The sequence below is a fragment of the Empidonax traillii genome, unplaced genomic scaffold (genome assembly GCF_003031625.1).
Source record: "Empidonax traillii isolate 1590-97213 ecotype Southwest subspecies unplaced genomic scaffold, ASM303162v1 scaffold23:size2178997, whole genome shotgun sequence".
NCBI lineage: Eukaryota > Metazoa > Chordata > Aves > Passeriformes > Tyrannidae > Empidonax > Empidonax traillii.
The window spans coordinates 120,222-264,400 of record NW_020955216.1 but is presented as its reverse complement, the minus strand read 5'-3'; positions in this window follow the sequence as shown (position 1 = coordinate 264,400).

The window sequence follows — 144,179 nt, the reverse complement described above, 5'->3', positions numbered from 1 at the left end:
AAAAGAAGTCACTTCAGATGAATAAAAAGCAGCAATTTGAGTGATGCTGTGGGTGAACTGGTAATGGAAGACAGGGAGTGTGAGCAGATGGGGTAAAGCTGGCCTTGGAAATAACCCCTGCCATGGGCTGGGTAAGCCATAGGAAGCTGCAGTTAAGGACCCATCTCTGAGGCTTAAACTTTGTGGATCTTGATATTTACAAGGAAGATAAATACATGACCAAGCTATTCACCCTTCCAAAAATATGTGGCTGTATTTTTCTCCTTAAGAACTGTGCAAGAGTTTGAAGGAATATTTCCAGTGTGAGTGTATTTCAGTTGGGCCAGTTGCTTTCTGGTGTTTCTTGTATCATAGCTGTGATGTAACATATCCTAGCAATATACGTATATGTACATAAATATGCTGGTTGACATACATGCCCTATTTTACTGACAGCTGTGAATTTGAATTGAGTCTGCATGGAGAAATTTATCATCTATAATAATATCAGCAGGGTTATATGTTGGGGTTTTGACTCCAGAAGACATCAGTGTAGGTTCTGCTGTTTCTTCAGAATCCCTATTTTAGTACTATTTTCACCATAATTTCGTTCAGCCTTGCCTTTGCAATATTCTATTGGGTGGTGTGTCTTCTCACTGAAACCAGTCAACACATCTGATGGGAAGAATCTAAGAGGATCCTTATCTTGTTGAAGAAAAACTTGTGTCAGGTCTTTTCTTTGTGGTGAAAAAGAACAGAAATAAACCCTGGGTTCCTGGGCAACAAATCTTCTCAATAAAAGAATTCCTATTGCCTATGAATGTATCTGAGGTTTTGCCGAGAGCACTCTGGCTGCCACATTTTTCTGTACTCACTGTGCTGTCAGTAAAGTACTTTACTGTAAAGTTCTTTGGGACACTCAGTCCATAAAGCAGCACAATACAGAACCAAGTTCCATTTTATTTGCTTTTCTGAAGTAGTACAATTAATTTTTAGTAAATACTGTTGCCAAAGTGATCTGAAATCATTCAGTTTAGGCAACTGAAAGTGTTGATACAATGTTTTTCTGAGTAGCTAATCTGAACATCAAAAGCAAATAGTAGGAGATTACATTAGTAGGAATGGTTAGAAAATATTATGATGGACATTATTTTTCATGTCCTCTCTCCACTGTGTTTCAGTAAATGTTTTTGTTACATTTTTTTTACATTCTTTTCTACGCAAGAATTACAAACCCATAAAACCAATGGTATTACAGTAGCATAAAATCTGCATGTACATAGAATTATCCAGATATTTTAATGTGTTGAAATGGCAGAAGTATTGTGTGAACATTGGTATGTAATATTTCATATTTTAACAACTTGCAATGCAATGTAGATCTGCTATATTTTAGCACTACACAGCGTTCAAGACATGATTGAGATGGCAAAGAATTGCGTATAAGGATGAGGAAGTATCCCCGTTCGTGTTCCTTTGCTTCAGATATTTTTCATTAAAATCTTCTGCCATCAATGTATAAATTTTTTTTTGACTTTACCAGATTGACTGTTAGGTATGCTGGAGAAGGGTTTTTAATTTTTTATTTTTGTTATTCCATAACCAAAATGCACAGAATCAGCATCTCTATATCATCTATGATCTCCCAAGAGTTGATAACTGCACTGTCTGACTGATTTTGGAAAAAGATGTGTTAATATTATAATGAAATACTTTGAAGTGCCTATTTACTTAACCAGCTTATTTTCTTAGGTACTGCATATAATAGGATTTGTTTCTTGTGATAATTTTTGAGAAAGTTTGTTGGGAACACGCAAAGGAGTACTTAGGGTATTTACCCTAAATATTTTGTCCAGAATCCAGTCATAAAGAGAACTCAGCTTGGTTGCTGTAGTTTGAGCATTGAGTTTGTCCAGGTTTAAATGAGGACAGATTTTGGATCAGTGACTCTGGCCTTTTAGGAAACATGAGTATAGAAAATGCTCTCAGCCCTGCAGTACATATAGTTTCCAAAAATTTAAAATGAAGTGCAAATTAATTTTGCCGGTCTAGAATTTAACTCCATTTTAAATAATGGCTGCTATCTTTCTTGATTTGGGGAATGTCCTAAAGAATTCAAAACCTAGTCAAAGTTTTTAAGAGTCAGACTGTAGCTGTGCTCTGAAGGTGCTGCGATAATAGCAGACGTCGATTACAAAGTGAGCACATCTTGTGGTTTGTTGAGCTCACAGAGCAGTTATTTGTTATCTGGAACCACAGCAATTGCTGTGCAATTTCTCAGTTTGTTCCCTCTCTCCCTGCCCATACACTTTGTCATTCTACTCTGTCTCCCACACAGCTGATAATTGTTCTCCACAAGCTCAAAGAGGACGGGTCCGTGTCTGTCAAGAGCAAAACTCAGTGTATGCTGGAAACAACAGAAGAAACACTGAGGGAGATTTTCAGGCAACCAGATTGCAATTATTAGTTTAGAAATAAAGAGGAACAATTAAAACAATCATAACAGTGTGCCATAGTACCAACATAAAATTTAAAGTGCAGGAAATACAGATACCTCAGAGAGGAAATGCATCATTTGGTCAGAATGGAAATAGCTCTTGTTCTCATTTTTTGAGTCAAATTACTTATATGAAGTCCAATCCTGGTAGTCAGTAGAAAGCATTTGGCCAATTTCTTGTCTTTTGCGCATACTTCACACTGGTTGAAGTTGAATTATTTTAGCTGGAGCTGTTTTATATCTGTGTAAGTCCACAGAACTTCTAAAGAGGCAGAAAGAGGTAAAAATGCTGAAAATAAAACTTAAAATGGTTTCTACTACAAAGTTTGTAAAGAGATAATTTTTTCACAGTTGGCTCACTTTTAGTGTTCATCTTGGTGGTTTACTTTGTGAAATTTTTTTTTTTTTGGAAAAAGAAAAATGTACATATTGTACATATAAGAGAAAGAAACGAGAGTGAAATTCAAGCAAAGGTTGTCAACTAGTCTTGAATTAATTCACCAAGACTCGGTGAGAGGTTTACAACCTGAAACGGATATTATGAGCTGAGAAGTAAAATGTGCACTTATGCATTTATGCATTTACTTAGTTTTAGATTTGCTATTTTCAGAAGTTTATTGTTGTTGTATTTAAAAAAATTCTTTCACCCCTAAATTAATGGAGTTATTATCAATAAGTCTAAATCTGGCAAGCACTAACAATTTCTTAATTTTTCTGCCAAGTTGTGTTCTTTCAAGTTCAGTTAGATCCAGTGTTATTTATTTTCAAATGGCAAAGCCCTTAAATGAGATTTAGCATCAAAGTGACCAAAAGAAAGAATCTGAATTCCCTGTTGCAGTAAAGGTGTGTGTGAAGGATAGATGGGGGTGGTGCAACAAGAGCTGAAGATGAACTGTAAAGTTTTGATTGGGATGTGGAACAGATGCTGTTTCTGGCTGCTTATAAAAGATCCTTTCTACTCTTCTTTTCAAAGGAACTTGAATTCATGTTACTTTGTCCATTACACTTTTGAACTCCTGAAGAATAGATTTTGAAGTGTGCATATTTGCACAACATATGCTTTTCTTGTGTTTGGCATTATTATTTTGCAAAACCATTTCCACGGCCAAAGTCCTCCAGTAAATTCATAGACCTACAGATTCACTGTTTGGTTCTTGGCATTTTTGTGCATCCTCAGTGAAGGCTGAAAGGACAGTGTGGTTTGCTGAACATACAGAACTAGAACTACTGTTTCAAATGCTTTTGCTCCTTGGGCATTCTGTAAAGTGAGAAGCCCTGTAAGGGCTTCTCAATCAAGGCAAAAGGTTACCTAAAAAATATTTTCTCAGTAGCAGAGCTTTAACTTATGAAAAACTTTAAGAATATCCACTGGGAAAATCTTTGTTTCTGCAGCTTCATATTTAGATTACAGTAGCTGGAAGTTAATTAGCCCTGCTAGCCTTTTTCTTTTGGGCTAATTAGTAGGAAAATGGATATAAAAAGTCAAAGTCATTTTGAGAAAAAGAACTTCAAGATTTTTACAGAGCAGTCCCTTTGGAGGATATTATCTCCATAATGACCATGGGATGCTTTCCTTTCTGACAGAATGTAGTTCTACAGTCTCTGGACTCATTTAGACGACATCTTAGTCATTAATGATTTCAGGCCTAGCTGCTTGCAATTGCCAGATGAAACCACATGACATGTTGTTTAATTATGCAATGATCAGCAGCCTTTACATTTTAATTAGGGAGCCGGTGTAATGAAGCCGTCCCACTTTACATATGGCTTATTGGGCTGAAAGGTTGTCTTTACTAATTGGTTGTTTGGAAATGTAATTTTGACACAGCGATACAGGTAGACTTGTCTTCACTTCTAATGTGTTTCCTGATCTCTTTTTGATTTGGCTAATTAGTGCTAATAATTTAAAAGCTGCATGACATTCCAAAACTCCTGCTGTTTACTATATGTATAGTAGTTTTATAAAGAGACTTTAGTACTGTTAACACGTGGTGACACACTGGTAGTGTCTACTCACAACTTTCTTTGGTTTTGCAAGATCACAGGAACTTTAATGTCAAACTAATCTTTCAGTTAGCTGTGTGGGAAACAGATTCCTGATGCAAGGAGTTTAAAGAACTCTAGTTTAATAACCATTTTCAGTACTCTTTAGAGATTATTTGCTTGGGAAAATGCATGATTTTTTGAGTTTAGGTTTTTCAATGATTAATTCATGAATACATCTGCAAGAATGCCAAGGTCTCCAAAATAATGAAAGCATATCCTTTCATAGCTGTTTGTTTTCATTTCAAATCAAAGCTGTCCTGTTTTTTTGTTTACTTTAAAAAAGAATAGTCAGTTCTTTCCACTAGGTTTTTGATGCAATTTTGACAAGTAAAAAAAAGTCATTTACAATAGAGAACCAAATAGGTAAAGTTTCCATCTCCCTCTGCATTATATTATGTGATATGATAAGCAGAAACATTTCCCAAGCTGCTCCACCAATCCAGTCCATGTGCTACTCCTATTTGCTGTTTCATTTTATTTGTAACAATAAAGTTGACAGAGTTCATCCCAGTTCCTCTCAGGGATGGCTGTTTATGAGGATCCTAGCTCAAAAATATTTGGCTCTGTGTCCTTTCTCCCTTAAAGCTATTTTTGCTTATATCCAGTTGCACAAAATATAAGTTGCTTCAGTTAGTCAAGAGACTCGACAGGAGTGTTTCAGGCCAAAGCTACTCCGTTGTTAGAGCTCTCTAATAGTCAGACTAACATTGATTAAATCTGGGGTTACTTCCACACAGCTCTCACAACCCTTCTTTGCAGCTCTTCAGAGCACTCCTTTAGGCTTTCTGTTCAGCAGCTTCTGACAGCTCTACAGGCTTTAGATCCAGATGAGTGTCTCTAAAACCACTGTTTTGTTTCAAAGATTTCCTGTGCATTTCAGGAAACCGATCCCATAGCTCTCCTTGTTACTAATGTAAAGTTGGTGGAGCTGAGACATATTTCACTGTGTGTTTTTATTTTCATTTTGCCTAGCAAAACAAAGACTTGAGCCTGATGAGGTGATTTTACAACACTGATAAAAATGAGTAGCAACCTGTCAACCACAGAAATCTAACAAGAACTTGCAGAATGTTCTATCTAGCATTGGAGTTGTTTTGTCATTTACATGTATCACTATTGTCAGTGTCTTCTGTGGAGCCATCCAGACTCCTAAGTTGAAGTGAATAATGTTTGTAGAAGATTGTCTTGATAATTTCTTCCTCTGCTTAATATTTTTCTTTGTAAAAATTTTTTTGTACTGGTACTTGGCTTGGTCGCTATTAAGTAAGATGTTGAACACTATGAGTGTTGTTAAAATAAAAGAAAACAAAATCTGTTTCTGTTGGTCATACATATATTTGAAAAATGCCCTCCTTACCATCCATCTTCACTTTCTGTTCCATTTCTAACTCTCATACTAAGCTCCATCTTTCTTTTAACAGTGGATTTCTTAATTTTTTTTACCGCAGTAGACAACCAAAAGACCAGAGAGTCACTACATTTTATGAGCTATTGTACTGAAGTGATGAAGACTGATTTTTATAAATCTCTGGGAGACCTATATTGTTATTTATCTATCAAGACAACATTCATCCCTATCATATGAATGAGGGGGATGTATCGCTATTTTACAGATAGAGAGGAGAAATGCAAGTACACCAAGTGTATCTCTCTGCAGAGAAACACCTCAACTAGCAGAGTCCTGAATTTACACCATGCTTTCTTCTAAGTGTATTCTTAAGGCCATTCTCAAAAGTCAATAAATTTCTCAATAGTCTTGTTGAATGGGAATGAACCAACAAGCTGGCTGGTTGGTTTTGGTTTGGTGTCCCCCTCCCCTCGTCAGAACCTCATTCTTCTTTTAATTGGTGTTACTTTCTGAATGTTATACTTTTCCATTTTAGTGGCAAATTAGCATGGGAAGCATCAGCAAAAACCATATTGTTTCTGCATTCCTCATTGGATTGTGAGCTATTTCATGAATAGTATTTTAAAGAAAAAGGACATTTTATTATTCTAACTAACAAATACTTCCTGTGGTTCTTCAGTTCTTCACGGGGCTGCTTTTGCTGGGTTAGTTGACTTAAAGGTTTAGCACATCTCTGCAATAAACAAGCGTGTTGGGCATGTTATTTGATGAACTTCAAAGATTTAAGCACTCAGCTCTAATTACTGATGGTTTTAGCAACAGCACAATAAAGATAGGCTCCTGCTTCACTAAATCAAAGAAATGTGACTGAGGGACTTCTGATCCAATTGTTCNTAAACACTTGTCATTCTGCAGCTGTTGAGATGAAAGGAGCAACACTTCCCAGTTGGGATGATCTGAAAGGCACTGTTACTATATAGCATTCAAGCGCTAATGTTACTCAGTAAAGCTCTGTACCTTTTACTTGCACAGTGATAATAATAATCTTTTGTCTCCCTGCTGCTCCGATTATGCAACTATATTGACTAGTTATGATTGTGTGCCTTGTCAGCATCCCAAGGTTCTGGACTAGCAGAGACCCCGTTATATGAACTCACTGGGAGCAGCGAGGCAGGTTTAATGGGCAAGCTGGATGAAGCATGAAGCCAGCTGGTGTCAGCTGCCTCTTAACAATGGGAATATGTATCAATCACTCAGCATGTTATTTTTTTTATTGGGGTATTTTTGATCGTTGAGGTCTAATACCAATAAAACATATTTACTGGGATTTAAAGAAGCAGCACTATTTAGAGGGAGGAGATGTTCCCTACTGTCTTAATTTAAGCCTGTGCTGAATGGATAATCTTCAGCGTTGCCCCTTCTACTGATAGGAAGATGGTTCAAAGGAAACTGATGGAACCAAAAAGAGATTTTTGTCATTGATTTCTGCAAAGAGAGAATCCAATGGTCTCTATAAGGACAAGGGGTTTCTTAATTATATACCTTTTATTTTCTTAAAGCAGTGTAACGTCAGGTTAGAAAAATGGTTTCAAATACCCAGCAGATTATCTCACACAATTATCAGATCATCAGATTGTTCTCTGAGCTTTTTTTGAATAATAACTATTTAATTATTTACATTTGTGTTAAAGAAGCTCAAGTTACAAATCCAATTTGCATTTCTTGATCTTGTAAATCACAGACATTAAATGCTTCAAATGAACCCCAAACTACCCCATGCACTGTAAAACATGTAATTTAGTCCAGGCAAGGTGACAGAGTTTTTGCACTGCCATGGTGAAAGGGAAGAAGATGAGGAAGAGGACACAGAGGATGGACTTTGAAGACAAAAATGTTGTAGCCAATTAGCTAAAATGTTACAATTGGTGCATACTAAACTTGATAGGTTCATTAAGCATTAAAACTCCTTGACATTTCCCTGTTGTAGTGATAAATAAGAATGAACATTTTGCATTTTATACTTTACTAAATCATATGTCTTTTTGGCTTCTTCATCTGTCATGTTTTACATGTTTAATTTTGCATCCATTTTATTAAAAAATTCAACATTAAAGATTCTTTTTTCTTCTTCTAATTATCTTTCTTCGAAAAACTCCTAGTTTTGTATCAATGATATTGTTTGGTTCTAAAGTTTAATAGTTAATGCTCATTGTTAAATTGCCAAGAGGATATAGACTAATTTAGCATGTCACTGCTGCTTGGTGAAAATGCCATCATTAGTGATCCATGAGTTGCAGAGAAAAATAGAAAAGAAAGGAGGCCAACAGTCTCCTAAACACCCTAAATGATTTTAAGAATTTTTTATTAACGGGGGTTTGAATGGAACCCTCCTCATAGTTAAATATATTAGAGCATCACCTTTAAGTAGAATTACAGCCACATTGATTTAATAAATAGGAAAGAACAAAAGGCAGATTGTGAATGAGGTAGTGTTAGCCTTTTTATGTTAATGACATTAACCTCAGGACTATCTTTCTGTACTATTCCAAGTTCTGAAAAAACCCCACCTGGGCTGGATTAGTGGCATGAACTGGTGAAAAAGACTAAGTTTCTTCCTTTTATCTTTCATTTGCATTCATAACCAACTGGTTCAGAAATCCCCTTTTGATTTTTCAAGTGGGTTTTCTCTCTCTCTTAAGAGGAAAGTTCCTAACATGTTCTTATTTTCCCTAGGTTTTTACAAATCAGCATCAGACTAAGAATTGCTGACTTCTGTACTGGGTTCAAGGACAAGGTTCAGTGGCCTCTGTGCAGGCAGTTCAGGACTACCCCATACCAGAGTCAGCTGTTCCCTGCCAGCTTGGCAATAGACCCACCAGTTGCCAAAGTCAAGCTGTTTCAATCAGTTTGTGCCACCTCTGTGAAAACACATTTTAAAAAGGACAAAAGAACGTGTAGAAGGAGGGAACAGAGGGAACAAACAATGAGATCAGAGGAACAGTTACTTGATGGTAGGGCACACATACCCCCAGAGGGACTGTGGCCTGTGGATAAGGCCATACCAGAGCAGGTTCATCACTGAAGGGACTGCATCCTGTGCAGGACCCATGCAGAGCATAGGAAATGAGTGAGAAACAAGGAATGGCAGAGAGAAACCTCTGTACACTGGCCTCAAGTGCCTGCACTGCTCATTGCCTCCCTGAAGGGTCTGAGTGCAACCTACAGCAATAACGAGGGAGCAAGGAGAGGTGTCTGGATTTTCCCCAGGCAAATATTTGTCTTCTTTGTTTACCAACACCCAAATCAGTAATTAAATATTTATGTTAACTGGCAGTAAATCAATTTGTTCTGATTGTAAGAGAGGTTTACCTTTTGGCACCTTTTTGACTTGCTGGAATATTCAGCCAGTAGTTAGATACATGTGTGATACTGCAATAACCATTTTTTTTCTATCTATCATGGAATTAACTTTTAAAGTCTCTGCTAATTACAATAAGACCACTTTTTAAAATTCTGACAGTCTAATGGGACTTGAAAGTATGATTAGCTTTCATGCTAGATAGACCATAGTAGTCAGTGAAGTGCTACAGACACTGCAAACATGAGGATAAGCTGTGTCCATGCTTTATTTGTTGCTCCCATGCTGAGGGCTTTAGGCTGACATCATGTTCCCCTGTATTCTACTACATTTGACGTACCAGCTCATGCAATGGCTCTCATTTAGGTATCTGGGAGCCGCCAGACACTGTTCAGTTCCAACACCTATGTGAGAGACTGAACAAAGCTTCCAAAGAGCACTTGCAGGTTTACTCTTTACTTGCTTTCCAAGCCCTCCACGCTTCTGCAGCAACATGTAGTGCTCCTGTAGCATAAGTGACTCCACCTCTCCTCTCTTCTCTTCTCTGAAATCCCTTTCTCTTCTCTGAAATCTCTTCTTCCCTTCCCCTCCCTGCACCATCTCTTTCTCTCTCTCACCTTCCCCCATCTGCCCTTTTCCCCTGGTGCAAAACAACCACCTTTTATTTTATTTATTTTATGGTTAACTCTATTTATCTCTTTGGAAGTTGTCCCAAATTATCTTACATTGCACTTTTTAAAAAAATGTCACTTAAAACACCTGTATATCATCATGCAGTTTCTATATTTGTCTTGGAAAAATTTTCACCTTATGCACATTTTGGAAAGAGATTCAAAATATTTACACCAATATGCTGTGCATCTAAGCTTTTCCCTATTTTGTAAAGAGGGTGAGAACAAGATAAATCCAGCTCAGGGAATGGAATCTATTCTCCTAATACCAAGTTTTGATTCTCCTTCCTCACTATCTCAAACTTCAGCTTAATGGACACTCATATTTCAGGCAAGAAATATCTGTAGTAATCATTGAGTTGTAAAAAGAGAGCATTTCATGGTGTTTTCTCTGCTTTCCTGGTTTAAATGATCTTTTCCTTAGTGTTCTCTTTTTTTTACAGTGGCTGTATTCATCTGTCATTCTGCTTAAGCAGTCACTCTTTAGGTCTTGATTACCCTTGCTTTGGGCAATCCCTTCTCTTTTAAATAATATGATGAAAGCAAATCCAGTGAGGCTTACACAATGAGACCTTTAAGGTGCTGCTCAATCCTATTTGGTCTTGCTGAGACAAAGATTAGTCTTTCCTTTCACAGAATTTGTGATCACAAACACAGTTGTTATTATTCTTACAAAAAGCAACCTATGATGCAAATACTTAATAACTATATCAATGCAAGGCACTGGAGTGGCTCTTTCTGATGCTGCTTGATTTACTATTAAGAGAAATGTTTGTTGGCTCCAGGGAATAAAACATTTCAATTGGGAGGCTCACTGCAGTCATTCTGGACAAATACTGTGTTGCCTGTTTCTAACTCAGTTTAGGCATGTGCTTAAAATGTATTTATTGGGATGGAGTCTGAAGAGGTGGCTGAAATTAGCACATTCTTTTAAGTGATCAGTGAATTTTAATGCTTTGATATCTGAATTTATGGATCTAAGCCAAAGGATCTTTTCCTATCGGTTTTGTTTCCATGAAGTTCCACAGAGCTATATAAACATAGTCACTGAAGATTTCTAGGTTTTATCATGGGGGTATCAACATCAGAAAAAGAAGATAAAAAGAAATTTGAGGCCAGAAGAAAAAAATGAGATTGGTACAAGTAGGAAGAAAAAGTTAAATAATTTGTTAATAGGAATACTGAATAATGCAAATTCCTATAATGGAAGAAACTGAATAGATTTCTTCCTGCAGTTTCTGAAAAATCTTTTAAAAATATATGAAGAAGCAACAATAATTTCCACGAAGGGTTTTGCAGGAAGCTGTGAGATTTTTTAATAGTTGTTTCTACATCAGAAGGGCAAAGTTAGGTTTGATAGAAAAACCAGGTTTTTGTCTAAGACGAAATTTACAAAACCTGCACAGCCATTTCTTTTGTCTCAGCTGTGAGATGCTTGTGCAATATAAATATTGCACACATAAAACTTCTAATCACAACAGCATAACACTCCACTGATGACACCTGCCATCAGTTCCTTAGTTTGTGTTATCTCTACAGTGGCCTTAGGTTTTAAATAGTTCATTCATTGGAGAGGAAGGAAAGGTCAGTGATCCCTTATTGTTCAACAACACCAAGGGGTTTTTGGAGATTGGCAGCCAGCGGAACGTTGCAGTGAAGGAACTGGATAGAGCTGCCAGCACAGGCTTGCATAGATCAGCATTTCATTACAGAAATAGCAAATGTATTTTCTAGGTCAAGGTGGAAGAAGTTAAATAAGGATACTGATAACTTGAGAAGGGAAAGGGGGCTATTGTGAGCAGTATTCCACCAGCTGTGAATGGACAGTGTAATCCTCTTCACTTTCATTATATAATAACATGTAAGTATTTCTTCCCTGAAATGTGTTGTTCATTTGGACTCACTAGAGGAGCCTCGCTACAAGTACTTCTCTTGAAGAATTTTAGGTGTCTGTCATGATTTAGAGAAAAAAAAAAAGTAGTTTAGTAAAAGTTTTAAAGCTTTGTTTCCAAAATGTTCTTCATAACCACAGCACCTCAAATGAGTTGGTGGAACTGAGGGTTTCAGGGATGCTACTTAAGAAGCTGAAGGCATCAAGAGGAAGAATGACTTCTAAGGCAGTAGAACAGTGTCTGTTCTGACACTGTTCTTCAGTTTAGAAGGCTCAACATGAAAAACAAGCATTGAGAGACCATTTAAAGACTTCTCTAAGACAGCTAATTAGTTTCTGTCCCCTAATTATTCTTCAGTTTTAACTGTTTCTTAGTTGTTTTACTTTTCTGAAAGTAAAAATAATGAAGAGCTTCTTCCATTAAAAAATAATAAGAGCAATCTTTGCTGGTAATTTATCAGCTTCAGTGCAATGCTGAGCAACTTTCTAACTGACTTGTGGCAAAATTTCATCACAATAATTTCTTTTGATAAGTATTACAAATAATTGCCTTTCTCCTGTGTCCTCATGCTCCTCCTTTGTATAAAGAACCGGATGAGGTTAAAATAGTGTTTGGTTTACTTAGGATAGTTGTTTGAAGACTTACATGGAGAATTTGCTGATTTAGAAAGAAATCTGTGTGAATGTGACATAGGCACAAGTGACAGGAGCTGATCCTTCGCATTCCCAGCGCTTCTCCAAAGGGAGTTTTGCTGCAGAGCAGGTGGCTTGGCAGATAGAGCTCCACCTGGATAAACCATGGGACATCTAAATAGCCTGTTACCTACTGACATGCAGGAAGCACAACAGGAAATTGAGATGAAGTATGAAAACCTTTTTGCTACAAATTCAGGCAGCTCTTCTGCTACCTAAGGTGGACCAAGGAAGATTTTATAATTTATCGTTTGGCTTTATATGGAATGTTTCTTATTTATTTTTATTTTTGTTATTTTTGTATTTAATTTCTTACATTGCCAATCAATTTTGGATTATTATAAAGGCAAAATATGGGTAAAAATTTTAGACTATTTATATGTTTCTGATAGCAGAAAAAGGAGAGCTGAAACTTTTAATTCTGAGGTCAGTTCTCAGTCTTCATTGGGTAAAATCTGTTTAGGTTATGTATGCAGACTTGGGTACTGTCTTTGGAATAAATGAAAATAAAACTTCTTTTTTTTTTAAGTTGAACGTATTTCAAGCTTTGGAAAGTCACATTTTATATTTAACCTTTGCAAAAAATCAGGGTCTTTACCCACAAGACAACTTAGAGTTGTCACCAAGCTGCCAGATAACAAGCTTATATTGTTCAGGAAAATATATTACAATTTTATCTACTTGTACTGTTCAATAAAACATTAGTATCTCAGCATTTTTATTTAACAATAGGCAACCTTAGGCCAGTAATTATGCAACAATTATAATAATAAAAACTGTCCCCCGCTGCTCACCTAGAAACAAGAATATATTAAACCAGTACTAACCATCTAAAAGGAAAGCAACAAACTACACTCATTTTTAATGCCCCTGCAGAGCACCATGGGAAGCTAATAATTCACCCTCTAATTAGTATCCCTTCTGCTGCTGTTGGCGCAAGGACAGACAAAGAGGTATCCGCTTCATTACAAACTTGCCTTGGTAATCTTTAAATGTCTTTCTTCTCTGCAGGTTGAACGCATGGAACAGGGGCAAATAGAATGTGCAATTAAAAAAGGTTTGCTGGTATCACCAGTCTGACCATGCATTCTAAGTCTAATGAGTTACTGAAAAGGAAAAAAAAAAAAAAGAAGCCATTTGAATGTACTCATTCTCTTTTTGGCTATATTGTAATTTTTCCTTGTTTTCCTTCATTAGTGTCTACATCAGCAGGAAAAAAAGGAATACACCAAAGGGGTAAAGATTTGACAACTTCACAGTATACCTCAAATGGCAGTAAATGAGCATTTGGTAAATGTTATCAATCTAGTCTGAGAATGACAACAGTCTCAATTTATGCTTGAGAAGATTGAGCTTAATTGTTTCAAAGAGAGTGTAGCAATTTTAATACGTTTCCCTTTTAAAAAGCCAGAATGGTTTTGCCACAGGGCACTATGGGTTTGAGATATACAAAGCATTCCTACATAATTTTGAGTTCTGTGGAGATTATAGTGATCGTACTACTCTTACAGTGATGCTTTCCTTTAACTGTATTGTTTACACATGCACAACATATTTGTTGATTAATTTAAGCTTATTAAAGAAAATGTATTTTCTGAGGGTATTTTCAATTTGCCAGCACACAGTTGATTCTAATTAATAATAAGAAATTTTAGTTTTTACAGTGGTCTACTGCAAGGCCAGTGGACAGTACTAAGAGCTTGTGCTCTGGTTCAAATATGGCTTAAATAAGTGGTGTTATTTTAATTTCATAGCTGTGTGGTGATCTCTGGGAGGTCCGTTAGTAGTCCCACAACAAAAATGGGTGCAATGTTGCTTCTTCAGTTAATTTTGAAGATTACTTTTTGAGTAATCATATGACCTGTCTGTTTACCCCAATTTATATCCAGTCCTGCTCTCTTGTGAGATTGTGCATAGGAGAACTGAGTGTGCTTATGAACAGTCAATAGAGAATTCCAAAGTGAATGACCACACTAACTAGATTAAAATTTTACCTCTTTTTTTGATATATATCTGCACTGCTGTCTGCTGAAGAGGTAATGAAAACTTTATTTTTTAAAATAAATAAGTAGTTTGAAGAAAGTCAGTGGAGCTTCATAATCCTTCCATTTGAATATTGCAAGCTAACAGCAGGTGAGTACTGGATTATCAATATATAAAGGATGTAGCAGTCTTGGTCAGCAATTCTCCAGCCTCAGTGGCAGAACTAGTTCTGTTCCATTAGCAAGGAAGCTCCTTTACCCATTTTTGTCTTCGTGTGTATCTGTTCCTGGCTGACTTGTGACTGTCTGCGGAATTGCTGAGCAAGCTGTTCTTTCGTACTCGCTAACCCCTTTCTCTGTCTGTGATCCTCTTCCTGTCAGCTTTCCTGCCCTGCTATTGTTTGACAGCTTACCCTACCTTTTTTTTTTTTTTTTTTCACAATGCTCTATTCACCTTCCTGCAATTTCACATCTGTTACTACTGCCCTTCCTCTGCTTAGGCCTTCCAGTGCCAGTGCTTACCTCTTCTCTACTCATCTTATGAATCCAAACAAGAAAACTCAGTGGCTGTAATATAAAATAGAGCGCTCCTCTGTAACAGAAGAATAAATGAATAGGCTGACCCAGCATCCATTAAGGGTTTCCAGCATACTCATGAGACTGAATCAGTTCCTAAGTTAGTTTTTAGTTTTAATTTTAATTAGAGGAGACACAAGGGAAAAGCTCGAGTGTTTTGATTGGTTGTTCCCTTGGCCTAAAATAAGGATATTCCAGAGTTTCTTGTAGGAGAGTAGTAGACGGTTCAAAACGATTGCTGGGGAGTAGAGAGAGTTTTATGATGGAGAAAAAAAACCTGTCAAAACAACCTATTCTTCACACAGAATTTTCAGGAGCGGCTTAGACGATCTGTTTGCCTCGTAATCTGAAGGATATGGGGAATGTGGAAGGCTGGGACCTCCAAGAGCATAGCTGGTGGGCAGCTCACCTTGAAGTCTTGATAGGAAAAATTCAGGAAAACAGACAGTTTTCTTTGAAGTTTTTATTGTACTAAGCATATTGTCAGCAGACTTCTAGTGCTTCACACACTTGTATTTTTTGGTGGGCTAGTATTTTACAAAGTTTCCGGTTACCCTGGTAACATTGCCCGTAGTTTACTAGAAACAGTAATATCTGGAGCAGCAGAGCCTTTATGGGAGACAGACTCACAAATATGTCCTTGACCTGCTCCCACAAGAAGGAAACCTGCAGTTAGAGCAATTCTTTATGGGTCAGAAGGTTAAGGAGTCCACATGCAAGTTAGTTTTTGTTGTCAGTCCTTTGCACACAATCGTGCCTGACTTGCCAGCGATGATCTATTCCCTGTGGAGTCTCTTCCTTGATTTCACTTTCCCAGAAAGGTTTACACTCTGGACAAGAAGAAAAAATTTAGGCACGACTTGATGTTTTTATATTTTGTAACTCTGTGTATCTGGAATCTCAAATGAGAGCTTCTCTGGCCAAAGGGGAAGTTGTGCTTCACTTGTGTGGCATCTCCATTCAAAGTTTAATGCAGGGAAATGGAGCCAAACAAAAAAAAATATCTCAAAGACAAACATCTCTGATTTTGCTTGTTTTGTAATGACTGATGGCAACTTGGGAAATTATTATAATAGTAAATATATTAGAGTTATAAATATTGGTAAATACATTTGTATAGATTCCTGATTCATAACAGTGATATTTTTATTATATTACTTTATTTATTTTTTGCCTTAATTCTCAGAAATAGCACTATTTCTGCAGAAATTAATAATGTACATCAAATTAACATTGATAATTTTTAGTCTAGGGAACATTTACTTCTAAACATTGATCAAGATGATAAACAGCTTAGAGAAGGTTTTAGCTCAAGACTGGAGTTCAATTTTTAATATGATTATTGTCTGCTTTCAATTTCTAAATACAATATTTTTCTTAAACATACTGCTTGTTCCTGTTTGGTGAGATGTGAGATTTTTTCTGAGGAAAAGCAGAAATCTAGAATTACTTAGTGTCTAAATTGATCACTACTTCCAGGAAATTAATTTTGTTTGTTGATGAAAACTTGGCATGGCAAAAAATGTAGAGGAGGCTTTCCTAAGAAGCACTGTGTACTTGTGAGAAAATTTTCTTGTGTGCTGCACCACATTTGAAAGGCATAAAAGGCAACATTGTTGTTGGGAAGGACAGAAGACAACAATGGACCCCATATCTCGACATTCTAGATTATTGCCTTCTGCTGACACGGTGCCTCCCACAGGCTTTACAACAGAGTCTTGTACCGAGTAAATCACTGACTACCTTCTCTGGTGGTTTCAAAGCAATTGGTTTCAATTTCTAGTTTCCACAGTGAGACTAAGACTCAACAAACAAGAAAGAAACTGAAATAGTAAGTAATAAAGCAGATAAAAGGTAGAATTTTTACATCTTTCTTCAGTAGTTTTGTAAAGAGACCAATACTTTGCATAATGGTCCATTGTTCTTCCATCTCATGTCTCATTTTAAAAAATAACTTGATTTATGGCATGTAATATATAGTAGACACACAAGAAAAGGATATCTAAAAGTGTATTACTGTTTCTTAAGGTAACCACTTTTAGAAGCAACCCTGCAACAACAAGGTAATGTGCTGTTATTGCTATTATGTACTATTATACTAGTTTTTAATATACTATAACTCCCACATTCCTTATATATTTTCACAAATTCTCTAGGATAAAACACATATTGGCCTAGTATACAAAATTAAAAAGCTTAAACCACCATATTCCTCATTGTTGTTTACATTGCTCCAGTATTTTAAAAACTACAGGGTTGCAGAGTATTTAGAACATCCTAGACTTAAAGTTCTGGGGAAAAAAAAAAAAAAAGTACATCCTTAAAACTTTATGATGTGAAAATACTTACCTAATGTTGTACAATGGGATAGTAAGTTTGTCATTGTCACATATATTGTCACATATAAAGAAGTGGAAAAGTCCATACATTGGGGTGACCATGAAGTTCTGAATGGCCGTTTTAGGTAGGTAGTGACAATTTTGACGAGTGAGAAGGGATGGCTTGGTTAAAATGAGTTTGTACCTATTCTTTAACAGTTCTTGTTTGCAACTTTTCTTATTAATAACGAATCATTTAGCATGCAATGGCCCTTTAGAGGTCTACATTGCAAATTACATTTCTTTTCTGAGCTGGGCTATTGTTACTGGGCTGAATATGCTGTGCATGCACAGGATCGAATGATTATTAATAGTTCTAGTCTTTCCTGGGTTGCTAGCTGCACAATAATGAAAAAAGGCATCATGGTCAAGGTACAAATCAGATGGAAACATCTCCTGTGAACTTCTAATTCTAAATTTATACAAAGCAATTAAAAGCCTCTGTACTTACATATTTCTTTTAGACTGCACTAATGGTTTGGAAGTAACAAGGTAAGATAGACATTCTGATTAGAAGAGACCAGCAGTTCACAGATCAATAAGAACAGAATGTCCTAATGCCTTCTGCACCTCTGGATGATGGATTTTGTTCCACTGACTCTCAGTTTAGAGGTTCCTCACAGACGTTTATAACTGTAAGATGAGAGTTTTTTTGTTCTTCAAATTCTGAAATAATATAAAATTCAATATGCTTGCAAATGTACTTGTCCTGCTCTATGTATTGCAGTAAAATTCATGTGTTTCATATCATATAAGCTGTGGGAACTTTTGGGCAAAGGTATACCCATGTCATGTATTTGATAGACAGGTAAGAGTTCTGTGATCTGCAGTGGAGGAAAGGACTTCTGTGTCCTTTCATAACTTCAGAAATGATTGGTGGCTGAAGAGGATTTCGGGAACCCATGGTTTTAGACGGTGAAACACTTTGAACAAACTTTCTATTTAGAGCAAATTAATATGTTATGAAAATTATATAATTGATAAACAGAGTTTGGAATAAAGAGGAGTAAATTTTATTATTTAATTTTCTTCCAACTTTCCCATTTTGTTAGAGGTGATGCTATAACTCACTTTCACCAAATGTTGGCTTGTGAGGTTTTTTCCATTGATTTATTGTATTTAACTTTTTATTTGTCTAGTGTATTTCTGCTTTTGACTGATGAGGTTTTTTTCTTTTAATCTGCAAAGTCATTGATGAATTCTCAGCTGAAAGAAACAGGTTGAGGGGTTGGATTGCTGTGACAGGATTAAAACAGCAGATTAACTTTGTCTATCTGTCTCACTCTTTTAGGAGTGCTGCTGGCTGCTTCTGCTATGTAGGGTAGTAATTATTCATTGATTTACTTCACTTCATGTAGTCTGCTTTCAGCTTTTCCAATCCCTATTATACAGGATGAAAAGAGAGACTTTAAAGTGGTAGTTGCCTAAGGAGAAGGAAGGTTTTTGATGCTATTCCTAAAACAAGTAAGGAAGAGCTTGCATTATCCATCTCAGAGTCAGAATCTCAGAAATTATTTGAGCATCTCAAAAATTAATTGAGAAGCTGATTTCCTCTATGGAACAGAGTAGGAAGGGAAGAGATGCTCATCCCTGTCCATTTGAGCTTTTTCCATAAAGAATCTGTTGCACTACTTCTGTAGCATTAGGGCCATGTAGACCACCACAGGGACATGCTTTTAATACCAAGTCATTTTGGCCTGCCTTGCCTCACATTCTTTCAAATGTGCTGCTCTTCAAACCCGTCTCTGTTTTTACAGTCCCAGTGTTTTTACTGCTGTTGGAGAATGTGTCTGTCAGCCTCTATGGAGTCTTTCTATGATTTTTCAGGATCCTGACATGGTCTTTGACCCAGCTGCCTCAGCGTGCTGCTGCTACTCTCTTGTCTCTGTTCTTTTCTCTGTTTCTGTGCAGAATTTGTTGTACAGCCTCCGTCTTATAATTTAAAACTCTGGTGTGATCTTTAAGAGAAATACCTCAACTGCAGGAGTGCAAAATCGCTAGAACATGTGATTACCGCAGTAGCCACTCGTGCCACCTCGGAGATGCATGTCCCACAAGGGTTGCTCTTAAGGCAGGTACAAAGAGGGAGCAAGCTGCCTCCTGTCTCTCCCCGTGTCTGCTCTACCGTTAGGGCACAGATGAAACATTTCCAGTTTCTCCTGAAGGGCTACACAGCAGGACACATTGCACCAGCAGTTTGCAGGGTGTGTTGAAAGGCTGCAGCGTGTGCTCTCTCTTCACTGTACTCACCTCTGCAAATTTAGCACCAGCAACTTAAACAGACTCAGCCCTAAATATTGGGACAATGTATTGATCCTTGGGAGGGAATCATACCAGTAAAAAGTAATCTTTCTTTCCTTCCTGTCGTATTCACAAAACAAGACTAGAGACAACATGACTCTTCATGTTGAGGATATTCTGCTAGTTCATGAACTGAAACCTATTTTCATGCCTTTAAGAAGCTATGAAGACTGTTATTCTAAAAAAAAAAAATAATATCTACTGTAAAATTTAAGCAGTGCTGTCAGAATCTGCTGATTTTACCATGGCCTAAAATGACATATTAACTTTTTAAAAACTATTCCTAATAAACAAAGATCCTTATCTGCATTTACTTGCTTTGAATTTTATGGAAGCAGCAGTTTCTCACTACAGTAAACTCAGATCAAAAAGTGTTTTCTTTTGAATTCAAATCAGCCAAATGTGCATCTCCTTCTGAATTCATTCATGCAGCTGATCTCTGATCTTCAGCACAGTTAGGATTTTCATGTGGTAAAAGGGGTGTAACTTATTTACACTGAATAATGTATGCATATACAGTATGTGCAGAACAGCCAGAGCCAGAGATACATCCTCCAGTAAACTGTGGTTAATAGAAATGACTGTCCTTTCATGGAACTTCAGTTTGACAAGGACTCTTTAAGGGTTTCTAATCCTAATTAGATTAGATGGTTTTTTACCTAAATTATTGCACTATCAGCCAATACCCTACTACTGGCTTTCAGTGTGTTTCTGTTACAAAGAAGGACCACAAGATTAGTTCAAATGAATATTAATGATAACTGTTTTGTATAACATATGAATTACATGCACCATTTAAGAATCCATTAATTGAAATTTTATTGAAATACTAATTCTTAAAATTTTCTGTAAATGTCACAATAGAAGACAAGCACCATGTTTTAGTTGTTTGTAGTTATTGTTTCCTACAAGCTCTTTTTCTCTTATTATCTGAAAACAATTTCTATAACCAAAAAACCCTGAGGGTGTATTTTTTGTTCAAATTTGGCCAGTATTCAATTTTTTAATTTTATTTTTTCAGTCATATCAGATTCTTTTGGGAACCTGTACAGAGGGAATGCAGATCATTAGGCAAGTTACTATTATTAAACAACGGAAATCTTCATCAAATACTGTTGAGGAAGAAGATACTGGGCCCACTAATCATGGCTGCTCAGCAACTATAACTCCAAGTCAGTAGGAGGAAAAGGTGCTCAGCCTCTCCAAAAGTAGGGGACATTGATTGAAATAGATCTATCATAGTAAATTGAAATGTTGTAAATATGAAAGGATTATTCAGCATCTGCTGTAAACTATGAATCTCTGGAGACTGGTTTCATACACTGCAGTATAAAAGATGGTACTTTCAGAGCAAATCCTGTAAGCAGCAGGGCAGATTCCCATTGATCTTCTATACATTTTTTAGATATTTGAGCTTATTCTACAAACTGAAGGTGTCATTCCTCTGTTTTACCTTATTAGGCAGTGTTTAAGTACATATTCTTTTCGCCCTCAGTTGTTCTCTGATCCTGGTCACTGCTGGATCAGTGTGGAGCATGCACTCACAGCTCAGCCTCACTTACCGTTACTTAAATATTACCATTATCATCATTTATGCTGTTTAAAAGCTTCCCTGGAAGCTATTCTCTAATGACAGTATTTGTTAACGCTTTGAACAGTAAAACTAGTACATAAGTTTCCTTCCCTTTGTTAATCAAGATTAAAAAAGACTATCAAAGCATTTTCAGCCATTGATTGTATAATTGGATGACCTGTGTTAAACAGCTGACTTTTGTCAGCTTACACTTTGTAAACATTTGGCAAAGCTGTGCAAGGTTTGCAGTTCACCACTCCCAGAACAAGTTTTTGAAGGGGGTATGTATTGCTGGGCAGGGAGAAACAATCTGCACTTGCTCTGAAGCTGCTGACCCAGTGAGTCACAGCTTGGCTTTCAGGTTACTTTGTCTGGGGGCAGTGAAATTATGTTGTTCTTTAGCTGAGGTTTCTTCCATACCACAATCAGCTACCTGGCAATGCCCTTCCACACACTGCCCACCACATGCACGAAGCATCCTGCTTCTTCCTCAGTACTCTACCACAGCAGCATTTCCTCAGTAATCTCTGTGGACAGTTACTTTTTTGTCAATTCTGTGTGCCAAAAATAGGAAACAGATCAAATTCTTTCCTCCTCTCTACCTCCAGCAAAACATAGCTCTTTTGTCACTCTTCTTTCGCTCAGGTTGTAAAATGCAGTTTGGGGATTTACCTGTTAATCTAAACTGTTCTGTACTCCCGTGATGCTGCAGGGTAAATGTGTAAAATTGTGTAGCATCCGTTCACTTAGCATATGTCAGCTAATGATAGGGGGCCTGCAGTTTACAAAGATGTTTTTAAACAATGCATTTGTTTTTCAAAACATGTTGCATCCAGCAATTTGGCCCAACTGTTAAGGACTTTGGGTTGAGGGGAGTAACTAAGTCATGAATGGCAAATAATTCATTTGTTTAAGACAAACATAGGGCTTAGTGTTCTGCTTAAGTCTGTCTTAGACCTACATCTTAGTGCTTTCAGGATCACTCTTACTGAGAAGGATTTTTTGGAACTTACTTGAAGTGTAGGTTTGTTATATTTGAGCTGAGAATGAGCTGTTTTGGAGGAAATCCTTGGAGAAGCTCCACCAGTGTAGGACACAACAAATACAGCAGCAGCTGCAGCATCAGCATGCTCCTCACACTTTCAGCTAGCAGCTCAATGAAAGATCTTGGCAAGGCAGAGGACCCAGAGGGTGCCAAGGCTGGCACTAGTACTTATTGTGTTTTCTTTGCCTTATAGGATTTTTGAAAAAATGTCAATCTATTTCTATGATACTTCAGCTTGAAACAGGAGGTGAAGGGGAAAATAATTTATTTTCCTTTCAGGTCCCTTCCCTGTCATGGACTTTCTCCTTTATTCTTCTACTTTCTTAATTACACTAATTAGGAAAAATATTCAAACAACTGATGTCAGGGGCAGTTTCTGGAATAGGATGATAGGGTGAGAATTTCCTTGACATTAAAACTATAGTCTCTTACATATATTGGTCTCTGTTTTCAAATGTAAGGCATGGTGATCCCATGCAGTATAGCAGAGAAAAGCCTGCCTTATTTCCAGAACCAGAAGCAAACAGCTGTGCCACTGTGGTGTAATGCTCAAGCTAAGTGGGGAACCTGCTGAGGACAGAGGCTATCAATTCAAGAGAATTGGCAATAGAATTGGCAATATCTTATGTTTAACATTTAGTAATTACTAGAAAGGGGAGGGAATGGAATTATCCCAGTGAACATTCTGTGCCGTGTCTTAGAGTGACTCCCCCATCTCTGTGTATGGGCTTTCTTCGCTGGCAGTTTCAGCAGATGTTCCACGTTGAATGTAGTTGGCTTTGGCCTAGGAGGTAAATTTGTGATTAGAATTTCCCTCAGTATCTGTATGCAGGAACTGGAAAATATGTCTATCTCATACAAAATACGACTGCCTGCTTTTTAAAGAATGCCTCACCCAAACCTACTTTGTTGAGGCTCTGCAGTCACCACTCTTTTCCAATTAACTTGCAGGATAAGCCCAAGCCTATTGGTTTCAACTTGTAAAGTCCTAGATGCCTTGAGACTAGACCAGCTGACACCATCTGGGATATTCCTGCAGGTGTCATCAACAGGTCAGCATTGTGCCATTATATTGCACCCATGTGCCCTTTGCTTCAGCTCTGATCTGCACTGAGCAACACGATGCTGAACTACACTTCTCTTTCTCACATGTTTTTTCTGTGGGTGTGCTGGATGAATGATGGTGTAAAACAATATATGAGAGTAGAGATTGTGCACAGGAAAAAGTGGTAGCATGTTTAGAGTTGATAGAAGCTCACAATAAATGTAATTAATAAGAATTTTGGAGAAGCTCAGAATAAATAATTTTATTCACACTTGACAGCTAGACTGAAAAGTTCACTTATGACAGACACAAAAAGATAGCAGTTGTCTTTGAAAAAGATATGAATACACTTAAAGTATCTAAGCAGATGATTGTGGTTTATGTTATGAACAGCTATACTCAGAAGTGTGTTGGTGGAGAAAAAGAAATGCTAGGTGACAGCACATTCCTGCTTGGATCAGAACTGTAAAAGATTTGAGCAACAGCTTATTTTTGACAGTTAAACTGGTGTTTCTTTAAGAAGATCAAAGCAAGTTTGATATAGTAGAGCAGTTACAGAATTTAAAAAGTCTCTCCTACAAGTAGAGTTTGACAGTCTTGTTTTGAAAAATGTATTTTAATAATTAATTCCTGTATTTTCCAAAAGCATAGACACTTGTTTGGCTTCATGCATCTCGCCAAAGTCAGTGAATTTATGTATGTAGAGTTAAACTGCTTATGTCTTTATGCTGTTTAAGATTTGATGTTATTTATTGCTTAGCAGTCCTGTGGTAAAATTCTCTTCTGAAAGCAAAGTGAATGAAATGCAGAAATGTTTATGAAGGGGAGAGAGAAAAAATCCTAAATGAATGAGTGCTTGTTGGCCACTAAGAATTTTTTAGCAAGATATAAACCAAGACAGTGATGGTAATTATTATTTACTGAGCTTTATTTCCTGGATCATAAATTAATGCATAAGCTAAGTAGATCATTACCTCTGTTTTGTATAACCATAGATAAACTATGAGGAAAAAATATCACTGAAAGTGTGCCTGTGCAATTATCTGCTCTCTTGCTGTTTACCATGTCTGACTATAAATGTTTTATTTTGCCCTGGCCATGTTAGCATGAATAGGGAGGTCAGAACCATTAGCAGATTGATCTTTCTCTCCTCCCTTTTATGGCCCATATCCATTGTTAGTCTCACTTCAACAATTTTTCTATTTCTCTTTCAGTACAGCTAATTTAAATAAGCAAAGTTTGGGGTTTTCAACTCTGAATATCTGCCACTTTCTCTCTCTGCAGCTGTCTTTTCTCTGAGCTGTCTACTCTTCAGATAGTCAGTGATTACCTCCTGTGTGCTCTCTTCCTGGTTGTTAATATTTTTTTGTTATTTTTGGGACTTTTTCTGTTGGATAGAACTGTCTTATCTTAGATCATGTCTATTAATTTTAGAATAACTCTGTTTCCAAACTATTGTTTTTTCTCTTGTGGCAAGCTATAAATTTTCTTAAGCATCTGAATTCAGCAGGGACACCTACTTGTCATTCAACATTCTGTTATTAGCAGCTTTAATTCTTGAGAATCTACATTTATTTTCACATTTACATGCCTATGTTTTAGTCATTTGTCTTATACTGCAGCTACAATAAGATAGGAGATACTTTAACATACAATTAATATTTTTCCTGGCAAATGCGGCTGAATTGCTCATCACTCTTATAACAGCATTTGAACAAACTGCCAGTCATTCAGCTTATTAGTGTCAATGTTACTGATTTCAGTTGTTCTTCAAGCAGTATCATTTTCAATTCACTTGCCAGTATTCTTTGTTTCTGTACTTGAGAAACTTCAGAACTTTTCAACACGCAGGGTCTTGTTCTGGCCAGCCTTGTGTTTGACCACAGGACTCCTATGTCAGAGCTCCCCAGGTTCTCCCGTTCCAAATGCAACAGCAGATGGTGTAACTCTGCTGCTCCCTTCTGTGTTATATGACATTGGTTCTCCATAAATGGCTGCAGTCCCCTCCCAGGAACTGGTAGCAAAGTGGTTGTACAAACAGTGTGACCACTTTGGTGCAGTCACGTGAACATTTGTGCAGGAACCCTTCCCAGGAGACTGGTTATTCCCCTTTCTGAAAGTACCACGAGAGTGTTTACATTCCATGCACAAAGGAACCAGCAACTTTGAGAGGGTCGTGTTTAACATCTCCCTTAAAGCAGCGTCTGACAAAACAAACATTAATGAAAGGCAAGAGGATGACAAAATAATATGTTAGACAAAAATCAAGATATGTATTGTTGGAAAGGATAGTTTAATGTAGAAACTGGCACTATTCTGGAGGAGCCCTTAGAATCCAGTGAAATACAATTTCCAAGTTTATAGAGTCACAATGCAGAGACTATAATACAGAAAGGGAAGGATACAAATGGGGTGGAGTTAACTTTCCCCAGCAGCCCTCACAGTGCTGTATGTAAGAATAATACAATGCCATCATGTGAATTTATATTTTCAGTTCTGGTCACTTCATTTCAAAAGGAGTATAAGGGAAAGAAAAGTAATTCACAGAAATTATAGTAGAAATAACCAGTTGATATTTTACCACTATAAATCGCTCAGGCATAGGAAAAAAAAAAACACCTTCAAATTTTATATTTAATGCAGAATCACAGATGTATATTAGCCCAAAGCCCTGTTTGTGTGTCCAGTACAAAAGAGCTTCGTACACACTGGAAATATTAATAAATCAAATGAGAACCATGTATGTGTGGTTGTGATTTTCTGCAAAATAACAGGTGTTGAGTGCATGTTAAGGCACCTGTTTTATTTGGCTGTTATTTGTCCAGAGATGCTTATTCATGCTAAATTTAGCTAGGCTGTGGCAGAGCATGAGTTCACTCGGGAATGTGAATCTGTGAAATATGCTTTCACTGGAGCATGGTGAATAATTTAACTCACTAAATCTCATTTCCAGCTTGCCATTTAACTGTGAATAGATTTCAATTTTGATTTATTTTGTTCTTCAAGTTATTCAACAAAAGGTTTATGCAAATACATTGCAGCCTAAGGATAGCTCATATATTACTCACAGTAACTATAACTTCTACTGCTGGTGATGGGACTGATTCAGTGCTCATTGAAGTAATTGTAAAGGCTCCATACACTTCAGTTACAAACCCCTGCAGATATTTTTCCATTGACTTCTGAGAGTATGGGATAAAGCTGTGTTCTCAGCTCTCTTACTCATGCTCTGTCTGGTCAGATTGCTCATATAAGGGGGTTTCTGCTGCTTGACAAGATGACTTGAAAATCCATAGAGAGTTCTTAAAGATTACCATGAGACTGTACCCTCAGAAGATGTGCAAGATATTTCATCTTTCTGGAAAAAAACCCACTTTGAAACACATGTAGTCTTGCAAAAATGTCTTCAAGAAGGGATTTAACAATTACAAAGTGCATCTGTAAGTCATTAAATATATTTTTTGTATTTCCCAATTTACAATCAGTTAAATCATACCTATAGGAGTTTATGCATTATATGACAGGAAAAATATTAGCTTGAAAGAATTTTTATTAATTGCAATATATAGCAATTAGGTCATTCAACAGTTGTCAATAGCATTGGTTCTAATATTTAGGACAATACCTGGTTTATTTTAGCAGTTCGGAAAATGTGGATTTCATTTCTTATACTCAGAAGTCTTGTTGGGAAGTGTGTCTGAATAAGAAATACAGGATAACAACTTTTCATGGTATGATTCATAGAACTAAAGCATTTATACATTTCTATATTATTTCCTATACTACCTGATTTATTTTCAAGAAGATGAAAACATACAGATAATTATATCTAAATTAAAATCTCTTGAGATACTTAGGGGTTTTTCTCAGTGCTTATGATTTATAAGAACAATGTATTTATTTAGATTCTGTACCGTCAAATCTGAGAAAGACCAAAAAAGGGTAATTCTGACTCTGATTTTATGATTACTAGGCCTTAGTTGTTTATAAATTTAGAAAAATATGCTTCATTGTTATATTTTCAGTGAATAACCATAGAATAACCCCTGATGGTATTGGTTGCTTAACCAAGTGAAAGGTTCAGTAATGTGCACATTTCCTTAGTCACTTGGCAATTTCTGTGGCAAGTCAATTCTTTGAATTCCCTCCTGACATGACTGATGATGAAGCATTTGCATATACTTCCTTTATGTGCATAAGTATCATTTGATCTATCAGTATTATTTTTGTTTACAAAGTCCATAATAGCTTATCATGGCTTTCTCCATATCCACCCATCATCTTGATGCACAGTGTCTATTTTGATGGTGAATCTTTAACCTCTCCTCCTTTTTCTGAAGGGAATTCTTGGCTCACTTTTCAGTGGAAGGCATAGGAGGACATAGCTTTTTCAGTGGTTACTTAAGAGATTCATGTGGTTAAGGCTCATCTTGTTTACCTCAATCTGTTCTTTTAATATCACCAAAACTTCTTTCCATCCCACTCTTTCAGGTTTTTTCAGATATATTCCTTTTGCATGTGAGACATTTTGTTGGTGGCGTGAACCCACGGTAATCTCTTCCATCATGTTTCTTTTAATGCCATATGCTTGCACTGCTGGATTTTGGATTTCCTTGGATATTTGCAGAAACAGTAAACATAGATTTATTTTCTTCCTGACTTGTCTCATTGGTTGCATGTTCCAGGCTTCTATTTTCTTGTAACATTTAGCAGCCAACGATTACTTCCCTGCTGGACTGTTCCAAATACTCTATGCCCATGTAGGCTTTTAAAAATATCATTGCAAACATTTTGAAAGAAAATCCCTTATTTCTTTTGTTTTGTGAGTAAGCTTTTGAAATGCACTACTGGCAAAGGAAAAACAGCAGGTGCCAAGTGATTTGAAGTGTCTGCACTACAACAGTTTTCTATTAAATTAACTGGACAAAAACTGGTCCGTGGACAATAACCAGCAGATGAGAGATGATTTTGTTAGGTCGTGTTTTGAGGAGTGTAGTTAATTCAGCAGATGGCACTACTGAGTCACTGAGCTGATAACCCACATCCAAGGTGGTTCTCCACTACGGCAATTTGGGTGTTGTTTTTTTTTTTTTTTTTCCCCAGATGAGACTGAGTAAAATTTCTGAATATTTAAGTGCATTAAAAGTTCCCATGAGACTATTTGCAAAAACATGGGCAGCTTTCTGCTGAGATTCCAGTGTGTTTATTCGATTTGAATAAATTTATAGTTGTGTTTCTCTGTACCTGAGCGCTGCCTGCACCCCATCTGAGTTCAAATGATTAATGTGGTAGTCTTACAAATCCTAGGCCTGTATAAGCTGTTACTATTACTTCAAAAAAGCAGTGCCCCCGGTCTTTACTGACCAGTCCCACCCACCTCTTGCCATCTGGTAGTTCGTGGTGCCATGAACACACCTATGTGGATTGGGAACCAGTCTGTTTTGCATCTGAGCCAGCAAAGAAGGAATCCCCCCAAAAGTTAGCCTAGGTACTTTTCTTGGTCTTGTTCATGTTATAATAATCAAGTGAGTGTCATAAAGGGTGGTGTCAAACCAGAAACAATCACAAATAAGCTGACCAGGTGAATTCTTTTATCAGCATGAACAGTTTTTATCAGTTTAAAGTGTTCATGGGCTACAAACACCGTTGCTGAATTCAAGATTTAAAACTTGGTCTGGAGATGTTTCCAGGTCTGCAAATTAAAACCCTGATTCAGCAAGGGCTTCTGCTGTGTGACCAAAAGTGGTGCAGCCCTGTTCCACATAGGTTCCCTCTGTTCATGCCCTGTAAAGCAGGCATAAAACTCTATATAATGAGTCCCAGCAAGAGTGGCAGAAATAGCACCAAGCAGCTCATGCACTGATCTGGTGTTAAAGACAATAGGACTGTGTCTTCCATGACTGTGGGAATATCAGAGTTCAAAATAACATTGATTAGGAGAATTAATTAATGAGGAAAAAAGAACTGTATGGGTTCTGGATGTGTTTCTGTCCTCAAACATAAGAAGCGGAATAGCCGCAACACTTTCTTCAAATAAGAACTTACTTTTTATAGGATTGGATTTTTCCCACTAAAACTGAGGCATTTTTGTCAGAGCTGTCTTGAAGATAACTATTTCCATTATATTCTGGCTTATAAGATACTATGTAACTTAAATGATTCTGTGATTGTACTTTTTTTTGGTGGACATAAGAATAACAGACATGGTGACGGTTTCATTGCAAGTATTCAAAGGGCCAGAATAAATCCTGAGTCTCTCTTGAAATATATTTCAAATTGTAAGCTGAATAAAAGGAAATTATATAGTCCAAGGACTAAACCAATGGTCTCTCAAATATATTTCATTTTACCAGGTATGAAGTTGCCTTTTTTATACATAAAAGACTTTGAGGATGTGGTAAAAATTCGGTGTTGTCTGTATATTCGAGTTCAACTGCTGGCACTGCTCACATGCATGAGCAGTTATTGCATTTGTTGCATTGCTTCCTTGGCCTAATAGTGGTGAGCTGGGAGTGACTATGAATATAACATATGCAACTGGGTTCTTTCTAATGTAGTGCTGACTTTTTAAATCGAATGGAAAACGAAGGTCATTTTAGGGTAAGCATAACACAGGTAAAAACATTTTTGTACCTTTCAGTTACATCATATGAAGTCTTGCAGAACAGTCCATGTCATAAGTAGAAAATTAATAAAGATAGTGGGCAATTTGAGAGGCGAGGATGGAATTTATTGCTGTGTCTTGAAACAACCTAATCTAGAATTAATTTTCTTTAATCATAGTAATAACATTTCACTTGCTTGTTTTGGAAATGTGGTGGGAACGCAGCTGCTTTCTCTGAGGAACTGGTTGTAGCAGCATGCAGCTTCCTTCCTAATTTGCAGGGGTGGAACAAGTAGGCAGGTAGATATTTAGTGCAGCAGAGCACTGGAGTGTTTTGTACTGGAGTATAACTGAATACCTTGTGCTGTTACTTAGCAAGGTAATTAGCTGTACTCAGTGAGAGTGGGCAGTGTATAAATAAAAATTCTGTAGAGATGGGCTTTGGATACTTACACATTTTTAGTTTTTATAATAATGACTTACCTCCTGTAACCACCTCCATGAAACAGCCATCAGCATTTATTAAAGGGAGAACGATCTGTGATTAAAACATAGTCAGGGGACTTGGATAATCAGAGCACTATTCCCAATTTCATTTCTAATGTCAAGTACATAACTTTATGCAGGTTGCATGTGCAGTGTTTTGGAGCTGAAGGATTGTGATACTCAGTGTTCCTGGGCTTAATCCTATCACCTCACAAAAGTGAGCGTTTCTCCAGGTCGTGTTGTCGTTACAGCGACTTTAGTTCTCCTTTTACAAATCAGGAACAATTCCTTCCTATTTAGAAGGTTTCTTTAAAATCTGTAACTTTTCTGCTAGCTGTAATGATGTGAGAGATTTGTATGTTTACAGTATTGACACATAATAGATTTTTTCCCCAAAATTAACAGATTTTAATTTTCATTTAGGATGTGTGTAACATCATGCACAATTTTTTTCTTGATTTTATTGGTAGCTTGGTCATATCCTTCCATTACTATGCTATGATCTAAAAGAAGCTCTTAAGAAGCAGTATTTCACAGTTCTGAGGTGTAAATATCATGAGCTTGGTTTGAAATAATGAATTTATTAAAAAAACCCAAATCAACAACCTATAAACAGTTTCCTCTAGCTTTTTCACTGAAGTCTTGAGAGTTATATCACTTTTACTTTATTGAATTCAAGCTAAAATCAGGAAATTTCATGCAAAGATTTTACTTCAGTAAGAATGTATTTTGAAAAAATATGTGAGTTGCCATAGAACATTGAAGGCTGGCAAAGCTGAGATGTGATTGAAATACTTGTTTTAACTTGGACTATGACTCCCATTGTTTTCATTGCATACAATATAATTTATTTTAATTTTCATAAACATGTTTGCATGTTTATGAGGACTTTAGATCTATTTAGGAAGTGGGACACAATTTTTTCCCTTATGTGTATTTTTATATAGCTGTGTATAACACAGTGTGTTACACGCTGTTGTATGAAGTGCAGTCAGCCCTGTATTTCAAACTGGTGAAATAGAAACCACGTAGTTACTATTGATTTGTGTTAATTGCTTAATGTCCAAGCAGGGATCCCCTATTGTCTTAAGTACTGTGCATACAGTATTAAAAGTCTTTGCCATGCTTGCTCTGACTCATTATTAAGACTCCTATTTGTAGCAGGACAATAAATTATGACCTTTACATTTTCTCCAATTAAAATTACATAAATCACTAACATGGTGCTGGTTGTTTTCTCTCAATGTGTTAAAAAAGGAAAGAGTCTGGCAACAAATAAATTTCTTTTCTGTACAGAGCATTAATGATTCTCCTTGCATTCCTCCACATTCCTCCTGAATTCTGTCACTCAATAATATGCTACTCTTGTCAGACTAAAAGGATCCCAGATGGACACAGCATATCAGCTCTGAATGCGTCCTTCCTTCATTTATATTGTTTAATAAGCTGATACTGTGTCTTCAGTCAGTGTTTTCTGTCAGGTTCATGTGTGTTCTTTTCAAAGCAGTTCTAATTCCGTAGATAAATCTCGGTTTGAGCTGTCAGCATTTGCATTGTGCAAGACCAACTTCTGCAACATTCCCATGGCAAAGCAATTAAAACAGTGCATTTCCCTCAGCCCTTCTGGCTCCTAATGGCTGTTTATATTTTCTGTGAGCGTGATGGAAAAATGAAGAGATTTGCTCAACACAGAAGGGTGGCATTAAATGATACTGACCTTCTTTAAAAATGCATGTTTTGTTATGCTGAATGCTTTCTTATCCTTTCAAACCAACTTGTTTTGTCCTTGCAGACAAAAAATTGTTCTGTGCTAATGAAGAGTTAGTAGCTTTTTAGCTCTGGCAAAAGAAAGAAACTTTCATTTGCAGTTGGTGACCATGGGAGATAGTAATTGCTATGGCTTGTGGCAAATTTGTTTGCATCAGAATATATCCACACGGGTGATTCAGAGTTAATTTTAGCCGCTGGTGAGGCCCTGAAAGCTGTACACATTTTTCCTCTTTAGGGGTGTCCAAGGTTCTCTTGTTTTACAGTTCCAGTTCTTCCTCTGTGAAATTGAGGCATGTGCATGTGACAGTCGGTTTTCATGAAGACAGATCACTGTCTGTGGAAGGTTAAGCCTCAAGTCCATGAGTTTTGGCAGCCACATCACTCAGAAATGGCAAAAGACTCTCACCTTTCGGTCCCTTGGCTGTCTGTCTTGTCAAAAGCTTTTCTGGAGCATATTATGTCATTTAGAATGTCTTTATAATGAGTATGAGGAAGTAATTTGGCCAGTGTTTAGCTGTGAAAGGGATCACAAGGAACAGAAATTAGTTTGAAGCTGCATTGTTGAAGAATGTGACTGAGAAAGGGATATGAAAAACAGACTTCATTTTTTTCCAGTAAGGAATAATAAGAGCATCTAGAAATGAGGATAGGCCTGTAATTCATACTTGCTGAGTATCCAGTGATCATGTGAACTTGAACATGAACTGCAGATGCTCAGAACCTCTGAAGAGGATCTGTTAAATGAAAATAAACCTGGAAGAGTCCAGAGCCCAATTTTCAAGCATCTATAGCTGGAGACAAAATTTTAAAAGATCTTAACTCCAACTAGGGCACGTACATCAGGATGAGATTTTCAAATGGCCTCACCAGGACAGTTCCCATTGTGACACCTAAGACCAAAGTTTTAAAAGACTTTGCCCCTCAGCATGCTTAGTTCTTTCAAAAATTTGTCTGCCACTGTGTAGATGTAACAGAACTTCTTTCTCTGAAGTATAAATATCTAAACCCAGGAATGAGGGAAATCTCATAGAGCACTTTACTCAGGTTTTTTTGGGGTGAATGAAATTCATTCTCCCATTTTTTGTTATTTTTCCACTCAGATGAGGAAACCTGAAACTGCAGAGGAACTCATGAGTACTTAGAAAAATAAGATTCAAGGAGGTGTAATAATAATTATGCATTCACCTATTTACAGGTAAAGTAGGGCGACTCTGGACCTCCTTCTCTAGTTTCTACTCAGGTTTCTGTGTTGTTTTTGGTACTTGCAGATACCCTTCCTTTGTCATTAGTGAGACCAGGATACCGTCAATAGAAGCTCTTTTGGAAAAATGTGTTGGTTTATTTGTGGTTAAATAAAAAATTTTGCATTTCTGAAGCTGCTAGTTAACAATGCAAAGGTCATTTACTGGATATTTATTAAAAATACGTTTCACTGCAATAGTTTTTTAAAAGTTTTAAAATAAGAACTTGAAAACAGGAAGGAGATTATTTATCAATGACATTCACCTTCCCACAGAAATATAAAAAAAAAAGAGATTAAAAAATATTTCCTTTAAGCGTGAAGAGAGGGAAATCGAGAAGAATCTTTCAATTGGAAAAAACTTTCTGTATTATTTTTTATTACAAAATATATCTTAATTGGGAGAATATGAAGTATCTTAGGCAGAAGACAAGATTTTAGATTTTCATCTTCAATGCCATACTAATTAAAAAATAAATACAGGGATTTAACATTAATCTTATTTTTAAACCAAACATGATTTTTGTATGACTTTATATCATTCAACAGACGAAAGAGGTATGACTTTATACAATTAAATATTTTATATGGTTCTTGAATGGAGACTTGAACTAGTATCAAAGAACGCCCTGAGTGTGTAAATATAATTAGTCTGGCTATTATGAATCAAATCCTTCATAATCCTCGTACATACAGAGACTGAAGGATGGGATCTGTTTGCCTTTTAACTCCTGAAATAGAGCTAATTTGCAATGGCTACGCTAATTTAGCTTATCTATAAAATGAGCACATATTACAAGTGCTGTTTTATAGCTCTAATATGCTGTGATTAATTTTATAACTAATTTAAAGCCTTGGACACTAATTGGTTATTGTACATGCACACACACAATAGGCTGGCAAAAGCACACTTCCCTAAAACCTTGGGGCAAGAAAATATACCAGATAACCTCTTGCAATCTCTTCTTATTTAATGATAATATGAGCAACATGTATTGCAAAGGTTTAGCAAAGAGTAGAACACATTTGTAAATGTGCTGTCCAAATAAGCTGCTGCAGACCGTTGTAAATATAAGGTTAAAGCCAAGACATTAAATCCTGAGATAATTTTCTTCACTCTGGCTGTGTAAGAAACCTGTGGTTCTCCTCCTCCCTCCTCTGCACCCAGTAGTACATTGTTACTGAGGTGAATTAATTCTATGAAATAAATAACCTCATCCATGCAGATGAAAAGCAATGGAATTACCATTTTATGGCAAAAATGCTGCTTGAGCAGAATCAGGAATTTTTATCATGTAAATATGCAGATACCTGCCTACATATTGACATGGCAGTTTCAGGCTTGTTGACACCTATGGACTAGAGGAGATAACTTTGTGTGGTTGAATTCAGTCAGCTGCACTGGATTTCAGCACAGCTTTGCAAAATGCCTCAGGGAGGTTGTTTGGCACTTCCATGTTTAACCACGTTCTGAACGTATCTGAAATTGCCTGCAATTTTCTTAAGGTAGTAAACGAAATAAAGCCTATCCAAAAACTTAACATGATTCAAAGTAGATGATATAAATTCATTGTTTTAAAGATAAGTAGTGTCACTATTTGATTTGGCAGCATTATTTGTTAGAAAGTGCTATTTTCATAGCATATAAGTAATTGTCTGAACATTTGCATTTGTTTTTTACAGCCAATGTAGGTTGCTACTACTAAAATACTGTCTCTGACAGGTTTATAATTTTGCTGACACAGGTTGGCAGATAGACGAGCATCTCACATGGAACATAAACATAAATTTCAATGAATAAATAGAACAGGGTCTGTTAGCACAGTCATCAAAAGAGAAAAGCCTCATAAGAAATTAACAGAAGACTTTTGACCCTTTAAATTATTGCTCACTAGCTCACTGCTGCTATGAACTCAGCTCCTAGGCATTTAGGCATTGCTGGTACTCTGACTACCCCCTGGCATCTGCTTGTATGCTGTTCACATCAAAATCCCCATGGAAGGTCACATTGCTCCCAAAATTAAGTAGCTAATAGACTACTTGAATAATCCAGGTTCTAAGTCAGAGAAAGTCTTTTATGCTAGTCTGCAAGATTCAGGTCGTGCATCTTTAGCAAGCTGTAGGAAAAAAGGGGGCATATTTGAGTGTTCTCTGACTGTTTTCTGTTTAACCTCTGTCTTTGCAAGGCAGATCTTGAAGCAATTATAATGAACATTAAAACAGGGAGGTACCATAATATTATTAATTAGCACGCATTTTCTTAGAAGTATTTCCCAGGCAGGGGTTTAGAACTTTGTTCCACTGACTTTGCAGGGGGCACACTGGGTACTGATTGCTGGATTATCCGCTGGTGTGACTGTAATGAGTGGGAAATACTGTCCCACTGCTTAACTTTTAACATGTCTTAAAATACCTCCAGGGATGGTGACTCAACTGCTTCCCTGAGCAGCCTGTTCCAATGCTTGACAACCCTTCTGGTGAAGAAATTGTTCCTGATTTCTGACCTGAACCTCCCCTGTGCAATTTGAGGCCATTCCTTCTTGTGCTATCACTCGTTACTTGGGAGAAGAGACTGACCCTCACCTCACCCAACCTCCTGTCAGCGAGGTGTAGAGAGCCAGAAGGTCCCATTTGAACCTCCTTTTCTCCAGGCTGAACCCCCCCAGCTGCTCCACACAGGACTTGTGCTCCAGACCTTCATTACCCTTCTCTGGACACACTTCAACACCTAAACATCATTTTTGTGGTGAGGGGCCCAGAACTGGGCCCAGCACTCAAGCTGTGGCCTCACCAGTGCCCAGCACAGAGGGACAATCACTGCCCTGCTCCTGCTGGACACACTATTGCTGGTACAGGCCAGGACGGCAGTGGCCTCCTTGGCCACCTGGGCACATGCTGGTTAAAGTTCAGCTGCTGTCGACCAGCACCCCCAGGACCTTTTTCAGTGAGCACTTTCCAGCCACTCTGCCCTCAGCCTGTAGCATCATATGGGGTTTTTGTGTCTACAGCTATTTCATTTCAGGTCTGAGTTTGAAATCCTCACATCTTCGAGGAAGTAATTACCGTAGTAGAGAGTTATGGATGGTTTTTTTTTTTATGAGTCAGGCATTGGTGCTTGGTCCCTATCTAGATCTTGGCCTGCTGCAGGACTCTGCGATCCCTACCATCCCACGGCAGCTGCATTCACCTCTGACACTGGGTTGGCAATAGTTACACCAAAATTTACAGGCATTCTTTCAGACGCTTGTGTGACTGTAAACATAACTGAGCTAACATAAAGCTACCTAGTTACAGCTCTGAAATAAATGAACCTATCAAATGTGGAATTCAGCTTGGGCTGTTCCTGACTTTCAATGACTCTGCCTTCCTCCCTCATAGCAGTGGCCCCAGCTGAGCTATCAGTGTTAGAACTGGTTAGAACACTTTCACTCATGTTACAGACATTACTCCTTTTACAACCTGTTTTTGCTTTCCTGACTCTACTTTGACAGTCCCTTTACAACTTATCCCGTTCCTCCTAATTGTCATTTTCATACCTGTTATTTATATTACTCCCATTACTGTCTTTGAACCTTCAGTGAAAGACTCCTCTATGCCATCAGAACAGCAAACCTGGGAATTACCATAACAAAAGACCTTCTGTGAATCAGCTAGTTTCAGTTATTTGCAGTAAGTGACTTAATTTAGAGGAAAGATGTGTGGATTTTTTTTTTTAACAGAAATTAATTATAATTCCTAATGTTTGTTGGAATTGTTGCAGTTGACTGGAATTGTTGGAGGAGACTGGAATTGTTAGAGCTTTCATAATGAATTAAATAATGTATGTGGGAAAGCCTTGTGTTTCTATGAAACATATTCTGCCTGTCAGCAGGAAATTTTTACAGTGCTAGTTCTTTGATTTCTTTATGTAGGGTTGTGGGGGTTTTGTTTGTTTATACATTTTTCATAAGAGTTACTGTAACTTTGGCTCTGGCTGAAAATTGTCATTGGTACTTTGGCTTTTCATTATTGACAGATATTTTAGAAAGGTATTGTGTGTGTATCCTACGCTTCTTAAATAATGGTATTTTTGGTAGATACAGCACAATGTGTGGGAGTGTTCGTGAAGAAAATCAAGAGGAGTTGAGAAATTTATAATTAACCTAAAAGCTAAAAACATATCTGAAAACAATTGTCAAACAATTGACAAATAATTAAATAACTGTTAGATAGAATTGTCTATCCCAGATAATGGTTTTCAGCTTATTTTTTTCCATTAACAGCAATTCTATTCTGGTATCTTAGACCTTTTTTCCTGACTATCTGTCTTAGCGAAGATGCTCATTTACATTCAGCATTTACACTGATGTTCTCTTGTAAACTTTTACCTCTTCTTGCTATTCTTGATACTTTACCCCATTTATTTTAAATTAACTATAGGAAAAAAATGCACTGGAGGAGTAAAGAAAAAACTGTACCACACAACAAATTCATTAAAGCAAACCTTAAGGTATCCTGTGGAACAGACCATTTCTTTAAGGAGAACGGGTCATGCTGAGAGTTGTACTTGGCCTTTAGCAGAATTTGTAGTAATGGGGGTTTTTTAAATGTGTGTTTCTTGCAATAATGTATATAGACCCTCCTGCTTTTTCCTGGCTTTTTGTATATGTGGTGTTTGTAAAGCAAACCTAATTGCTTCATTATGATTTTTTTGTGTGTTTATTTAAAGGGGACCTGAAGTAGAGCTGCTGTAAGTGTGGTTGCAGAGCTCTAGTCTCTTGCCTCTAAACTAATTTCAAATTCCCTTTGTCTTTATGAATAAAACAATAACTTGTGTGCAGACTAACAGCATCCTGATAGGCTTCCCATCCAGAAAAGGGGTTAGTGGTGAATCCTGCAGTCTTCATTCAAACAAATTTTTTTTGTTGAATTCTGTGTTAGTGGCAGAAAGACATTTTGGATGACATGTACCACTGCTTTTAGTGTTTAGAATACCAGCAGTTTTCTCCCTTTACTATTCTTCAAAACATAGACTTATATCATGGGATTGTATTTAATGCAAGATGTTTTCTTTGTCTTTTTGAAGAGTAAAATTTCTTTGTTGTATAAACATCAGATTTCAAAATAGATTCACTCTCGGAGTCCATATGAAGATGTAATAGATATGCAACTTGAAATCAAATCCAATTTAACCAGAATTCAAAGGCAGTAGCGAAGAGATCAGATAGAGGAGAAAAGAGATTAATCCCTTGTACTTTCTGACTGAAGTTCTTCATAAAGTATGTAAACTCTAGGAGTTAAAAATGACGAAAAAAATAATCTTTGAGAGAACAATCCACTAGCTTCCAAACTAGGCAGAATATTCCTAATCTCTAGGCCACTGTTTAGAAGGTAGTTTTTGAACTCTCTTGTCTAATTTTTTTGAGTTAACTTAATGTGACCTTCCCTCTGTCTTTTTATGGAGCATCACTATCTTGTCTGCTTGAAAGATTTCCAACACTGCTCTCATTTTTCATTGCCCATGTATAATCAGGGCACGCTGGTTTTCTGTTCAGAACTGTAATTACACTTTTTGTGTTCCTGATGTTGGGGTGCTGTGTAGGTTTGAAAGAAGGAACTCAATTTTCATGCCTGGCCACTTTTACTAACTTTTAGGACCTTGTTTTTAATTCCATGATAAAGGACTCAGGAGTGTTGGTATTTCCCACACATAAATGCAAAGTGCAGTGCTGTTCATAGCAACAATTTCAGGACCCAAAGTAGTCAAGTAGGGAAGTGAATCTAAGCAGTCATGTTACATTTCAGTAATAGTATGCAATAGGATATTTTTGGTTGTTACACCCACAAATCTGCAGAAAGGTGAATAATGAGACATGAGATCCAAAACAAATGCTTTCAGCAGCTGCAGAAGGGCAATTAATGCATAATCACTTTTCACTCTGGAATGGTTTATCCCTGAATGAGGTCAAACCTGTGTTGTGACACCATGACTTGTGAATAAGTAAACTCAAATACACTCCTAGTTATGAGAGCTGTGCAAATCTAGAAGCTCAAAACTTGACCATGGTAGGATTCTATTTATTCCTTGCCGATGCTTCCCTTGAAATTGTTATCCCACTGAGGTTGTTGTAAAGACATCTTTTGACCTGATGGGAACAAGAAATTGGTCTTCAGGCAGGACAGAACTCTCAGTCTGAACCTGGCTTATGCAAAAACACACATTACTTCATTACTCTCCTCTTAGCTTCTGCAGTTTGTAAGAAACAAATAATTATAGTTTCACTGGGGAAAGGAACAAAGCACTCTATGTTTGTCAGGAGACTGCCTGGCTCAATAGTCATAGTTACCTTTTAACTAAAGGTTTTAGATTCTAACCTACCAGAAATAATGAAAAAAAATATCATTAGGACTTTTCTATTTAGTTTTCACTACAGAATAAATGGAAAAACTTGCCAAATCTACATGCTTAAAATTGCTTTCAGTGAGGAAGAATTCTTTCAGAATTTATGAGAATATTATTTACTTCAATGTTGTTAAATATTAAGAAATACAATTTCATTTTGCATTTGTGATTTTAATGGGATAGACAACAAGAGACTTATTTAAGGCATTGGAGTGGGAATCTGCTTACCTGAGAGCAAAAAGCAAAGCACAAACACATTAAAATTATACCATGTAATCTACGTGGTTCTGTAACATTTGAAATGCTTCATAAAACTGAGGTCTTTTTTGTTCCAGAATTTCATTTCAAAGAAAGAATAAATATACTTTTTAAATCGTTGGCATGGGACTTTCCAGGATCCTTTTAAGTTTACTGTCTTTTTTTTACAAGTTTGCATTATAGCAGGATGAAAAAGCTTTGGATTCTCTTTTTATTGCATGTGTGTGATTTTTTTTTCCCCACAGATATATCTTGGGTGGGGAGCCAGTAATTTTTGGTTTTGTTTCTAATTTCATGACGCAGAATCCTCTCATGCTTCTAAAATTCAGTGAGTGAGCACTGGGCTGCTCCAGCCTTTTGTTAAACAAAGGTTGCTGTCCTACTGTTCTGCAGGGCTGTCTTGTAGATGAAGCACTGCATTTTTCAACTCCTCTTTCATTACTTAGTGCACTGACAGCAAGTTTTTCTAAAAATCTTGAAAATAATTAGCATAAATACTGATTTGTAAATTCTCCTGAGAAGTGTTATTCAAAATGATGAAGTGAGGGAGGTCAAAGTAAGCTGGAGATTTAATGAGAAATATTTGGCTTGACTCGTCTTTGCTTCACTATAAATCACTAACAACTATTGTACTCTCTTAAAGCAAATTTAAATGTAGTGGGAAGCAGTGTTGCATCACAGTGCTTGTGCAAAAGAAAACATCAGTAGAAATGTTGATTTGTTACAATCATGCCAAAACAGTGGAAAAGTACTTTGATTTACAAAATCTTTCTGTAGAATACATTCTCAATTATTTTAAAATACATTTTAATCTAATCCCATTTATTAACAAGTAGCAAGCAGATGGAGCAATTTTTTTCCTGAAAGCAGTTTGGGAGTGGTACATTGTTCCTCGTGCTGCAACTCCACTGATTTACAGTTTCTGCAGCTCAGGAAGCATTTCTGGATATACCTGTGTTCTATTCAATGGAAAGGAGAAGGGTTTACAGTGCAATCTCTCTTTTATGACATAAATTATAAATGAAAATAGTTATACAGTGAAACATTATAATGCCAGAGTCACTAACATATACTTAAATTTAAATGATCAGGTATAATGGTTTTACAGACACTATGCTCTAAAGCAATTTTCACTTCAATGTGATCTAGACAGAGAGAATGAGAGATTAAATATCATTTAAACACAGAGAATTTCCATGTGCCACATCAAAAAACCTCTATCTTTAATCATATGAATATTTGAATATTTTCTGAGCTGAGTCATTCGTAGATTATCATACAGGCTTATTTTTACTTAAATTGTTATTTACTGTTGGTTTTGTTTTGTTTTGTTTTGTTTTTAAACTGCTACACATAAACAAGAGTATTGATAACATACAGCTTTTATGTAGTGTTTTAGATATTCAGAACTCTGCTTCTAGGTACTGAAAGTGTTTCACAATCACTGATTATTTGGTCACGACAAACTCATTATCACCTAGCAAGATCAAATTGAAACAGAAGGATTAAGTCCTTGCTTTTAAGATAAAGAAACTGAAAGCTGGAGGATCCGAATTCAAGAATTGCCATATATTAAAACTGAGGTATTATATTATAAGGCAAAAACTTGCAAGTGACATTTTAAGAACAATTGGGGCTGCAAAGTGGTGTGAAACCACAGGAAATATGAACCAGTTTAGAATCTTTGGAGCCTACGGATGCAGACTGGCTCAGATGAGGTAAAAGCATCTGTACAGTATGAGATGAACTCTTTCAGTGTTATAAAAGTGATGAGAAAGAGGAGATGCAAGTCAGGAGAAAATATTTTATGCATCATCTGGCTGCCCAGAAAATGGGCCATGAAGTTTGCAACAGGCACTGCTACATTGCACATGGAACTGTGTCCTTACCAGGAACCTGAGCGACTTCTAACAGGATCAGTAGCCATAAGTGCATACCTTGTTCCTGATGGACCTGGATGTGTGATATTATCCATGACTTTATCAGAAAATCTAAAGGACTGCTTTGACCATGTGAGATGGAATGCAGATAAATACCTAATAATAGGATGAACAAAGATAGAAACACCCCCCCACCCCAAACCAGAACCTTAGGTGTTTTGTTGTGAGAATGAGGAACGAGTTTTGAGCGTATCCAAAAATGTAATTTTGTTAAGTGTTGGAAAGAAACTACTAAGTGGAATTCAAGAATGGAGAAACTGAAAGAAAAGGAAGAAAATGCTAAATTAATAATGAGATCACCTATTGTACAAAAATGTTACCTCTTAAAATCAGCTTATGCTCTCCTGTCAACCCCATCTAATTTGCATTGAGAGGTTAAAGGAGGATGGCAGCTGTGCAGTGTATCAGGGCAGAAGAGAGACTGTACATTTTGCAGTACACTTGGTCAACCTGCAATGTAGTGCTGGCACTGGCCCAGAAGGATGAAAAGTACTGGCTTGTGTTGATAAGCAAGTATTAATTAAACAGTGTGAGAGAACAGAAGGAATGATACAAATCGTGGCTATAGAATTGGTATTAGCTCTGCTGTTGCTTTTGCTGTATGAAAATTTGAAGCAAATCCACAATATGTAAGATGTGTCATGAGGTAAGGATTGATATTCCTTCTTAATAATGGCTGTGATACCAGAAAATGTGATTAATTGAACTGAAGAGAAAAAGCTAAAGACCACAGAAAGACTGAAAGGAAGGAGAGTGAAAGTTGAGGAAGCAAATGCTCTGAAAGATACTGGCAATTGGTTTAATATACAATAGATCAGTAGGAGAAAAATAATAATTCCAACTATACCTGTAGGTGCTAATCCTCTGCTACTGGCAGCAGCTTGATAGACTTCAATGAGCATAGATTCTTGCCTTGACAGGATTAAACCTAGAAGAAGACAAATGATACATTAATTTAGTTTTCTCATTCACTTCAATTTCTGTAGCTACCGGAAGACACTTTAATGAATGTCTTCTGAACTAGCTGAGTTTTAGAGTTGTCCAGTATAAAAAGCAATGGAACTACTTTCCTCAACCAGGTGAACCTAATTTATGACACAACTCCAAAACTGTCATAATCTGAAGCATACAGAGAAAAAAAACAGCCAAAATTTCATTCAGAGCTAATTCTTGGTTTATTTTTGCAGCTGCCTACTCTCACCTTTATTCATGGTGACTTTGCTGAGCCAGCACTGCCTGTGTCAGTCTCCTACACTGGAAGGACTACATCTAAAAGAGCAGGTTGACTCAGCAAGTGTAAGACCAGCAGGCTGGTTGCAGCCAATTTCATCAGGAGGAGTTCAAAATTATTACATAACTTGCTCTGCAACCTGTTCAGCAAAACAGATGGAGGGTAGAGACAGATGCAAGGGCAAGAAAGTGTAAGAATGCAAAGGTAGTAGGACAAAGAGGGGAACTTCATAAAGGGATGAATAGAAGAGTGAAGAAGAATTGATTAAAAAAAAAGAGAGTTGATAGAAAACTCCTACACGACCTGAAGGAAATATAATTAATTGCTGTAATTTTAGTTAGTTAGTTTTCTCTTGTAGTTCCTTTTATTCAAATTACTCAGTTAAACCCCCTGCAAACCAAAACACAAACCCCAGAAACATAACAGCCTTGCAATTTTAAAATATCACCCATATTTGTCATACAATATAAAATTATCAACATTGCAGATTTGGTAGAACGTCATTTCACTTTGAAAATCTTGTTTATTCAGAGAAATTCTGGAATAGTTTTGCTGAAGTCAGTGAAGTTACATGTAGTGTAGTACAAAAATACTGTATTGTTAAGTACTTTATTAAGGAGGTTATTAATATTTGCTCGGTTTTGCTAGATTCATATGTATTGTTTAGTAAATAGTGTTTGGCAGCTAAAATAACCCATCTAATCATAATTCATGCACAATTTTACTAATAATTTAATTAGCTTTTTCTGTGGGACACATTTCATTACTCAATAATTCCTTAGCAAATATTTATCAAAGATTTGAGAGCAGTTATCATTCTGCATGGACTGCTTAGATTACTTCTTTTTACATCAGTTTGCTGTTTGCATGTGATATTTGGTGAAGTCATAATATTTATGTCAGCACATTACTGATGTACCTTCATTAAACTATCTATAATTCTCTTCAAAGTCTTCTGGAAGAAAGTAAGGGGTCTTTTCATTGCTCACAAATCTTTAGAACAGATTTATTAACTAATCTGTGCTGTAGCTTCTCATATAGAATGGGTACACTAACCAAGAAAGAAAGGTAAACTTGGCTTATTTGAGATGAATCCACACTAATGGTGTATTTCTAGCTCAGGAATGATAACATTGACTGCATAATTTGCTAAGAGTTTGATCAACTTTCTCACACCATATTTCAAGATCAGAGGAGGATGACCTTAAAAAGTGCACCACTAAGGAAAAATACTAATCTAATTTTACTGAAGATGAACAAAATTAACCTTCATTTGAATATGCAAGCATGTATGGCATTTGGCAACTTAAAACTGTCCTCTGAGGACACAGAAGGCAGTGATGAAACCACTCTTATTCCAACTCAGAACTTTATTCTTGGAGGCTTTTACACATGAGTAAGTGCTAAATAATAATAATAAGCAGAGACTGAAACAAACTCCTGGTATCTGAGGGGTGTCAATGCAGTCAAGATAAAGAACTGGGAGCTCTTCAAGTGAGTCAGGGTGTGACAAAATCTGTGCTGATGAATGCTGACATCCTGAATAAAATCACTACACGGCTTCACGTAGGTCAAGAAACTACATTGTTTCCCTGAGCCACAATGACAGCAGGGTGACAGAGATTAATAGCTTTGTATTGACTGAGCAACTTCCAGTTCCTTATCTTTGTCAAGTCAAGGCTCTGTCCAAGAGCTGAAATTGTTATTAGACTTATAATTGCAAAGACATTTAAAGGGTTTCCCCTTAAGGGACTATGAAATCCAATAAACCTTTCATAAAACCTCAAGCATTCAAGTGCAAAACCCTTGTCTCAGAGACAGGCACGCTCACAGCCATAACAGGGGAAACCTTGAAGCCTCATACATTGAATAATGTTTGATTTATGAAGTTGGTTTTGAATTTGTATCAGTTGTTTTATTAAAAATATATGAAAGAATGTTTTAAATATGAGTGAGCTGTGTTCACTTCTGTCTTGATCAAGTGCTCTATGTGTCTGAGCTGGAGGTCTTTCTTCACCTGTCACTTAGATTCATGAGAGCTCAGGAATACTGAATTTGTATTGCTAATTTAAGGTGCTTAATTCAATTTGGATGAGATTAAATCTCAACTCCTCACTGAAATTTCAAAATAAAAGCTTCAGGATCAGGCTTGGATTTCTTTATTATTGTTGACTTGTAAGGAAATGTTTGCAGCATGTAAAAGATTTGCAGTGCTGTATGTCAGATTTACTTAATGAAGCTCTTCAAATGAGAGGATGCAGTGTTTTAAAGCAGTAGATTTAATGCTTGTCTCTGTGGCTTACTTAGAGTCTCTTCCAGTACAACACAGTGTAAATTGAGAGATTGCACTGGCCTCAGGAGATACCAGATTCTTTCTTTTGTTTAAGAAGCTTGAGCTTCTTCTTTTCTTCTAGAAAATTGTTGTGGTTTGTCAGTCACCCACTCTGTGATAAATTTTCTTTTAATCTATTTACTTACTTACTTCAGAGCTTAAAGGGCTTGTATTGATGACAGTCATAATAGTGATAGTTGCAGTCATTTTGCAGCAGAGCAAAAGGTGCAAAGTAAGTTAGAATCTGTCCATGATTTTAAAGAAGGGAAATCTCATAAAATTCTACTGTGTTGCATCTCTTACCTTATAAGCTGTTGATTTTTTTTGCCTGTTTTGTTATGACATTAAGAAACAGACTGTTACCATAATTAAAAACTAACTTAATATTGATAATTAGGTTTAATAACCATAACACATGCAGACACACAGCTTTCATTAATTGATTAATTCTTCCACAAAACTGACTGGCATTCACTAGAACCAGTTGCTCCAAGTTATACAGCTCTAAACTAGTGTGTGTGCAGCCACCACAGACTGCTCTCTAGATAGTTCAGAATGTACTGATGTGTGTTCTCATTTCAGTAATAGCTGTGCTTGTCCCCTCTCATAGTTATAAACCATATTTTAGGACCATCAGAGCAATATGGAGGTTATGCCTGATCTTCCCTTTTGCTCCAGAAAAGACACTTGGAGGTTTTTGACAGTAAGAAAAAATGTTTTAGTTTTAGGGACCTGTAAACCTGAGCACTGAAGTGAGTGTAAGATCCACATACATTGACTGGATTATGAGAAGGTTTATTTCTTGTTTGTTGTGTGTCCACTTAATTCATGGGCTTGTTTTAGGCCAATGCCAACCATTATCAGGTTCAAACCAATTTTTCCTACCTGAGTTAGTAGGATGTTGTGATACCTTAAATCGGTTTGAACTCTCTTGTTATGTGATACAGTGTATGCATATCATCAAAGGAAGGCAGATAAACATGGGAACTTGTTCCATGCCGTGGTGGGAACATGTTCACTGATGCCAGTGGAAGCAGTGAATGTACAAACCCCAGAATTTTAGTTGCTGTTGTAGGGACATAGTTTTCCTACAGGGAAAAGAGTCCAAGGAATGAATGGGAAGGAAGCAACAAACTGGAATGGACACAAACTGGAAAAAGTAGTTGTTAAAAGCTGAAGTGTGAGGTGAAAATTGGAGAAACACTTAGTGCTTCTATGTGGTATTTTAGAGTCCATGGAAAAAGGAAAAAATATCATTAATCCTTCTGAGTATTTCTGTAAATATTTGGGTTTTGTTGTATTATGCTTTTTCCCTACAGTGTTTTTCATATAACAGTGTCAATGCTAATTGCTAAGTATATTGCCACAAATTAACTTGCCTTTGTTACTCAATTTGTGACAAAAAAAATTAAGCAGGAAAAATGCGACTTAGAGAAAACTGTAATTGCTTAAGTTAGCCCCTGGCAGAAGATGAGCAGCCTAGCCATCTCTTCTCTTACTGAATGCTTAGCAGTAATTTTATATCTATGTATATCAATTCGTACATGTTGTTCTTGTATAGACTAAATAAGAAACCTCTGGATTCTTCTTCCCATAAATATACTACATATTCTCTGGCAATAATTATGTGTAAGACAGAAATCAACATGTATATACCAAAGCTGTTTGGCTGCTCTGCTGTTTTGTAGTTTGCTTATCAAAATTGTTGCCAGTTAGTGCAAGCCAAGAAGCCGGAGAGCTGGTGACCTATTGATCAAACTACAAAAACAACTGGAGAGAACAGACTAGTCCAGTATCTGCACAGTAGAGTTCCAATTCTTAAGTCAATTTTTTAAAGCAGAATTTGAATCCTGACTGAAACTTACTTCTCTTGATAGTTACGTAGTGGGAGCTGTGGCAACCCTTGCTTTTTCTCCGGTGTTCAGGAACTATTAGCACTAACCCTGCAGGTAGGAGTAATCTGGTAAATTTTTATTAAGGTCTAATTTTTCAATAGCTTTAGTCGTGGGGTTTTATTATTTGGTGGTTTTCTTGGGCTTGGTTTTGACTGCTTTTTGATTTGAAATCATCATCATTCCACAAGTGAAAAACCTCCAGTGGGTCAACCCCTGATATTAAATAAAGAGCACTGGCAGTCTGGTGAGTGAATGATACTTTCTGGAGCATATTCCAGCAGACAGTGGATGCTGAGGACAGCCCAGGCCTATGCAAGGCAGTCCATTCTAATGCTTGTTTCACGTTGTTTTCCTGTTTATCCTGAGATGGATTTTAGGCATTCTGCTGAGTGCAAAAGAGCTTTGCCGAGTCATCCAATTTTCTTTTTTGAGTTCCAGAGGGAGGTACAAAACAGTCCTGTTCCATTCATACCAGTATTAATCTAACTGTACAGAGCTACAGAGAAGATGGGAAAGGATAGGACAGAATTCATTACACTTTTATCACAGAAAAACATGACATTTCTTCAAAAATTTTGAATGGGAGCAGAAAAAGATGAAAAGATAAAGTCAGGTTATTCTTTCTTCCAATTTCTTTTTCTTCAGGATAGCACTTAAGAAGCTTTAAAGGATCATTATTATCAAGCTAAGTAGAGTTCCTGTTCTATTATAATAACATAAAGGGTTTCCTCTTCTTAATTTTGGTAGGACAAAACTTGAAAGATTTCATAAAATAACCTGATGTCCATGAACTGATTGCATAAATAAAGAGCTAGAAAAGAATTGTTGTTATTGATTATTGATATTTTTTCTTCAGTATAACTGAAACCTAATTTTGGACTGTGTATCTACTGAATAAATGGGATACATTTACCAGATATATCATCAGAGATGATTCCTGCCCTGAAGACTTAATAGCCCTTGTGATTCAGTGACATGCACAAATATAAATCACATAAAGGCAATATGCTTTCAATGTATCTGCTACTGCACTTTAAATCAGTAATGTGGACAAGGATATGATAAAATAAGGCTTTGCTAGAGCCTTATTTAAAATGGGGTGCCACAAGGACAGGTAAGAAACCTTAGGAGGGAAAGGAAACACAGTTATCTGTAGCAAATACCTGCAATCATGTGTTTGTCACCTCTGTGCATGAGTTCCTGTCTTAAATTCAGCTGAAATAGCAGACAATTGAAGCTGTGATTATTACAGCTTTCTAATGTTATGTGTCCTTCATGAGAAGAGAAGGGGGAAGAAAAAAAAAAGATAAAGTGGTATAAAAATATTTAATGAAGAAAAACCTTTGACCTCTCCATTGATTGTTATCTTTTTTTAATATGGAAAGTAAGAAACAATTTATTTTCAGAAAGTATTGACTTCTAGGATTGTAGGTCTGGGAGGAGAATATTTATTAGTTTATATAAGCAAAATGTTGAAAATGTTTCTGTTTCTGTAGCCTCAGCTCTGTTTCTTTCTTAAAAGTAATAAACACTGTACACAGGAGTATTGCTGAAGTAGACTTCTGATAGCAACCTGGGGTGTTGGATAAAGTTACATTGCTCTGGGAAAAAAATACTGCTGTTTTTTATGAGTATTTCTGTAGATGAAAATATTGGGAAGAAGGTGGGGGAAGGGAATGGTATTTGAGCTACCATTTAAAAATTGTCTGAACGTATGGCATGGTTTCTCACAGGTTGCCTAGGTAAAAGGAATATTTTTAATATTCTAGGTTTACTAAAATTTTCATGCAAGACACTTAGGCATGCAAGATGCAGGTTATTATTGTGTGTGGAGAGCTTCAGGTCGTAATACTTCACTTCTTCTTCAGCTTTCTCTTTACTCTGCAATTGGTCATATTTTTTCAATCACTGCATGTGAAGATGTGCCCACCCACTCAGTGACAGATGAGATGGTGTCGTGTGGGACATACTTTCAAAACAAATGGGATTAGCTAACGTATAAAGATGGTTGGAAATTATTCCTGCTGTTCTGCTGATTTCACTGCTGTTACAATTTACGTGAGCAAAAACTTCATCTCAACTTTTTCTACCTTTCAGCCTTGCATATTTTAGCTGAGGTTTTTAAAGTCAGAATGAGTTCTCTACAACATACACATCATCAGTGCTAATGAGGATGTTTTAGACCAGATGAAACTCGTCTTCAAATAATTCCCTTAGTATTCCCATGGTCATCCCAGTGGAATAGAAAAAGGATTAATATAAAGCCTGTCGAAAAGAAGATTCTCATAGTCATAATCAAACATCTTGCTTCAATTTGTTTTCTGCTTGGTAAGATTTTGACCCTGGACTTGCACTGAGACAAATAAAAGCACAGGATGTAATCCAAATACATTATCATGCTGTAATATATGTATCCTTTTCCCCACTTTCTTGCTCAGTTTACCTGTATATCTCTTAGTCTTTAAAAATAACTTTTTGAATAATGAGACTTAAGCTAGTAGTGCTGTTAAAAATATTTAATAAGGGTATTCGTGATAACAAGCGATCTTTGGACTCTACTAGAAAGTAGAACTAGTTAAAGTGCAAAGTATATTTCAAATAAAGCAAATAAAGTAACATTGGTAAAATGGGTAGGTACTGAAACAAATACACTTTATTTATTGGTCTGTTGCAGAACTGATGTAGTTTTTTATTTGAAATAATCTGTGATTCTCTGAAACTCATCAGCTGACAACAGATAAATTCATAGCTTGATAGAATATCTCCCAGATATCTGATATCCAAGATAACAGAAATACAGTTTATGTAGTTATGAGGTTCCCAAGAATAGCTCCTTTGGCCACTGTCATTTCAGAAAGAAGTTAGTGTTGTGTTTTCCTGGTAGTGCCAACTGCATCTTCCAGGCCAGTGCCAGGAAGGTCATGTTTTTATAAAAATAGCATTCCCTTGCTTGACCAATAATCAATGTTCGTTTAGTTACTGTTTGCTTCCTCTAAAGGAAAAGCAACATTACTCTGGTAATCCTTGTGACAGAAGCAGACAATGAGACAGGGTGATGTAGAAAAACTCATGGCATCTCAGAGCTGCAGATGAGAAAGGAACTCGAATGGTGGCTGTACCACTTAAGGTCATGAAAAGGGGACTAGAAGAGTAATGGGGGAAACAGAAGATTATGGTTTTGCAGAGAAGACATTAAGAAAATGGAGGAAACAGTTAAAGGGCTGTAAAGAATGACCAGAGTTATTCAGTATTAACAGCTGGGTTTGCATTCAGAGAAAAGGTGGGTGTGGTCTAAAGGAAGGCAAAAGAGTCAGCAAACAAAACAATGACCAAAACAGCTTTTTCCATTGCAGAGAAAGAAACAAGGGCTGATCAAAGCTTTCCTTAAGAATAGGTGTTGCTGTCTTGGGTATTGGCATAAGTGTAGGGGAACAGTGTTCATCAAAAACATTTTCTGCTGCTAAGGCGTAATGTAACAGTTGCAACTGAATATTCAAATATTTTCCATTAAGAAAAAAATATAGAGGGATAACTTAGTTAATTGCCTCCTTACTAGGAAATGAAGCAATATTATTTTTGTTACTACAAGGATACCTTTTTTCTTCTGGTAGCAGAGACTAATAATGGTAAAGAATTCTTGGGATTTTGTTATGGAATTATGGTCTGTTCTAAATGTCCTAAAAGGCTGCAAATGCTCATGTATTCCAGCTGCCATATGTAGCCAATAATTTCCATCACAACATCTCTGTGGAAATTGAACAAAATGTCTTGATAGGAACAAAATTAACACAGGTCACACATCATTCCATATGGCAAGTCACTGTGCCAAGACAACTCAAGGTGCTTTGTAGTAGATGGAAAGTCACTAACAAATACCTTTCTCTGTCAAACAGTGTTTCTGTTATCTAAAGAAAGTTTGACATCCATGTCTTCAGCCAAGATCCATCAGTGGTTTTCCATTACTTTATTACATTAGCTTAATCTGACCTAGAACAAAATATAGATGCCTAAGCACAAGCTCTGTATCCTTGTGTACTCACCTCAAATACCTTGAGAAGGAGAAAAAAGTTGGCATTGGAATGTTTAAAAACAATCATTATAAATTCTTCCTTGTTGTTCTAATGCTTGACCTCTACAGTGCTCATGTTCTCTTCCTGCCTCTGTTTATCAACCCCCTTCTTTGCATTTCAGCTGGGAAAAAAAATGGCCATTTATTACATTTTGGATTATGTATGGGAAGTTGCCTTCAACTTTGCCTCCTTTCAGCTTTGCCTGTGAATGTTCACTGAGAACAGGAATCATAGTTTTTATCCTGGCTGATTCATACACATCAGGCTGCAGTGGGAAGGTTCTGGGATTGAGCTACACCAATTCAGCCTCATAGTATCACTGAACAGAAAGTTCCTCCCTCAGCTTCTGCCTCCAAAGTCAAATTTTTACATCTTAACTTTCTATTTCACACAAAATTGTCTAAGAGGGCACTTTGGAGCCCATACTGATGGACTTATGTCTGGAATTATTGAACCCCATAGTACTGCCCCTTGACTGGCATTTTCCTTCTGTGTTCTACATGCAGGTTGAGAACCTCTGTTTCTGAAAATGCTTTATGAATAACAAATGATCATGACACCCACATGTTGATGTCGATTCAAAATCAAACATAAACTAACAGTATGTGCCATTAGTTTCTGGTTTGCTGAGATCACATATTAGTTCTTAACTTGGTTTTCAGGAGACATCTTGATGTATTTGAACTGCTCCAGCACCTTCTACATGAGTAATCTGTGTGATATGGCATTCCTAACTTGGGAGTGTTGTTATTCTTCAATATTTAATTCAGTAAATTAAAGAGATAGGTTTGATGGGGTATTGAGAGCAATTCTCCTGGTGAAATGGAGGGTTTGAAAGCAGTTTGGTTTTGTATTGCTCTGATTAGACTAAGCACATCCTAGAATTCTGTAATTTCAATAACAACTTAGGTAAAAGCATAGTGCACATATCTCCTCCTTGATGCTTGTAGGATTATCGACAGAGGAAAGTTAAATCCTTTCTGTGAATCTCCAATCTCCACATTTCTAATAAGGCTGAGAGTGATCTGCTCCTTAGGGCCAGGTTCAAGCGCCTTTGAAATCAGAAAGAATTTTTCTGTTGCCCTTCATGAAATTGTATCAGGCACAAACTGAATGTTATTTTGAGTTGGGATCTAATAGGGTTATGTAGTTTTAGTAATTTTTAACTTTGCCAGCAATTTTAAGGGGAATTTTTAAGTGCAAATATCTCGAGTCTCTTCTAGTTGAGTCAACTATTGCTGAAAAGTTGGCAGGAATTTCACAACTTCAAATTTACCACAGGAAACAGGGATTGGGTTTTTTGGTAGTTTTCAGTGTTTTGATTGTGCATAAATAGTTACATTATAAACACTGTTTCCTTTTGCAAACCAGTGCACTGAGCAGTTGGAGAACAGCGTTTGTGGACTGAGCAACTATCACAGTAGTGCAGATGAACATCTGAGGTACTGCAGAAAAACATACTGACTTTTCAAGTTGCTTGCAGTGTGGAAGAGAAGGTTATTCACTATGTAATCATGACTCAAGGAATTAATATTTGAAATATTACTGTGTTGTTCATGTGATCTCATATAGTTTCATAGTGGTTTTCATAATGCAATAATAATTTCCTAAGGTAACCGCCACCATTTTCTATGTTAGAAGATGCATAATCACTAGCAAAAAAATTAGCCTGCATATTGTTCTGTCTACTTATGCCTATAAGTAAATAAAGATATGAAATAGCCATATTTCATAGCCGTATCAGTTTCAAAATACGGAAAGGAAACGAGTTCAAACACAGTGTGGTATTGACAAATATTGCATAATTTGCCATGCATTCATTACATAGCCACATCTTATCTTAGTGGGAAATAACTAATTGCAGTTTTGTATTTCTTTTCTTCTATTAACCAAACAAATGCCTTGCAAAATATTTTGTGAAGTTCTCAGGAGAATTACCTTTTCCCAGAGTATGCATTCACAGGAGCACCAAGGAGCAAGGTTTCCTGTTCTGGGTTGTGTTTTTTTTTTCCTTTTGTCTGCTTGGTAAGGAACACAGATGACACCCATCCCCTTGTTATCCTTTATATGAAGCTCTCTGTTCCAACTTCGTAATCTCACAGATCAGGATTAACTTCCACTACAGGCTGCATTCATTTTAGGGGGATTTGCTCACAATATTGAAAGACAGGATGATATAAGTGGATTAGAACTCCTGTGTCTTGTTCCCCATCTCATTCTCATTGTGCTTTGATCTTCCCTCTTCTTCCTTCAGGAAGTTCAGTTTCAAAATGAGAGAAGATTCTGCCCATTAAGCGTAAAAGACTCTGATGTTTGATGCAAGGAGAGCATCTGCCGTGTTAATAGATTTGTCAGAGAGCTAAGTGCAGAGCTACTGTCTTTTGTTCTGGGTTTGTACAGTGCCTAAAAATAAAAAATAAATAAATAAATAAATAAAAATCAGTACTGACACTTGACTGAAGCTCCTGAGAGTGTTTGCTATTTTACTGTCTCTGATGGGAAGCTGGCCCTATGATAATTATTTAGAAGAGGGAATATAAATGCTCTTCTTGTAACGCCCGAGTTCCTAAAATGTTGCCTATTTGTCTCAACTGTGTGTGTGCCTTTAAACAAAGCTGAGCAAATCTTTCATGAAGGGTTGAAAACTTATCTGTTGAGAGAGTTAAAATGCTGGTCAATGTTCCAAATACTGGCCTAGGACTTGTTTCCTCCACAATCACAGATGCTACCCCCCCTTTAAAAATCAGATGTCATTTGTCTGCCTGTGAATATGAGCATTCCAACTAACCTATTGCTAACAGAAAGCCTAAATGGAACAGAGCTGAGCCTAAAGATTTAACAGATACTGTTGCTTTCTACACATTTCTCAGATTTTTATTGTACATAACTTTTCAGAGTATTGAGCCTCCTGTGTAATAAAAGGTGCTAGAAACTCAGGTTATTACCGAAGTGGCAGCCTCAGGCAGGAGAGAAAATTGGCACAAAAAGACACACACTTACTTTCCTCATCCTTTTTCCTGCCTTCTGGCTTTACCCTCAACTAATGTACCACAAACTTCCAGATTTCTAGTTTCTGAAATATGTAGACTCCTAATGTTATCTTTGCTGTATTCAGTACGAATATTTTAAATGTAAAAAAAGTATATTAAAACATTGCTGTCCACACGGTTTTCTTTGTAATTCACTCCATCAATTTTTCCATGAGGTTGCAGCAGGATGCCACTCCTACAGCAACAGTTTAACATTCCAAAAGGCTGCCACAGTTGCCTTTTCCTCTTTTCTTTCAACTTGTTTGTAACCTAACTTTGTTTCTGCACACGAGCAACTCTTCTCCAAACCTTCTCCCCTTCCCCAAAAGATCAATATGGCAATCTTATTTCCCTGAGGCACTGATTCAGTTTCTGCTGAGGATTGAAGCATCTTCACTGACTTCAGAAAGATCCACTATGGTCTGTTCAAAGACAGATCCAGAATCTCCTGCTTGATAAAACTGAAGTAATGTGATAAAAATTAGAATATTTCTCTGTCCTTTGGGCTGCTCAAGTGTCCAGGTTTTCATTAAAAGCCATGAGAAGGTGTAATTTCTTGGTCCCTGAGCCTCACAAGCTCAAAAGCTGGAAATAACCAAGACTTTCCACCCATATTCCTCTTCTAGAACAGCTAACAGGGAGATAACAGTTCTAATGTTGCTGAAATGCCCCACTCGAGGAGCTGGCCTACGATACAGATGAGGATTCATTTTCTTTCAGCTCACCTGCCATACAGAACTAGCCATAGTACTATTTTAACACTTCACACAACCACATTTCGCATTGCAGTTCTGGATTTCCTGGTCTTCTGAGGGTTATCTCGGATTTTGCTTGATGGATTGCACTGTTGAAATGCAGCACTGTTGCATTTTTACCTAAACCCTTTACTTCATCACGGGGCTGAAAGAAAGTTGGCCAAATACACCCACAAGCTATTGCAGTGTTGATGTGTTACTGCTGTGAAACAACGACAGGGAGCTGAGCACTCAGATTTGCTGAAGTGGTTCTGTGATGTTGCTCACAGGTGGCTGGAATTAAATTGACTAAGTGGTTTCTCCAAGCACAGTACCTGTCATATCTTGTCTCCTTTTCATAACTTCAAAGATATGAAAGTCATAAAACCAAGCCCAGAAAGGGTCAGAAGCCACAAGCTTCTTTGATTGATGTTTTGTCATATTTGGGCTCATTACTTCACCAGAAAGCTTCTCTTCTAAATTTCAGTATTTATGAACTCCCACAAAATAAATATTATTAAAAACTGGGTAAGAGGGTCAGAGATAATGTAAACAACATTCCTGAATCAAACCCTTCTGCCTCCAGGATGCACTCAGAATAAGGAGATACAACAGAGGTTATATTCAGTGTATTTGTTATCTATTTCTTTGACCTTACAGCCACCTTAAAGTGCTGAACCACTGTTGAAGGAAATATTTTTTTGCTGCTGTGTACAGAAGTTTCTTTCTAATGAACACCACAGGGTTTACTGATGGCTCTTAATGAGTTAGGAACAAGTGTCCTGCAGGTAAATTGTCACATATTTTTAGAAATAAACCAATCAATGAAGGTGATGTATAGAATTATAGAGTTGTCCGTACTTCTCCAAAAGAGAAAACAAATATATCAATGTCCTTAATGTTTTATATAAAAGACACTTAAGGAGCTGGCAAAAACTCTGTTTAGACCTATGTTTCAGATCTTAAGAATCAATAACAGCAGTTAAACTGAGATTTAGGGACTCTTACAAACAGAACCAGTAACAGTATTCTAAGGAACAAAGAAACTGAGGGTTGTTACAGGAGAAAAAAAAGGTCTGATTTTGTCACAGTGTCTCAGTACTTGTTTTCAGGAGGTATCTTTTGGGAGAAATATCTGCCTCCGAATGTTACTGTAACATACTCTGTTATAACTCTACATAACCTTACCACTATATTTTAACAATGCCTTTGACTACCTTAATAACATGTGATAGAAATCTAGTATTCTTCTAGAATTCAACCCAGGCAAGAAAATGATGTACACTTATTTAGCAGATGTCTTTATATCTCAATATATAGACCAGGATCTACCATTTATGAAATGCACTTCATTCTGTTGTATTTGGTCTGAGGGAGACATACACCTTTTCTTTATGTATAATGCATTTATAGAGTTCTTTTTTATCCTTAAAGATATATTTATGTCTTTGTACAGTAGTTGCATATATGTGCTGCCTATACAGAGATTGCTTCATCCTCTGCTGAAATGCAGGAGGCTCGGCCAGCCCTGGCACTGCCTGGTGCCCAGGGAGTGGGAAGCTCTGATGGAAGGATCAGTTCTGTGTGTCAGGGAAGAGCCTCCTGCACACAGGGGTTGGTGCTGTGAGTCAAGCTGGGCTCCCCTCAGGTTCTCACTGTGAAATTCTCCTGAGTCTGAGGGCTCTATTTCCAGAATTTGATGATGTGATGCTTACATAATAAACCCTCTGTTTGATAGTGTTTATATTTTTAAGACTTTTAGTCTGGGCCCCTACTCCATATGAGTCAAACATAACATCTCTGGAAGATGAATATAGAGCTGAGCTAAGTCTAGTAAGAATTCAACATAGCTCTACATATTTTGGGCATGTTACTTAGCACATTACCTTCTTCACTACTTGGCCTTTCTATGTGCAAAAGGGAAAATTATGTGATTGCACAGTTTTAAAATATTTTCCTCTTTCACATGACAATTCAATTTTTTAAAATTAGATAATATATCTGTAAAAAGAAACAAGTTTCAAAGACAGAAAATCAGGGTTATTCTCTGTGTGTAAATGTAACGTGTTCTAGATCCCCTTGCAACAAACATGGTTTCTTATGTCTTTACGTGGACATCCTGATTTTAGTTCTACCACACAGAAAAGGCAATTCAGAGTAAACAGCATAAACCCCAAATTATGTGATAAATCAGAACTAAATTTGGTTTTGTGATTTTCTTCTTATATGTGATTATGTCTCTGGTTTCTTAATGCTGGGATTCTTTGAGCTTATTTAAGGACACTTTTTTTGAAAATGAAACGTTACTTTAAACTATTCTGTGTTATTGTTCCTTCTGGAATACATATGTAAAGAAGATCACTGGTTTTTATAATAATTGTGAAAGATTACATTGGGTTTTTTTGTTGTTATAGCTGCACTTCTCTGAAATCCTTTCCTCTGACTGCACAGAACAAGCAGATTTAGGTTCTTGTATAACACAGTTGTACTTCTATTTTGTTAGCAGGGACATAATTACACCTGAAATCCTCAGTATTATAACTAAGCCAGAAAAAATACTTTCAGCTGCTTCTGGCTTCAGGAATTAAATAGTATTGAGGTGGTCAAAATTCTGAAAAAGGTCTTTGTTTTTTATTTTGAACTGGAAATTTTTGAATTTATTTCTTTTGATTTTTATGGATTGAAAATATTTTTCATTTCCATGAAAAAAAAATCAAAATCACTTGTTTTAATTTATCTTTTTCTTCTTTCTTTCCTGTGACTGGAAGCATATGGAGGATATTTAGAATTCAGAGTGCCTTTGGTCATCACTTCCAGGTTTCTGTTTTCATGCTGCATATTTACAATGGAGGAAAAAAATAAAAAGGAGAAAGAGAATAAGAAATTCATTGCAACAGAAACTTCTCTGACTTAGCACTACTGAATAGTTGACAAATTTAGTGTAAGAGAAAGAGAGGGGTGAGACTGGAGGTCTCTTATACTGTTCCTTGCTACTCTACTTGCCAGACAATATAAGAAAAAGTCCCTGGAGTTTCATGCAATGACTTTCCATTTCTTGAGCATCTTGTGTGTTGTTTCCTGTCTAACTTTTTTCTTTAGACCATTGGTGACAAACCATGTTTTCTGTTGGGTGTAAAACACATTTGGGAAAACACTGAAGTGTATAATTGCCTGTGCTCAATCCAGATTGGCAGTGCTGCAAACAGCAGTAGTAACGCCAGTTGTTTACCATCATGGTTGCAGAATATTCCAAAAACCTTCTTCTTACTCCCGCTTTAAACAACAGTAAGAATACTCATCTCAGCAGTGGAAGAACAAGCTTCTCTACATGGCCAAGAGCTACATTTACTTATGCAAAACTAAGGATGGGCATTAAATATTTATATATCTCATTTATTTGAAACTGCTGCCCCATGAAGAACAGAGTGCTTTGGGGTTGTTATTAACTGCTCAGGTTTTTCCTGACCTGGGTTTCATTCTCAGGCTGCTGTTCTTGAAATTGTCACCTTGTATGAAACATTCCAAGAAAATGACAACACTGTTTTGAAGTGTAAGAGAAGAGCACGTGCTTGTCCTGTTCAGTGACCTCAGAACACCCTTTAGATACTTGTACTTTTGTCCTCACTATTTCAGTTCAAGAATTTAGTTCTCATATGAGGGTGGATAATTTTATCATCATTTAGGTGTTTTAGAGGATGTTCTTATTGTTCAGATACTCATTTAGTGCATTTCTACGAGTGACAGACTTCAGATTCTGAGTAAGTCCTTGCTTGTTTGCTGTAAATATGTTCTTTGCCTGCTTTGTTGCCTGGGGAGAGGCAATGTGGAAAATGTTATTTGAGGAAAAAAGATGTACAGCACGCTGCAGGAAAGAGTCCTTAGTTACATAGCAGTAGGGACTAGAATCAGAGACTGCTCTTAATGACAGACTTAATTACGAATTTCTAGATAATAATTGTGAATGCTACTTGTAAATCAGTTTTCTGAATTCTGCTTTTCTGTGGAAAAGTCTTTGCACTTCTATAAAGTTTTCCTGCTTTGGTTCTAGTTTTGTTGAGTTGCAGAACATACCATTATGTTTTATTTCTCTCCCATAATTTTTAATCTATGTGTATTTTTCTTGTACTTTCATTTTTAAATGACCTCTTACACTGTGGAGCCACTCAAACATTTGAAATACAAGAAAAAAACCCATAAAGTTTGTGATGCATCTATAAAAGTCAGTGGTTTGAAAAAGAGGTATTGATACATATTTACACATTTAGTTTAACAAAAGACTAATGGGTTATTTTACAATAGTACAACAGTGTAATCTCATATGTAGTAATTATTTTTCTGATGGGTCTGCTTTGTAGCATAGTTCAATTTCTATATTATTTACCCACCTGTTTTTTCTGCAGCCTTTAGAATATTATGGGTTCAATTCAGAATAGAAGTTAGCCCCTTGTCTGTAATTCATACTAAAGTCTTTGCTAATATTGCTAAAGTTTACTGTGTAGATCTTGAAGATACCCATTCAGTTGATAAGAATAATTGTATTAGTATCAGTTGATTCAGTATTACCATTTGTTAAAGCTGATTTCACTTCTGGGAATAGAAATTTACAAAATAGAAGTAGGTTTTAAAAAAAAAGGGCAAAGGCAACAGTAACTCATTGATTAACCTGGGGTCATGGCAAGATATGAGATACAAATCTTGTCTAATGTTTCAACTGTAAGTTGTAAGATCAGAACTAGTGGCACACAATCCTTGAATGTTGTTGTTATTTATAACATGTAGAAGCTCAGCTTTCTACTTGGAATTTTGTCTAGGCTGTTTATTTAGGATATAAAGATCAACTGAGTATTAGGGGAGCTTGGAGTGCTTTGAGAAGATTATTTTGAAACTCTTAAAAAAAGGAAACTCTACTTTGACTAGCTGCAGAATATGAAGAATATACAGAACAACATATTTCATATTAAGTCCATCACTTAGACTCAGGAGCACTGAGAATGTACTTCTCTAACTTTTCCATTTGTTTTGAAAGATGACCCAAGTAAGATTATTTTTTTTAATCTAATTTACTTTTCTTGTCTCTAATGAGACCGAGTTGTAACTGTTTGAATTGTGGCTGGTGTTTCTGTTTGATCTGTTAGTTCAAATATGCCATGTCACATCAAGGAACCCTTGATTTATCTCCACATCTCTTGCAGATGGATTTGCCAAGCAAACAATTTTCTTAGAATTGTTTAGATTATTTTTGGCATTTTGCATTTAGTGAGAAGAGTGCAATAGATCACATTTTTATTAACATTTCTAAATGTGTGCATATTATACTGTATGCATCTACACACAAAATCAATATTTGTTGAAGCTTGTTAAGATGACTGACAGGCTGGTTATTGCTTCTGCCCTCAAGTGACTGTCCACATGTATATTCCCAGCCATTCACTAACACTGACTGATTTAGGCTTAAAATGAACTGGCTTGAGACTGATCCATGGGTTTATAGATTGTGCTTCCTCTCCTCAAATTCGTGGTGTATAGATTCTTTTATTATCCAAACAATATTTGTTTTCTAATTGAGATACATGCAACACATATAAGAGTTTAGAGCTTTGTTTACTTAAAATATATTCAGAAAAATTATGTCTTTATTAACAGTTCTGGCAAGTAGAAGTGTAAAATAGAAATACTTGAAATGCTTGAATTCTCTCAAGATAATTAATTTTCCTAAATCACCGTATTGGAGCGAAACAAAAAAAAAAGTATTTAGAAAGTTTAAAAGCTCTTTGAAATAATCTATAAAATAGATTACAAAGTAAATATAATTTCAGTTAATCATGCTACTGTTTGCTAAGTCCTCAGTGGAGAAGTAGCGAAATATGAAAATCAGATTTAAAAAAAAAAGTCGACTGGCAAATGGAACAAAACTTTTTTCTCTTGGAAAGGGCAGATCTGACAATAAGGTTATTTACATACACTAGAACAAAATCAATGAAGTAATTTTACTTTCTGTTCTCTCCTCTGCTGTGTGCAGGTGCAATAAGTCATCTTGACTGGCTGAGCAAAGAGTGATCTTGGAGGCTATGGGGCTTTCTCTTTATTTCCAAAGCTGTACCTGTCACAGCTCACGAACAGACCCTTTTCCCAATTTCATTTTCTGCAATCCTTTTTATGCTGAATAGTTTATTACAAAAAAATATTAATCATACCTTTCCTGAGATGCCCTTTTGCACAGCAGTTTCTGAATTTCTCTCTGTTAGACTCAGTAGACGTTGGCACCTCACCTTCTGATTGCTCTTAAATGTTGCCGATGGGGCCAACAGTCCCAGTGTACTTACCCTGCCAAAGGCTGGGGCTGAGGCCTTTCATGTGCATTTAAACTGTTCTTAGAACTAAAGAAAAGGAGACTCTGCCTTTCATTCAGGTGTCAGGAACTGTCTATCAGGTAAGCAAATGGGAGGTCAAATCTCCTTCAGCAAGTCTTGCTTTTGCTACAGTGAGGTTTGTAAGGCACGAGGTTTGTACAACAGTACTGCCAAAAGAATAATTCTTAAGTCTTACCCTGAAATTAGAAATGAATTTGTGAATAAGTAAGTGTTCTGGAAAAAGAGACTCTTCATGAGCTACTTCCTGTGGGTGTTGTTGAAGTATTGTTTTCCTCAGTCCCAAGTGAGTTTGTGAATAGCAGATTTTGGCATATTTCCCACTTAGCCAGTTGCATAAAATTGAGCATTTACACAATCGTTAAGTTCTGCACAGGTTATTTTTAGATATATCATTCATTTCTTCAACCCGTCTGGAGGCAGACACATGTAAGAAACAGGCAGTATTCCTTTTAAAACTAACATATAATGCAACAGAAGACTATTTCTTACTGTTTTCAAGCACGTTCATATTAAATGGAAAGTGGGCCACAGAGATAGATACTGAATCTACTTTTCTTAGTGTTTACAGGAAGCAATTGGGAAGAAATTATATTCTGTGGGGAGTTAAATTATATGCAATGAATCAGTGCTCTGGTCCTGGTCTGAGCAGGCAGGAGAACTTGTTCAGCTGTCTGCATGATGCTGAATGAGACCACGTGTTTTCCCCATCTATATTCATCAAGTGCCAACCCACTACAGGTAGCAGCTATTTCAAAGACCCGTTCCCATTAAGGCTGATAAAGATTTAGATGAAATCACTAGAAATAAAAGACTTCTCTTTTCCAACTGAAATGCTGTATATGCTGCTGGATACTTTAGGATATATTTTATGATGTGCTCCCTCTTACATGTAACTGTTAAAGAGCAGAGTTTGGTTCTTTTTATTTATTTGTTTGTTTGTTTGTTTTCCTTTTTCTGAAAATGAATCTCATCTGCAGAAGTGGGTTTTTTGGGGGGGAGGGCAGGTTAATCAGCTTTACTAACTGATCCAAAATTTGATCATGAAATAAACTCAGCAATGCACCTTACAACACGCTAAAGCTTGATCATAAAAATAATGCAAAGGTAGCACCATAATTCCTTCCTTAGCTCCTTGAAGTTATGATCTAAAATACTGCAAACTGCCGAAATTTATAAACTGCGCAAAGTAAAATATCCTGTATTTCTGAATTGCCTGTTGATGTTAAAAGTTATTGAGTTTCCCTCTGCTTGTGTATGCCAGGAAAGAATTTCATGTGGGCAGCTGTCGGAACAATGCAAAGTAGTGTCTTTACAAATAAATGGCACAGAAAGAGTTTTGTTTATCTGTTTACTTTTAAAGTCAGTCGTGAAACTGGAAGAATAACACTGGACACTGTTTTGAGAACTGAAATAGTGCTTTAATTCCATGCTTTGAGTTTTTCAAATCCTCGCTCACTGTGAATTTGTGTCCCTTGGCCTATGTGTTGTTTACTGTTGTCACAACTAGTGGTCCTGAGCTACTTTGTGAGTATGTGACTGTTTCCTTAATGTGAGTGCCATTTTTTCTGTGACCTGTGTCTGGGGAACCACTTCCACTTACCTGAATCAGTTCAAAGGAAGTGCAACAGAAGAGGACAGAGGAAGAGGGGATAAATAATAATGCTAGTCATGTTTCTCCAAGTGTTGGGCAGCCTTGCCTGAGGAAGCCATCAGCAACAAGGCTGATCCTTTCATAAGGACTTTTTTAAGGTATCAGGAGTCATGGCTTCAGCTTTTTTGGGGGGGCTTGTAAATCATATGAAGTTGCCAATATCCATTCTTTTATGTCAGATATTTTACTGATTCTGCAGTGTAAAATGTCTGCTGTCATTATTTGACAATTGTGATTATTATCATCTTATGTAAATTAGATTTATTGAGAGGATACACAAACACATATTGCCTTATCAGCTTGATCTGCTGCATCTGTTTTCCTAAAAACTGTTGAAAATCTGGAACTAAAACTTTTCTTGTTCTTGAACCTACTGCTTGTTGTTGTGTGTAGTCTATTTATTTCTGAGTTGTTTCTCAAGTCTGTTGAATACATTTGGTGATCTGCAAGGAAAATAAATACTCAGTTTAGGATGTTATATATAGCCTGCCAAGTAGGGATAAAAAGAAAGAAATTTATGCCCGTTCTAAAAATTTCAGAATCACTGACTGGAGGTGATGTCCCTGTTGCTGGAAATGCAGAAGCTCAAGTTACATAAAGATACTTCTGGTTTTAGTTCCTTTGGTTCTGGGCCATCAAATACATGACACAGGAAGTTTTCTTGGGGTTTTCAGAGGCTTCAAGTGAACTTTTTTGATGCTCAGGACTTTTTGAATTGGATGCTTGGTGCCTGACATGGAGCAGCAGCACACTCTATAACTCAGTCTTCTGTGGCCGCTGTACAATTTGGCAAAAGGCGGTAAGGAAGATACACCATGCAGTGGTTTTGGGAAACAAATAAGATTTGTAGCTGAACTGATTATTTTCTCACTAATCAGCTTTTTCTTTTTTTTTTTTTTCAGTAGTACTAAGAGAATAGCTGTACTAAGAGAATAGCTGTCCTCCTGAACCAATGTGGATTTCAAGAGGGATCTATTCCAAGGAAATTTACCACTTGCTCCTTTGTATGGCAAGTATTACAACTCTTTTATCTGTCATTCTGAAAGCAAATCAAATAATAAAATGGCACTGAAGTTTCTCCCCTAGACAGTAAGCATTTTTAGTCCTATTCTGTAAAGGTGGAAATTAAAGCAGAGCTAGGAGAAGCAAGGGAGTGCCAGACAGAGGAGAGTTGTGTATTTCTTCAGTCTGGCAGAACATATTTTCTTTGACACTGGACTCCAAGGCCAGTCTGACTGGGACCTGAACAGCTTCTTCCCTGTAGGAGCATCCTATTAAACAGGGTGGATTAGGATCATGAAGATCAGAAGTCTTTTGCCTATAGGATAAGACGTGTGGAACACAGCAACAGAAGTGAATGATTGTTGGAAATGCTTCCAAGATGAAGCAATCCAACCTTTGATGGCTATCCATGATAATGAAATTAATAATAGAAACTAATGTCTTTTAAAAGAGTGTTTTTTGACCCCTAAGAGAAAATTATATTGGGAAAACTTTGGTCAGTGGTCAAGGTTGTGTGGTGTTCTGAACTTTCAAGCGTTTCAGTTTCTACCTCGATCACTGCCATTTCTTTTTTTTAAAGTTTAGTTTTAGTAGTTGAAAAATGGTAAACTTGTAAGTGCTAAAGGTAAGTAAGAGAAGTTGCTCACATTCGACATAAAAAAGCCCAACAAATCCACAGACAAACAGGTTGTCTTACAAGTTCATTTTATGCCAATTGCTTAAACCCAGTACCTACATAATCCTGAGATACTGGGCCAAATCTAAAATAGTTTTTGAGTTCAAGCTCAATTTAATGGCACTCTGATTTCTTCATGGGAAACATTCTTTCATGGGAATCAAGCACATTTCATGAGTATAGATGTAAAAAGTGCTGTGCTGAGTAAACCTCAAATTCCTCTGGGTGTTGAAATGTTGTGATTTATGTACTAGGTTATACCCTGTCCACCCAGTGGGCTGGTTGAGGTAAGATGCAAGACAAGAAGTGACTAAAATTCAGCATTATGTTTTGCCATTATAACTTTCTGTACTTAGCATTTTCTTAGGTCTACTGCCTGTTAGATAAATCTTTTGGAGACAATGACTTTAAAATAAGCATAATCTTTTAAAATCGATGTAGTATCTCTTCTGTTTGGATTGGATTTTGACTTTGGACTGTCCAGGCTAATACTATTTTTTTTAGAGTGACCAGAGGATCTGGGTCATCCAGCAAATGATCAGAGCCAAGGTGAAATATTCCAGAGTCATTAAGTGTATTACCAAGAAAAAAGGTCCTCATGTTGTAAATGATACTTTAAAACAAAACTTTCCATCATTTGTCTCCCCTGTAAGCTGAACAGAACTTGTAACCTATAGAGGTGACAGCAAGAGGAATTATTGTCTTGTGTTTCCTGGCTGCTTTCTAAGTTATTCACCTGCTGTTTCCACTGAGCTCACAGTATTTCCACAGAGTGCAATGAGAGTCAAATTTAAAAGTGAACATTCTGTGAGGTGTAAAGCACATGGCTAATGAATATCTATTCCTGCTAATGTTAACATAGGTTTTGTAAATGGACTTCAGACAAGATCAACAGTACTATAACATTTCTTATGAAACTACAGAAAGCTCTTGATGATATGACTTTTTTTTCCTCAAGAATGAATAAATATTTCTAGAACACTGATAATCTAGAAATTGTTAATTTTTAATTTTTTTAAAAGCCAGTTTCCTAAGAAGTGGCATCCTTGTGACCTTGTCTTTGGCATGGACCTCCCTAATAACATCTGAACTTGTTTGACCGATTTTAAACAGGTTTGGCACAGGGTGAAAGACTCAGATATTTGGTACCTCCACATTTCACGAAAAGGCATGTTAGATATCAGAGAGAGAGAGAGAACTGCAGTTGTATCCTTACTCAGGGAAAACAACAAAATTAATCTTTTATTAGTCATCAGAGACTCCACATAAATTCACCCTTGAGACACAAATCTCAACTAAGATATTGGACTTTGACAGTTTTGACACTCACAAAATAATCAGATGGTGTTTGTTTGTTTGTTTTTTTTTCTGTCTGCTTGAAAAAACATCCAAATACTCTGAACTGGAATAACTTCAAACATTAAAAAAAAGAGTAAAAATGCAATTAAGATCTTTAATGAGGGCACTCAGGTCTAATTTAGAACAACCTGAACTGAGCATGAAATGGCTCTAAAAATAGCAGGGCACTTAGAAAACTGGAAGGGCCAAATGTGGATTTACACAGTTCAAAAGACCAAAGGAGTAAAGATGGGGATTTGGTGCTGCTATTTCTGTTGCCACTTCATTGCCTAGAGAAGAAAGGGATGAGGACTTTACGTATAGTTTGGAGTTTAAGGAACGATTTGTCATCCCTGAGTTTCCATAGCATCTGGTTTCCCTGGTTACCGGTGACCGTGGAAGGGACACCAGGGAAGCTGAAGGCTGGTTATTTATTTATTTCTTTGAGAAGGGAAAAGAGAGAGAGGGGGGGGTCAGAGAAGATTTTTGTGTGTGTGAGAACAGAATGTGAGAATAGTGCTGGAGGATAACAGTTGGGAACAGATTTTGTCTGAAATGGAATTTACAGATTTCTCTTCAGTGCAAGGAGCTAAAGTAGTTGAAATAAAAAGATTAGTGTTGAGAAACAGAAATTCTGATTTAAAAATGAGGAGAAGAAGAGCTATAAAGCTATCTCCTTGATCTACTGGATATAAGAAATCAGTTGTGTCAATACATGTGATACAAGGTGTGATTTGACCAAATTTCCTCCCACTTTACCGCAGTAGCAGTTGGGGTGGGTGGTCCAGAACTGGTCCTTCCTGTGCTGGGGATTTTACAAACAGAGAACCAGTCTACTTCTGTCATAGACAGCTTGTTGCTTGCTAATCCAGAGGATTGCTTTAGTTAATTCTTGTGGCTGAGACTGCTGAGTGGGTCCCAGCATGGAAATTTAAGGGCATCCTTTTCGTGTTTCCTCCTGGCCTGCTGCAGAACTGTCAACAGAAAAATGAACGTGGCAGATTGCAACAAGAAGGGCTTACAGAGAGCGTTTGTTTGTTGGTTGGTTTCAACAATTGTTGATTTTCCCTTTTGCTTTCAAACTTCTCCATTTCCTGTCCAGAAAGCCTTTTGAAGTATGTCACACTCTAACAGACACCCCATGCAACAAACATTGCTGCGCAGCTTTGGTTTTGATATTTAGTGGAAGGCAAAGGAAGGCAATAATTGCTTTCATCCTTTAGATTTGTTGACACTTCATCAGAGCTCAGATTTCCAGGAAGGAATTATTGAGGATTGGGGAATTTTTGACACCTCTACATTAGTAAAATATTTTTTTAGACATTTTAATATTCTTATTCCACAAAGACCTGCTCATGTCAGAGAATCTCTTACAGCAAATTGCCCCAATGCAAGAGTGGCTCTCTGTTGCACTAATTCCAGTGTCAGAGGCACCTTAAATGGAAACACATTTTTGTTTTCTCCATGTGTTCTAGCCATGATACACATTTGTTTGTTTTCTCAATTTCTAGGGCAAATTACAGGCACTTGACTGGACCAGCTTCTCCCTGTTCTTAAATCAAAACTATAGAAAGACTTAAATATAAGAATACTAAACTTTATCATGTGTAAACTCTTGTTTATGACTGAAATTGTAAATTACAGTCTTTAATATGCTCTTTTATTTCTTTTCATGCAGGCCAGATGGTAGGAAACAGATGATTTTACTAGTCAGATAATTTTACGGATGTGATTACAAGGTTGTGAGTAAATGCATCATTTTGCTGTATTTCGTTACTGAGCTTGTTGATGACCCATTCAGTCAAAATTTAGTAAATAAGTGTAGTTTTTTCAAGGGTTTACTTAATAATTTTATTTTCAAGATTATTTCAAATGCCCAAAAAAGCACTACGTTTCATGTCTTCTAGGGCAGAGATTTTTAGGGGGAAAAAAAAAAAAAAAAAAGGAAAGTAACACACTGAATATGAGCCCTTAAATTCATTGAGTCAAATAGGCTCTGAGTTTCACCCCTAAGTTGAAGACTCCAGACTATCAGTAACTATGGTGTCACGGTTTAAATATCCTGAGCATTTCACTGGCTACAGAATACCTTAATTCATGGGAGAAGAGGGTTTTATAGTACTGTAATACTACTCTGAGCTTATTAATAACTAATAAATTACCAACTACCATTAATTTAGATTACTAATTATGGTGACTTGAATAGATTGAGAGAATATGAAGGTAGAAAGAGAATTTGCATTGTGATGCTTCAGATTTATTGTACCCATATTGCCTTTTATTTGATAGTATAACTCAAAATATTTAATTTACTTACAAATATGAGTTCAGATTCCCAAATTCCCTCCCATTTTTCTTATTTATTGGGTTTTTCCCTCTATTGCTTTCAAAAGGGTACACCTGTTTTGATCCTGATTTGCATGAGTACAATGTCAAATGTACACATGCAAATGGGGTGGTTCCGTCTGCATGTGGTCATGCATGCAACCACTCTGCATTTGCAGGCAGGTGATAGCAAAAATGCAAATGCAACTTAGTCTTAGTATTGTCACAATTCTCATTCATGTGACAGCAAAGGAGAATCTTATCAATGTCTTGGAGGAAGGTGGTTAAGGAGAGCTTTCCCAGCTTAATAGTCTTGAGCCAACATCATGGGCTGATCATGAAAGGATCTGTTTGTCTCATGCACTGTCTTATTATTCCCATGTTTGTCCTGTCACCTCATCCCTGCAGTGACACACAAGTTCTCCTTTGCTCATAACAGCATATTCTGGTGATCCTCCTGTGCCAGAATCTGATTCTTTCAAATTATCATCTTTTGTATCCACTCTGAGCAGAGGTAAGAAGGTTTTCAGCAATGAGATCTCCTCCCCCACTTCAACTTTTAAGGTAAAAATCTCCCTTTCCTCAGGCAGAAATACTTGTGCCTTACTTTCTTGATAGGCACCAGATAGCTTTCAGTTAATACATTAACTACATGTTCTAATTACCTTTTTTTAAGAACGTATAAGAACATTTTCTCATAGATAGTCTTTCTGCAATATTATTAGTCTTGCTAAATATCATTCCTTTCGTGCTCCTGAAATATGAATTATTTAACAGCTAATATGTCTAGACTATCTGTTCCTTGATAGAAAGTTTTTTTGCTTTATTTTTCTTTCAAAGCTCAGATACAAGAAAAGAAATCATAATTACCTAAGACAAACACAGTATAAAATTTTGAGGAAAATTTGCCATAACAAAAAACAGAGTATGTATTGGGAAGGACAGAATTCAGTTAAAAGGTTGCCAGAGCACACATTTTGCTACTTGTTCATAAATAGTAATTTAATTTTCGGTTCTATTTTGCTGACATATTCCAAAAATCTATGTCAGAAGAATGTGCTGTGTTGACCTTACTCTTACTTACTAAATTTTACAAGCACACTGGTAGTCACTTCCCTTGAAAAAGAGAAAAATATATTGTTGGCATTAATCACTGCTAGGTGTAACCCATCTGTCTCATATGGGACAATAAAGTTTACATCCTCAAAAAAAAAAAAAAAGAAAAAGAAAAAGAAAAAACAAAAACCTTAATATTAAGAGTCTCACAGTTTAACAAAGGGAAACAACATTGATAACAACTCTGCCCCCAAACCCCACCCTGCAGCTTGTTAAGTCCATGCCTGATGAACACACCCCACCCAAACCCCCCGAGGATGCAGGTGATGTTCATTTGTGCTTATGATTCACAGGTGAACCCCATTAAAGGAATGACTCAGCAGATTAAAACTGAGCTATTTGAAGAAGTTTGGGAGGCAGCATCCCAGTCATCTTCTCATACAGCATATTCACCCAGAAGGCTGCTGATTGCTGTGGAGAATTTCTCCAGAGATTTAGGTGTTGGTAATTAGTAAAAAGGCAGTAATTTATTTTCTGGTATGAGGTGCCTTCTGGGGTGAGAAATAGGTTTTATTTAACAGAAGCAAAAATTAAGTAAAAGCTGGAAGGACAGGGAGAAGAGGATTCCAGGTAAGTGGAATGTAATAACATTTGTACAGTTTTCTCTGCACATTCTCTGCAAGAAAGTTGTACTAATGATTTGCTAGAAACACTTTCATGTCCCTTACTGTGCACAGTCATCTTGTGAAGTTCAGTTTTTGTGTCCCAGGAGGCTGCAGGATGGGTGTAAGCCTGTACCATCTCATAGCAATCACCAGTCCTGTACAGAAAGTTGAAGTGGTCTTACAATTTTTTTCAGAGATGTCTTGATGCTTTCATTACATAGTTTAAAAATCATAATGACTCATGGAAAGAAGTTACAGGGTGAAGAATGTAATTGCACAGCATTCCTAAAAAGTTCAGAAATTATTTGTTGTTGTTGTTTTTAAACACTTAAGATTTTCCAAATTTGATTTAGGAAATCCTTTAAGGGTGATGAAGGTCTGTAAAAAACCTATGATATTGAATGTACTAGCTTCCTAGTTGTAACAAATATGCTATACATTTTTATTCAGTGGTTGGGGGGAAAAAGTTTTCATGTTATCCGTGCAGTATTTCATGTAAGGAGTTTACCTTCTAATGGGCAGTGGTCTGAAAATGCTGCTTATATTAAAAACTAATACTAATTTCTATTGAGTTAAATACACCTTTGGATTCACACTTCTGCAGTCCTAAAAGATGAGCTTTTTCTGATGTAAAGATATAATTAAATGAAGGTGGTAAGTCAGCAAAGCTCTGTTGTATTAGTGTCTTCAGAGCTGCTTTGTTTTACGCTTTCTTTCCTGAGGAGATCAATAATGGATGGCTGACATAATTCTTTCACCACTCAGAAATGAGAAAGCCTAAATGCATTTCTTTAGGGCAGGCATGTTTTTCATCCTGAGCTGAAAAGCCTGTAATTGAGAGAGGTTTATAAGTGTGATTGCTACTGGTGTGTGTTCCAGTCTGATGTGTCTGTGAAAGGTTCCACTGGCATTTACCTGACTCTTAGGAATGTTGACCTCATCTTCCAGGCTGGCCAGGATGTGAAATGTCTGTGCTGGGAGACTCACAGACAGAACGAATCTCACACTTGGGAGCATTGAGGTTCAGCTTACGATCGTGCTGGGAACTTTCTCAAAGTTTGCTAGTTTGATGTAATTTGCATATACTGTAACTTTTAGTTTAAAAAGAAAGCCGAACACAGAACAGGTGTTCATCCCCTTGTAATGTTGACTTATGCTTATATCTTCCTGGTGAAGTGATTGGAAAGAGTTTGTCAAGCTTACCGCTAGTAGAAACATAGGGAAACTGGACTCTGAAGATTTTGTCCTATCTGCTTATTTTACCCACTTTTTATTCTGACTAGTAGTTTGCCTTCTATCATGTGCATCTCAGAATTTTCTTGAAAAAATCCCAGCAAAATTCTGTAATTTAATGTATTACTTTTTTCATTTGTTATTTTGGAAGGCTGTGAGTAAGACAAATTGGTTTACTGTGCACGTGAAATGTTGCTGAAATACACAACTCAGGCTACAGCAGCTCTTTCCACAATTAACTAACATTGCTGAAACAAAGAAAAATGCAACTTCAATTTGCATTTTTGGTAGGGTGGTTTGGGTTTCCTGTTGTCTGTAAAAGGAAGGGGTGATTCTGTGGGGTGTCCTGGTTGATGTCACAGTGGTGGCAGAGGTAAGTGAGAGGGGAGTGCCTGCTACAAAATGAGCTTGAGGTTATGTCAGGTCCTGGCTGTCCTTGCTCAGGTGTTGGCTCCTCCATGAGGAGCATCCAGGGCTGGAACAGAGACAGTTCCAGATGATTCTGCAGGTGCTCCAGCACAGGGCACAGCTGAGCCCATCAGTGATGCTGGTGGTGCTTGTTTAGAAATGCAGAAAATACTGAACAAATGGAGGAGGGAGAAAAGAGTGGAGGAAAAAGCAGAAGGAGCACCATGGAGGTGCACACCATCAATCACTTCTGTGATTGAGGGTGATGTGTTGCTATGAGCTGCATATAATGAACTTTGTCTCCAGAGGTAAAATAAACCCCTAAATGCTGCAAAGCAGCACCACTTTTGGAATGCAGAGGGTGTCTTCCTTGCTGTGTGAACTCAGGTCTATTGGAAGAAGTGTTCCCATGTTTGTTTTGATGCACAGTGGAAGTAAGTACTAGTTCTCTTACCCACAAATATACTATGTGTTTGTGAATTGAGTTTCAAACTCTTTTATCAACACTGATTGCTGCCTGGGGAAATGATTCCAATATATCAAAGCCTGAGAGGAAAGAAAGACAAGAGTGGCTGGATATTTCAAAGAAGAATAAAAAAATCAGCATTAGAATTCATGACAAGCAAAAGCAATTCCTAGAGGTAGGCATTGTATTAAATAAATGCATTAAAAATATTGCATGTAAATGAAGTAGATATTTGAGTTTAAGAGGGAAGAAAAGTGCTGTAAATCAGTGCTTAATCAGGTATTTGTAAGTAGTAAGAGACTTAATTTGAAAATAAGATCACCTGTAATCCACTCTGAACACTTAAAAATTAATTTTTTTCTTTATCAGAATAAGTCACATTTACTCCTATTGAGCAATATTTTATTCTTAAAGTAGGTTTCTTCATTTGCTCTACCTATAATATAAAATAATATTCAGTGCTAGAAACAGTGGGAAAATATTCCTAACAGCAAGATATTTAAAGACAGAAAAAGGGATACAGTTCACTTTCTTCATTATTGTGTGACAAGGACAGCCTACTGCAAAAGGTGAAAATTATTTTGAGCGCCAAATTGAATGACACTCACCATTTAATTGTTTCCTCAAGCATTTATTTTCAGCTCATGGGTAAATCTATTGTGTATTTTCCTGTTTTCCAATGGAGATGTGGCAATGTCATGAAAAAGCTATTTCTAAAAAATCTTAGTTTTCTGTGTCAGTCAGATAACTTTGGAAGCATGTGTTTGTTATATATAATGATATAACAGCTACAAATGAAGCAAAATACAGAAAATAACGTATAAAATTAAATGAGATGCCGGCATTACTTGCACAAAGTTAGGATGTGACTAGATTACACTCCTGTTTTGCTTTATATGTTTTCCGCCTTTATAAGGAAAGGACAAGAGCTTATCTGGTTCTTCTAAAATGTTCACTTATTTGCTTTGTCTTCTAGTGTTTTTTGAAGGGGTTTTTAATTTTAAAGACATTAATTACTTTTTATTACAAATTTACTTTTTATTGGAACCACTGGCGAACTTTATTTAAATGAGAACCCTGGGGTTTCCTTCATGGCATACAAAATGTGTGTCCATGCCTGTGTGTGAGATTCAAACAGGCAGCCAAACAAAAAACACCCACAACAGCACCGTGACACATCGAGGGCTCAACCGCTGCATCCAAAGGGCCCACAGGTGAGAAAACACCAGTCAGAGAGATATTGAAATTACAATTTTGGGATTTTTGTAAACTCTCTTTAGACTGATGAAAAGCCCACTTGGCAAACCTGGACGTTTTGATGGCGAAAAATTTTGAAGCAGAAAAATCTTTTGTGGTTTGGATGATTCCAACACAACGTGGCCATGCACCAGCATTAGAGGAGCTCATAAGTTGATTTCAGTCACTCACCAAGACTAACAAACTTAAAAAATTTAAAAAATGTTGGCTTTTTTTTTTGTTGTTTGTATTTTAGCAGTGTGAAAGGGCACGTGGCTTAACTGCCTTGAAAGCAAGACCAAAGTAAAGCAGACTCAGGTCCTCCTTCAGTCAATACGGCAGCGATCCCATGGACCTCAACATTACTGTTTAATGCCTAGAAATACAAATAAAATTAATAAGTTGGGACACATTTTTTTTTTTAAATTGCTAATAATCTAAAAATGAAGCAGTACTGTTAGAATATATAGATGTAGCTGTGTGATGCCATGACTGCAGTGGCTTTGCAGCGTCTCAGGGAACCTGTTATGCCTGTCCTGTTGCTTTAGTGCTTGAGTTGTAAAGCTGGCAACACACAGTATCTTATTTCAATCATCATTTGATATTCAGTCACTCTCATAAACATAGCTAGCCAGCTCATATGTTACCTGGGCTTTATAATTTTGACTTGTCTCAATTTATTGAACATTTATATGACATGTGGCATTCACTTGTGAATATTCCTTTTCTGGCTGAACTGCGAGTTGACAACAAGTGTGTAGTGAAAGTTGCAATGCTTTAAAGGACATATAATCTGCTGTGCTTTTCAAAACCCCCAAATAGGTGAGATACAATCCAATTTTATATTGGATTGTCTTTTGGTAGTCAGGCACCATTATAATTTGACAAGCATGATGTGATACAATGAAATTTGAATGACATAACCTACTGTGACATAACTGATAGACCAATGTAGAAATTTAATAAAAACTTCCAATAAGTTTGCTGCACTTGGCCTGTCATGTCCCCAGCCATGCCCCACTGTGCTGTCAGTCTTTGGGTCAGGTTTTAAACACTACAAAATGTAACTCTTTATTCATTCATGAGAAGTGCAATAGGTGTTTCCATGTACCCTTTCTGGATATGCTGGATCTGAATAATGTTGCAACCATATAATTATTCCAGTGTAGGCACCTGGAAATCATTGTACATGGTCAGTAGAGAAGCTGCTGAATATATGGAATCACTTAACCTACTTACATATAAATTGTCTAACATTGATATACTATGTTGTGGTGAGCTATGACCTAGTTGGCTTCTTTCTGAAGTTCTTAGGTGTTAAAAAAAAAAAAAAAAAAAAAAAAAAAAAAAAAAAATATATTTTTTTTTTTTTTTTTTTTTTTTTTTTTTTTTTTTTTTTTTTTTTTTTTTGCGCTATAATTTATCACGACAGCAGCTTACTCAAAGAATTAAAAGTGAGGTATTTCCTCATCTACTCCTTTGGATTTACATTCCTGCCATGAGAGGATTCTCTTTTAATTCAATGAAAACCAGTTGGTACAGCTAAACTCCCAAACCTCCTGAAGTGGCATTTAATACATAAAATTAGGAGGACATAAAATACTATTTCAAAAAATTCTTCACGCTATCCCTTCAGCCATATATCAGTTATGCCTTGGCCTCTTTTCTAACTAGTTAAAATTAATGATTTGGAATCCAGAGTTTTAAATCTTCTGTAGTCATCTAATTCTGGTGATTTCGGTGGGAATTGTCAGGCTCACAAATGTAGCTCACCATTACAATGTATTTTTTATCATACCTGCATTACCTGCTTATTATATAGAAAAATTAATATTGCAGAGCACAAAAAAAGTATTTGCAAACAGAATTTCTAATAACTTTTCCTTATAAACAATTTGTATACTCTTTAAACATCTGTGTAAGTAACAGAACTTATGAAAGAATTGCTTTTACAACCTGACACAAAACTGCTATTTGGTTTATTCCAAATTAGACCATGTACATATTTGCTAAAAATGGACTGGGCTATGGAAACCAGAAATCAGTTGTCACGTACTTTTTCATTTGAAATATGGACTGAGGAATCAGTATAAATTTATTTAATGCACTTATATCACCTTCCCAAAAATACCCTGTATGTAAACTGCTGTCAAAAATTCATGTTTGGAGCATCCCCCACCTGAAAGTAGCTATTGTAGAAGCGTGGTCATTATAAACATCAAGCCTCATCATGTACTGCTATTGCACTATGAATGGCAGAAAGCACATGAAGTACATGTCATTATTGCTCCTTGTGTGACTGGACTCAGTTGACACTGGCAGGCCTTTTGAAAAAGCAAGTTTGATTTACTGCTGGAGCTGTCAACTCCCAAAGAAGACCTTCCCAACATGGCTTTGAAGCATAACCAGTTTCCCACTTTCTAAATGTGCATGTCACTTCTAGCAGCAAACAGGAAAGTGCCTGGCTGATCCTTCCTTCAGGCATTACCTTGACTGAATATTCTTCCCTTTGTGGCCGAGACGGGAATGGATTAAAGCTCACTGAACTCCCTGACCTGTTTTCCTCCATGTACTGCCCATGGTGTGTCTGTAGGTTGGCACAGATCTTGTCTGTCTGTCCTGATGATGGAGAGCACTAAAGCTGTTGCAGGAACAATCTACAGCTGCTCCTCCAATGTCAAACCTGGTGTTGCAGACAGAACGTGAAAGACAGTCAGTGGTGGTGACATCTGAGGTGTAGTTGTGCACATGGTCTAGTGGAGTCCATGGTGAGGGAACGTACTGGTAACCTCATCTGCCTTGAGCTATCTGACACTTGCCACAATGCAAACACAGAGGTGAATTTGGGCTGAATTTGAGGTGTTTGTATTCAAAGTACAGCATGACTACAGCAGATTGTTCTGTAAAAATAAGAAACTCTTATCTCCACGTGCCTGCAACTTTGAAGGTGACTTATGCCTTCAAAATAACAGTGTCTGCAGAGTCACTCTGAATTCATATTTCATTTGAAATTCTTCCCCTTCTTTATTATAAAATAACTTTATTGATGAAGGGCATTCAAGTAACCAGAGATCTGAAATGTACTGGTTAAAGACAGGAATAAACTGTCCCCTGCTCATGCAGTGTAAGGAGGCTGCAACTTCCAGCTTTGCAAGCCTGACATATCTGGAATATCAAACTTCCATTCTCGTCTCTGCACAGACCAGGGGCAGCAGAGGTGACGACTGTAACCTTTGCTGCAAGTAGCCAGATGGTCTTGTTATTTCAGTCACCTGAATAGATAACAGGTAGCTCAGGAAAGAAGTTCTTGTTGTCAGCTGAGATGTAATTGTTTCTGGACACAGAATATAACTGTTTGAATCTGCTCTTATTGTGATAGTTGTTATCTAAAATAATTTTCTTAGGCACACTAGATTATACAGGCCAAGTGTAAATAAAAATACTGCATAGTGTTGAATTGTGGGAATACTAATAGTCTAGTTTTTTTTAGGAAATAAGCCTCAGGGACAAATGTTGTGATATGGTATTATATTTAATGTAGTTATTTGTCACCATAAAGCATTTCTGGGGAATTTTTTTCTTGACAAGGAAGCTATACAATAATTTTCAGTAAACTTGATGTATAAATTTCTAGGGAAGAAGAGGTAAAAACCAGAATGCAGGCAGCAATAGGCTCTAAAAGAGATTTGGGTATGACATGTTGCTAATGGCTACAAATCTTTGTAAGTTATATTGAATGGCTGCATTCAGCAAGTCCAGAAATGTTCTATTCTGAAATCTGTAGCTGTATTCATCTGTTTCAAGAGTCTCTAACTGTGTTTTTGTCCATTTTCTACCTATCTCTTCTCTGCTGTACTTGTGTTTTTCATGGCTCAGCCCCATGAGGATATCCAGAGGTAGTACCATGGCAGACCTTGCTGGAACCTGTACCAGCTCACTGATGCACACTTGTTTTAGTTTATTTTCTCTCTTCTTCCTTCTCCTCACCTTTCAAAGGCCGTGTGGCTCAACAAACAATCCAGAGATGCCTTGCTAGTTATTTTGTATTAGATGTGCTTGCTGACTACCATCAAAATGAAAAAGTAGCTCTCACCGAAGATAAAAAGGAGTTACAGATTCACATTAGGATTTAACTGGTCAAGAATGGGCCAAATTCATAGAACCATAAAATGGCTTGGCTTGGAAGGGACCTTAAAGGTTGTCTAGTTCCACCCTACTGCTGTGTAACTTCCCTAAAACTGCCCACATCCTAAACTGCTTAGCTCCCACCTCCTTTACTCATAGAAACAGTTTCAAAAGCCAGTGTTACTTTAATTAATGGCAAGTCTCTTGGCAACACAATCAAGGTGAAATAAAATATTTAGTTTTAGGTGTATAGTAATGCAATAGTAAAGGGGTTAGTTGTATTTTGAAAGTTCTCAGTCTGTGTGAAAGGAAACAAAAGAGAGATGCTTACTGACTGGAATGATGGAGAAATTGCACAGTGCAGGAGGATTTGCTGTAGTTCAAAATTCATTATTATTGCCCCCTGGAAAGAGACTTGGGAGACTTGAGAGAAAAATGTATAGTTTCATTCCATGAATAGGTTTGTACTCATCCAGCTGAACAGCACTTCTGGTCTGGCCCTTTTCCTTTCTTTACCCTAGAAAGAAAAATCATGGAATGCTATTTCATGTATTGCATGCACTTCCTTTGATGAGGAAAGTATTTCTTGCTTCTTACTTTCCCTCCTTTTCTCTGGAAAATTCAGCGAATTGGCAATAGAATGAACCCTTCTTGCTAACCAATGAATCACTTACATATTTTTTTCCAGATTTACTAAGGGTTTTTCAGTGCTCAGCTCTGATTATATTTCTATGTAGTTCTGGAGGAAAATGTATTATCTTTTAAAGGTGTTTTACACCTCTAGAAAATTCATCTTTCCTTGGAAGTACAAACCTTGGCTACTCAGCAGGGTTTCTGCCACCATTGCAAACTTCCTCTTCAGGTGCCTGCATTTACACTGTGCTTGCCACACTGATTTCTTTGGTGTAGCTGAAATGTGGAGCCATCTCTTTTCCCCCACCCAGCCTCAATATAAATAAGGTCTAAGTTATGAATGTGATAATTAACTATACATTACAATTCATTAAATATTCTTAATTCTGATGTGGGAATAAATGAAATTCATCATTAGCAATTGAGTTTTAGAGTGAATGTGTGTGGGTGCCTGGGAATATGTATGCTAGAAGAAATTTATGCAGATTAAATCCATTAGTAATTTTCTGCACACCTCATTAGGCAAAATATCAAATCCCACTTAGCTCTTCTGCTGCTCTCATTAGACAATTTAAACTATACTATTCCATATCATGGAAAGAAAAAGAAAATCCCTGGTGTAGTGTCCCACTAGTGGATTCTTAAAATTTACAGCTGTCATACCAGCACCTTGGGCTAATCATGTTGCCTCCCTGCACTGTACCACTGTTCAGTCTGCTGAGAGACAGCCTGGCAACTATACAGGGGCTCTCTAGAAAACAATTATATTCTTTACTTCTTGTCACAGCATAGTCCAGGTTCTCTGGCACTGTAAGTGGCTTTTAAAGCAGGTGTGCAGCTGTACTTCATGTGTTGAATATACTTGCCAGTGGTGACTGTTCAAAAAGTTTTTCTGTCACTCCCTTCATTGGGAAATAAAAAATTATCAAAAAATTCAAGGTTTCTGTGTGATGATGCCGCCCTTATTAGAATTTATAATAGAAAAATTTATTGGGTTGATGTTGGAATATCTGATGTGTCTACAGTTGAGTCAGTTTAAGCCAACTCCCCTTCTTCAGTAATTGTGCTCAACCTTGTCTGACCCCAGCAGCTCCTTGCCATCCTCCATGTGCGTTACTGGCACAGAAATGGGCAACAAAGGGGGGCAAATTGGCTTGAAATTATCCTGGCAAAATAGGACTGAATTAGTTTTAATACAGTTTGGTTTGCTGATCTGGTTCACCATCTAACCTTGCAAATACTCTGTCGCAAAAGAAGGAAACAGAGTTGAGTCTGGAGAGAGAGAGGGACAGCAAGTGCTTCTTTTAATGGTGGTAATCTTAGGTCAGTTTAAGGTTTTTGTGATACTGTGGCAATAATGTGATCAGTAGCTCAAAAGAAACTCTATTATCCAAAGCTGAGCAAAAATAGGTGGAACACTTTAAAGGGAGTTTGATTGCCAAGATTTTTCGCTATTTCTGCAGGGAAAGGGGAAGAAATAGGATTTCCTCTTGTCCCACACAACAAGAGAAGATGTGAAAGAAAATACAAGCTAATACTATTATAACAGTCTATTCTGAGTGAAAGTCTAAAAAGTATGGAGAAACTTTCTTTAATCCTTTCCTTTCCTGGTGTTTGTCTACTCTTTCTGTTTTTGAGACAGAAATGTGCTAAATATCTTTCATTCCATGCCAAACCCATTTTGTGCAATGCAAGCTCACACAGTCTAGGAGCAAAGGGATCTCTAAACCAGAAGATGGCAGGGGTAGAGGAACAATTCTCAGCTGAGTTCTCAGGGTTAAGGTCCAGTTAACCTTTCTCTTCTATTTATGAGTAAAAACACAGTAGAGTCAGAAAACACTAACAAAGGTACAGAGTTCCTCTCCATGTACAGTCTTAGGGCAGTATTTTACTTTCAAACTAGGTTAACAGTATTTTTAGCTTCTGTTCTCTCCTTCCTTCTTGCTGATGCCAGAACAGGTACAATTTCCTTTTTACCTCACACTGGAAGCAGCAGTGTATGATAGAACAGCTGAATTCTTGCAGTGCCCCATGAAGCGTCCTTTGCCGCCTTTGATCATTTGTCATTTTGATCATTACAGTCTGAACAAAGTAGCTAATCAATCCCTTCTCACTGTATCCTTCACGTCCTGCCTATCAGCTTTGTTCATTTCCTGTATATTAAAAATTGTACAGTAAATAGTACTGTAGGTCTTCTCTGCACAAGCGGGTGAGCCTGTCATTCTGCTGTGAGTGAAGGTGTGTTCCTGGCAACAGCTGGCACCTTGCTCAGTTGATCAGGAAGACTTTAGAGCCTCACCAGGGCATGGCTTGTACCTCATTATGCTTTAGAAGGCTGGTAGGTACATCCCACACGCTGAGATGCAGGGCCATAAGAAAGAACTGGCAGGCGGGAAGATTTCTGGAGCACTAACAAAGGCTCCTGAACTCTGCATCCTCCTCTGCTCAGCCACTCAACAGCAGAGCCAACCTGACACATATGAAGGTGGCCAAGCAGAAGCTCGGTGTTTTGTGCTCTTACTGGCTTTGAGTAGACCTGGGAGGGTTATGGTTTCCAGATACCCTGTGATACTGGAATAGGCAGAACTTTGTCTGGACAAAGTGGAAGCAATTCCAGTGCTTTCTGTATGAAATGTGACCACAGCCCCAACCCTGCATGAGGGAAAGGGGCTGCTGGCTGCTTCTGACAGTGTGGGCCACTGGCACTCAGGGTGGAGCTCTAGAAGACATGGACCCCCTGAAATGATCTAAACAATGGAGTTTATTCTTCTAAATAGAAAATCTAATTTTCTTATTTTTCTTCTGTACCATCTGGCAGTCCAGATAGGGTCGGATCCTTCCTTAGCTGTTGTATACTCTCTAGTTTCCCTGATCTTGCCAAAAGGAAAGGAATTCTGTCAGATGATCGCTTATGAGTGAGTGCCCATGGCCCGGTTCTGTGTCATGAGCTCACCCATGGCTATCAATTGTGTTTGAATCCAAGAAGGGTGTAAAAGGAGAGAGGGGGAAGAATTAATCTCACCTTTTGTGCCAGGATTGCCTTTTCTCCTGCACCATAACCCATTCCAAATGCCTTTGTTAAATCGTGAATACATTGATACATTCTACGCTTACCAAATAATTTCTCCTATTAGACTTTACACGCGATTCCTCAAATTCAAAGGTCACCAGCCAGACATGTAAAATGACTTCATGAAGCACTTCAGCTCATTAATCATGCCTCAGTGTAGCAGTGGCTATCCTCAGTTCATTAGAATAACATTTCTTTGCACTTTATGGTAAACCATCATTATAACACAGAACAAGGACAACAGAGTGTGAAAGACTTTTTTTAATGAGACTTCATAGCTGCTCATGGTGGGACTCCTCATTCTGTTTGCTCTTGAAAGAGCTGCCTGACAAAGGTTCAGGATTTTACCTGATGAAGAGAGCCAGGAAGAGAGTTTCTCAGGGAAAACTGTCAATGAGCTTACAGAACGCTGCATAAACTTGGCTGCCCTGTTGGCTGAGCTGTCAGTCTTCAAACAAATACAGAGAGAAAATCTTTAATTGTACTCACCACACTTATGACATTTTATGCTGTGTCATTGTCATTTGCAGCTGTTCTTGCAGAGAAAAAGCAGCTCAGGATCCCCAGGATCTTGAGTGGACTCTGCACTTAATAAGGAGAAACTCTGTACTTTAATAATTAGCAATTATTGAGAAAACAAACTCCTAATCAGTACCTCTAAAACTCAGTTGCATCATCAGTGCTCTACCTGTTATTCTAATATTATTTTAGTCCTTACCTTAGATATACCAAAGAAATGGAATCATTACAATAGTGCTGGACTGACACAGCCAATTTAAGCCTCCCTTAATAAATATTTTAAAGGATGTTAATAATATTTTAGAATCTTTCTTCTTTAGCTAGAATAATGAAACTGCAAAAATGGCTTATAAAGTTTTGTGGATGTTCATTTTTAATTAAAATGTTCTTCTCTGTTTTCCCTCAGGAGTGTAGCGACTTTAAGCACTAGAAAAGATACCAAGGCTCCCTACAAAAAAAAGTACCAGTCTTGCTATTGACCTCATTCATTTCCTGTCTGTGAGGCTAGTCCAGGTTATCCCAACAAAAAATAAATACTTACAAATCCAGGCTCTAATCTTGTCCTCCTGCCCAATTTTCAACTCCCTTTGAAGGCAAAGGCAGTTTTAATTCATATGGGAGATGGCATCAGAACAGTTCTGTAATATGCAGATAGAGGAGTAATAATGATGAGATATATTACTGCCAGCCTCAAGAGGTAAAACTGAACTTTATAATCAATGGAATCATAAGGTATTTGAAATGATTATGTAGTTCTTTTCCCCTGCCATCTGTTTGTTCTTTATTGCTTGTCTCCAGTGTTTTTGACAGACTACCATAGATTTTTACAATATACCTTTTGTCTCCTATCTATTAATTAATTTCTCCATCTAATTTCCTAATATTATTTTTCTTCCTCCCTGAGTCAACTCCACACGTGTGATCTCAGTAAGTGTCCCTAGTCACTTCACCGCAGGCTTCATCAGCTTTCTCCCCAGCTTTGCTGCCGTTTGTCCCTGCACCTCCTTTGAAGTTCTGTGTGTCCATCCTTTGCTTCCTCACTGGCCAAGGTCTCTTTCCACACAGGTATCACATGGGCCAAGGGCAAAAAATTGTTGCCTTTCATGTCTGGAGGTAGGAAGAGACACTATTCTTTGCTCCCCCAAGTGTCTCTGTCAATACTGGGTGAAGTATTACAGGTACTGAAGTAAAAGAAGCTGTTGAAAGTATAAAACACAGTTAGTAAAATGTTCATGAGCTCCTTTCTTCAGCTGCTCTCTTCTCCAAATCATCAGACTACTTTTTGTGGCGTTTCCATTTTCCATCTTTCCCTCTGATAGGCTCTTTTTTCTTGTATTATCTAGTCCTCTTTCCCTTGTGTTGCTCTGATCTGCTTTGTCAAGTGATCAAAGTCCCTGCACAGGTGAGCTGTTGCTTAGTTACCACCTGCTTGGAATTCACTCTTGAAAAATTGCTTTGTCTTGAGAAGTAGCCATATCTTTGTTCCTTGGTGCTCCATTTAAATGGATGATCAAAGTTTATCAGCCTGCTCTATTAGCACTGTGTTCTGTGCAAAACTTTTTCTTGTCACCTTCTATGGATTTTAGGTCAATCTGGAGAAAAGAGATGGGAAAGAAGGCAAGAATGTTGCAGTTTAGAGAGAATGTTTGTCAGAAAGCAATCTCACAGGCAAACACTAGTAGTCTCCAGCACCAAACAGTCTGAACACAGCCAAAGAATTCCAAAAGCCAATCAACATACTCTAATGTTGGAAGTTTTTTTCAGATTATTGTCTCTAGATTTTTTTTTTTTTAGTAGACTTTCAGGAAAATGTTAGTTAATGCAATTTAGGTACACAAAAGTACATTCCAGTGATATACAAAATCAAATTTTCAGCAATCTGGAATCAAGATCTTCTTGCCCCAAATAGGCAGTCTCACCTAGAGAGAGATGTCTGCAACAACTGGCTGTTGTTGCTGTTCTTCCTCTTAATGTTTTCCTCTAAAAATCACCTCTTCAGGTCAGAACAAGAGTTGCATAAGCAAGAGGTCCATTAATGTGTAAAGCAGTGTTGAGATTAGCAGCAAACACCCGCAACAGCAACATCAAAAGCAAAGGCAGACTTTAGATAAGAAAGATGGTTGCAAGACATTAAGATGGTTACAAAAAAGCATTTAACAGTATGGGCTCTATGGTATATATGTAGGTAGAAGATTAAAGTGTATTAGTTGTAGCCCAAGGGATTCTATCAAAGTTGGCAGCGGCAGAAACAGAAACATCTGCTAGCTTTGTTCCCAGTCAGGAACTCATCCCAGTGTTGTAAGTGAAAGACTGATATTTTAATGAAATTTCTTTGATTTTCAGTGGACTTGAATGGAAAGAAAAGTTAAATCTTCCGACTGTATACTGGCACGTTTGGATTGGTTGGATAAATAATAGGCACGCTGAAGAGACAGACTAGGGCATCTCAGATCTTCTGAAAGGTACAACATGACATATTTCAGTAAAATTAAAAAAAAAAAAAGTACTGAAGGTTTGGGTAAAGTTCCTAACAAGCATTCCCAGGTCTTAGTTTTCAGTGCCTCGTGATATGAAATTTAAATACTTTGTTTACACATAGAAGCTGCTAATGATTTTTTGATGTGACACGGTAAACAAGTTGATCATACAGACAAGTCTCTTATATTAATAACTGGTCTCTTCCTGATTTGATTTATTACATCCAGGTAACCTGAGTCAAAAGGTGCTGAGAACAACTACAATCAAAGTACTTGCTACCCTTGGGTGATATTCAGGATGGGACACCAGTGCAGTCAGTGTTGGTACTCCAGACTGTCCCTGGTGCAGGCACTGGTCCTACCATGCCAGACTGACTTCTATCCAAGTGTAGTAAGGAAAGAGCATTGGCAGGTCCTACGTGGTAATCCAGTGGCAATGACAAGCTCCTGCTATTGTAAAGAGATGACTACAGTCTTTATGGACAAACAGGGGCTTAAAACTATGAACAATTAGATATTTAGTTTCACTGTGTCATGAGAGTGTTTAAAGTTCAGAGGCTTAGTGCTCTTGTCCTAAGAGTGGCAGTGAGAGTGTGTGGTCTTCAGAATCAAATCCCAACCACCTCAGTTAAAATGGAGTAATTTTTTGGTACTTTTGTAATGTGAAATGTTTCCATCATGTGGGAAAATGTGGGAACAGTCAGTCTTGGGGTTTTTATTTGTTTTCCCTGGAGGCTTTAAGTGTGTGCTCTGTCCATTGCTGCAAGGTTGAGTTATTTACAGAATGCATTTTTCATGGTGTGTTTAAACCCATTAACAAAGAACAGGGTTCTTTGGACAAATCCAAAGGGTTAACTTCCTGATTATATTTTAACTTCAGAATGTATTTTCTTATTGTTTTGCCATTGTGTCAGTAGAGTAGCTAATGCTAATATAATATCTATGCCTGTATGACATCTACCTGGATAAACCCTGGGCCAAAACTGTTTAGACATATCCAAAGGTTCAGGGTCAGTTTATTATAGCTATTGAAAACTGTTTCACTTAAACCAGCAAGGAGCAAATTCTTATTGTACTATGGCTCAAGTCAACAGTTGAATTTTCACTGCTTAGGAAATATAAGAACTGATTTGTGACTGATAAACTAATCTGATGTCTGAATATAGAAGATACACTTCTCTTGCACTTCTTTTTTAGAATATAGCTATATTTTGTGAGGTAACCAAAATGGTATTTAAAAAAACGTTAGCTTAACTAACACACTTCATAACGCCAAGTGAGTTCTCCTAACACTCTTTGTGTTCTCTAAGGCTGGTTTTTTATTAGTTAAGTCTATGTCAAGTTACTGTAATCACAGCAATTGCTGTATAACAAACCTATTCCTAGAAATATATAAACACAAACCAGGATAACTGTAGAGTAGTTGAGTTGGAAGTGGCTTTGGGAGATGCAAGCCTTCCTGCTCAAAGCAGTTTGCTTAGGGGTGTGTCCAGCTGAGTTTTGAACTGCTCCAATGATGGAGAATTCACAAACAATCTGGACAATTTTTTTTTCAGTTTTTGTCAGCATTCATAGTAAAAAAAAAAAAAAAAACAACGTGGAATTTCCTGTATGCCAGTTGCCTCTGATCTCTCACGGTGCACTGGTTCAGTCTTTTCTTCCCATCAGTAATTTACACACACTGCTAAAATGTGAATAAATGCAAACATATGCAAATCAAGGTAATGATTCTAAGGGACAGCAAACTGTGCTGTGGGTATAGTAATATCCAGTTTCTACATGAAAGAGCTTGCAGGATGGGAAATGAAAGCAGAGGGGAATATAGCAAAAAACCCTCCAGTTACATCTGATATTTGACCAATCTCTCTGCATTTGCTTCTGGTGCAACTGAGCAAAATTCTTTCTTTGCTGTCTAGATAGATTTTATTGGGAAAAGGAGATTGTAGAGGTATCACTCCAGTGTTAGTATTATAGCTTCTGTTGTTCAATATCTGTTACCATTCACTTATTTTTTTTTATAATGTTGAATTTTGTTAACAAGGAGATAGTATTAAGTATTTTTATTGTTAATTCTTTTGCACAGGTACAATGTCAGCATAAAAGGAGCTGCTGGGGAGATCAAAGCTGGGAAGGATCAAACATTGGGAACATAGTTTATTTCTGACAATTTGTCAAAAATTACTAGCATTTGTGTCATACAAAGGCATTACAGATTTGTAAAGAACAAACAGTTTTGAAGAATGTATCAAAAGGGATTAAAGTTAGAAGCAAGATTATTGATTTGAGATGCAAGGTTACTTAGATACAGGGTGGAAAGCAGGTGGAAAAAATGAATAAAACTGAGAGCAGTCTATGAAATAAAATATGTCGAAGTTCAGATAGAAGATCTGGCCTCGATCCTGTGTCAAGGAACAAATGGTGTCAATACTACCAATTTAAAAAACACACTGAAGAATCAGGTCCTATTCTGTTTAAAATAGCACATAAAGCTCTATTTTCCTCTGCAGTGCTGCTTTTCTTTCTATCTCAATGCCAGGCTCATAGAGGGACTCTTAGAACAAGTGTTAAAGCAAGGCTTTCACATGGAGTGTTTCGACATTAAATTTAGTTTCCATGAAGCAGCTAAATTCTATTTATGTTCCACATATCACAATATTGGATAGTTTTTGTTAATTGCTGGGCTGTAAATTCTCTGACTACCCAACCCAAATACTTCCATTTTTAACTTATGACAGTAATAGAAATATACCTTTTGGCTCCTGTTATTTTTGTTGCTAATAGCTGAGAGCCTTGCAGAGTTTAAAAATATCAAACCTTGAAGAGCTCTTCTCTGAAGAAGCTCTAAAGCATGCAATTTGTTTGCCAGCTGATGTTTGCTAGATTTAAGAAAAACAACAACAAAACTTCCAACCCTGAAGTTAACTATGGATTTGGTAAACATTTTTATAAGCTGTTGTTACCATGATATTTTGCATGATATCTCAATGTCGACACTAAAACTGTGAATTTAACGAAGGAAAATCTTTTCAACTTTTAACAGAAAAAGTAACCCCCCCTTTTTCTGAATCTTCAATGTGCCAAAGGATCTGGCCCTTAACATTTTCTGCAGGCAGAGTATGAATGCTTGGGCCTGCTCTGAAGGCAGCTGTGCTGTACCTGGGTATAAAATCCATCTTTTGAGAAGTGTGTTTGTGACTGAACAGCTTCTTGAGCAGGATTTCCTGCTGTTCCCCCTGTAAGCCAAAGACTGCTCCTCATTCACTTCCCCCAGCTGTCTCTGGCTGGAAGGTACTGGTGGAGATCTGTGTGTATTTAGATGTGTGTGACCTCACACTGACAGCTTCTCAGAACAGAAGAAAATTAAACAGAGTAAAACCTCTAATGATTAACTGTCACCATCTTTAGTGATTTACTTCTGATAACAAAGGGTGAAGCAGTTGGGTTTAATGTGTTTTGCTTCCACCTTTTAGAAGGTAATTGCCTCCTCAAAGAAGGGAGCTGAGTTCCAAGACCTAATTTCCTCTATTTTCCTACCAGGTTCTGAAAAACCTGGTCTTCAAAAATGCAGTTGAGCACCAGGTTCCAGATTTATTGATTTACAGAAACAAAGGTAGTTTTTGTGTTGAAAGGCTAGGTGACAATGCAAAATTATTCATATGAAGCTACAGTGGTTTCATATCAGAGCTACAGGAACTCATTAGGGATGTCTTCTAGCATCTGGCTGTCCATGCACAGGGTAGAAGTATGAGAAAATTTGGAGAATTGTATTCATTAAGTAATTACTGGGAGATTTTTTTCATTGCAAAATTGAATTCTGTGGGTCATTTAATGGGCCACTACAGACTTTTAAGGACTGATGTGCACGACACTATCTTCAGTAGGTTTTCAGCAAAACTGATTTTATTAGCTATTGTTTCAATATTGTTAATAGTTTGCAGTGGAAGAATTAAGAATGCATCTAAACTGATGGTGATTTAAAAATAATTTTGTTGATAGTTAATCCTTACAGGAGGCTATGCACCTTTTGTATTTTAAAAACATAAAACCTAATAACAGCTTCAAAGCAAGAAGTGTAGTTGTTTGGGCTGTGTTCTTGTCTAAATACTTTAAGAAATATTTCACAGAACTTCACAGGCCCATATGCCAAGTTAGAGGGGCTGCAAATGCATATTTAGTTGCATGCTGGGGTTATAATTCTGAGCATGGGATTCTACATAGAAATCTTGTATTTACCTTAACCCCAGGGATCCATACACTCATCACATCAGCCACTTCCTTCTGCCCAGAAACACTGCACAGGCAACAGGACTGAATATTGTGCATTAGACTGTAACAGTGATTTGCAGAGGCAGAGTCAGAAATGCAGATCCTCAGAGTTTCAGATATAAGTTCTTGTAACGAGATCTATACAAACCAAGGTGAGAACTTGAAGAAATTATTGACTTTATTCTGAATCTATGGTTGCTGTGGTCTCTGCACAAGTTAGAGGAGTCTCAGTCAAGCTGAGAATTGATAAAGCAGACTGAAATGCTTTTCTGCTTTACCAGCTACTTCTTCTCCTTGGCTGCCTCTGCAGTTCATGGGGGTGTGAGCTCTTGCATTTGTAGACCAATGAAAAACTTCCCTGCCCCCTGGAGGGAGGAAATCTATAAGATTTGTGCTTTGGATCTTCACACTGCTCAAGGGCCCAATTTCAAATACAAAAGAATGCAGCATACTGTTATTAGGAATGGGAAAAGAATGTCTGGCTTGTAATTTAATTTTTTTATCCACAGAAATGTTAAAATTTTGACATAAGACCAAGAAAAGGTTTCCAGTTCTTTTGCATTCTGACATAAGTTATACTGGGGCAGTTAAAACAAACGTATGGATTTATAATCTAATTTCTAGAAAGTCTATTAATAGGGGAAATTCAAGTGTTGATATCACCTGATAAAGAATTTCAGTGTGTTTAGTTGGATGTATCTCTGGGTTTGGTTTTTTTTTTTTTTCTGAAGAAGTCTCATAAGGATGATCTCTTAGTGCCTACACTGCACACAAAAAGGCACTTATCAAACACGGAATGATTATCTGAGGCCTGTTACTGTGCTGGTCTGCAATTTTGAAACTAAACATTTATACACAATTGACTCAGGACTCTTTCTCTATAGGAACAGGAAATGCCATGAAGATGGAACAAAAAGTAATTTTTTTTTTTGTTATTTTAAGGTTTTCCATTCTCAGTGTGGAGGAGATGGCAGACAGGACAGTTCAGTTTCCACACCTGCTGTCCTCTCAGGGTCTAATAGCATGGATCCCAATTAATGTCAGTTCTAAGTATGACTTCTAAGATATGCAGTCTTTTCCACCCAAAGTTGAATATATTATAATCTTTCATATAGGTCATCTAAACAGCTGTTGAATTGTAGAAGCTTCCAGCCACTGCTGATCTGAGTCAGGTTTGAACTGATGACCTGCTGATGAAAAGCTTGAGTCAGATTTCAGTCCCCTGAGTCATTTAGACTGCCTGCAAATGCATAATTAACATTTAAGATGCAAGTCTTTTTTTAGTAGCAGGAGATGAGGGAAGAAGGTAGTCAGTGATTAATAATCTAAATCGTCCTGATATAACACTGTAAAGAAAATGTTTGTACAGCTGGGAAGTGCAAACTTTGTTGGAAAGGAAAAACATTGAGCTTCAAGTCAATCAGCATTTAACTGAAACAAATTACACTTCATTTTCATGGTTTGTTAAAGGACTGGGAGGGAAAGAGCAGAGGGTTAGTTGGGACATTCATCTGAAGTTTTGGAAATACATACAATTTACTTACCTAATATCTTAGATTAGTTCTCCATATCTTAGGAAAGGCCTTGCAAACACTGATATGTTCTATGCAAGAGAATGGTGTCTCCTACTCTTTCTCCTTATAGATGCCCCTTTTCAAAAGATTCTGAGTTCATCCTTGTACGGAGTGATACTTTTGGTTCTAATTCTGTATTTTTTTTTGCAGAACAGGTAGCCTTAGTCTCTTTATGAGCAAAGATGTACTATAGTGAAGTTGCCAATTTCTCTCTAAAATAGTGATTTTTCCTGCATCAAAGTTCAGTTTCAAATTTGCGGTGATGGAATTTCTGTAGCATCTTTTGGGAGACTTGCTGATGGACACTGATTTCAGTGTCACTGTTTTTTTTCTGGTAAACACAGTTTCTGTACCTTTTGCTAATATTATCCAGTGACTCCTAATTGCATACACTCAACCTCTTGCCCTGTTTTCTTCTGATGTATTTACAGACTTCTATATTTGCACATTTTCATTACACACCAGCAACAGTCATGGCCATCAGCAGAGAAAGAATGGCCAAAGAAAGTTGTAATCCAGCTTTACATAGAAAGAAATGCATAGAAACATATTAGGGTAAATGAGAGGCAGTTTTTCATAAATGAAAGTAGATTTGCTTAGTGATGTTTATTTGTGAAAGACTTGCTGCTTGCACCACTCAACCCACGCCCCCCCCAAATCCAAAAAGCACTTCCTGCTTTTTCAGATTCTTTTAGACTGAATTTTTCAGGTTGAAATTGTAATTAAAGTGGAATGAACCTTCAGCAGGGCTATGACGATAAACCTTTTTGAGTGCAAACAGGTCTGTCAGGCCGTGGCTCTCAGCTGGCAAGGTGCTGTGTGAGGATGGAGCGAGTCACGTGAGATTATTACACCTGTTGCTTGTGGCAGCTGGCAACAGAGCTGCTGCCAGGGAGGTGGAAATATCTGCTCCCCAGGAACGAGGACAAGGAGGAATAGGAGCTCTAGGGTGGGGTAGGAATGAAAAGTTTGATCTAGTGAAGCACAAGCATTGCCTGACAGTTTTGCAAGAAGGTGTGAGAGTTGATTCATAGAAAATGTTGCTGAGCCCTTTGATTTAGCCTTCATCATTTGTGCAGAGCCTTGTCCAACTATCAAACTAACTCCCATGTATACCTGTGAATAAGGCAGAAAGCATCACTGGAAGTGACTTCCTCACTACTTTGATTATTGAAAAGTTCTTTTTTAGCTTGAATTTATTCACGTTCTGTTTGCTTGCATTTGCTCTTATGGCACCGTTGTTCATTACCTTAAAGAATGCTTTTCCTCTCTGCTGTTTATCTCCCCTTTTATTATTTAGAGAGCCATCAACTTCCCCTCAGCCTTCGTTTTGCTGAAGTGAGTGAGACGAGTCTTTTATTATCCTCCTTCAATCTCTCCATGCACCTTCTCAGTCTAATGCCCTTTCTGACACTTTTCCAGTTGCAATTCAACTTTTTAAACAGAGGTCATGATCAGCATTAGAGATAATATTCCAGATAAGATTTTATTTTCCTTCCTCTCACAAAAAGATTATTCACTTTATAGTCTGTCAGGAGTTTCACTGAGAATGTCAGGATTTTGCACAGGTCAGAGAGAAATCTCCCTCCTTATTAGAGCTGTAGATATTCCCTTTCCCTTTGTCTCATGATTTCAACTACTTTTAATAATATGCACAAACCATTTTTTTCACCTACAGGAACAAAAGGCAAAATAGAAACATAATTTTATTAATTTATTTGTAAAGGAACTTTCTTTCCCATCCTTTATCCGAAGTGCTATGCGATATTAAAAACACATGCACTAATGTTCTTCTGTGATAGAAAATAGAACGTAACCATCCATGATCAATAAGTAAGAAAGTAAACAGAAACTTATGAAAGAAACGTTTTCAAATAATTTCAACACTTTAAACATATATTGCAAGTTTTTTGTTCTTTATTTCCTGCATGGACAAATGTCAAGTTTTTATAGTAAGCTATTTTTGGTAAAATAATTTCAGCAACAAAACTAATTTTAAGACCTACCTGGCTTATGTACGTAGAATTAAGAAGGATACAGCTTTAAATGGCACAGTGTATTACTTTCAAAATGTCACATTTTTCCATGAAAGACAAGGAGATGCAGCTCCCCACTATGTTTCATATGATCACGCTGGTGGAGTTAAATCAGGGAAGTGAGTCCAACAAAAATAACTATAGAAATTTGTAGAATTCCTTGTGATGTAAGATATATCTGCCTGAGTGATGTCGTACCTCTGTTGAAATCCATGGGGTTTTTCCACTCACATAACTAGATAGATTTTTCAGTTTAAGTGTATCATAGTTGAGGTTTATGGCTTCTTGCTGACAAGAGCAAAGCCACCACATGTTTAATTTATTTACCTTATATTAAAAACAAATACCCTCTCCTCATTTAAATGCCTAACCAAGAAGAAAGAGAGACAAATACAAAATAAATACTGTTGCAAATAGAACAAGGCAGGCCAGGATGCAAATAGGAAAATGCTGAGTTGGAAAATAACAGTGCAATTCTATGAATAACTAATTTAAATTTCACTTACACAGTAAGGAAGCCTACAATAATAATAATAATAGTAATTCATTAACAACCCATCTGGAGGTTTTTAAAATTATTATTATTATTACTAGCTACTCACAACAGCAGTGAAAATTCTTTTAATATGTCTGCTCCTGAGAAGTCAGGCCCGGGTCAGACCAGCACTGAGTCTCTGCATCACTTGCACCCTTGAAGAAATGACTTTGGCAGAATCTTACCCTGGTCTTCCTCAAAGAAGAGCATTTCAAGCAAGGAGAATTTTTTGCCAGGGCCACTAACAGCCAGTGCTGTTGGAGATCTTGCTATGAAATTCCAAGCATACTCAATTAACACTGATGTCAGCAGGAGTTTGAGAATGGCAGCTAGTTTATGGAAGAGAAATCATGAGATTTACCTGAGTAGTTGCTTTAAAAATGGTATTTACTCAAACATTAATTAGCTTACTGTTAAAAAATGATTACCAGAATATTTACAATGTTAATTGTAAATAAAGGAAGAGTTGGTATTTAACTACTGGTTACGTTTTCATGCCATGAAAATTCAAATTATATTGGAAGAAAGAATGTGAGAACACATTCTTTTCCTTAAGATCAAGCTGCCATATTTTCATAGTTTAATATAAAATATATTTTAAAGATATTTTATATTTTAATTTCATATCTTGGACAGCTTGTTATGTAAGTGAAAGCAGGTAATATTTTAAATAAATCTTTGTATTATTGATTCAGTTGTCTTACCATGTAGTCTTTGAGTAATGGCAGTGTTTGATGCTTCTAGACCACTTCAAACTGTGTTGATCTTCATAGAGTGCAGAAGAACAGGGCCAGCAATTGGGAGTTTTGTGTGTTTCAAATGTTCATAACCAGCCACAAGCAGGTAAAGGGTTAAGGATTATGCTACTGGGCTGAAAGACGTACTTAATTCTGTCTCATTACAATCACAGCAGTCAGAATGAAACTTGTTCTGCTTGGTTTTTATCTCTGATGGTGCCTTTAGATAAGCTTTCTTCTTTTACTTAATTGTTTCATTATATATTGCACTTGTGAATGAGAGGTCTGGATAATAAACAATTGCAGTGGGAATAGATGTAGGCCCCACAAAAATTATTTAGGTAAATTGAAAAAAACTCCCTAATACCAAGCTTTTTCAAGAAAATATTCACATTTTATCAACCATTCCTATAAAAGCTAGAGTGAAGTGATTTCACATACATTTGCAAGTGCTTCCTTGTTTTTTGCCAACCAGGTTTATAACCTCTAGAATAATCTCCAGATAATCTTTGGAGTGAAGGCTAAACCACAGAACACAAGAATGGTACCCTTGTGTTCTTATCCTTTCTGGAGAAAGACCAGCATCTGAGCATCTTTAATGCTTATTAATAGGAATAAATATTAAAGATAGTCTTCACCTTCGTGTCCTGACTGCAGTGGAGAAAGGTCAGAGCTGAGCTGCAGAGCTGACACTGCATATTACACTATTATGCTGTAAAAAACTGTATACAGGTTTACTTGAAAATTGTAGTATTTAGTTCACTGCTGGAAGGAAAAAATGTAGTGCCAGTATACAAAAGGAGACATCAGGTAGCAATTTCTTTGTTCTTTCTTATTTTATTACTGGATGTACTTCCCCATTTTTCAAATAGCAGTAGAAAGACCTATAGGTGGAAAAACATTGACATCATGTGCCTTCGAGGTTACACCTAAATATTTGTGAACAAGATGAAAGGACCAAAGAGGGAACCTCATTGATTTTCCACAGTTAACTTCATTTAAAATGAAGGTACCCTGTAGAGAGAAAAGCTCACCTGACATTTGAGAGCCATTTTCCCTAGAAATAAAATATGCCCTGGTCTTATTAAGGTACTTTTGGCTAATGAAAACTACTGTGTAAGAGTTTCAGACAAAGAATTGGACTAGATATGCTATGTGATGGTGTGTAGCATAATTACCTATAATTGCAAGAAATAAATGGAAAAATTGAAATAAACACCCAATAACCTTGTCACCTTCTAGAGGATGTTTAAAGCAAACTCTCTGCCAAATTTTCTTGAAGAATTTGTGCAGCCAGTGCAATAGCACTGGTTTCAGCAACCGTGAAATGCTATTGTTGTCTGAATCATCTAAATTGCTTTGCAGGGTTGGTAGGAAAAATACTGATTAAGCCCTTACTGCCTTTCAATATTGGAATTTCTCTTATTGTTGGTATTAACAGATACAACTGGTTGTACAAAAGTATGGTAGGAGTTTTTTTAGTGTTAAAGAAGTTTTGGACAAGATAAACTCTGGTCTCTAGGTAAGGAGTTTGTTTAATGCATCAATCGTGCCAGCTAGTCAAGAGGGGGAAAAAATAATGATTTTTGGGCCCTCAGTAGAATTCATTTTCAAATTACAGATGGCTTTAGATGGGCTTAGAGGGTTGGTTTTATTCCCTAATGATTAAATTGTATCAGGACACACAGGAAAGTCACTTATTTAAAGTGATATCTCTTGAGCCACAAGGTAACAGAAAAATAGGAAATGGAATGAGTTGAACTGCATGGCAATGTAACCAATCTAAATGCTGGTTCACCAAATGGCTACTCAACTAGAATCATCTCACTTGGTACTGAAAGAAAGCACTTATATTTATATAAAAATATATTATTATTATGACAGAATTTTGTTTAAATATTACCCGTTCTGCTCAGGAAGAGCAGCAGGTGTCGAGAAGATTACAGTTAAAATTGTGCCAAACAGTAGGTTATATTTCTCAGCCTATGAGAGTCAGACATATGAATGGCATAGCACCAGAACTGAAACCTCTGTGCCATGGAAATTCTGAAGGATGCCACGTCAATGGATAAAGAGCAGAGTCTCAGTAAAATATTGTCCTTTTATCATTTCCAGGAGAGCAAAGGGTGTTCATATGGCATCCCTGACCTATTCCGAGTTTGGTCAGCGGAAGAACTTCGAAACAAATTTTTGACCCAGAGTAACTGTAGCCTTGGAAATATCAACAGTAGCTTGTGCTTTGATTTTTGCCTTGTGGACAGAGCAGCTAAAAGATTTAGATAATTATCCTGTTAATGGCATAGGAAACAATTGTATAGCCCACTTATGGAAGTTGAGTTATAGCTGTAAGTGTGCTCAAAAAGTTACTTTGGCCCCACCTAGTTGACTTCTACCAGCAAGGGCCAAGATTCCAGTTTGATTCCAGAGCTGACCTGGCAGTCGAATATTCTGTGCTAGATTTCATAGTTGGGTTGATAAAAGTAAAATTGTATTCGGCAGGTTCATTGCGCTCTTAACTTTAAGTGGTATTGTCACTGCCATTTATTAAATTTGCTGGCCTCCTGTGAGATTTGATTTAATTATTTTACACTTCACATTTGCTGTCAAGGTATTTTTGATGAAAAAGTCTGAAAGCTGCAAATTTGAAATACTTCTACATGTTCTTGTAAACAAGTAGCTGTATAAAAATGTGACCAAAATATGCTAAAGCCTTAGATTTCCCATCTTCTCTGCTCTTATTTTTTACAATTATATTTTCAAATTTCTCTGCTACAACAGTCTATACTGGATTAGATTGGACTATTAGATTATTATTACTTATTATATGAAATATCAACAATAGTAAGGGATTATTTTTTCATTTTAAAATACATATTAGCTGTTTGTGATAAAATTGTGATAATGCAGAGATGCTACACTCCCCATTGCCTCATTTTTCATGGTGATGTTTTCCTTGGTGCCATTTTAATCCCTGCCTTTACCTATATGAATAATACCTTCAGGCATTTCTATATCCTTGAATCATCTTTACCTTTCCTTTGGTGTCAGTAGTTTCTGAAGTATTGGAAGAGTTATAACCTGCCATTCTAGAGGACAGAAATTGTTTTGTATCTTCTTTCCCTCTACCATTTTTATCTCTCAGTTAATTGTCAGTAAACAAAGCTCAGTGTGAAGTTGCACAAAGCACTGAATATGAGAGCAGAGCTCCAAAAGAGGGACCCAGTGCAGGCAGAGGGTTTTTCTCTAAGAGTAATCAGCCTGACCACCCAAACCCATTCCTGCTTGTCACCTGCAAGTGAAACAGCCTGAGGAGTCTGACAAACCCAGGAGTAGGCACAGTGCCACCCGAACACATGCTCATAAGAAACCATGTCTGAGCAGCAAATGTGTTTGCTGGATCCTGGATGGCAGAACACGGCCCCCCAAACAGCTGTCCACATTGAAGTTATGCATCAGTGGATGGGAGAATGTGAAAATGCTAATCTAAATCTGGGTTGGTTTAGAAAATGCTTATTTATTTGTGTAGGGACTTTGGTTGTATAAATCGTGGTGATGTAGAGAGAAATGTTACAGAGCTTCTGAGAACCATCTATTATGTATCAAACTGAGAAAAAAAAATAACAGATACAGTCAGAATCGGAACAGTTCCATTACTGCTGGGATTCCAGACATGTATTGGCTTCTGCATAAGCAATGGCAGTGGCCACAGCCATTTCAGAGGTGCCTCATTTCATTTCTGTAAATGTACTTGAAGGTCTCAAGGCAAACCATCCTTTGGCCCTTCTATTGTGGCATCAAGCCCAGTACCTCCTTTCTAGTTCCAGCACCCCTGCCCATGGACAAGGGCACCTTCTACTGGACCATGTTGCTCTGGGCCCCATCCAGAGTGGCTGGAACACTTCCAGGGATGGGGCATCCACAGCTTCTCTGAGCAACCTGTGCCAGGGCCTCACCACCCTTACAGTGAAGAGTTTCTTCCTTATATCTAACTTAAACCTACCTTGTTACAGTTTAAAGCCATTTCCTCTTATCCTGTCCCTGCATACCCCTTAAAAAGTCCATTTCCAGCCTTCTTGTAGCCCCTTTGGACTGTAAGTTCTGTCTCTAGTCATTGGAGAGAAGTTAAGTACTTTCAGAAGGTAATTAATATCACCTTAAGATACCTTAATAAATCTTAAGATTTATGAAGATAAAATACTTGACTCTGGAGGTCTTTCTTGTTTTCCTCCTTTCCCATGTTAACTTTTGAGGTAAATACAAAACCAGGTTAGACCAGGTTCCTAAATTTCAGATATTAAATTAGGTGACAAGTAGCTTCAGAGAACTTCCTATTCAACATATATACCATCAATAATTTTTTGAGTTATAATGTCCTGGGATCAACTGAAGAGAAATTTTTACCTTTCCTGAAGTTATGTCAGATTTTCGCCATAACTGTTCTGTGCTCCCTTGAGCATTCCCTTTTGTTTAAGATTGCCCACCGTGCTGCTAATTGGACTATATTTCATTTGATTAGCTTATTCTTGTATGGACATATTGACATCAACAACATTTGCTCCACTATTCAAATTTGCATAATGATCCATGCATGAGATTCGTAAGGTTTTTATGCAATAATAAGCTACGTATTTCCATAATTATGTCATAAGCAATTCTGCCATGAGTAGTGTCAGTAAAGTCAAATAGGAATGTCATTACAGCCATAAAACATGAGAAAAACACTTGTCTGCAATGATACTGGTAATGACCTTACAGCTTCTGGTGCCCCAAGTGAAACTAAGTTATTGCAAACTACATAGTTTTATGTGTGGGTGTAAGTGGGTTTGTTGAAGTGAAAATTTTTGACTGCCCCTCTTCCATAGATACAGTTGCAAAAAGGGTTCATTCTTTTGTTGGTGTTATAGAAACATTTTTTAAAAAATTGGAGGAATCTGGATGTTTCTGTGATAAATTTCAGCCAGCCTAGATCACAGTGTCCTGAACAGTGAGGAAGATGGGATGAAAAGTCAAATTTGAAAGTGATTTTTTTTTTTCCAGCTGAATCTTCTCTCTCTAAGTGATACATGAAACATTCCCTGCATCTCTTTCTACCCCCTTTTTGCACCCTGGGCTGCTTTATCGAAGGCCAGATAGAGAACACTGTTTGAATTCTTTGGTATAGAACCATCTGGAATTTAAGAAGTTATACAGGTCTTATTGCCAGGCTTGTATGTGTCTCTTCTTTCCTTGGATTACTAGAGTGCTCTCTTCTTTAGCTCAGAGGTTGGCTTATATGAATGTCAGCTTAATTCTATTTTTTATGTTTTGGGTTTTTTTAAACCTTTGTTATAAAGTCCAGTAAGAGGTTAGTGATAAGGGAAGTATGAAAATTATATACGGATTTTTAAAACTAGAAATGTGAAAGCTCTGCCAACAGTCAACAATTTTTAAAGAGTGAAGCTGAAGGGAGCATCAAATTCTTAATAATAATTAAATGAATAATCAGATGACCTGCACGTCTGAGTGGTCCTTTCAGATAGGTAATTCAGTTTATTTTAAATATTGTTACTGTATCACATCGTTGCCTGTACAAGTGTATGTTTTATGGTTTGTTTTAGTTTTCCATAGCATTTTTAATTATGTTTCAGTACTTTCTTTTGCTGTTTACCCAGAATTATAATTTGGAGACGTGAATCAGTAGTATTTGAAGGCCATTTTAAGATACTAAAATATTATGTAATGCAACAAAATAGAAAATTATTTTTATCTTAATTGCTTGTCTTTGCTTACTTGGCTGTAAATCATTACCCTGGTTTTAAATCTTGTAGTGTATTTTCATGTTTAATATACCACTTTCCTTTATCAAATGATCATTTGAATATTATAACAATGACATTGCCAGAATTGTTATAATAATAAACAAGTGTGATAGAACACACACTAGTCTGATGTTACTGAAAAAATCAGTTATGTTGGTGCTGCTTGTGTAAAGAGATGTTCCTGTTCAAAGAATTAAGAAGTCTGATCTTTATTATCAACCACTTTTAATTTATCCTAAACAAAGATATAATAATACAATACAATATAATAAAAGAACTAGGATAGTCCTTTTGAAATTGTAAACAAGCATGGTTAGAGATGTCAGTTGGACAACCATGAGAATTAACAAATCTGGATCTGTTCAAATGGGTATTTAATCTGAACAGAAACCAAATGTTCATACAACTGATCATGTAGATTTTTATCATGCTATGACCATTTCTTGCTATATGTGAAATTTGTTATACTCACCAAAAAAAGCAATTCAGCCACACAGTTGTCTCTGACTGATTTTACCTGTAAGGAACAAACTATGTATATAAAGAAATTACAAATTGAAACTAAGTGCATATTTCTCTCAATCTTTCAATAGAAGGTTTTTTGAACCAAGGGCACAGACTGCCTGACCAGTGAGCCGTGTGATAAAGCACAAACAGTGCAGGAAATGAAAACCCTAGGAGTAGCAGATGATGTGGGCAGGAGGCACAGGTATTTCACTCAACTCTATCTGGTTCACTCCCCAGGCTCTCAAAGAAAACTTAAACATTATTTACTCAACCATGTGCTAGTTAAAACCAATATCTCCAGACCATCTGTTCAGGAAGATGACCTCATGCAACTCTCTGCCCCAACATTACGTCAATGTAATTCTGACTAATCAATCTCTGCTTGATCATATTGTCTTACCTATGGAGAAGAAAAAGGTAGGCTTAGATTTAGCTGGATATTTCAGCACTGTTTTGTGAAGCAGTGTAAGACTCTTAGTTGTTATGAAGTACTTTGGCTCTCTTGGATGGTAGGAGCTTCACTGATAAATGCCTCATGAAGGAAGGGCTTGGGCATGTACACTTAATACATCAGAACTATAATTTTATGATCTTTCACCATGAAATGTGTTCCTTTTCAGAACACTTTTCAGTTATCGGCATTGTTTGGATCTTCAGGCTTTTCTCATATCTGTTTTTTCTCATCCGTATTAAATGGGGTTGCTCTTACAGTAAAATGGTGCAGTAAAATGTCTAAAATATTTCTGAATAGTATTAACTCATCCTTTTAAAGTGTATTATATGTTAAAATGGCTGTTGGTTATAACCAAAGAATCCTACAAATAAATAAATCTCAAAGTAGAAATCACAAAGTTCAGTGTGTCACTATAGGAGTTTCTGAATGAAAAAAGTGCAAAGAATGAGCAAAGGTCTTTCAGTGTCTGAGTGCTTGGGTTTCCAGGAGTTTAGCATCAAATTGGATGCCTGATGAGCACCTGGAACTGAGCTTGGAGAATTGACCAATTCTACTTCACCTATTCAAGTTAGTCTTGGGTATTTAATCTATATGTTTATCCAGTATCCAAATTGATGGGTCCACACTTGTTAATTTGCCTTTTCTCCATTCTTTATATTCTTCTTGTTTAGTCAGATCTAGTTAACATGTACTTCCCTTAATCTTACTTTAATGGTGGGCAGGATCTGGTTTGATGTTCCCCTCAAAATGTTGTGAAAGCCTGGTTAAACATTCTAGCACTGAACGTGGTTTTACAGGACATTTTCACGTGTCCCTGTCACTTCTGTTTATTCATTCACACCTTTGCTCCTTTCTGATATAGTCCCTGTTTGTTGCCAGGCAACTATGGCTGTATTATGCAGGTTCTGCAGAACACCCAGAACTAAATTGCAGTGCACTGTAAGGCAATAACTGATGGTAGGCTGTACTTTTTTTCTTAATACCCCCCCCCATACCTTTTTTTGCTGTTTTAAATTAAGTGGTATTCATCTGAAGGTTAAAAACTTCCCAGATATGTAGTCAACAGAAAAATAAGGTTGATCAGGAACACAGTGAATTGTGGAAAAAAAATTGAAAGGCATATTTATTTTTATTACCTGAATCTTCTAAAATACCTTTGGGGTGTGCCATGGTTCTTTTGAGGCGTTGCTGTGTGATGGGTGTTTTCATGCTTCCCATCTTTGGTATGTTACATCAGATTGTGAGTGAGTATCAGCAATACCTAGAGACAGGTAGAGTTATGAGGGGAGTGAATAATCTCTTTTTATTTACATTGTTGAAAAGCTCCCAGGCACAAAGAGGTTGTGTATGTGTTTTTATAGTACAGTGATATGTGGAACTGGTGGCTAATGCTGTTCCATCCATTAGAGCTATAAACTTCTTTAATGGATCTGGACAGAGGATTGCAGGAAAAATATTTTGTATAAGATCTTGGAAAGTCTTTCTAAAAAGACAAATAAAGAATTTACAGTTGCTGTCAATGAATACATGTCTAATGCTGAGGAGGATAAATCTCACACAAGGGAATTCATTTACATACTATTAAAGTTGACATGTTAATATCAAAGCATTAAAATATGTAAATAGCATAAGCATGCACAAAATCCTAATTACTGCTTTACATTATCAACTCATTTACTCTTTATGATAGTTTGACTATTCAGCTGTATCAGCAAGCAATTATAAAAATCTACAACAGCTTGATGGTAATGCATTTCTGAGTATTTCCTTTTCTTTCCAAAAAACATTCCTCCAGTCCTGCAAGAGAACAACGTGGAAAAGGCTCATATTGCTGAGTGCCCTTTTTACATGAAGAACATATGCTTTGAGTTTCTAGCGCTTCAGTGGTCTTTCTTTTATCCTGCTTACCAAAAAAGGCAGATTTATATGCAGGCTAATGAGAACTGACATTTCTTATGCTATCTGCTACAGTCATGGTGCAAATTTAATCCATTGCAGGTGTTATATCATTACAAAATAAGCTAGAGGCATATGAGCATTGAGGAAAGACTTAACAGCTATTATCATAGTGAAAGATGCTTCATTTTATAAAGCATTGTACCTTTTCAGTCATAAAGTCTTTACAACAGGGAAGAAATTTGTCATAAAATCTCTACTGCCAACCTGTAATAAGGCTGTCTCTTTTTTCCTCCTGGTAACTTCAAACAGTTATTGAAATCAGACAGCAGTGATGTGATATTTCTTGATTTCACTAAAAAGTCTGTATTTTCATCATGTTTTATTAATCTAAAACAGTTGCTTTAAATTAAATGGAAATTTCTTTGGGGATGTAACACTGCTATTGTGATGGGTCTCCTAATTTATAAGAAGAAACATTTCATGTCACAACAACTTGAGATATACCAGATTCTGTTATGTCAGGGTTTTTAGAAAAAATGAAATCATAGAATTATACCATGGCTTGTGTTAGAAGGGACCTGAAAGATCACCCGGTTCCAACCCCCCTGCCATGGGCAAGGAACCTTTCAGTAGACCTGGTTGCTCAAAGTCCCATCCAGCCTGACAGATCCATCCAGTCCATCTGGCCTGAAACACTTCCAAGGAAGAGGCATCCACCCTTTCTGGGTACCCTGTTCTAGTGCCTCACCACCCACACAGTATAGAGTTTCTTCCTAAACCTAATCAAAACCTACTCTCTGTCAGTTTGAAGCCATTCCCCCTTATCCTATCTCTCCAGGCTGATGTAAAAAGTCCCCTTCCATACTTGTTGTGGGCTCCCTTCAGACACTGGAAGGCCACAATTAGGTCATCCCAAGCCTTTCCTTCTCCAGGCTGAACAATCCCAATTCTCTCAGCATTTCCTCACAGCGGGGATGTCCCATCCTTCTAATCATCTTGGTGGCCTCCTATGCACTTGCTTCAGGAGGCTGAAGTCCTTCCTGCAGTTGCTGCACTATTTGTGTAGAAAACATTACTGTTACAATCAGAGTTTTATATTTTTTAAAATCTGAGTTGAACCCTTAGCTTGAAAGATTTACTTCAAATTTAATTGGGAAATACACAGTTTTAAAAAGGATGCCCTGGAATTATTTTAAGTATTACTTCTTCATAGAGGGTTTCTGTAAGCTGGTCAGTTCTTTTTACTCTTGTGGGTAAATATGAAGGGAGTCAAATTGTGGAGTATTTGAACTATAATCTGAACCTATGCTGTTGCTGTGGAACTGATGTGACAAAGAGAATAAAGGGAGCTAAGAGATTGACAGAAACAACCTCTGTTAAAGAGGAAGCTAGAGACAAAAGGCTCATACAAAACTATTTTAAGCCAAGGGCAGATGACACAAGATTCAGAATTTAATGAGCCTTAAATGCCATAGAATGTGGCAGATGTACAGCTATAGCAGAAATTCTGTACAGTTGCATTACCTACATTTTTTCAGAAGCTCTCAAAGCTCACACACACATAAATTTAGTCATAAGATGCTCGATATGAAGTCCAAACCATTTCCACTTGTAGCCATCATCAATTCCAGTTTAGATTTAATTTTAAATGTGGCAGTTTGAGGCTCAGTTTTCCTAACACCAGAGATCACTTCCAAGGAAATATCATTTTCCATCCTGTCACTGGCAGGATACGGGTGAGGGTGACTCTTAAGTGGCCCCCAGCCATGGCTGAGTCCCTGTGCACTGTGCAAACATCCATCTCCATGCTGTGTCTTGGAAATTTGCTTTCCAGCCTGTGACTGCTTCTTGCCTTTGCTCTTCCTCACTTGCTGGCTTCCTATGCAGAGATTTTGATCAACCACAGTTTCCACTGATGTGTTATTTTGGTTTCTATGTCTGTTTGTGTTAGGGCTGCATTCAGGTCTCCAAGTAACAGTTATATGCCATTTTTGTGCTTAAGTGCCAGAGTTGAGACTGATTTAGACTGCTTGCTCTCAGTTTTGGTAGACCTTGCCTGCTGGTGCAGATGATGGAAAGAGATAGTTACTTATATTCATATCCCTGGAATGCAATCCTACCCTATGATCTCAGGTAACTGCCTCAATGGTTCTTCTAAATTTATCCATCCTGTTTCTTGCAGCAGTGTTCCAAACAAAGCTTATTCCTATTTTAGATCATCTGAAAATACTGACTTTGAGGTATATTATGTGTTAGTGTAATAAATAATTTTTATCAACAATAATTTTTCAACGAATGATATTTCAATGGGATGAAATTCTCTGTTTGTCACTACAGGCTGAATTTGGTAAGCCATTTCAGCTGCAATGAGAAAGAAAATGAAATTCAGAAGTATTGCAAGCTTCTTGCACTACTTTTAAAACCTTTTGGTTTTAAATTTCAGAATTCCTGTTTCAATTCAAAATTGGTCCTATTTACAGAACCAGTGTAGGAAAATAATAATAATGAAAAAAAGCTATTTTACTTCAGGGCAAAGAGGAGGTTTCTGGCAATCAGAATTTATTTTCCATTTAGTGATTTCAATCACTAAGCCAAAAGGTACATAATCTGCTCAGCTTCCTTATGCTTCTAATTTTTACATTTCACCTTTAAGTGATACCCTGATCCGATCTAGTCTGGAATAGGTATTGTACCCAAGCTAAATGACTGCATGCATCTGCAACAGCATATAAATAACAGCAGTACTGAGGGTTGTGCTTTCACGAGCTGTTGACCGAGGGGTTCCGAATTACATCACACTATTTACAAAAATATCTTCCAGGACAGCCCGACCGGTGCTGCTGGAGGCAGCAGCTCTGTGTGTCCCTGCTTAGCCTGCAGAAGGGAGCTCTGGGTGCTCCCAGGAGCCATCTGGCAGCGTGTGCCTGGCAGGAGCCGTGAGGATGGAGAAGGCCCAGTGCCAGCTGGCCTGGCCCTGCTGGAGCAAAGGACCACTGCTGGTCCTCCTGGCCCCGCTGCCTTCATATCTTGTGTTCTCCTCTTGCACGGGCAGCGGGGAGGAAATATTTGCCGTTCGTCTCGTTGCTCTGTCACCGTGAGTGCCACAGAGAGAGCAGGGGACAGCCGCTGGGTATAGGCTCTTTGTGATTGAATTAATGGGGGCATTTTTTGTTCAGGATTAAATGATAATTTTTCATATTGTACTTCAGGAGTGGAATAGAAGCTCGTTAATAAATCCTGAAGAATACATGTTTCAGCACCAGGAATAATTACAAACATGTAGGAATCTATTTTAGGGGAAGTTATAGCTTGTTTGCTGTACCTTAAATACAATATAAATGTAGTCGTCTTCCACACAGGTCTCCTTTTGCATTTCAGACCCCAACAAAAAACATGTGCACGTGTGAGAATGAACGGGGACAAGAAGTGATAAGGTTGAAGGATGGGTCATTTCATTCACTAAATGCATGTTGCCAGGTCTGCACACATCAAAACCAATGAAACATCAAGAATGTAATTTAAATACCTGGGAAGAACAAAGTTGAAACATACTGGTCAGAACTGAGGAAGAGAAATGAGAAGTCCTTTATTTACTTACTTTAAAATGGGGAGCACAAAGGTTTCTCTATCGATAGTGGTTTTTTCCCACCTCCTATCTTCTTTTATTCAATAAACATACAGGAATAATGCGGATTTTTTACACAAACCTTTCTTCCCTCTCTTTTAAAACCCATTCAGGTTTTTAAATAGAAAACTAGATTTGCCTGTGTGCACTTTGCCATTATTTTGTGAGGTCTTTTTCTGTAGCAATAGCCAGATGGAAAATATGCGATTCTGTTTTAAACTAATACAAATGAGATGCTACCAAATGAAAACAAGATAAAAATTGTGGAAAAAAGGCAACTTAAAATCTCTCCTGAACTCATGCAGTTATGAAAACAAATGAATTATAGAGTTTGAATCTTTACTGAAATGTCTTTAGCTTTTCTTACCTCAAAATCTCATATTAACAAGTACAAATCTATGTATAATTAGGTGTCTAAATGTTAGATACTAAAAGATAGATGGACTAGAAGAATGTCTAGGGAAGATGGCATTTCTCATGTAATCTTGTGTACATCTCATGTTCAACTCTTCTGTCACCCATTCTGAACTAGATACCATCTATCTGAGAGGGCAGTTTTGCCCTTTCATCCTGTCCTACATTATGACCATGAAATTCTGGATGTTTGTGTGATGGGATATCAGCTGAGTTTGTGGAAAGGGAAGGCACATCCCCAAACTTTTCCAGTGTTTGATATTTGCAAGGCACTTTGCTGATAGCAATTAATTAATTACTTGTTTTTGAGATTAAGTGGGGATTATTATTCATCTGCAATGAATACAGGACACAGAGAAATAGAGAGCTGACTAAAGCCAGACAATGTTTCTGTGATACAACAAAGATTAAATTTGAAAGGTCTTTGTCTCCAGCTCTGTAAGAAACTTGTGCACATTCTAAACTTCAAGTATTAACGTATGTCCTTGCCTGTTCAGTAGGCCATGAAATCCTGTACCTGTGAGCAGTGGGTATCTTATCATACTCACTGTCTGCTATTAAAAAAAAAAAAAAAATTAAAAAATTGCTTCTGAAAGAAAGCCAAGGTAAAACCTTCAGAATTGTTGTACTGGATGTACTTGGAACAAATCCCCTCTGACGGTGCTTCATTTTTTGACCTTGCTAAAACTTTTGCTTACAGCTCAGGAACAGGTGCACTGTGAACTGCATTTTGGTTTTTATCTCAAAGAATTTCTCGATGGACTTACCTGAATTCATCTCAAAATTTGATCTGAGTCGATTGTGACACAGGTAAATGTAATTCGATGAAAAAGAAGTTGATCTCTGGTAATAAATTAACATCTTGTCTCCATATAAGTGGCTGAAGTATTGCACAGAAGTTAGTACATGATATTTACAAGGAGAAAATTAAAATAGCTTCTTTACCACATAGCTAAATGGTTTCCAGCTATGTGTTCCTGTGTTTCTCCCCATGGCTGGGTTATTGCTTTATCTATTTTTTTTTTTTCTTACTTCTAGGTAAAATAGACCAGAATATGAAACTAATTGAAAATTAATAAAGAAACGAAAAATATATTTCTAATCTCTAAACTACCAAAAATACGTAATTGTTATTAATAAGTGTGTTTGTGTTATTCCAAGAAGGGAATTGAAATTGTAATGCTTACTTCTGCCCTGGCATACCTTGGGATTTTGAAGGCAATTCTCCATTCACTTCCTGTTATTTGTTTAGTGATATTACCATGTGCTTGAGAAGAGTGACAAACAAAGAGGGATTTTAATATTTGTATGACTTAGGCTTACTATGTGGTGTTTATCTTTTTAACATAAGCTCAAGATACTGAAAAATATGTCTCTTGCTGCTGTGATAGGAAGTCCTGCCAGAGCTCAGGTGTTGGCTATAGGATATTATCTTGGCTACTCCCAAATGGCTGTTTAACATTCATCTCTTGCCAAATATATATAAAAACCTCCATAAGTATAAAAGTAGATTAGGTGATATGAACAAGGATGCAGATAACACACCACGAGGGGAAAGTATTACTAAAAAGTTAGGTAGGCTGAGTTACTGTCCTCAGTAGAGTTACTTACTCTGTGTTTGTCCTGCAGACAGTTTGTCATTTATTAATACAGCAGATAGGGGAGGAGTTGCCCAAAGTGTGCCTGGGGTGGTACTACTGTGATGTACTTTGCACCTGACTGAGTAAAACATGTGTTTAATAATATTTAACTGGACACATTCTCAGCTCAGTATGACTTTGTCATGTTTAGTAGTCCAAGTGACCAGTCAAGGGTTTGAGCTATTGTTCTTTGGTGTGTGAAAAAGTGTGTAACAGAACTTCACACTTTGATACACAGAGGTTTTTTTTCCTGAAAAAAGTAAAAAATATTCCATAAATGTAGCCTTAAAAGTTGTCTTTGTCTAACAGTCATCTCTGTGGAGTTAAAATTTAATGTAGAAATAACTAGGAAGAACTAGTTCAAATCCTTTTAAGCTTTGTTGGTTTTTTTTTTTAAAGTATGGTCTAACTTCGTATTTGATAGGTCTGTTCTTACGTAATGGCTGGTCACAGACCTTCAACGAGCTCCTGTAATTTTGGTCATTCAGTTGTATTTTGCTTTCACTTCTAATTTCTGTGAGAGGACAAGGCTAATTCTGTCTAAAATACATGTAATAAACCTGGGGGGAAAAATCAGTTAAAATATTGCATCATGCTGTTTCACGTCTGTTTGCAGAGGCAGGAATTTTACCTTGATATATGAAATTCTTTTTTAGCTAAAACGTCAGAAGACTTTTAGGTCTGCTGGTGAAACCAGCATGTGTAAGGACAAGCTGTACTCAGTTCCTAAAGCTAACTGAAATTCTTCAGAGTGGTTAAGTGGAATTTTAGAAATTTTGGGAAAACTCACTGTAATACAATTTGAATGTATTTTCTCACTTTGCTGTGAGTGTAAAGCTTTTTGAAGATCTATAATCACAAAACCATCATCAGTGTTCATGAAAGTTCACACAGACCTACTGTATGATGATTTTGTCCTATTCTAAATTACTTTCTCACACAACTCACAGCTTATTTCAGCTCAAAGAGAAATAAATCACAATTAATATCCTCTCTCTGGCCTAAAGTGTAGAATTTCTATGCCCCCAAGCAAAAGAATCCTGACTGTTGAATTCCACTGGTGGTCAAGAGCAGGATTTCTGATTTACTGATGGTATATCAATAGTACCCATTGTTTAATATGAGATACAAAAACCTGTTAAACTTGGCTTGTACATATAGACTATAAATACTACATCTTTTTCTTAGTTAATGCAGTAACAAATCTTGGAGTTTGTATGTGAGATTTAGTTTAACTGGGGCCATTGGTTGCTGTACTGCTGGAAAAGCAATGCTTTTAAAAACACTGATGCAGCAGCAGCAACATTTAACTAAATGCAGTCAGATGTCATCATTGTTAACTTGCTTGTTTTGCCCTTGGTCTTAGAACAGCATTCTGAGTTTTCAGTCATGAAGAGTCAGCCTTTGCTACTGATACACGAACTGTTTTATGGTAAAAAGCCAATGTACATATGAAAGACTTTCATACTAATGGAACTGTGATGAATCCTGAGAAAATTTGCGATATGGTCTTTGAAGTCTGCATCTGAATATTCACATTAAACATTATCATTGCTTGTCACATGATAGTAGACCAGATTAAGTTCATGGCTAAGGACTGGGTCTATTATTTAGAAGTGCAAGTAATCCTTTTGTGACAGAAATTCTTATTTAAGATCACACAAGGAAGAAAAAATCAGATTATTTTTACTCACACTTTATCCTTAATGACTTTGTATATCTCTGCTGGGTGTTGTTTTTTCCACAGTTTCAACAGGTCTTTGTTATTTGTAGATTTAGTTAGAACAACCTTTCTGATCATAGATCCATATACAACTGGACAAGTTGTAAATGACCTAACTAAGAAATGATGAAGTAGGGAAAAAGCCTGGAAGTATAGAAGTAGTTGTGTTTTAATACTCTCTTGGCATACTGCCTGTTGACTTGTGCTACAAACAGCTTGCCAGGAGCTGAAGGTGCTGATCTTTTACTAATTTGTAGAAAAAAAATTTCATACAACTCATCTCAAATTATTAGTAAAACAAAAAAAATTGTTAAGAATTTAATAAGTCATGAGAAATTGTGTTACATAAACAAAGTTAGAAATCATTAAAATTGTTAAAAGAGAAGAAAAGTGTTTTCAGTTGATTTACTGCAGAAACATGAACAGATGTGATATTCCTAATGGCCTTCTGTAGAACATAAAAACTAAAATGCTTTTTGTCCTCACAATTTTTAAAGCATTGTGAACTGTGGTTAGGGATACCAAGAAGTAGATGAAAGAAGTTCAGCTTGAGGTGGTTTAGAGAACAATTCCAGTACAACTGTGTGTACTGTCTTACATTATTTATTGTAAGACTTTACTGACTTGATTTGTTGATAATTATATCTCACTGTATTCGTGTTTATTCTTCCCAAAGAAAGAATCATGTTCCCTTGCAACAATAAATCTTTAAACATACAGCATGATAAGGGCCAAGAAGTGCATGATCTGGAATATATGAGGCAGAGGAACACTGAACAGACACAGGGATTGTGTCAGATAGGGCAAAGAGAATGTTTTGAGTCTCCTAAAATGTCCCAAGCCTCTGTTACAAGCCTTTGTCTTATGTCTGTGTGACTCAAGTTGCAGGACTTAGCAGAGGAGCAAGAACATGCACAAGTGAAAAGACCAGAGGAAAGGCCTTCTCTAAGCAAAGAAATCCCAGTGCCTACAATAATAAGAGGCAGAGGCCCAGAATATTTAACTTGGTGCTCTGACTCAATATTCTGGAGGGCTAGGGCTTCAACATCCGATTACTGCTTTCTTTGTCTGGAACCTCTGCCGTGAAAGTGCTGATCATTAACCTTGTTTCAATTAAAAATGATAACCTCACCTCAGTGCAACTCAAAATGAATCTGCTAGCCCTCTCAACTAGGCAAGTACTTAATCATATTGCAACAATTTTGTTCTGAAAGAACCTGAACTGCTCTGCTTTTCATGCCTGTGGGCCTGAAACAGGACTACAGAAGTGTGTTTTACACTATTTTCTCTGAAACTCTTCCTGAATGCTCTGCCTGGTTCCCCTTTCTGGAAAAGTTTGGTTTTCGAAAAAAAACCACATTCTTTCACATAATTCAGTAACTCAAACACAGCTTCTTGGTCATCTGACTGTGAACACTCTGGGTTGATCGTTTGTCCTCTCAGCAGCACCTGACAGAGCTAATGTGTTACGTTTTGTATTTCTCTCTCGGGTGTTTCATTTTGTCTTAGGCTCCCCAAGTAAAGTGTCATTTGTGTGCAGATTATGCAGCAGAAGAAAACTACTGCTTGCCTTGGGAGTTTAAAATATATGCAGAGGTAGACAATAGCTGTAAAGACCTTAATAAGCATTTCATTTTCCTGGGAAACCTTATTGGTCTGGAGAGTTCCCTGGACTCTGGGGGCAAAATCCTTTGAGAGATCTGTGTCTAGCAGGCAGTTTGTGTCCAAAGTGTGGAAGCTGTATCTTCCAGCTCCATCTTTTCTCTAAGCCTGCTCTGACCTTGAATTATATCTTCCTATCACTTCTCCCTGCCTATCATCTCATTCCCCACTGATGTTTGCCATTGGCAATATGCCCCGACCGATAAGTCACAGACCTAAACAATGTCTTTTGCTTTAAAGACCACCATCAAGATAGTCTGAAGATGTCTGTCTTCAGAAAAAAATTCTACTTCCTGAGCCCTGAAGTGCCAAAGGACAGCAACTCAACCAGCTCTGTTACTTTGGTTGCCTTGTAAAGGAAATTAAAAATTATGGATGTGGGGATAGTTTTGTTTTATACCCTGCCTTATGAATTTCCTAAGACTTATTGTGATGTGGACTTGGCATTTTCTTTTTTCTACTTTTTGTTTTGGAATGAAGAGATGATTTCACAGGATTGACTTCTAGTCCATGGACTGCTCTGGTCAGGAAGTAGCCCCCCTTTCAGACATGAATTTATGCTTCTGTGAGCATTTGTTAACTTTGGCTTGGAAGTTATACCAGAATGATCCTTAGTTCAGACACAGTTTTGTCAAAGTTTCATTAAGAGAAAAAAAAAAAGGGAAGAAAATAAATAGAGAAGAAAGGCCTGGCTGGTGTCCTTATAATCACACAGTGTCGATAGCGGGGAGCAGCAGCTCAGTGGCAGTTTGGCAGCTGAACTGCAGAGCCTTGGTGAAGTGAGGCTGCCTTTGCTGAACTACAAAAGGCCAGTCTTAAAATTTATTTCTTCATATTCCAAAGCAAATTCTTTGTCTTCAGTGGTGTCCCAGGAATGTGTGCATTTGTTCACAAAGTATAGCCCTGGCACATTTACCTGGTTAGGTGATGGCTTTGAATGCAGCCACACAAAACTGAAACAGAATAATTTTCAATTTTATTTATTTGACACTGTGTGATATCACTGTAGTTGTTCTTTCTATTCCTCTACTACAAAAAAACTGTAGACAATACTCTTCAGGAAACTTTCATATATAGTGAAAGAGCTTTTATTTTTTGAAGACTATACTTCTCCACTAGGTGGTCTGCCTGTTTAAAAGCAAACAGTTTAGAAAAGAGTTCAAATCAAACATTGAATACTGGCTAATACCATTTTGATTCTGGGACAACTAATCTCTGCGGTCTAATTTGCTACATTGCACTGGGAAAATATTTTATCAAAATTTATATCTATAATGCAATTTTTTATGGTTATTCTGCTGAACACAATGGTAAATAAAACATTTCTTTACAGAAATTAAACAATAGGTATGTAGCTGGGTCTGAGCATAAAGTAAGTAAAGTGTGTATTTTGCAGGGTGTTAACAACTTAAGTCTTCTAAAGTTCTTACCTGACTGAATGCTAGAGAGAGACAGGATAGCAGCAAACCCAGAATAAACACTTCTCCAGAGGTGGAGGATACAGTTTCATCCTGGTGTTAATGTGCTCATTGCAACTTGGCTCAGATGAAATGGGAGAGGAGAGGACTGTGTGTGTGTGAAATACTCAGCTGATATATTTGGAGATGAAGTGATGGGAGAAAGAGTGAGCGCCTTGAAACTTAAAACAGTGAACAAGACCTTAGGAGATATAATGCAGACTGCTAGCATACCTCCTGCAAGCACAGCATTGCAGCTGCTTTAACCACAGCACAGGAAACTGAGCTGGAAAACATCTTGGATCTAGAACAGTTCATTGCAGGGCACACCCCTCTCACTGGAAGGCTGGACTCTTGGGCATTGCCATTTGGAGACGACAGATAAGTCATAAACACCTACTAACTACAAGAGAAAAAAGAGAATTTTCCAAGAATTTTTTCTCTTTGGTGGCATTTTACTTTGTCAGAGTATCCATACTTCAAGTTGTAGTAGTAAATGTTAAAAATATTTATGTTGGAGCTATTCCGGTGGATGCCTTCACTGTCCTGAATTTTGCTAGATCAAATACATGAATATTTAATATTCCTAAATGTTTCCACAAAGCCTATAGCCACTCTCAGGGTAAAATTCAATTGCCTCTGGCTCTCACTGAAGAGCAGCTTCCTTTTGAAACAGCTATTCTTAGAAAACAGTGCTATAGAGCAGGGAGCAGTGGAATTGCTCTGCAGAACGTTAGGGCAATTTCTTTTTGCCTTTAGGTGATATGACCAGCTGACATTTCAGCACGAGGATCCTTCAGAGCAATACCGAGAATCTGATGTGACAAGTGTCTCTGAATCAACCACTGAACTTAAAAAAGTATTCATTATATCTAAAACACATGTACTAGCCTCTCACGTAATCAAAGAGTTTCTTCTGGCTTGTGTCCACATGTAGTTGTCTCATTTTCTTGTCCGCATTTTTATTTTGACTGATGCATACTTAAACGATCACACTTCCCATACACACACCACCCCCTGTGCCTGCAGTTTGCAGGAGGTGCCTCATGCGTTGCCATTTCTGGTTCCCCACCTCTTGTGTTTCAGTGAGATTGATTCTCTTGCCAGGAGTGTCAGCTGGGGGAATATTGTGAGTGCAGGAGAGCTCACAGCTCCTTGCTTCTGAGAGGGCAAGAGCAGGAAATGTCAAAGTCTGTCCTCATCAGTTTGGATTAAAGCTGGATGGAATATTTGGCAAATACATTAAAGACAGGACAGAGTGTGTTGGAAACCTGCAATTTGAACAGTTACATCAGCAAAGGAACTAGCAAATGTGACTTTGGGAAGAAATGAATAAGACAACCTGAGTTACACAGCTTTGTTGACTCCCCATAAAATAAAAATAAGGGATTTTTTATTTGGTTTGTGTATGTGTGTGTGTTTTATTTTTTTTTCTGAAAACGCACTTCACTAATCTTGAAAACTTATAATGAGGGGATATCTTTAGATAGATATCTAAGATATATAAAATCTTGATATAGATATCTAAGATATATAAAATAGGCATCTTTAGGGTGCTGAATGCCAAAATTTCAATGAATGGAATTGAGACAAGTCATTTCTCCACAAGAAAAACTTGTCCTATTTTTAGCTGGAGTGCCCAGTTTTGTTATTTCCAAGTCCCTCTTTGGTTCATTCAAGAAACTTGATGGCTTCACCTGCTTTCCCAGAGCAAATATCATTTCTGACTGGTGCAGGGCAGAAAAGATGCAAACCCAGGGAAGTTACTAAAAAACATGGATTTTTTTGTGGTTTGACAATCTGTATTCTGGTCAACGCTGCAGTGTCTGGGTGAGAAAGGACCCTTCAGTAAGTGGAGATGGTTTCCCTTCTCTTCTATGAAAAGCAGTGATTGTGCAAGATGTGTACACCAGAATAGCACGCCCGTGCTTCAAGTGACAATCTCTGTAGGAGAACTTAAAACTGCCACAACCTTCTATTCAGCTCCAAATGGGTCACTGCTTCACTTTGATTACAAAGTTATCCATTTTACATGTTAAATAATTTATGGCTTATTTATGTGTTGCATTGTAATAAAGCCATAGCTTTTTTGATCTCTAAGGTAGACGTTGCTGCTTTTTGTAGAAGCAAAGTCTGAAAGTCATAAATGATCACTAACTGTAACAATTCTTTACTGTACAGATGTTTTACAATAAAACAAAGGGACAGGGCATTCTGTAAATTTAATGGCACATCACTTAAAACATCATGTAATTACAAGGTGTAAGTTGGAATAAAAATTATACCTTTGCAGGTTAAGTAAAGAATTGGTAATAAAATTGTAACAGACATACATTATACAGCATGGGGTTCATAATGAATAATTGCTAGGTTATTAGTGCTTAACAGATTAAGGGTACTTCCATTTATTACTGTGCTCCACTAAGGATGAACGTTAATTTTTTTTCAAAGCAAATTCACTGGAAACAGACAGTTTAAAATTTATGCTTGTAATGATTGCTACATGGTCCATTAAGACCACCTCTAAGTGAGCTTAATTTGTAGCAGATAAATGTACATGTCTACATATTTTTCAACGTAGTTTATGGTGCATCCTGCACAGCTGTGCCCAACTGATTAAATCCTCACAAAATTTAAATAGGAAACCCATTACATAGACAGTATTATATCCATTTATCATACACACATTTTCAATTTAACTCTCTAAGCCTTTGTGCAGGATATTTTCACTGTTTCATTAAATATGTATAGCAAGGCCATTTTCTCCTCTGGTTTGTTTTGTGCTTATATTTTCTGGGTTTATTTGGATCTTACTTTTCAGTTCTATCACTGAATAATTAAGAACTTCAGCAAAGTGAATGTCATCTACAACAATTATCTCAGTAATGATCCTAGATATGACAGTCACTTAAAATTCTAGATCTAGAGAGCTCCTACCCAGGGAAAAGAAGCAGGACTATAACCACCATGAAAGGAAAGGTGATTAGCACTAATGACCTAATTTGCCTTTCTGAATGGATTCTGGACTCTGGATTTTCTGGACAGATAGACATGCTAGATGCTGAGAAAGACTGGGATTAGAGATATTTCTTTTCTTCAGCATTTCCCACTGGTTGACTCCCTTTCTGAACTGTCTAGATATATCTTTGCTTGAAGTGCTTTGAGTCTCATATAAACCATAGTTCTGGTTTCTAGAAATAGGAATGGAAATATTTGTCCAATTTTAGAGATCAAATTTGGCTGCTCTGAATTAATGTCTGAAATCCTTCTAATTGTCATTACTATAGTGTAAATTAAAGCTTTTAACTTCACTTGCCCTGAGCCCTATGCAAAACAGATGGTACGAATTTCCTGTCAGCCAAATGCTGCTCCACTTGATCCAGCACCGTAGATTTCTATGTGGATCTGGAAAAGTCTTGCTCATCATATTCTATGGTCTGCTGGGGCAAACCTCTGCAACAGTGCACAGGTTTCCTAAACTCTGTAGAGCCTGCACTAACAGAACACTGCAAAAAAAGGGCCAACTTTTGTTTAAAATGTAAGAATAGCTTTGTTTATCTTAGAGTAATGATAAGGAAACAAGATTTTAAAAGAATAAGAACAAATAGTTCTTGTTCATTTGTTTCTGCATTCTCTCAATTAAATCTGCCAAATACGGGTGCTGTACTCTCCTACACACTGAAAAAACAGAGCTACAAGGAAGTATTGACCTCCAAAATCTTCAAAAATTGAAGATTTACTATGAAAAGAAATGGCTGTTTAAATACAGCTTCTCTGGTAGCTGGCTTGGTTTTCTTGATGCCTCTATAAAATTGAATCATGTGGCCATTTTTTTAGCTAACCGTGGATATTTCAGAGAGAAATTAAAAGGACTTTGGTAATTTTGCTTTCTTAGTGATGCAAACATTGACAATGATTTATTACCACCTTCTTTTCATCTACCTTCAAAGCCATTGTGTCCTTAACTGATTTTTTTTCCCCAAGGTCTTGATAGTATCAGTCCATATTCCACAGAAAAACCAGAACTGATAGAGGATGAGTTAGCTTAAAAACCTTTCAGATGACAATTAGATAGTGTACATCCCTGTATTCTGAATTGTGTTACAGTATATTTCGAATTCTGATTATATACTAGCTATAGGAAATGATTGATTTTTCTGATCAAGATGAAAATTCTGTTGTAACACTTTGCCAACTGTGAGCTAGAGCTACTCCTGGTGTTTTTCAGAGCTTTTCACGCATTTGTTCTGATTAAGGCCCTTGGCTTGACTTCTTACTTCATTGCTTTCCTTTTAAAATGTCAAATAAGGGAAGGAAATAGAATTCCCAGCTATGAACCCTCAGACTGTGCAACTCTGATCTAAATATCAGCTTCAGGATTAATACAAGGAAAGTGAAGAACATTTAGAGCTACATGGTACTAGGAATGTAGAGGGGAATGGACTTCCCAAGTCTTGGAGAGGGAGTCGAAATGTCTTAGGATTTTAAGGGAAAGGAAAATGTCCTTCATGTGAGGTGCAGAGTAAGAAGCAAATGCTATTAAAATGGTTAGCAATTGTTTCATTATTGCAAATACTCAGTTGTTCTGGTGGAAGTTCCCACACCTCAGATAAGTGCTACTGGCTCATTGTGGGGACTACAAAGACTCAGGGGAACCCAATGCCTGTTGTAAAAACAGAAAAGTGTATGTTCAAATAAGCTCTCTCAATGTGATGGTGTAGATTGAATTACTATCTCAGATTAGATAAATGCTTAGGAACAGAAACAGTCAACCCATGGAAAAAATGTCCTAGATATTCATTTCTGTTTAAACATCACACAGAAAAAGAGTCTGGCTGAGCTGGACAGTTCTTGAACAAGCCATAGGCGAGGTCAGAGTTCGGAAAGACCTCTGTGAGGATCTGAGTGTTGGGGCTGTGTCCCAGTTTGTTCAGAGACATCTGACATTTTTTAAACAGGAATGGCTAGTAAAGTGCTGTCTCCATGGTCTGGGAAGTAGGTGGGTTCTTCAAAATGTGAAAACAAGTTTCTGTCACCACAAGTGAGAAAATAACCTTGCAAGTGCATGTGATATTATTTCGAGATTTCAGGGAGAGAATGTTTCAGTGGATAAAGAATTATGGGTAATGAGTTGCTTGCAGGTAAAGTCCTTTGATCTTATAAACTTGCTCATTGTTTGGTTTACTTTCAAAAGTGAGAAAGTGTTCACTAAAAATATTAGAAGCTATCCAGGATCTGATGACAGTTTTATTCATGGAAAGACATGTGTCTTTCAGATATACATGAGTTTTTTGGAGCCCTGTTTGTGGGATCATGGAATTGTTGTCTGTGAGATTCCAGTGTGTATAATTAAATATATACTCATTCACTTCATCTATAAAAAAGATATTTGTGCTTGTGATGAAACTGTTCTTTGTGTGGTTAATGGATAAACATTTCAACAGAAGTGTTTATTTAAAAAGGCATATCAGTGCAAATGTATGAACCTGAGGAGGTTTGTGTCACAATCTGTTATCTTGAAACCTTACCAAGACAAACTTACTTCAGGGGAGTCTGTTTTATTTTGCTGCTGGCAGCAAAATGATTAGTTGTAGAATAATCTTATAGAGAGCTGGTTGCTGATTAAAAAAAAAAAAAAAATAGACCGCTCCCTGTGTCAGACTTGCAGAAGAACCTTCCTCACATGTTTTAGTTTTTGAGGAATAGCTATTGCATTAATACATTATTGCTAAATAATCATTACACTTGAAATTATTCATTTAGCTAATTATAGGTATCTAAGAATTTGTAAACCCTTCAGTCTGAGGTTAACACTTTTGTGATAAATAGATGTATGGAAGAGGCAAACCAGCTACCTATCAGAAAATAGAGGGCTGTATAATAATTTCTGAAATATTTCCAGAGCAATGGAGAATAATTGGTAACTGGTTTACTAGCAATAAAATGACCTTTACTGGGGATTTTGAAAGCAATAACATTTTGGATCCAAATTATATTAAACACTTAAACTTTTCAATTCTTGGGTGCTTGGCTGAACTGTAGCCCTATTCAGTCTTAGCTCAACCTTCATAGTTTAAATAAATTTATCAAAATATGGCCAATTCAGAATGCAATTTGAGGTGAGACTACAGTCCCAGGAGAGACACAGGGAGGATCTTGCCTTAAAGCTGAGCTAAATATTTCAAGCAAATTCGGTGAACAAAACAAAATTTATATATCAATTAAAACCAAAAGAGAAAATATTTTCTCTGGGAGAAAAGGGACAAATACGGTTAACAGTAGTTCTTAACATTTTTTTTTTTAACTGAGACATTTTTCATCCTCCAAATGATAGCCAATTAAAATATGTTCATGACAGAAGCTGACCTTCTTGAAAATGTATTTTGTCCTCAGAAGAAGGTTTGATTATTGTATAGTTACCACCACACACATACAATACCTTGGAAAACAGAATTAATCATGTTTAATTAAACATTTTTTCAATTGACTTGCAGTCAAATTGGAAAGGATTTTCACAATTTAGCAAAAAAAAATATAAACCTTTAAACTGTAGAGATATTTAAATATTTCAGCACTGCTATAGAGAAGCTTTGTGAAGCTGGGATTAGGACTGTTAGGGTTTTGTTGCTTTGCTGTGGTTTATAGTGTATGATAATGTTTGTGGTTTACATCACGTTGCTTTAACTGCTTGTGTCATAGGCTGTGTTCTTTGTGCTCCCCAGTGTATCACATATTTCCTCCACAGTTTTTCTTTTCCTTTCAAAGTGTACTGTGGTTTTCTTAAACCGTAACATAACAGCCAAAACATTTCAAGCACTGCTCACATATGGAGGAAATATGAAATGTTTTCCTATATCTCTGTAATGTGGTGTTAAACAGATTTAACACAGATTTGATAGAAACATAATAAAAACAAGCTCCTCTAAGTTTAAGTCTCTTTAGAATATATATTATTCTTATTTAGCTTGAAAACTGAAAACAACCACCATTTTTTCTGTATTGCTAAACTTTTATTTTCCATTTGTTTCTAAATCCTTCCTCAGAAACCCCTTTTTTTTGGGTTGGGTTGGGTTGGGGTTTTTTGTTTGTTTGTGGGTGGGTTTTTTTGTTTTGTTTGTTTTTATGAAACCTTAGTGATTGTCTCTGTTTTGATTTATTTCTTTCTGAATCCTGGCCTCAAACTCTATGTGTTTGCAAGGGTTAGTGAGCTGCTTGGAGTGGATACCCCAGTCTGTGTTTTTTAGGGGCTCTATCCCACTATGTACCGATTTTGCCCTCTGTTTTGGCTGTGCACAAAAAGCACAATGCAGAAAATACTTTAGATGTGCAGTGTGCATAGACACAGTGCATAAACAGAGCTGAAGAAGGTGATCCGTAATATCCTACTTGCTGAGCAGGGAGCTGTCTAGCTGGGAACAATTTTGTGATGTTGCCGTGCTCTGGAGAATAAGTTTCTCTTTCCTCACAAGTTCTCGGGTCATGAGCAAATGCACAGAGATTGTGATTATCTGTGCAAGTGAAAGCAGGAGGGAGGAGAATGAAATGCTGGCTGGGTCATAGTAAAGTGCTTACAGGCCCTAAACTTGTAAATTATTTACATTTGGACAAAAAATACATGTTCGTGTCAAAGGTCTGGATCTGATATTGCCCTTCAAATTTATCAGCTTCCATTTGCTAATTTTCAGTGACTGTGTGCAGTGGAAGTTTGTGGAGTTACACACTGGCACTTATATACCCCAGCAGGTTCTGGACAGTTGCCAGCTGCTGGATATTCTGAATAACTCAATCGGTGCAGTGAAGCAATGCAGAGGGGCGGGTCCTGTTCTGTTGGTGCAGCACGTCCAGATACATCTCCGAGTCAAAAATGTTCACTGCTGAAGTCCCTTGTGGCCAGTGTCATCTTCTAAAAGACTTCTCAAGAGAAGCATATTCTTACCAAGGTCCCTTTGGTGGCATGAGCAATTTTTTCTGCTATATTTTGTGGCTCATCATTTGAATCAACTTTTAAGGATATGCTCTCGGCTGAAATCGTACTTGCACTATTAACTTTTATTCTGTAATAACTCACTTAAAAACATCAGATAGTCTCTAAATAGGCTTTTTATTAATGTTTTGTTCAAAACTCTTTTAAAGACCTTTCAGAGCCTGCTTCATAGACTGAAGAGTGCATTGTTTTATCAGAGGATACACTCAGAGGAACAGCTGATTTTTTTATTCAAATGTTAATATCTTAACCCTACTTGCACCACAGATTTGGGTTCTGTAAAAACATATGATAAATATATAGTATACACAGCTATATTTATACACTTCAGAAACACAAAATTTAAGTAGGTATTTTTCTTTGAATTCTGACTGATTACTTTCAGTTATTTGGTTTTGAATCCATTGTTTTCTCGGATTAATTTTGCAATATAAGCATTGAAGTCTAACGTGGTTGTGGGAATAAGCATACTCTGTGGAAGTGGGAGGTCAGTGATACTTCTTGGTCAGGTTATTTTCTGTATTCAGTTCAGATGGCACCCAAGGTAGTGAAAAGTTAATGAAAGCACACAAGATCTTGTGAGGAGAGTTCAAATGAAATTGTGCTGGCATATCTGAACTTGAATGTTAGCTCATGGACAGCATCAGTCCTTCAGCTCAGTAGTAATTTAATCCAGACAGAAATCATACTGCCTGTGGAACTGTGTGAGGAGGAGGCATTTTTCTCAATTCACTCTTACCTAGGTATATGGCATTTCTATCTTTGCTGCCAAACACAGATTTAGCTTGTTATAACACCTTCCTTGAGCAGTGATAGAGTCCCATGAAATATATCATTTGACTCAAAGTTTAACACTGTGTTTCTACTGCTGTAGCCAATATGTTGCTATGAAAACTGTTGGTAGGTACTTATCTGGAATTATTGAAGGACTTGACCTTCTTCTGTGAAGTATTAGCAACATTACTGAGTTCTCTTTTAATAGTGTTTTTGTTATCTCTGCCCTTGTAAGTCCCTTCTTCCAAATGTTACAGCTTATTAGTTTATATGCTATTTTCATTGCAATTATAGCTGGTACAGGAATGTTTTGTTACCGTTTTAACACATTGTCACCATGCATCATTTTAAGATTCTCATTGCTCCTTATTAGAGGTTATTTAGGCTCTCAGCTCTAACTGGATATTGAAACACGCTTATGACAAAACTAGCAAAAGTTTATGGAAGGATTTTGTTGCATTGTTGACAGTCTGTAGTGTTTTATCAGTGTTTTTGTTTGTGTCTGTGTTCTGTTGGGTTAGTTAAATGTAATATAAATGTAGATAAATACCAGACAGGTGGTAGAGCTCCTGTTGGAATGACTTCATGACTGTGCCAGGATATGTGAGATCTCTGCATGCTCCCCTAACCTTCAGTATGGTGCCACCTTCATCTGCTCTGTTTGTTCTCTTCCACTGACACAGATCAAATAGGATAAGATGTGATTTGGAGATGAGTATCTTTGGTTGTCTGAGGAAAACTTTGGGATCCTGAAAAAAAAAACACTCAAGCTACTGGAAGACAGAGTAAAGCAGATGAATATTATTGATGTGGCTCTGAGAAGATTGCTCCAAAGAAATAGTGTGATTTGTCTCTTTTATTTCAATTATCATTCTGCTTTTGTTCTATTTAGTGCCTATATGGCATCTGTGTGTATAACCCAAGCATGTCATAATCACAATAAATAAAATAAGGTCAAGTGGCCAGAGGATATTCCTGCCTCTGCAAAATATGGACAAGTAAGTAGGTGGATGTCGGTACTTCTGTGGCTTCAGTGTTCTTTTAACTGATGTTGCATCAGTTCTTTTAGTCTGAGAGAAATGCATATAGATTAAAATTATAAACCCAAACATTAGGAGAAGCTGATCAGAGTATGTGGTTTTGGAGCTCTCTAGGGCAATCAATAATAGAAAATCATCTTTGTATAGTATTCCATTGTATTTAGGTTTTAAAATATGCTATAGTAGGAGGTTTATTTACATTTTAGGGCAATTAGAATGCTTTTCAAATATTATAAAATTTAAATTTTAAAGTAATTCTTGTAAAAGATGATTACTGTCACTGAATCAATTCTGTCTGATTTTCCTGAAAAATAGTGACTGTAGTCTAGACTATACTTTCTCTATCATTGCCAGAGATGTCAGTGGGTTTCCTGGTACAAAAATAAAAGCAAAATGGGGCCATTTAATTCTGCAAACCACAATAAAAACAGTGAACTCTGAAGAGTATGTATTTAGGGTGTGAATAGTTAATTTTTCTTTTAAATTGGTTTTAAAGCCTATTGTTAGTAGCACAATTTCCTTTTTCACGGCATCCTTGAGAGGGGGTGTTTACAAATACACTGTTCCTAGAGCTACTTATTGTGAAATCCTTAGCGAGTAAAGTCAGGCAGCCTGTGCTAATTGCTTTACAGAGACACCCAGCAATGTAATATACAACGTCACTTAAGGCCTGTTCATAAAGACCTGAGTTTTCAAATGTTCAGTGCATTACAATAAGTTTTGGGCTGGGCTAAATTGCACTATTGATTTTTTTGTAATTAGGTTTTAATGAATTGTATTCACTGAAGTTTACGTTTGTCGAGGGACTTTAAAGATTGGATTGTGATCATTTAATTCACTTTATTTATTTATTTTTCTCCTGTCTAACAGTAGAGAGCACCTGGAAATCTTCTAGGCAGTAACTCTGAATTTTTGTTTTAACGTCTTTTAAGTCCAGCATCTATTTTTCCAGAGTATAATATTAATAAAATATGTAAAACATAGGAATTTGGCTTGCCTAAAAATCGTTGAAGTATTCCAGCTCTTAGAAATTAATTTTTTCCTACTATTTGTTCCCCCACATCATTTGGATTAAGCCACTTGGCTGAAATTGGTCAATAAGGATTTTGTTGGACTCTTGTTCTTTTATGGTAGCTTATATTTGTATTAATCTTTATCACTGGGCACTGAAAACTGTCTTTCCATGTTAATGCCTAATCAAATATCATGGCAGCAGATAATCCCCTCTTCTGATATAGTAACACAGACTGTGTTCCAGGAGGTTTTCTTATGCTGCTCTATGAAATGATCTGCTTTTGAAAGGGAAGCACGTGTTCTATGCCAGTCCCAAAATGCTGATTTAATGGTGCTTATACAGCTTAGTTTATTCTTGCAACTTTGTATTTATGATTCCATTTCACTCTTCTAATGGAAAATCACATCTTTTCCTGAAGTGGGTAGTTTAAAAAGCCCCAAGTGATTAGGGATTAGTAAATTAGTGATTCCATGTGTGAGTTTTTCCTCTCTCCACCTTTGCTCGTATACTGGACTGTTCACTGTGCTGAAGAGCAATCATGAACATTTTTGCCGAGCCGAGTCGTGGGTCAGGATGGTTTTCCTGAGGGCTGGAGAACAAGGCTGGGCTTGGTGTGTAAGCCCTTCAAGGCAGGACCAACATCACCTCTCAGTCTGCTCTGCTCAGTTCTCTGGGTGGGGGGTGCCGAGCACTTCACTGCACTTGACTGGGCCTTATCCTTTGTGATGCGATTACAGCTAATCCCAGCAGAAGATTAACTTGTTCTTCCTCCCACAGCAGCCCTCTGGGTTTCCCTGTCTGTGAGATGGCATTTTCAATGCATACCTGTGTGCTCAGATATGGGGCTCTTTGCCATCTCAAAGCTCTGAGAGTCTTTCCAGACCAGGAGCAGCCCAACAGTGTTAGAAGGGTAGAAACCAAATGCATCCCAGAGAGATGTGACATATTAGCCTGACTTAGCTCCATAGCTCTTGCATTGGATTTTTTTGGATGTAAAACTGGTTTGCAATACAGGGAAATAGATGTACAACTGCCTGCACAGGGCTGGACAGAGGTACATTCAAGATTTCTTTGATGCTGACCTACTCTGTGACCTTGAGTAAATAAGTCACTGAAGGTTTCTGTGCTTTTGTTCTTCCTATATATCTTTATTCTACCTCTTGTATTCAATCTGTCATATTTCAACCTTTCACATAAAAAAAATCAAATCTTTCTTAAAAGAAAGGAAAAAAAAGGTTCCAGGTTGTGTTTTATTCTGTATGATTTGCACTTGCTTAGGTAAGAATCAGTCAATTCAGTCTCAAACCCATGCACAATAATTCTAGCTTGCCATATGTTGCCATTTAATGTCAATAAACTTGTTCATCTAGAGGATTTGTATCTTTCAAATTGAGTATTGGACATAACTTCAGTTTCTTCTTAAATTTAGCCAGCAGCCTGGTGAATTTATGCTGCTCCCCTTAGCTGTGAATCTGTTGCCTCTTTCTGTTTGGGCAGAAGAGCCTGTATTAGGCAATTAAAAACGACACAGAACTTTTACAACTGTGCCTAAATACTACTTCTAAATTTGTGCACAGCCATCTCCACATAGAAATATGCACTTTGCTTGTATGACTGTGCAGTTTAAACCTGACAATTTAGGTTTATGATATGAATGCACCTGCATTCATAAGCCTTTATTTTAAAATTTGGTCATGTAGAACTTTGCTTTTTAATTAGGCATTCTTTTTTTCTCTTTGACAAAAATTTGCATATGCATATATTTGCATATTTTGTTAGTATTTTTAGAAGGGGTCACTGTAAATTGAACTTACAGATTGGTAGAATTCAGCTTGCATATACCCAACCATGTAGCTCATATTAATATAAACAAGGATATGTATCCCACGTAAAAACTCAGGTCTGGTTAGAATGTGGAAAACCTCTTTTCTCTTTGGCTAAGGAAGAAAATGAATTTCAGATCCTAAGAGTGTGTTCTTCATGCATTTTCTTCTGGAATTAATTTTCATTAAATACCGCTGATTTTGTTATTGCTATCAGAATATTTAATACTAATACTAATTTTCTCTCTGAGTAGGAATTAGTTTGTAGTAGTATTGGTTGCAATCACAGTGTAAGAGGCATTTGTGCAAAGCAGTGACAGGCTTTTTATTTGTTGAGACATTAGTAGCTGTTTGCAAGCAATGCTGCAAGCAGGTTTTTTTTTTTTTTCTTTAGAGCATTTTAGTACAGTGTTTGTTATGGTATCTGTGAATCTCTGGGGCAGGACACAGAGAGAAGAGGAAATATTTTGAGGCAAAAGCAGATATTTGCAGATGAGCAGCTTCTTTCTTGTTTCCTCTTAGAAATCCATCTTTCTTGTGTCATAAGTTTTATTTACAGATTCCTTTCCCTGTGACAACCTCCTTCAATTTAAATCCAGACAGTTTGGAAGGACAATACCAATCAGCTAAAGTAAAATGAATGTACTGTTTAGTGAAATAAATAAACGTTACACGTAAGCAGCTCATTCAGCTCAGTTGCTGAATGCATTTCCAAACACACTAACTTTGAGTTTCTATGCACATACTTTTTACATCTGAGTTAGGTGCTCTAGGGGACCCTGCCTGAGCATGACCTGCAGTGGCCCCTTCCAATCTCACCTGTTCTGTGATTCTGTCCTTCAGTAAGAAAGAACCAATTTCTTTTTTGGTATTTCTACTTTCTGATCATATGATAACTTGTACAGTAGCAAGAAGGGGTTAAGGAAACCACTGAAACTTTGCCTACTTTTAGAGAAAAAACCAACAGTACAGCATATTTAGAAAAATCTATTCTGAGGGAGTCGCATAAATATTATTGGCATTTTATCTGCAAACATAAAGCAGTTTAGTAATTACTGCCCCAGCATGGCTTATATTTAATATATTAATTATATTTGCATATATTAGGTATATACATGGAGACCTCAAAGTCATCTCTGTCAGATTTCATGAATCTGTGAGTCAGGTAAACATCTGCAGCCAGTACAAAAAGTGTGCTTAGTCAGGGGATTTATCAGGACCATGTAAAAACTGCTTCTCAGAACCTTTTTCTGCTAATTGAGCCAGGACATAAAATAGCATCTGCAAATGTTTGACTCCTGATCCCAAGGCAGGGAATCATTGCTAGGCTGTTTACAGAGTATACCTCGAATACAGTATGTCCAAAAACAGTAACATAGTCAAATATAACTGTCTAGAGAAAAGGCTGACTGAAGCTGCATAAACTGTAGGAAAGATGGGCACAGGCAAATAATTTGAACACCATATTGAATAAAAATTGCTCCTGCTTTGCTAGATCCTTAGACATGAATTATGAACTGCTTGTATACGCTTCCTGAGGTTTCTCCAGTAAGCACAGGGACAGTGAACTCAAATCAGTATATTCATAACATAATTAAAACATCCATTTCAGGGATCCCCCAGCAAGTCCCAACAGGCAGTAAAATTATCACTTGAACAAACTTTGCTATTTAATAAATTTTGTGTGAAGAGCTCGTGGTCATGTGCATGCCTAATTGGCTGAACATTTATAAGCATCACATGAAAATCATCTTGAAGTCACTTGTGGAATGTCATTGTAATAGTAAACCTTTAATGGTAATTGGTCAGTAGTGAATTTTTTTTTTAATGAGATTTCTGAATTATAAAATATATCTGGTTTTCCTGTCCCATTGATCAGCAAAGACGGTCAGCATCCTTCCTCCTGTCTCCTCCTCATCTCTCTCTTCTTGGCTGTTATCCCATTTTATAGCCTACACTCCTAGTACTTCCATACTAATCTATAAGAGGTCAAAAGAGAGATTTGAGTAAGTCTGGAGATAAGCTTTAGGCTGTATCTTAGGAAAGGGTTCTTCACTCAGAAGGTGATGGGCACTGAACAGGCTCCCCAGGGCAGTGGTCACAGCCTCAGCCTGACAGAGCTCAAGGAGCGTTTGGGCACCGCTCTCATGCACAGGGTGGGATTCTTGGGGTGTCCTGTGAAGGACCAGGAGTTGAACGTTGATTCTCTTGTAGGTCCTTTTTTTTTTTTTTTTTTTTTTTTTTTTTTTTTTTTTTTTTTTTTTTTCGGGGTTGAGGGGAGTCTATTAAATGAGAAACTGACTTTTTTTTGTTTGTCACAAATCTGCCTCTTCCTGCTGTGGTGGTGTTTATTTTAAATTACCACTTGAAAAAGCAATGATTTAAATCCCCAAAATTCACTCAAGAAGGAAAAAAGGCATATTCAGAGCTTGGCCTTTCCTGAAGCTTATGAAGTGCTTACATTTGGGATGCATTGGTTTACCCTACCCCAAATAAAGATCTTTGGGATATGTCAGAGAAATTGTTCTCTAGAAATGCCCATTTCTTTCCACTGGCTGTAAAGTGATCCCAGGCAGCTACCCTAGATACAGATGTCTGTGCAGATTCAGACACTTGGCAGACAAGTGGAAATCCCCCTCCCCCTTTCCTGCTACCCTTCCTATGTCTTTCTCTTGACTCCAAGGACTGAGCTCTAATTTTTTATCTGAATTAACGCAGGAATGAAAGGAGGATTTTAAATTGCTTTCCACTTCCATTTTTAAGAAAGGAAACAATGGTTTTGAGGGAAATCTGGAGTTGGTTTATGCTAGTGCTCAATTACACGTTATTTAGACAAGGGTAAATATTAGGATTTCAGACTCCAGCACACAAATAATGGATTTTTCTTTCTTTAAGGAAAATAGCCTCTTTGCTTTACTGCCAAGCATTGACTCTTTCAATATGTTCAAGCCTAGAAGGCTGAAAACAACGACACAGATGTGATTCACATAGGGCTCACCAGCATGGTGCTTCAGTGTTCTGCCTTGCTGGAAAGCTTCCAGGGGATTTAGGAAAAGAACATGCCGAAGAAATGCAAACCATTATTTTGCCAATTAGTTGAAAAGACGTGTTTTTTCAGCCTGTTTGGAATCACCTTTGTTAATTTTTATTTGTTCTCATCAAAACTTTCCCCCAAAGAAGAAAATACTTGCCACAGAGCTGTTATATGTAGTTAAAATGGTTATGTATCAATCCAAGGAATTTTAGAATACCCTGTTTATTAAAGGGCTTAGGTGTCTCCTAGGTGATTGTATGAACAAAGTGGAAGCATACTGCATAACAACAAGGCAAATCCATTATTGTTTTAGTAATGTGGTGGTGGAGTCTAGTTCATGTTTTGTACATGGAATTTATTTGACTGTTTTAAACTTGTAAATTCTAATTATGAGACTGTATGTAATAGATTCTGCTTTCCTGGAACAGGATTACAAGTATGTTTTGTTTGCAGGGAGATGAAAGAGACTGTAGGAAAATACTGTTCAGCAATGCTCTTCTCATTGTGTGATGTCCCCAAGAGCTTATGCAGCTGAAAGGCAGACCAGTGTGGAGGCATTTTAAAAGTGTAGTTAAGTCATCTTGGTTTATGTCAGATTAAGACATATTAAGGTTTCTCAATCTCTAGATGAACCTACTGTAGATGCAAAAATCTCCTGATCAAAATCAAAAGTGGTTTCACAGGGAGGACCTTCCAGGCTTTCTACATAGTAATAAAATATGATACAAAGCAGCAGAGTGTCAATAAATCTACAGGATAAAGGTCAGGTTTACATCGATGGACAGAGCCGGCAAATACATTTGTTCCCACAATGTCTGTGTTTTAAATGCCACCCTCTGATGAACCTGGTGCAGAAATACACTTTTGGGTTTGATGAGATGTCAGTTTTGTTCAGTGCTGATCAAATAAGATGAATGAAAGTGAAACAAGAACAAAAATATTACTTCTGTCATTTATTTTTTTATGCATTACAGGAAGTGGGTCAGTCAGTGAGATTTCTCTTAAACAAATAGCAATCACTGCACAATATCACCCATTGATCTGTCTCACAGCAGGCAGTAGCCTTTTTGTCAGAAAGGACATACAATTCAAATACCACAGAAGACGTAGAAATGCCCATGACAGGTTTAAAAAGTATCTTCCTCTCCTTATACTTGCCAAGCCATTCTCCACAAATCAATCCAGGCTGTAGAGTCAGGGCATTGCAAAAACACTTCCAGATCTATAGGGAAGGTGGATATTCTAAAAATTTAAAAAAAAAAAATTGAAACATAAATATTGTCTAATGTAAAGGAAATCAGCATTTAGCAAAAGCTAATTTGTTTTCTGTGATGTAGACATTAAAAAACTCCTGGCAAATTGTAACTGTGTGAGTCATTTTAGGTAAATGTAGCAGTTTAAAGACCCTATGCTTAGAATGAGTGGTGATTAATTCATCTTCTTCAGATCCCACAGGATTGTAAATGTTTTGGGATTTTGTTTGTGGTTTTTTGTTTGTTTTCTTTAATAATTTGTGGATACACTGTTCTGAAAATGTGACACTTCCCTTTACACTTAATTTGCTTGTGAAATTCTTTTAAATCATTTAAGTGCAATATCCTGCTTTCAGTGATTCTAAGCAATTTTCATGTGTCTGAAATGAGGCAACTAAATTCCAATATCATCACTTAAATAAATAAGTGCCTTGAGTTCCTAACTATTTATAACCTGCACGGAGGTAAATGTTATTTACAGTTTATCACCTGTGTATCAGAACAGCTGAAAGGCAAGAAAAGAAATTCTCTAATAGTATTTCACAGTCAAATATGGAATGTCTACTTTATAGGAGTTATTTATTCAAATAACTGTGTTATTTCCCTTTGCTTGACAAACTGCCGTGGTTGACCATAAAATTCACAGATTCCATCTTCTTCTGGTGATGGGTATTTTAATGCCCTAGCACCCATAAGCAGAACTGTTTTGATTTAATTCTGAAGAATTTTGCCTGTTTCTTTGGTGTACTATTTATGGAAGTCAAATAGAAAAAGCCTGTAAAACATAATGAGTGTCTGAAATAATATTCACCTACTAATGAACCAAAATCCATGAAAAATATTGAGAACCTCTCACATCCAGCCAAAATCTGAGTTTATAGATAGCCCACAATCTTCACTTTATCATTTTTCTTTTTAGAGGCAAAGATAAACCTTACTTTACTCTTCACAGTTGGGGAGGAAGATAACAGCACTCAAGAAAGGGAAAGCAGATTATAGGAGCAAGTTAAAATGAGAAGAAACCTACACTCACGTGGCTGATTTGTTCCTGCTCTGTCCACTTGTTAGATTAGAGACAAATATTTAACTGTTTACCATTCAATATAAAAAGTCTGCAGATCTTAACCATGGTAACCATTCCATCACTTGCTATCTAGTACACCTGTCTTACCCTTGCACTGCCCAGAAATGCCATTAAAAGAAAAGCATGTGCTCAAGTCTCGAGAAGTGTGATTATATTGTGTAAGGTTTTCAGGGGGGAAAAAAAATCCAGATGTAACACATTTTACATTCTCAATAGTTCAGCTTTTCAGTGTCTTTTTAAAACATGAAGTGACTATAACAGGAAAATCTGAGAGTCACTCTCATAGTATGGCAAATCTTGAGCCTATACGAATGACTTCTTTTTCTTCTACTCTTTCTTTCCACTGTGTTGTAAGGAGATAGCATAACTGGTATTATAATCAATAAAAAACAAGTAATATGGGGATTTGGGGATTTTTGCTAAGCTTTCCACTTTCACTCTTAGGTGGCACTGTACAGTGTCTTTACTCAAGTGATATACCAATATGAAATTGAATTGTTAGTGATTAGAAATACATACAATTTTAGAGCTATATTACAACAACAGACCAAAAAAATCAGGCAAAACCAGGATTGTTTTAAAACTTTATGCATTTCACCCTGAAGATCTACTGTGGAATTTTTCTTTTGTGTAGGAGGGCTGAGATATGGTATCTTTGCATTCCTTAAACCTTTCACTTACTGGTCTGTTGGTACCTGCCTAAGGCCAGAGGAAGTCCATATAGTGTTCTTGTGTAAAAACCCTTATTTGGCACATTAGTGTGAAACTTGGATGTCAAAGCTTTGGGCACAGCTGAGGGTTTGTCTCCCTGGGCTTTGGGCCATGGTGCAGGTGCCTGGCTGTGAGGAGAGCTGAGCTCCACACAACAGCTTTACCAGCCCCCGCTCCTCACCCGAGCAGGGTTTCAGCGACACTTTGAGCCTCGTGTGCCCTGTGCTGCAGCCATGCCTGTGTCCTGGACCTGCACCCTGTCCCAGAGATTCAGTTCTCCGCCTTGCACTTGGACCTGTCTGGTGATCTGGACTCTTGGCTTGACCTATTTTCCCTCTCTGGATTTCTCTCTTACCTTGCTCTGGTGAGGTGGGGCTGCCCTTTCTTTGTGACACCTCGGACGTTGCCTGCCTCTTTTCACAGTGCTCCTGGCTGAGCTTGCACCCTCTTAAAGCAGATCCTGATGTGGCCCTGAGTCCCCTGCTCAGCCACACTAGAGAAGTGAGAGGAGCTATCAGCTCCAAATTGTAAGTGAAGCAAACCTGAAGCGGAGTGCAGACCTCCCTGAAGTGCAGAGGCACTTTGGTCATTGACCTAAAAGAACTCACATTTCTATCTCTCTCTTTTGACCAACCTAAGGATTTAGTACCCAACTGCCAGGTAAATGTACATTGTACTGGAGTAAGGAAACTTATTTCTTTTTCCTGTTTGGTGAGATGTAAGACTGGGAAAACAGGGAGAAGTAAAACATGCACATTGCACATAAATAACTCACAAGTTTAACTGTACCTAATTTCAGTTTAACTTTTGTACAGCTGCAGACTGGATAGAGATCTCCCAGATACCTACCAGATACTCCAATGTGATATCCTTAATGGGAGAGGAGGATCAGCTACACTTCCCTCACTATCTCCCCTATTTGTATCTCTCAGATCTCTTTTAGACTGTTGCTCTATCTAAAGCACCTTCCTTCCCATCATTACCATAAACAATTGACCTTTTAACAGCGACAGAGAACAGAGAGGGTGTGTTAAGGGAACTTTGTGTATCCACACAGCAAGACTTTTGGCTGTGTCCTCTTTTACCTTGCAGAGAAAGTATTAGAGAGTGTTCCAGTGACAGTGAACTTTGTGGCTGTCTCCAGGGCGTGTTAATATTTTTGAATATTTTCAAGACAGCAAATACTTGATAAGCATGGGTTCATATATCCCATGGATTTCTTCTTGCAGTGGCAAATAATTGAAGTCACCTTTGCTGACTAAGCAGTTGTTCTTATATATGGTTTCCAGTAGTACTTTATAAATGACTTTAATTTACAGTACATTACATGTCTATGCCTCTAAATCCCCATGCAATCATTTGTATCCTTTCCCTTGATAGTTTAATTGTTTGCATTTTTTTTAAGGTAACTTCTTGATAATCCAATTCAACAACTTCTTTCCCTTGCTTCTGAATAATAAATCTTTAGGCACTGTTTATTCAGATTATCATAGGTACTTATTTTATAAGTCTTTCTAATCTGGGTAACACAAACAGCGTTATTCTTACACTTCCTTCGGGAAAAATGCACCACAAAAACATTTCTTCACATAAACACAGAACAGAACATCTAATTAGATTTGCTAGTGTAGCTGACAAACGATCTGCATGTACTATAAATGGGGCACATATATCACAGGTCCTTGCACTTTAGTTGGAGCTTTACAGTGCCTTTAATGCTATATAAACATCAGTGTGAAGAAAAGGTTTAGTTCAAAATAATAAAGCTTCATCTTAATCAAATCTTTGCATGAGTTTTTACTATTTAAAACTCTAGAATGTGATCCCTGGGATTTTAGATTCATGATAGAATACTCGTGTAAAGAAAATTTTGTGAAAAAACCCCAAATGAATGCATGTCTAAATAAATCTGCCCTAAAATCCTTCCAGTTTGTTCATGATGGATCACTGAGACTGCGAAACAGTATCTGAACTTTAGTTACCTGTCAGTGGGATAGGAAAGAGAACTTTAGGAAGACAGTCTTGGTGGTTTGTGAGACAGTGGGCTTTGCATTTTGATACTAATATTTCCTACTTGTCATTTGAAAGTGGTGCACTGAAGCAAAAGGTTAGAAAAGGATTACAAGCTCTGGGATGGTTGTCTTTTTAGAGGAAACTTTGTCTTCACAGTCTCATCACAGAACTTAAGAAAAGCACATAATGTGTAGGGTGTGGAACTTAAAATATATTTATAACGTAATGAAGTATATTTGAGGGATAAGTCAATCCTGCCAATTTTGTTAATGGAATTTTTTTTTACATCTAATGTCTCACACCTGACTCTAATGTCGTTTCCTATCAAAGATGAAAACATACATCTAATAGTTCTTTACCTTATACCTGATGAAAAGGATTTTTTTAAAATTAGAATATTCAGTAATACATATTAAATGCTTCCTAGTTGTTAGTGTGATAGGGACTTTTTGAAAAATCTGTTATCTTTGAGAAGAAATATAAAAATGCTTAACTTACCAGTGCATGATGTATTTGACTGCAGGCCAATTTTGTTATTTCCCCTTTTAAGCCTTATGAAATGAATCTACTGTTTTGCATAGTTGCTAAATACCAGATATATTAAACTCATGACACATGTTAAATCTTCTATTAAAATCTTCACAGAGCTATAAAATGAAGTTATTTAAACAAATTAGTGGGCATAATTCAGTCCATTAAATGTGCCCTTTTAACCTGTGTAAATAGAAATTCACTGATTTTTATGGCAGTAGTTTATAAAACCTAATTGGTGGATGTAACCTCTTTGTAATGGTTGTCTTTTTTATGTATTCAACTGTTATATCTTTCTTTTTTTTTATTGGCATAGTGATTTTTTTCCGTGTTCAAGCCATCATTGGAATATGAAATTTGTATCTGAATTCCCTTACTATCTTCAAATCCTGAGTACAGAAAGTTCCTTTATCAGTGCAAGCAGAAGTTTGCAGCTTGCTTCTCTAAGTAAGGTCATCAGCACAATAAAGTTCAAATCATATGAAGAGATGTCCTAATAAACATGGCAGGTTTAAATTAGGACAATAGTTTTTGTAAATTGTTTCTGGTCCTTTAAAGGCAGATTTTGTTCGATTTCTTTTCCCCCAAAGAAAAGCCTGGCATCCAGGAGTTCAATTAAGACCCCTGAGTTCTCTGAATCCTTGGCATTTTTCCATTTTTAGATTTACATTTTAGGATGAGAAATAGATGGACCTGTTATGATCAGCAATAAAGGGCAACTTTTGAGGCATTGAGTTTTGTAGATTGTGGATGGTAAAAAATTCAGAAGTCATTATTGGAAAATTTGGTTCATAATTTATAGTCCCTATATTCCCAGTCATCATAAGCAAATAGGCAGAGGAAAGAAAAAGATTCAGAAGGTCAATTAAAACCTCACTCTGTCAGTTAGAATCACATATAACCATAAAGAATTCTATTAAAAACAAATTCTTAGGATAGAAGCATTCCCTAAATTTCTGGTAAACATTTTTCTGATTTTGCCCCTCCATTCCTTTGGTGTCCCTGGTCTTGGATAATGTTTCCTAATGTGCCATTTAATTTGTTCTTACTTTCTTAAAAAACTCTCCTGACTTACTATTGACAAGAAGTTTGATGTTTTACTGCTTGTCTGCCCTCCCTTTGTTTTTTGCTTTAGTCTTTATCCTTCAAAAGGGACACAGGACCTTACTGGCTGCAGTCACAGTTATGCAAATATGCACTGAGACAGTTTTTCCACATTCTTAGTGCTTCTTGTATTCCTCATACAAATACAAATACACCTAGACAGGTGTGCCTGCAGGACTGAGTCTCACTGAGATGTGATAAACAAGGCAAAATTTCTGTTCAGGTAGGATTTGTCTTTTCTCTAGTGATGTCACATCCCTTTAAACTAGGTTAGTGACACTGGGAATAGCAAAGGAAAGTTGAGTGTGTGTCTGCTTTATCTTCTGATCTCCTGAAAGTGCTCTCCTAGCAATGTGGGTATTCTCTTTGGCCAGTTCATCAGAAGTAGCTGAGTCAGATATCATAAAATAACTAACCCACATGCGCTCTCTAAAAGCTCAGGCACATTATAATCATTGTTTAATTACTTTAATAGCTACAGGTTTATTGTAGCAATAAAATATGCTATAGCTGTAGCATGTCAATTCAAAAACACTGTTCCTTCCTCATAAAGCGGTTGTTCAGAGATTATCAAACTACTATTCAGGAAATTAGATGACTCTGTGCTAGTGTAAAGACTGAGGGTTTTCATCTGCAGTTGCAGAATTTATCCTGCAGAAAAATGTGGTTCAGACAGCTGACTGTATGTATCTACATTTTAATTAAAAATGAGAAGTTACAGTCCTGGCTGTACTGAAATTTCACTGAATTACTCTTTGAACAAATACAGCTGATGTCAACAGTCATTTTCAAGCACTGCTGAAACTAAAGGAGGGGCAAGAGATTAGTTTTAAGTGAGAAGATACCAAGGTAACCCCCTTGGGCATAGCTGAGAACGTTAGGAGTGAAGGATTGGATCAAGCAAGAAAACAGTTCTCAGACAAAGTACCTGTGATTACTGAGGACAGAAATGAAGTCCAAAGACAAAAGTAAATAAAAAAATTTGAAAGTGGTCATAGAAAATCAAGAGAGTAAGTCAGAATTGAAGGTGGCACCAGAGAGAGAAGTAGCTCAGGAGAGATGCCTGAGAAAGAATCTTATTGATAGGAGATTTTGCACTGCCAGCCAAGGTTATTAAATCAGCAACTAGAGAAATCCCGAGAGAAGAAAAACATGTGATTGATGTGAGTAAAGATATTTTGAAGAAAATAAAAAATTGTTGAATAACATTGATTTTGCAGGGAAAATAAACCATATGCATGAAAATCTGAAGTAGCATCTCTCCTTGTAAGGGTCAAAAATACACCTTTCAAAAGTGGATGATATGCTAGCAGTACTTAAAATGGATTAGGCTGCAGGGAGGAAAATGGGACAGTGACCCTCCAGTTGGGTGAGACTGACAGTGCAAAGGGAAGGGGACTGGAAGGAGTGTAGGAATCACCCAACCATTTCTGTAGTGTTGCAGTCAGCTTGTTAAGAGCCCTCTGGAAAGGACTTAAAACAAAGCAAAGCGAATAGATGAGATAAGGCATGAAAGATTCTTAAGTGAGGGGATGGCAAACCATGTGACCCTGATTATTAACAACGTGAGAACTGGAGTGACTCCCTTGCTGCTCTCAGAGATGTTTATTCTGGCAGGAAAGATTAAGTATGAGTTTATGAAGAAGGTGGTGAAGATGAGACCAATACTGGAAAAAGAGGTTAAAGTAGTTTAATTATCACAATCAGAAGGTATTAATAGATTTGCAGGGGTAATGCTTGAGTGAATTGTCTAATAGGAGGGTGGTGGTTTGGAAAAATATTTTAAGATTAATATTCTCAAAATGATTTGATTTTCCTTAACATTAATAACCCAGCTGTACCTCACCTTTCTATCAGAAGATGCACAGCTCTGTTTTTAATGACTTGAAAATTAATTTCTGTTCTGTATTGGAATAAAACTTAACCTTTGGCACATATTTGTGAAGCAGAATCACTATGAAGCACTTGTTTTAAAACTGCAAACTGAATTAATGTTTTTCAGTCCCTTTTCTCGCATCAAAGCCTTGAAAGACCCTTCTTAGTGAAAAATAATTTTATCAATATTATATTGATATTAAAAATAGATATTAAAAATCAGTGTAGTTACTTCTCTTTCAATAGACAGTACTTTAATCATTTCTCCTTTAACTCCTTTTCTAGCTCTGCCCAAATAACACTTTCTTAATCTTGTCCTAAATCTCACTCCATATTTTCCCTCTTTTTCTTCTCACAAGCACCCAACCCCAAACCCTTCTTTTCACCCAAATATTACCTGTTACTTCCACAACATTTTATTTTCATCAAGCACTTAACTTTCCTAACCCATTGCCATTCCCTGCTTCCTTGGGACTCACTGTGCAGCACCAAGCAGAAAAGGAAATGGAAGGTGCAGAGTGTCAGTGCTTTGAGTGGTGGAGCTCTGCTCCCACATGGATGAGTTTCTCTTAAGGGTCCTCTTACAGGAAAGTCTAATAGGTTAGAAGTTTAAAAGACAGTGATACCAAATAGTTTGTTGTATGCCAGTTCTCCACTGCTGTACTGTTTTGGAGCACCCTCTCAGTACTGAGATGCTCCCATGGAGAAGATTACAACCAGACCTGATGCCAATACTTGTGTGTCTGGTCCTTTCCCCAAATCTGTTTTTTTTTTTTTTAAGTTATGTGCCATGTTTCTGCTCAAAATGCTGAGTTTACATTTGCACAGCGTGTTTGGCCTGCAAACACTTGCTTTTTTAGCTTTTCCAAAAGCTCTACTTTCAGCTTTGCTGTGAACTGTAGCTGATCATCTGTTCCACAGCTGAATCTATCTGTGGCAGTGCCTGGGTGGGACTGTGCAAGAGGAGAGCAGGCAGAGCTCCTGTCAGAGCTGGTACTGGGTGCAGGAAGGGAAGTTTCTGACTGAGCTCAGGAGGCCTTGTCTAAGAACCACAGCCTGCTGGGTGGCTGCAGAAGAGCTCTCTGTGCATCTCTGAGATTTACTTTCTCGTGTGGGTTCTTGTCTGCACTGGGTGTGTCAGCAGGACCCACTCTGTTGTGACACACAGGTGGCCTCGTCCCTGTGATACACATTGAGGTGGAGACTGTGCAGCTCTACAGAACAGAATAAACAGAATGGAGCTGTCTGACCATCCAGCAGGCATTGGAGAGCACTGTTCTGCCAAGGCAAGAACACTGGTGACTCTCCACGCTTTACTATGATCCTTTTTATATGGTAGATCTTAAAAATTACCTATGTTTCTTCTTCCTCCAAGTTCCCCAGTCGCTCATATTGCACATTTAATGACCTTTTGAATTTAGGCAGTGATTACAATTCCTTTCCTTCTGAAATATGCTTTATTCCTTTCATAGGATATTCCTTATTTTACAAAAAAATGCAAACAACTTTATTTACTTTGTGCTGGGATTTTTTTTCCTAGCTGTTTACTAATCATACTATTCATCAGCCAAAGAGAGACCTCAAAGAAAATGAAAAAAAAAAAAAGAAAAATGGGAATTTATGCTATGAACATGTCAGCTGCCATGGTCTAGGAGATACCTTGTTACACAAGCACCAGGAAACTTCAGCCATTTTTAAACCCAGATTACACCAAAACCCCGTTTTGCTAAAGTTTTGAATTGCTAATTCATATCTTTTGGGGTTTTGTTGTTGTCATAAGTTTTGTTTGTTGGTTTGTTGGGATTTTTTTAATTTGCCAGTAGAACTGAAATATTGTAAGTAATCTTTTTCCCACAGGATCTCAATCCTCATCTTAAAAATCCAGTATTTTATCATTTATATTATACATTTAATGGAAATTGTGGTTCTACCCTCTCTTTTTAAACATGTTTTCCCTGACTTTCACTAATAACTTACATTTCCTTTTACCTTTTTATAGAGGATCTGCATAAAAACGTATCTCAACCAGACTCTGAAGCCCTGGGCCCATAAATACTGAGAACTTGTTGGAAGGCTAATTCCTTCATTTCTCCCAAGTCATAATTGCTTTGCTCATTAAGAGATTGCTGCATTAAATTTATATTTGTGTTTCTTTACATCTTATATTTGAGAACATGAATCTATAATGTCTCCCTGGAACTCTGCACCATTATGATGAAAGATGCAAGTGGAGTCTCAGACAGACGTGTTTAATTAGTGAGGAAACTTGACATTTTCAGTGTTTAGACAAGACAGGGAAAAAGCCAAGAGCAGAAAAGTGTTTGGGTGTGATTGTTTGGTTTTTGGTGTTTTGTTTTTTTTTTTAGATTGCCAACAGAAAATAATTGATTTAACACAAATCAAAATCAAGCTTCTCTACTTTTGTAGTGTGTAAAAGGCCATTAGAGTTAAGATACAACTCTTAATCACAAATCTAAATATTTCAATCACATAAGTAGGAGCAAATATTATATAATTTTTGAGTAATAACCACTCAAATTCTGTAAGTGGCAATGGAAGACCTACATCTTCATTAATAAACTATAAAATTCAGAATCAGCCCCTATAAAAATTCAAAATTACCTTCTCAAATATATTTTGGGTTTTTAATGAAAATTTGTTTCAGACATTCTTATTCTTTATTTGCTCTGTGATAGCACAAACTGTACAGCATTATTTAAACTCTTTACATGGGGCAGGAATAGAAGTATTTAGCTGTTTTAATGATGATTAATTTCACTTAAGTCAATTGGAACTGCCGTTTAGTTTGCTTTGAATCTTTCACCCCCAGCTTCACATACATCAGTTTGGCTGTATCCTTTTAAATACAGAGACTAAAATTTTTTTTTTTTATTTTTTGCTTTTTATAAAAATGTCAATCCTAATCTCAGTCAACAGAAAAATTATAAAGGGAAAATATTCTTTCATTTCAGCTTCTAAGAAATTCTTAATTGCCCTTAATATACATGCCTGGATTTTTCATTCAGAGTAGAAAAAACTGATCTTGGCTATCTTGTCTGTGACATGTAGTAAAAACAAAAAAATTCACTACTCCATAAGGATCATCAGTGGAGTTAACTGACATATTGGGAAGGATTGTTTTGGTGAGGTCTGAAGTCAGCATAAAGCATTCACTTGACATTTTGCAACCTGATGAAAAAGAAAATGTAACATAGAAACCCATTAAGTTACTACAGAGCTACATTACTTATTCAATAAAGTTGGCACAGTGTGCTGGGGTATAACATAAATCAATGACATATTGGTTGAACACTCCATATAGAGATATTTTCAAGATGATACATCTGTGTGGTGACGTCACCTGATCAAATTTCAAAGAATGACATGTTTGTTAAAACCAAGGAAAACTGGAGAAAGCCTCCTGTTAAAGACACCGATGTGTCAATCCATTGACAGCACCTTTGTTCTCCTCAGAGGCTGCACCATTTCAGAACAGGGCAGTCCTTAAATTAGACCCAGCATTTAAGAACTCTGCTTCCAGGGTGCTTGTTGGAATCTGGTCAACCTCGGTTGGGTACACTCATCAGTATGGGAAATTTTCTTAGATGCAGCGGGTTAACCTCATTTTCTGTTTAATGGGACGAATCATCAGATCTCAAATGCAATCAGGGTAATTGTTTCTGACCTGGACATTATTCACTGGCTATCAGAAGAGAAGCTGGGAACTAAATGAATAGCAACACTGTAATTTTTCACTAGAGATAGTAAAGGAATATAAGGCTCTGTTATTTTACCCCATTTCCCCTAATTTAACATATTTTTAGTCTAATAGTTGTTTAAATAGTTCTAATTTGTCACTAAACTTATAAAAAACCCACACAGTAGATGCTGTTTAGAATGAAAAAAAGCCTTATGTTCTATATTTCTCCTGATAATTGTGCCATCTTTCTTCCCTTTCTTTGCTCCTAATCCTCATACTATCTTTGCTGCATTAAAGCCTTCCACCTTGGAATTAGTTTATACCATCACACAGTGTTACCGAATCAAACCCATGGGATGTTGTACTGACATAAAAAAGGCCAACCATTTGGGCTGGCAGATTGAAAGTGTTTGTCTGTATCTGCTTTACTAGTTCTATATAATATTACTTGGCAGATCGTTCAGGTGGGTGGTCAAGTTTTGGTTTCAAGTGGTAGGGTCATTTTTTTCTCCGCTGGCAATAGAATTTTCAGTCTTTTAGAAGTCTTATTCTTTGATAGGTAATGAGTGATTCGGTAGAAAGAAGCAGGAATGGTTCAATTTCACACAGCCTTCTAATTCGGGGTTAGAGGATGAAACACAAGAACCTACAGAATGTGAGAGCTAGGGCCCTTAGGATTTAGCTAAGGCCAACTTTCTCATCTGTGAAGTTGTGTTTTTCATTATATCTGACATTTTTTGAGGGTGAGTTTTGTTATAGATTATTAGCCTATGGCACTGGGCTGGGAAGATGAGACTTCACTGAGATACAGAACACATAAAAAAAAAAGGGAACAATTGAAATTACAGGGTTATTGGTATCTTGTTGTCAAGGTAGCTTGAGGTTGGTTTTGCACTGAGAGGAATTCAGCTTGCTTTTATGTGTGATACTATGAAATGAATTCAGTGCCCAGTATGCCCCAACTCTAATTATAAAACTTTCTAAAAACAAAGAATAAAACCAAACCAATTCTTTCTGCCTTTCTTTCACTGTTTAACTCTTCTCATGCACCTCTAGAACCACTGTATTGATTTACACAATCAAGGGCTTTAAACACCATTGATTACCATATGTTTTCTGTTCTGTCCTGGGTTATGTATATTCAGGGAAGGAATAGAAAAGATAATTTTGTATAAGATAATAATCTCTGGGATGTTATTTAGGTTGTTTAGCAGCAAAGTTCCTGAATTCACTGCCAGTAACTTAGAAGGGAGTCAGACCATTTCAGCAAGAAGCTAATAACTTTCCTGGGAGCTGCTATGCAACTAATCAGGTAAGAAACATAACAGTCATAAAATATTACCAGCTTATTAAATAAAGGAGAATTGAAGAAAGGAAATTTGTTGGAGAATTTAGAGAGAACCTTCAGAGAAGCCTTGAGACATATTTATTCAGCCTTCCTTGATACATGCAGGGGATTGAGCCAGTGGGCAAATGCCTTGTCTGTGGAGAAGATCTAAAGTAAACACGGAGAAGATTTCAAAATTATCTCTGCAAATGATGTTTGGAAAAAATCCTGAATGCAGTCCAACATTTATATATTCAAGGTACTGTGTTTAGGCAGGATTACAAGATGGGAGTAAATGGTTGGGTAGTAGTTTGCATCTGAAGGCTGTAACTAATGTGAGTTGTCAGGAGTCACGAGCGCAGCAGGTGTTCTATGACGTATTAGCAGATGCACAACCAGCACTCAAAAAACAATACTCTACTGTGCTTGTAGTTATTAAGGCCTCACCTACAATGTCTACTTTTAGTTCCTACAGGTTAAATAAATAATTATGGCTGCTAGAAGAATTTTTACATATTTAAAGATATATCTCAAACCTCATTAGTTTTCTTTAAGGTTGAACGACTCGGTTCTCTCAGCCCATTCACAGTTGTTTCCTGGATCTCTAATCTGCTTTTATTCTCTGAACTAAGACTTTAAATATGTATTTTTAAAAGATCTGTAAGAGGAAGGAAGTAATCTATTTTCATTATCAATCACAATTGAACAAGCAGTTTTGGATTTGACCTGCAATAAGGAAAATTCAGACTACTTACTAGAAAAAAACCCCCACCTTTTAGAGGTAATGATAGTAATGCATTGGAGTAGATTGCCTGGAGAGATTTTGGAACCCTCGTAATTGGAAGTTTTTAAAAGACAGTCTAGACAAATATCTGTCAAGATTAATATGTTTGATCTTGCCTTGGAACAGAGGATGGATGAAATGACCTCTTGAGGTCCCTTCCAGCCCTGTTATGAATCTATAAAATAGTGTTTTAGCTCCAAGGGGAGAAAAGAACTATCCAAGCACAGAGAATCTGCTACAAATGACCTTTGATATTTTTATTGACAAAAATTCTGAAGTGATCTCAGTATATAGCCAGTAATGATGAGATAAAATTATCCAAACTAACATTAATCTCTAGTTTCTTCAATCAGACTCCTATATGAAATATGTATGCCCTGTGACTTAAGACTTCTTGTAGAAAATAAAACTGGGATTCTATGTTTGCAAAATGAAGGTTTTAGTTTGAAAAGTTAAAAAACATATTTGTTACCCCATTGCCACAGAATTGCTCTTGTTCTCTCCAAGGCAAGCTTATCAAAAAATGATAAACTTGACTTTGTCTGGAAAATGGACTTTTATGGGACACTCTACGACTAGATTGTAAAAAGATCAGTGTCCTCACTTCATGTCTTCAGACAACTGGAATTTGGCTTTACTTATAAGGGTCTGCTCACTGAAGAGGCTCATTTCTTTCTGGAGTCCTCTAGAGCAATGATTTTCAACCTTTTGCAATTAAAAAAATTTCTTGGAAGATGTTGACTACAGAATAGTGACTGTGAGGCTATAAATCAAAATTTTAATCCTAAGAGAACTGCAACAATAATGGGGGGAAAAAAGCACCCTGAGTTCACAGGTATCTGCATCACAAATCAAACCCATCTGCTGGAGAGCTGTCCTGTACACGGAGGTGAAACCATCTATAACAAGCCATAGGAAAAGGGCAAGATCTTCTGACAACAGTCTCAGAAATACCATTTTATTTACTTCCAGATGACCCTTCTATGGGAAATATTATTGATATATAAGGGCAAATAAAAAAAGCAAAGAATTCCTATAGAATCACCAGAATTTCAGACTGGAAGAGACCCCAGGCGATCTCTGGCCCAGCCTTTCCAAAGCAGCCTTAACTACGAAGAACTGGGTTTGTCAGGGCTTTGTCCAGACGTGTCTTCAAAATTCCCAAGGTCGGAAGATTGCACAACCCCCCTGGGCC